The sequence below is a fragment of the Cucumis sativus genome, chromosome 6 (genome assembly GCF_000004075.3).
Source record: "Cucumis sativus cultivar 9930 chromosome 6, Cucumber_9930_V3, whole genome shotgun sequence".
In the NCBI taxonomy this organism is placed as follows: domain Eukaryota; kingdom Viridiplantae; phylum Streptophyta; class Magnoliopsida; order Cucurbitales; family Cucurbitaceae; genus Cucumis; species Cucumis sativus.
The window spans coordinates 6,132,340-6,241,699 of NC_026660.2; the positions used below are offsets into that span (position 1 = coordinate 6,132,340).

The window sequence follows — 109,360 nt, forward strand, 5'->3', positions numbered from 1 at the left end:
TTGAAGAAAAGATAATACAAATTACAAATACATTAGTAAAGGTTATACAACTAAAATTTGGGGGAGTGAAACTCATAGTTGATCATTTAAAGGGTAAAGATAACACATTGAAGAGTTGATAGGAATTGCAATATTTTATGAAAGTAAAGCCAAAGTGTATATATTAATTTAGGAAAGAGACAGATCCATCATTCTTCCCTTTTTTAATCTCACCACCACCCATCAATTCTTCTTCTACTTATAACTTCGTGATTCACGTTTTTGTCTTTTGTCCCTTTTACAAATGAAATTACTAGTATCAAACTTAATATATAATATATATATTTCAATGGTTAGCCAAAATAAACATATATATTTTTTTATGGAAAAAAAGAAGAACACAATGGAAAGTCGAAACGATGGATGTGATTTATTTATTTGTTTTGGTTATGTACAAAACATCTTACCAAAACTATTATTTACGTGTGCATGGATCGGTAATGCAAACCCAAAATTAAAGTTTAGCTAACCTTATCAAACTTTTATATGATGAGTCTATGTAATCAAATTACTTTTAGAAAAATAACTAATCCATGTATGATAACTCAAACGGTAAATTACATTAATATCATTGTTTAGTATGAGGTAGAGGAAAATCATGTATGTGATCTCGAACCGTAGTTTAATAGCATGAAGTGAAGAAAATTAAAATCTCTAGTAGTTAGGACTACCTTGATGCTAATGGAACTAATTAATCACTACTTTAAAATCATACTAGCTAATGGGTGACAAGTAATTTATGGAGATAGTATGAAAATTATTCTATGGCTTAGTATTGACTATCTTTCTATTGGCATTTAGTACATACTTTTCTATTCCTATAGCCATACGTTGTTCAATCCATGTTCGTATCAATCTTTTTTGTTTTGTTCATGTTTATGTTTTTGTATATTGCTATTTTGCAAACGTATCAATAGGAATGTAACGTGCATCAAATATATATATATATATATATATATATATTCACCGACGGATTTAGTATAAGTTTAGGGGGCCGAGCCCTCCCTCAACTTTATTGTCTTATATAATATGTATAAACAAAACCAATTAATGCTTAATATTTGTTGACAATTTAGTGGTAACTATGCTTTGTCAGCCTCCTTCCAATTTTCAGATTTTTATTTTTACTGTAAGTTATAGCTCGAAACCCGCTGTCAATAAATTTTCTGTAGAATTGAATTGTATTTGCTTCTACTCCAATTTAACAAAAGTAATAACTTGAGTGAAATAATATTACAAATCAAGCTTGAACAACATTTGTTACAAAATATATTTTATTACTGTTGTCATATAACAATCTTACAATTATTTTTATATATATATATATATAATGAATATATTCAAATATAGCCAAAAAAATCAAAATATCTTCCGATAATTTCTATAAATGTTTTAGAGTATATCAATATCTATAAATATATATTTTCAGTACTTTTGTTATATATAATAATTTTTCTTTGATTAACTTTACAATATTCCTTAATTTTACGTGAATACATTATTTATTGCTATGAAAAAAATAAATTAAAAAACGCATATTCAATTATTTTTATTTTTATTTATAAATAATAGAAATTAAAAAAGAAAACAGAAGATCAGAAACAACAAAAAGAAGGTGAGAAACAAAGTTTACAATCCAACCTTTGTTATTACAAACAACAGCATCTTAAATTAATCTTCAACCTGAAGAACATTTGGATTAAACGATCCAAATTCAAGCAAATCTTCATCACGTTCAAACACACTCATATCTTCTTCACTCAAACTCACCAACGTCTCAATTCCCTTTCCGTCTTTTGTATCCAACAACAAGAAAAAGTTCGAAAACATCGAAATCCCACCAATGAACCAAACAGGGCAACCCCATCCAAAATCCGCTTCATAAAATTCAAATCTACTCCAACTACTACACAAATAGAAGTTCTTCTCTCCGTTATACGGACCATCTGGATCCATTAACGTTTTGAAATAGCTCAAGTAAGCATCTGTATCTTGATATTTCTTGTACCCATTCTTCTTAAACTCTTCAATCGCTTCCCTCATCAACCCCACCATACTTTGTAACTCTAACTCTGCCCCCACTGCCGTCTCCGGCGTAACAAACCCGATGGCATTACCCACTGAGTTTTCGGGTAAATTGGGTTTTAATATTTTCCGGAGATTCACAGCTTGGCCAAGAACTGAAGCTCTTGAAACTCCGGACGTTGATCTTGAAGCAGAGACAGCGGATTTCCATAACAGAGCAGCTATAGCTTCGACACGTGTTGGGTTCTTTACTGTCGAACTAGCAGCTTTAGCTTTAAGGGAAGCGATTTTGGAATGAGGGAAAACGATTCTCTTCGTTATTCCTTTAGCGTGAATTCCTGAATCTGGAGTTGTTGGTGATGCAACCGGGAAATTAGGTGGTGGCAAAACAGAGTCGCTAACGAACTCTGGTTTTGAAAACAGAGGATTATCACTACCGGAAACATTAATGGAAGTCCATGTTTTAACAAACGAACTAATGGACGACGCGTCGGAAATCTTGTGCGACATGAGTAAGCCAACCGTAATGCCTCCGCATTGAAACGTGGTGGTTTGGATGAGTACAATACATCCTTTGTTCGCGAGATGAAAAGGGAGGAATTGGTTTAGGGAATCAACATTGAGATGAGTGAGAATGTCGTTGAGAGAGTAGTTGGCTTCGGCTTCGACGAAGATAGCGCCTTCGTCATTGCAAGAAATGGAGAGGTTGTCGTCGTTAACTCGGCCGGCGAAGGGGTAGAATTGGGTTAAGGTTTGGGATAGTGAAGATTTGAGGTGGGAAATGGAGGGAATTTGATTGGGTTTGGGAGAGTAGAAAAGAAGAAGAGGAACATAAACAGGCAAAGCTAGTTGATCTAAGAAGGAGAAATTCAAATGGTTATGGGTTTTAGGAGTTGAAATGGAAGGTTTGATAATTTCTTCATTGATGATATCTACTTTTAGAGCCATATGATATCTCTTACGTTCACTTAAGATTTGGTTACAAATGAATATGAACAACAAACCCCCAAAGGGCCTCCCTTTTAAGTCGAATCGTTTGAGCAACATTCGTCGTGTATCACGTGTTCTTTTCCTACTATTATTGAATTTGTTCAAGTTTTTTCTGGTTGTATAAGTTTTCTATATATTATATTCATAAATTTTAAAATGGGTAAGTTACAAATTTATCAATTAAATGCAAAATAATCAAGTATATAACAACATTTTTAAAAAATTAATATGATAAAATTTGTCGAATTCGATTATGTTTGTAAATATTGATAGATCATTAATAGATAATACAAATTTATAACTATATGAGTCTATTAGTGATAATTTTAATATATTTACAAAAAAATTTAAAAACCTTCTTATATCCTTAATTATTATTCCTAAAATTGTCACTAATTATAATTATTCTTTTAAAAAAATTTATTTACATCGTAGATATAAAAATTGATTTTATGTTGGATAGAGAATAGTGGTATTAAGTTTTTATTAGATTTCTCGATGTTTTTATTGATATTTTCACGATTTTATGGATCGAATAACGGGAATGAATCGATATTTTTCATTTTATTAAAAATATATATGTAATAAATTGTTGTTACTTAATGTCACGACTATATATATAATATAAACTATGAACTATAAAAATATTTATTAATTTAAATAATTTACTTGATTTTTTTAATGTCTATAGTTCTTTTAGAAATTTTAATTGATTTTCACATTTTATTTATTTTTTCATAAGTATTTATATAAATGTGAGACATCTATATAATGGTTTTGGAATTTTTAAAATAATATTAAATGAGTTAATAATTATGTATATTTTTAATAAAAAATTGACATCAAATTACAAAAATATTTATAAAAAATATCGTATAGTAATCATAAGGTTATTAGAGGACTATATGACGATAATCATATAGTAATGAACTTTTAAATTTGTTATTTTTGTAATTTAAAAATGTAGGAACATTAATTCTATTATCATAGCAAATTTTGCTATTTTACAAAGGCGTCATTTTAATATCTAAACTTAATTTATGTATATGTTTCTAATAAGTAATCTTTTAAACTGATCTAACTTAAATTTAAATTTAAATAATATCTCTAAATTATGTTATTTGTTCTAAAAAAAATACTCATATATATATAAAAGATATTAATTATCATTTGAATGGTAAATTTAAATGGTTTAAGTTTTTTGTTTAGTTCCTATGGTTTAGAATGTTTCAACCTTCTTTTGATCTTCTAAATACTATTAAGACTTACCTTATAATATGATATTTAATTATATGAGAAAATAGGCAATATTTTTTCTTATAAAAAAACGTGAATCACATTGTTGCTTGAGACAAAACTTTGGAGATTAATTTAGTTTAATTTAGGCCACAAAAATATCTTATATTATTTTCTGAATTTGGATTGCCATTCTTCATTATATTAGAACAGATAAACACACACATACACACCTATGAGCAGCTCACAGTGTACACATCACACATGCATCAGTGCTTGCTAAGTTCCCAATTAGCCAACTAGTTCATAACTTATATATATATATAAACAAAAATAGTTGAACTATATAGAAAGAATGAAACTTTATATTTTAAAAGAAAATTAAACCCACATGTTATAGTAAGAGTAAAAAGAGAGAGAAGGGTTTGGTTTGGCATGTATCACGTGGCCTTTGATAATGTTGCAAAAGTTTACAATTATATACTTCATTTATATATACTCTTTATTCTTTGGTAGGCTGTTAGTAAAAGAAATAGATTTTGTGAGAAAGTAATGGAGCTTCCATCAGTAATGTCGACGCCGGTGACCGGGTTAGTCGCCGCACTGGTGGTTATAGGCTTGACCTACTTGGTTCATAGATGGAGAAATCCTAAATGTAATGGAGTTCTTCCTCCGGGCTCTATGGGCTTCCCTCTCATCGGAGAAACCCTTCAGCTCATTGCTTCCGGTTACACTCTTGACCTTCCTCCCTTCATCAAGAAAAGAGTTCACAAGTAATAATTGTTCTTTACTATTCTTTTTTTTTTTTTTTTCAATCTCTGTTTCTCTTATATGTTATTTATTATTTGCCAGCAAAAATTTGTTTAGCTTTTTGGGATCTTTGATTTGTATGTTTTTGTTAGTTAATTCAAGTTTAAGTTAAAAGTAATTTTAACAGTTCAAATAATTAAGATCACTTTTGAAAGTAAACCATCTTTATTCAAACAAAAAACACTTCTCAACGTCGAAGCTAAATCCAAAATGTAGGAATAAGTTAGCAAAAGGTTTCTTTTTTCTTATGCACTTATTTATATTAACATTAAGTATTGTTCTTGGGGGGATTTGAATAATGTGCAGATATGGACCCATATTCCGGACGAGTTTGGTGGGTCGATCCATTGTGGTAACAGCTGACCCTGAAATCAACAGTTTCATATACAACCAAGAAGGAAGGACTGTGGAGCTTTGGTATCTAGACTCCATCTCCAAGGTGTTTAAGCAAGACGGAGAGGTTAAAACCACCGCCGGTGGAGCCATCCATAAGTACCTTCGAAGCATCACTTTGAACCACTTCGGTTCCGAAAGTCTCAAGTCCAAGCTACTGGCTGATATCCAACGATATGTTGATAAAGTTTTCACCCAATGGTCTAACCACCCCTCCGTAGAAATGCAACGTGGAACTCTTACAGTAAGTTTCGAGTAAAAAAAAACCAAAATAGCTACTAAACGAGAGTTTAAAATACTAAACTAACTGTATTTATATATTGTTGTGTTGTGTGCAGATGTTATACGATTTCAATGCGTATATAATGTTCGGTTATGACCCTGAAAAGTCTAATGAGAATATAAGTGAGAGCTTAATCACATTAGCTGATGGCTTCATGTCTTTCCCAGTGAACGTCCCTGGAACTAAGTATAACAAGTGTCTTAAGGCACAAAAGAGGTTGGTCAACACGTTCAAGGCTCTCGTCAAAGAGAGGCGCCAAGCCTCTGTTGCTGCTGCTCGTGGGGATTTTCTCGATCAAGCCCTTCGCGACATTGAAAACGAACAGTTTCTCACTGAAGAGTTTGTTTCCAATTTGTTGTTTGGTGTTTTATTTGCCAGTGGCTCTATTTCTGGATCTCTTACCCTGATGTTCAAGTTACTTGCGGAAAATCCATCGGTCGTGAAGGAGTTGACCGTAAGTAATTATTGAAAGTATTTTAAAACATTTAGAAAATCAATCTTCAAACATATATTTGTAATTTTGGATAAAGTAACTAAAAAATATACATGGACAGGCTGAGCATGAGACATTCTTGAAACAGAGAAAAGATCCAAAATCTCCCATCACATGGGAGGAATACAAGTCAATGACATTTACGCTTTACGTAAGTTATAATTATGATAAACGTAACGTTGTTTACCGTTGAAGTGGTTGTATGTATATGTAATTATGTTGCACATGCATGCACAGGTTATATACGAAGTTTTTAGATTATCAAACGCAATGCCTTTTCTGTTGCGGAGAACTACAAAAGATGTGAACATAAAAGGTAAGTAACCATTTTGGATTTAAATTAAAAATTTTGTATAATGCATATGTTATATGTATCAATCTGTATGATGTTGAGTTGGTCGTGAAAATACATGCAGGATATACAATTCCAGCAGGGTGGACGATAATGGTTGCCAATTCAGCTCTTCATTTGAACCCTCAAACCCACAAGGATCCCTTGGACTTCAACCCATGGCGCTGGAAGGTATATTAAAAAGTGTTCCAAACATGTAAACAAACATAGACAGTATAAATAATTGTAGCTTAAGGTAGGAAGCACATATGATCAGGTGTGTGAATATGCAATAACTCACATGAGGTTAACATTGTTGTAGGATCATGACCAATATTCGATTTCGAAGACCTTGCAGCCTTTTGGAGGAGGAACTCGACAATGCGCCGGAGCTGATTACACCAGGGTTTTCATGGCCATCTTCCTCCACACTCTTGTCACCAAGTATAGGTAATCTTAGCTTTCATTAAACTGAAAAACACTTGTCCGCTAGTTGGATTATTGCACTCATTTTTTTTTCAAACCAAGCTGTTCAGTAGTCTAATCATATAATGATCTATCATGTGTTGAACTTTATAAACTTTCACTTGTCTTTGTTTAACTCAACAAACTGCATAATTATTTCTATGTTGGGAATTTCATTTTACAGTTGGAAAAAGGTGAAGGGAGGAGAAGTTTCTCGAAGTCCTATTCTCAAATTTGGAGATGGCATTCATGTCAGCTTCTCAGCAAAAGCTTAAAATTAATCTCAATATGAAATGAATGGAAAATGAGCTAAATCCAAATGAAAAAAGAAGCAGCTTTGGTTTTGTTCTTATTTACTTGAATCAGTACGTTTTGTTTGTTTTATTGAATAAAGACTTGACACCATTTGTATACATACCGAGCGAGTGTAGTTTATCAGTGTCATATTTGAACATCCATTATATCAGGAAGTTAAGATCTTATCCCCTTCTTCAAATTTTATGGTGACCAAATGCCACACTTAAGTAGTTTTGATGCTTTGAAAGACTAATTATCATGTAAAGTATGGGCATGATCTAAATCTTTAACGGCTTGAAAAAGGACTATCCAAATCCTTGCCTACACAACAAAATACACTTGCCCGCCCTATAATGTAAAGTATGTGCATTTCTTGATATTTCAAACCATTAGTAAGAAAAGTATTAAATATGTTATATTAAATTTGCATTACATCCACAAATTTAAACTTTTTTATTGAATTAGTTATTTAAGAGTAATTTTAACTCGTAAAAGTGGAGCGTGGAACAACTCAATCGTTGGGTAGTGAGACTCAGTAAAAAGATAAGAAATCAATTTTTTCAAAGTTATATGTTCATTTTGCTAATTAGTTCCTTCAACGGGGTTTTTGCTACTTGTTAACATATATCCGTTGAGTTATGGCCAGTTCCGTAAGAGGATTCTCCTCCCAATTCGAAGTATTATTCTAAAAGTTTCAATGTTTTCTTAACTATGATATTGATTACCACTTTAAATATACTCAGGACTATGAACCTTAGTAAAGGGGCATTCATCGAAAGAATAATAATAATAATAATTGAACATATTTCATTGTTTCACACCATAACTCATTCTTTAGATTGTTGAACTATTCACTTCTAGCTTTGATACCCAAATCGATGTCAAACTTGTATTTCCCGCCCCAATCAGGTGATTTTCTTCTAACCTTTCTGCATTTATTATGGACCAAGTCCTTGTACATTGCTACATCTTCCATCCATAGTCATTTCTCATTTCTTCTTCCGCATTCTTTTGGTCAGCAACTTTCTCTTCATCTACAATTTGAAGTTGTGGGGATTACTGACGAGTAATCGGAGTAGTGGGTCGGGCTGTTGCAGTATGAGCGACGGAGAAAAGAATGAAAACGATGAGTATATGAAGAAAAATACTGACTTTCGTCGGAAAAAGAAACCCACGACGGAACGGAAACGCCGGGGCCGAAGTCCGTCTAAAAGTGAAGCAGTTGTTGACATTGAAGATATTATGTTCAGCATAGACAATGTTCAAACAATCAGGGCATCGCTATTGGATTGGTACGACCGTAGCCGCAGGGACCTTCCATGGAGGAGCTTGGACAAAGGGGAACCTGAAACACGGGCTTACGGTGTGTGGGTTTCAGAAATAATGCTGCAGCAGACCAGAGTTCAGACCGTCGTCCAATTTTACAACCGTTGGATGCTTAAATGGCCTACCGTTCAACATCTCTCTCGTGCTTCTCTTGAGGTTTGTTTGGAGTTTACTTTGAGCTACATTAATGTCTTCTTTAGTCTGAGTAAATGAATTTCGATGTCTGTTAGGAGGTGAATGAAATGTGGGCAGGCTTGGGGTATTATAGACGAGCTCGTTTTCTTTTTGAGGTAATCTTTACTCTGCACCAGAAGCTTCAATTCCTTTAATATCTGCTACCATCGTTATTCCTTTCAGTTAACTTGGACATGATTTAGGTTGACATTTGAATACGAGTTTCTGTATTTCACTTCTTTAATCGTACTGCAAGACAGTGAACTTTTGGAACAAAGTGTGAATAAATTTGTATTAAAAGATGTTTTGAAAGATGAGGAGGTAATTGTAATCATGTTTCAAATTTTCAAATCTCAATGGTAGTTCACGTTTTTGTCAAAATAATACTAATAAAGTATAAGATAATTGAAATGATGAATACCCCTTTCCAATCTTGTCGTTAGGGTGCAAAGATGATAGTCAAAGAAGGTGGTAGGTTTCCTAGAACAGTTTCTTCCCTGCGAAAAATTCCAGGAATTGGAGAATACACAGCAGGGGCTATTGCCTCTATAGCGTTCGGTGAAGTGAGTGCTTTTCTGGTCTATTTTTTTCCATACTCAACTCACAAGGAGCACTTCTAATATGTTTCCTAAGCAGGTGGTGCCTGTGGTCGATGGTAATGTGATAAGGGTAATTGCTCGATTAAAGGCTATTTCAGGAAACCCAAAAGACCCAAAGTTGATCAAGCAAGTTTGGTGAGCTTTCCTCATTTAACCATTGTATTATCATTGTTTTTATATTTGTTAATGATTCTAAAAATAATAAGATAGAGCTTTTTTATATATTCGATTCATACTAGTTTGGTGTTCATTGCTCATTTAACCGTTCTAATATAATTTCCTTATCTCATCTCTCTTTTTTTGTTGGGGGAGTGGGATTAGGAAGGCAGCTGCTCAATTAGTTGATCTTTCCAGGCCTGGGGATTTCAATCAGGCACTCATGGAACTTGGTGCAACTTTATGCACTCCAACAAACCCAAGCTGCTCAACATGCCCCGTGTTTGATCACTGTGAGGCCCTTTCAATCTCAAAGCATGATAGTTCAGTTCTTGTCACAGATTATCCCGCTAAGGGGATAAAGATCAAACAAAGACATGATTACTCTGCTGTATGTGTGGTTGAGATATTGGAAAGTCAGGGTACACCTGAGTTAGGGCAATCTAGTAGATTTCTTCTTGTAAAGAGGCCTGATGAAGGTTTGCTTGCTGGTCTATGGGAGTTTCCATCTGTCTCGTTGGATGGAGAAGCTGATTTAAGCACCAGGAGAGAATCCATTAATAGCCTCTTGAGCAAAAACTTTGGACTTGAAGCAAAAAAGAATTTTGAAATAGTTAATAGAGAAGATGTTGGAGATTTTATCCATATTTTCACACACATCCGTCTCAAGATATATGTTGAGCACTTGGTGTTATGTTTAAAAGGTTAGAGTTACTTCTCCTTTCACCCCCTATCTGTGCATTAAGTATTCATAAGCTCAGTGACTTCAACTTGCGATAAAACTTAATCTGTATGAGATCTACTTATTTTATACTGTGAAAACTATATGTGCATGTTTATTATCTACCTCTATATCACTTATCGTGGAGATATACTGTCAATTCTAAGCTTGGCCATTGACTTAGCCTAATACTTTCACCTGCTGCATCATCAAGTCAGCCTCTTAGATCATTTTGCTGCATTTCAAGTTGATAACAATGAAAGCTGTTTACTTTCGCTTGGAATTGATTTTTATCTGATTTCTTGAATCTGATGCTGTAGATAGACATGTTTCTCTGTGACTATGCAAAATACTTGGTTCGTCAAAAGCTGTGGATGGCTATGGACTTTTTTCTTTCTTTTGGAAACTTATGAATTGTAGTCCTGTCTTTTTCCATTTCAGTTATTTTACTTTCATATACGTATGTGTTCTTAAAGGTGAAGGTAGCAAGTTGTTTCGGAAACAGGAGAAGAAATCTATATTATGGAAATGTGTAGAGAACAAGGTTATGTCAACAATGGGCTTGACGTCCAGTGTGAGGAAGGTAAGCACAGATGGCACATTTGATGACTTCTCGTTCTGTTAGTTCAATATTACTTCCATAAATATTTAATTTGAAAATATTTATTTTCATCTACTAAAAAATCTCAATCTATCTGCATAACCCTCATTGTTAAATTTGAAAGAAATCTATCTGCATAACCCTTCATTGTTAAATTTGAAAGAAATTCATTCAAGATCGTTTGGGATTCTATGATGCACCAAGCCATTATTTATAGGTGCAGAGTCCACATCGTTTGGGATTCTATGATGGAAGGAACCAATAAGAGGGATTGAGACTTGAAGATGCATTGAGAAGGGATAGACGTTAATTTTTTTTTTCCATGACAAACCTTTTGAGTAATGAGAAGTTGTGTGGCCAAGACATTCATTTAGTAACTACAAATTAGTACTCGTATCGTCACCAATGTTGATTGGTATGGAAGTGAACATTTGAGTTTCAAAATGATATATAAAGTAGATAAAGTGACATTGTCAATTGGTAAGTTAGGATGTCTTTGATCACATGATCACTCTCTTTGAGTGTCTTCGTACATTCATATTTAGATATTGATTGGATAGAGATCTGATATTTGTAAACCGTAAGTTTTGACGAAAGTCAAGAGCATCATATGAAATTATTTCTTCCTATCCGTTGGGGACATCATTATCACCTCTATATTTCTAGTCAGCAATCGTACCAGAACTATTATTGTCATTTTCTCCAAATAAAAAAAAAAATGAAACTGGCATATTTTTCTGAAGCTTCGTTCAACTATCTGTTGTATACACCACGTTATATCTGTCAATGCAATCACAAATTCCCTTGAACATCCTTGTCAGTTAGTCATTAGATGTGAGTTGTATATGTATGGTTAAATGTGAGTATTTATTTTTAATTAGAGAATTGTTTTCTAACCATGTACATGTGTAATGCACAAACAATTATAAGCTAATTTGACATCTTTTCGACAGGCCTATGCCATGGTCGAGAAATTTCAGGCAGGGAAGACATCTTCTAGTTCTAACTGTGCACTACCCAGAAAGAAACAGAAATCTTGAACTGCAGGAGCTCTCGACATTTACATAAGTTTATTTGATGCCCTTTCCATTTATAGATTGTTTTTTAGGGGGGACAACAACTAGAGAATGGAGGAGCGAACTTTGATATGTAGAGAGGAAGGTAACCTCAATTATCAGTGAGCTAAGTTTGCTTTAACAGTCACGTTTCGGTTTTTCCATGATAATGTGAGGACAAAAAGTTCAAGAATGTATTCATCCAGAATCCTTGTAAACCAAAATATTTGAATTCTCTGGACTTTGGTTCTAACAATTCGATAAAACTAATAGGCAAAGTATATCTAGGCTGTCAGTGGCTATATAAGGGCGCCCATGGAGTTTCATAATTGAAGAACTTGGAATATTGTTCAAATGGAATCATAGAAGAAAACTTGGAACTTCATCCTTTTTTGTTTTAAATAATGGAGTTGGGTTCCGATGAGCAAATGAAAGATTTATCCCCCATGCCAGTGGAAAAAGACAGAAGGAAGAAGGGTATCAGAAGCAAATGTCTTTTATAGTCATTCAACAGACAAAGCTTACATGTATGAGGTTGTTTATAGTAAAGAAAATAGTGTTCAGCAAACATGTAGGATATTAGAATTTATATAGTTAATGTCTTGGTTTGAACTTTTTATTTCTTGAGTACAACCGTGGGGTTTAAGATTGAACATCGAACCTCTCCGAAAGGAAGTTATGCCAATATCATTGAGCCAAGTTTACTTTGACCACGGTTTGAAGATTTTCTCCTTAAGATCACAGTTTATATTTGTACCACTAAACCAAATGATGCATCGATGTTCAACGAAAAAAAGAAGTTATTTCCCATGTTAAAGTCGAACTTACTTTTTACTTTGCACACTTTAATAGGTTTGGTATATTTTGTTGTTTCTATCAATGTAAGCTTCTTTTTAATGTCCATTGAGAAAGGCAATGACAGTTTTCTCTTTACAATAAGTCTTGCTTTGAACCAACAAATCTTCTCATTTACTCTGTGTTTTACAACACTATAATTGCATCCAATGGTTTTCTGGGCTTTGGGTAAATATGTTAGTCCCAATTAAGAATATGCCCATATGATATTTTTTATTGTTTTAAAGTATATAGAAATGTTAATTATAATTAGAATATCGTAGATCATTAAAAATAGGAAAGTGATAGCACAATTTTCTCACTTTTCATATTCAAAAAATCAAATTTCTTTCGTATTATATCTTTTATAAAACATCGCGTAATATATAAAACTAATATAAATGTAAATAAGGTTTGATATATATAATAAATTACATATACAAAGTATTATATATTACGATAATATTATAAAATTAGTATAATTGTAAATAATATATGGTATATATATTATAAAACATCAACTAAAAAATATTATATTTTACAGGTAATTTATAAAACTAATATAAATGTAAACAAGATGTGGTATATATATAATAAATCACATATACAAACTATTATATATTGTGATAATATTATAAAACTAGTATAATTATAAATAATATGTGGTATATATTTACTAAATCACATCATAAAATCATTAAAATGAAGGGTATATCGTTAAAATATACGATATATACGCATATGATATACATATCTCTCAATTATCTAATCACGTAGTTTGGTGTTTAACTATATAATTTTAAACAGGTAAAAGAACAAATGACTTACTGTGAAAATTATCTTAGCTTCAGGTGATGGAGAATTGTAAATGTCGATTTGTAAAAAAGATAGCAGCTTACGATTATTACAAAATTGAATACAAATTTGGGTAACGAAAAATTTTAAAATGTTATGCACGAGAATATAGAGATACCAGTTGAGCTAAGCTTATTTTTGGCTAAATTTGTATTTATTGTTTGGTTGATGAAAAGAGGAAGAGGGAGAGACCCAAATGTGAATGGATTTATTTGGGCCATTTGGGAAAGTCCATTAATGGGATCCACGCACCGGTCTTTTGCTGTCGTCTCTCGTCGACGCCTTCCCTTCTCTTCCTCCTAAAGCCCTAAACCCCGTCGTCGTCGAAGAAGAAGAAGAAGAAGAAGATGGTGAGACTGACGGTCGATTTAATTTGGAAAAGCCCTCATTTTTTCAATGCCATTAAAGAGCGAGAACTGGACCTTCGAGGTTCTTTAACTTTTCTCAACTCTTCCTTCTTTCACACTCTCCATCACGCATTTCCTTCTTAACTCTTTTCTTCTTCTTCTTCTCTCAGGTAACAAGATAGCAGTGATAGAAAACCTAGGTGCCACCGAGGTGAGTCATTCCCACTGCCTCCTTATTATCTCTTTCTTTTAAATTTCTGGAACTCGAACATAGATTTAAATTATATTTACATGCTGGCGAGAATCGTTCTGCAAATTCAACTTCACTTCAAATTAGTAATAACAGTTCTCAATTTCTCTATACCATTACGAAGTTTATTTGAAGTTTCGTTTTCCTTGAAGACAGCCTAATAAACTATAATTTGAGGCCATATGCTTTGCATTTTCCCTTGAGTCATAAGAGTTTTAAATTTTATCATATTGAGGATTCAATTGTCGCTTTTAACCACAAGGATCAGATTTGAGTACTAATAGTTTTTTTCCCATAGAATTATGGCTGGTTACCACCTACCCGAGAGGACTTTTGAAAAGTAATGTTCCGTATCCTTTTTGTAAGGCAGAAGTTGGGGTCAAGATTTCTTTTGAGAGAACCCAGCTCACAGTGAATGAAGAGGTGGTTGTGGTTCATAGTTTTCACATCTTTTCTGCATATGATTGATAGATATGAGATGTTAGGCTATATAGAAAGTGATGACCTCCTTTGCCTTCTGTCTTGAGATTAACACTTATGTAGGCCGTAAATATAAAACCTGTTAGGGAGCTTACTGGTGTAAACCAATCAGTATTTTTTTCTTGAATCAAAATTGTGCCCTTTTACCAATAGGACTACTATTTATACTAGTCTTTCTCTTAACCAGAAATAGCAAGCTTAACTAACTACTCTAACAGCTAACAACCAACTTTCCCAACATCCATATCAACTGAAAATTTACCCACATCACTCACGTTCCAAAATAAGCTCCACAAGAGAAGAACCCAACTGGATTAATTAGAGGCAAGCAGTTATTGTTGTTTTGTATAAAAAACAATAATTGTCAAATTGGAGTCAACCTTGAAGTTCACTGACATATGAGAAAAGATGCCGTCTGAATCAAGTTTCCAAAGCAGTCCATCCTTATAAGTGCTTAGCGTTATCAGATTGAGCTTAATAGAAAAAAGGATGCACTCTTTACTTTTCAATCTCCTAGTCTCCTCCTCAAGCCTACATCCCATAGACTCCTGTATCTGTAGATTCTTAATTTCGGTTTTTGGAACATCAGTATCTTGTGAGAAATAGGAGTGTCTATCATCCAACCATCTTTCACAAATGTAATTGTCTCTCATGCCAACTTTGTCTACAATTAAATTACAAATTATCAATGGACCTTGGGTTTTGACAACTCCGTGGCTAACAATCAACTCCATGATCACGACCTTCTACATTTGTGAGCCATCGGATGGGATAAGAACAGCATTTACTCCATAAAACTTCTACACCAGTGCCACTGTATTATTAAGGTTAAATTGCATACATCTAGACTAATCTCCTATTAAAATGGACTGAATACACCAAGAAGGTTGCGCAAACAGACACTTGGTTACAACATCATAATATTTTTTACTTGTAGTGCTTTCTCATCTGAACTCATATGTTTCCTCTTTATCTGTTTGTTTGGGGATAAAATGATTGGCAATTTATCTTGCTTCCACAAAAATGAAAGAAAATGGTGTCTGCTCTTTGTTTCCTTTTATTTTCTAGACATATAACAGTAGCTTTTCCGACCACAAATTTCAGGATCAATTTGATGCCATTGATTTGTCTGATAATGAGATTGTAAAGCTGGAAAATATGCCCTATCTTAATCGATTGGGCACATTGCTGATCAATAACAATAGAATCACTCGTATCAATCCAAATATTGGAGGTGAGCTTTCCATTATGCCTTCATAGTATTATATAGGCACTGTATGGTAACCATTTTGGTTTTGTGTTCTCTTTCAAAATATTATATTTTTTACTCTGAAAATTTTGTTTTGGTGAGTTTTCCACCTTTCATGAGAACACATTTGAAGTCTAAATCAAAATTCAAAAACAAAATCAAGATTTTAAAAATTACTCATTTTACTTCTCAAAATTTTTCTTGGCGTTTTCAAAACGATATTTAAGTGCAGGTGATGAATGAAGGAAATTATATGTGAAAGTATTGTTTACAAGCTTAATTTTCAAAAATAAGAAAACCAAAAAAACAAAATGGTTATTTGATGGGCTTTAGCAGTATTATTTTTGAAATTATGTTCTTAAAAAATCAATTGTCTTTGTTCATTTCAGAGTTCTTGCCAAATTTACATACACTAGTTCTTACAAACAACAGACTTGTGAACTTAGTAGAGATTGACCCGCTGGCATCCCTTTCGAAACTTCAGTTTCTTAGTTTGTTGGATAACAATATTACAAAGAAGCCAAATTATAGATTGTATGTCATCCACAAGTTGAAGTCAGTCCGGGTGCTTGATTTCAAGAAAGTCAGAAACAAGGTAACTTTTTCCTGCATTTGGACCTTACTATTTAAGGAATGGCTTTAATTCTATACTTGTTTCTGCAATTTACATCGACAATCCAGAAACATTTAGAAGAGAATTTCAGGTTTGATTCAAATTTTATATCCGATGGTGTATTTTGAAAATGTTCTAACTTTTAGTATTTGTAAGTATGTAGACCTTGAGTTTTTTTTATTGTATTTAATATGATATTTGACTCTAAGTTGTGTTTTGATTGTGCTAGTTTCTAACAAATCTTAAACTTCTTGCTATTTTTTGAAGTATTATGCAATCCATGTTCTATTGTTTATTAGAGACGAGAGGACACGTTTCCTGCGCATGATAAATGTGCATATGCTCATATGTTAATACCTAAAGAATACAAATGCATTCAGTTTTAATGTCCACAATCATGTGCCTGAGAGTTAGTTTTTTGGCTAAAGAAATAAGAAGTAAAAATACTGAAGAAGTGCCTATAAATAGAGTTGAACTTTATTCTATTATAGTAGAACATCCGTGGACAACTAGGATGTGCACGTGTAAGAGTCACTATTTTTGGACAAGTAGGGTTCCACTCTACTTCATTCAACTCCGATTCAATGTGTGTGCTTGGTTTAGAGTCTAATTTTGTTCTTGAATCTAATTGGTGCATACATACAAAAATTTCCTGTTGTGTTGGACTTTGGGCACTAGATATCCAATGCCTACTGCATCTCTTCATTTCTAAATGTCAAATGACAGGAGAGATTGGAGGCTAGGAATTTATTTTCGTCTAAGGAAGTTGAAGAAGAGGCGAAGAAGGAATCTGTGAAGACATTCGTTCCAGGTGAGGTAGAGAAGGCATCCAAACCTGTGGAGGAGAAACAAACTCCAAACGTGTCTGCACCAACACCGGAGCAAATTATAGCTATAAAGGTGTGTACGCTATGAAAAAAACTTAAGTTCACCTGCCTTTTCTTGTCTGGAGAAAGGTCAAGTTCTAAAACTTTTAGGGTAAAATGCACTTTTGGTCCAGAGTTCAAAGTCAAATTGCTGAAGTTTCAAAACAGATATTTTAATCCATGAGGTCTAGTAAATAGTTCTATATAGTCCTTGACATTTTAATTCATAATGCTTACATGTGAAAAAAAGTGTATTTTTCCGAACCTCTTTTGTTAACTACCATTTCCTCACGGTAAAAGTATAACAAGAAATGTATTTTTAGGGATTAAAAATTCAAATGGCATCACCTAATATATGGCTTTTGTACAAGTGTTTCACCATCACATGTTTCCTACAACATCTTCTGATCAATCCATTTTTCACATTACAGGCGGCCATTGTTAATTCCCAAACCCTTGAAGAGGTTGCAAGATTAGAACAGGTATGCTTCGTTTTCTTGTCTTCTACAGTCCCCCTCCTCAAAAGGAAAATGGAGGAGAAAAATATCTATTTAAATGTTATGGGAGTAATAACGTGAGAAAACTCTTCTTTGTTGGCACAGGCGCTCAAGTCAGGTCAGTTACCTGCAGATTTGAATCTTCTAGAAGACAATACTGCACAAAACATCACAAAAGACAAAGACGATAAGACAATGTCCGATAGCGGAGACGAAGAACATGTAACAAATGATGAATCCACACCTATGGAGCAGGTACCCCAAACCTTTATGCCTCCGATCGGTTGTTTTCTTTGAGCATATTTCTTTTTTATACCTTTGACGATTTCTAGTTAACGATGTATATTATGTATGTTTTTTTTCATTATTCTGTTTGTGGTTGTAGGAATAACAGTAGAAAACTATTGCTGTGACTACTGTGGTGGCTCATCTGTAAGTGTTCATCGGTAGCGATCCTGTCGTGCTGAGTTGTGGACATTTTTAAAAGAACCATTTGAGAAGTCTAAGCATGGCACTTCCCGGGCAGGGGATGTTAGGCGGATCTTTTGCTTCTCTTTGTAAGAGTTGGGTTCTCTTCTTCTTTTACTTTCTTTCATTTTTCCTTTTTCGGGTAAAGAATATTCTTAAAATATGTACGGAGATTTTGTTGTATTTACCACACTTTTGATGGCTTTTGAAATTTCCTTTACTTTAAAATATAATATGTAAAACGATTATTTAGCGTAGTGTGGGGTTTTGCCTCTTTTTTTTGTTCCTTTTATCTTCGAACATTGAAGTCAGAAAAAAGGAAAAGAAGAGAAAAAGTACAATTGGTTTTTTTGTACATTTCAAAAAATACACGTTTGGTATCTCTCTTTTTAACTTATTCTTTCTAAAAGAAAACATGTTTTTAACAACTATTCAATCATTTTTTAAAAATAGATAGAAACTAATAGGTTAAGATCGCAACCATTTCACACTTTGTCATTAATTACAAGAAATTTTTTTTGTGGGGTTGTAAACTTTTACTATAAATTGCCACCAATCTGTTATATTTTTTAAAAGATCCATTTGAAATATGGATAAAAAAAATGCTTTCAATTGAATCTCTAAATTCAAAATTTTAATATGTATTGATGTAATCATTAAAACAATTTAGTTACCTAACAATAAAATAGTCATCAAAATTATATTTTAATTTTTGTTATTTTATGTAGGCATTGTATTTCATAAAAACGTCAAGTTCTTAATTAGTTTGTCCATATTCATGCAATAAAGTCTAACCATAATTTAAAAAACATCACTAAATTTCGGTGCAAAAGTTTAGACGTAGGCTAAGATCCACATTGTTCATTAATAATTGCAAAATAGATTTGAAATATGTAACAAAGAAGAGAGAGATTCCAACTCTAAATTTTAATGTTAGAGCAAAAATATATTTATGATAGAATAGCATCTGTTTTTCCACCCTGACTCGAGGCTGTTTATGGTAAAATTGAATCCAATTCACCCTAAATGAAATTCGACTCCAATGAGACTCTTCCTCATTTCTAGACATTGGCATCCACACTTACAACTTCACAAAAGTACAAACTTTTAAATGCATACCAAAATGTCATATTTAGCTTTGCTAATTAAGCACTTTATATAAACAAATTCGATAGAAACTCGGCTCAACTAAAGAAAAACACTTCTCATCTGTAAGCAGCTCCTAAAGGAAAGGTGTCTCTAGACCAAACAAGCTTACACTAAGCATACTATTAACGAATTAAATATCGTTTAGATGTAACTTCGGTTTCAGAAACAATTTCGTAGCCTAATTCTCAGAGATTCAAGAACCAATCCTAACAAGAACAACCTTCAAATATTGTAAAATGCATATGAATTCAGATCCAACTGACATGGTTTATGATTATCAGCATCGAAAAGTAGTCGAAATGACACAAACTCAAAAAGTTCAGAGCTTACGAGCATTGAATATTATTGCAATACTTCAAACATTTTGTAACTGAGTATCTGATCTGCTGTAGACAGCAACCATTCCACGAGAACAAGGGCGGAGCACTGTGGCAAAAGATTGGAGCACGCATCCTTTAACGATCAATTAGATAGACGCCAAATCCAGATCAAAAGGACATAACCCCTACAGGTAGAAAACATTGATTGAAGCACAGCGTATAAGTATAAATTAAGACAATTATTGGTGGAAGCAACAAGAACAAGCGTGGAGAGATGGGTTAATTTAAATTCAGGTCCTTTTATCCTCATGTTCATACATGTGCCGGTTGAGCTAAGCTCTTGTTGGCGAACAAGTATGGAGAGATAGGGACTAACTAAATCTTATAAAAGCCTTCACAAATCTTTTCCAGTTCAAACCAAGACTAACCTCCGCGAACCCTGGGCGCTGGTGCAAGCGCATGATCCCCCATCTGCACCAGCCACGGGGAGTGATTGGTTGATTGCTATTCAGAATCATCGTACTCTTCCCCATCAGATAGTTCATCAAATGATCTTATGTCAAGCTGGTAACGAAGAATTCCTCCAATACCACCAAAACCTCTGCAGAACTGTGATCCTTCCTGTGATTTATTGGTAACGAATTCCAGTGTGCAACCAAACTTCTTGTACTCGTTTGCAAACCATTCCAGCAACGCCATTTTTTCTTGAACCTCCAACTCAGAGGAGGTGGCGGGGTCACGAAAGTTGCTTTGATTGGCTTCCTGTTCCTTGTTCAAGTGCTTTATGATAATCTCACCGGTGGAAGCATTCTTCAATACGTACCTATTGATATCCAAATTTTCCCAAACAATGAGAATTTCAACAGCACCCATCTCCAGAGCTTTCAGTGTGTCATCAACACCGAAAACATATTTCCCTGTGTCCTGGCTAATCTCTTCAAAGTATTTTCCAATCAAGCGCTTCTCCTGTATAAATTTCACATTAGATAAGATTTCGGATGACAATTCAATAGCCTGATTGAATCCATTTTCCCCTCCATAAGAGACATCGACAACATTAAGTATTTTGGCCTGAAGACGAGGATCAAACATGTCGGATTGACTGAGCTCGGTTTTGAAGTCAGCTGATCCAGCCAGTATCAATCCTGCAACGTTGGGTTGACTAGTGGCAGGATTAATAAAGAACTGGGTTGCAAGCTCTGCTGTTTTCCTCACATAATTGTGCCGCTTCTCCATCCGTAGACGAGCAAACCTAAGTGCTGACTGCCCTCCTCTTCCATGTTTCTTAGGAAGGTCGACACTAAATTTGTGAAGGACTTCACGTGTGTTTCCACTCAATGTACCAAAGAGTGTCCCATTACCATCCATGACAATGAAGCCAAACTTGTCATCAGATTCTAGCAATTCATTCAAGGCTTCCGTATGAAACTTGTTGTCACAAAGATAAAGAGATGCATTTATAGGCCTGAAAGGCTCAAAATCAATGGTGACTTTCTTTTCTTTTCCATCCTCAGTGACGATTGTCCCAGTATACAACACAAGCCCATTTGGAGGAACCTTGTTATACAGCTTGAGTCTCTGCTGAGCAGATGTGATAGCGCCCAAAACAGATTGGCGATTCACCCTGCTCTTAATATTCGAAGCAGTTCCAAATTCATCACCAAGCATCTTAGTAACACGAGAAATTTGATCACGCGGAGGCATAATGAGAGAGATCATGCTAGTCCCATTACCTCTTGCAGCTTCAAGTGCTTTAATCAACTTCTTAATTTTCCATATTTCAATGTTCTTATCAGTTTCATGAGCATCAGCCATCGTAATAAATGAAAATACTGCAGCAAAATGACAAAATACATGAGAGGATGCATTGAATCACGAAAATTGATCGTTTCCATGAGAGACCAAGCAGGAAAAGCTATTAAATTAACTTTCAAAGAGATACAACAGAAGGACCAGTGGACGTTTTGAAACGATTTACAGCAATACAAGAACATATGATAAAGAAAAAAAAAAGAAGTAAAATCGAGAGAGAGTTACCGCCGGCAGGATGGGTGGTGGAGAGAGAATGATGCCGCCGCGATTGAAGTTGGTGAGAGAGAGCAGATGCCGGCCTCTAGGATGGGGAATTAAGCTCGTAAAGTATACTGGGGTCGGCAAGAGAGATCGTAGAGGGATTGAAGATGGCTGGCAGGACGAACGTCGAAGGGAGGTGGCGTGGTGTGAAATGGTTGAGGCGAGGCCACGAGATATTGGGATGGATTAGAGAGGAATGGAAGAGAACGTGGAATTAGGGTTCGCTTCCTTGTTAAGAGAGGTCCTTTTGGTATTTCAAAAACTACATAAAATATACAAGGATAGTGACTTTTGATTAATCACTACCTAGTCCATTTCATCCTCAATTTTGAATGATTTCTTATTTCTCTAAAATAAATTTTTATTTCTAACGAAACATACTAAAAATAAAAAAGAGAATTAAGATATAGACGAACCATCATGGGTTAACTTGTGGTAAAAAAATCATGAACTCGAATAGGTTATTCAAGCTGATGTTCATACCAATTTACATTACATGTACAAGACAATGCATCAAACTCTATAACATTTGAATGTCTCGTGATCTTGTAGTCATTCATTTTAGATGTAGTTGGTTAATGCATTTACATGTTAACACTTTTTTCTCATTAGTTGGTTTACTTGATTATGTTGATTGATTGTTGCATCTTGAAGTCACTCTCTAGATAAATTTGATTATTAAGACACTAAACCCAATCCAAGAGACGAAAGCACTTTCCACGATATTAAACATTATAACCAATCAGGATATGTAACCAATAATTTCCAAGTTTGAATAAAGAGAAAATACTCCAACAATTTCAACTTTTAATGCTCTTTTCAGCAAGATGCAAGGCATCATCCCCACTTGGTTAAAGAGACTTTACAAGGCTAATTAACTTCTTAATAATTTTCAGTTTTCTTCGATAACAAATAGTTAAGAATAATATTCTACCAATATATAATTTCTATACACCACACACAAATTCTTCACTCTCTTCTAGTACTAAATTCTCAACAAAAGTTTCAACTTTCCTAAAAGTTGTGGCTAGGATGTATCTCTTTCTATTGGAGGAACCCATTGAAACAGACTAAGTTAGTAGAGAAGCATTGTATATGACAAACTTCAAAGCTGCAGCTAAAATCATCCTACTGTACTTCTGTTCATGTTGGAACCTGCATTCTCTGAAACCAATAAATCATGTTAAGTCCATTGCTTGGAGGTTATTGACTCACAGTCACAAGTAACTGATCTGAGAGTAGAAAATAGAAACTACCTTTCCCAGCTTTTCAAGGAAAGTTAGCTCCACTTGGCTTCGTAGATCTTCCACATCCATTGCATAATCCCGGTGATCTTCCTCTTCCATTAATACCTTCAGCTTCATCCTCATCCTCTCCAAAGCAGCATCCAACCCACAGAATTCTTTTAAAACTTGAGCTTTGGTTGTTCTCAGAAGCAGGAGGTTCTTTAGAGCAATGAGGGCCTGTAAATGCATATCAAAATCTTTCGTTTGAATAGGGGCCAGAGTTCATGCCCTAGACAATTTGTTGAATAATTCTGGAATAATGAGCTAAGTAAACAGGCATCTTGATTGAAACAAGAATAACACAGTGTCTTTATAGCTTCTTCTCCAAAATAAACATTAATCTATATGGAGATGTTATTGTTAATATGCCGACAAAATAATAATGAAACAAAATGCAGAAAGATTTGAGAAGGAAAAGAAAAAACCACCTTCTCCTGGAGATCGATGTCTGTTGAATGGATGAGATTTACCACGGACTTCAAGAAAAGGCGATCTCCAAAAAATGGCCTTTCAGCTTCATCTGGTTTTTCTAGCTGTGTCACAGCCAAATCACTTACAAGAAAAACAGCTTTCTTCTGCAATCTGATATCCATGCTTGAGTTGCTTAAAATATCCTAGAGAAACAAAAACAAACCGTCACTTTGACAGAATGTAGCATAAAAGTGGCATATATATCTTCTCCTAATCTTCGGTGAAGTTACCTGAAGCATAATTTCTCCAGCTTCGGCATAGAATAATTCCTGGCCAGATAAATTATTTTGAACCAACGAAGAAATAGCATACAATGCCTTGATGGCTTCTTCTACAAAATCAGATTTTGCCATCGACACTAATTTTGCTAGTGCCCCAAGTTCCAATACCTGAAAACAAGAATGTAGCTGGAGGAAAATTTCTACAATGAGATCTATTAAAATACTTGCAGTGTATGGACGTACCTGCTTTTGAACAATAGGATTATTCTGACTTGCTTTTCCAAGAATCCATGCTGCAATTTTCCTAACATCAGGATCAACATGATTAAGCTCGCGAGTAAGTACAGCAAGGCCACCAAGTTTGTCCAAATCTATGGGAAAAAAGAATCAAAATGTGAGAGAAGGTAAAATAACAAAGTAAAAAAATAAGATTAAGAATTACTGAACCCACTCAAAAGCACCAAACACTTAAAACAGCTAAGTCCAGTAGTGGGAAATTTTCAAGAATATCTCATGAATGCATGTATTTGAGATTGCTTACTGAGAGTATGTGCTTTTGAGGGGGGGGGGAGAGGAAAGACTATCAAAGTGATAGAACCCGGATATATTGAATACATATAGGATAACGAAAATACATGATAAACCAATTGATTCGAGGTATGTGAACCCTCCCTTCTTGAGGTCACTCACAAGTCTACCTTGAGATAACTCTCAAGCCCTAATTCACTCACCAAATATTGCTTATCTTCACCATTCCCCACTCCCCCAATTTTTGAGGTCACTCACAAGTCTACCTTGAGATAACTCTCAAGCCCTAAAATTCACTCACCAAATATTGCTTATCTTAACCATTCCCCACTCCCCCAATTTATAACCACAAATATAACTGACTCCCCGGCTAATTACTATTATGTCCTTAATACCCTAGTTACCCCTAATACCAATCCTATCACAAAGTTAAACTTAAAACAATTGTTTCTTCAAGAACTATTTTAAAGTGTTTTCTAAATGTGACGTGAAATGTAAGGAATTGAATGAAGAAATTCACAAGTCCCCTGGCTCACACAGTAATATAGTTCATGGCCGCAGCCAACTGCAACAACTGAAAAAGAAAGTTGTTCAGCCTGTGGCTGTTCCAAGGATCCACAGCTAATAGTGATGCTAGCACTAACCATTTGCATTGTCTATTGGCTCAACAAGTACCAAAAGCTCCTGTAATGCCCGATGGCGATCTTCCAATGATAGAGAGGAATTTTTCAAGTCATCCACCGCAATTTGCATCAGCTTTGCATCTGATGGCAGCTTCAACTCCTCTATCAGGTCCTACAAAAGCAGAGTACTCTAATGAGAAAAATAAGTATCCAGAGTTGCACAATGCATGGTTGGAAACATTTAATTAAAATAATAAAATTTACAAAAGTATATTAATTACAAAATATTCCTTTCTTTGATAAATTTTTATGCAGAAACATAATTCATTATAATTGTAATTTGTACCTTAATTTCTTCTTGACGCTTCTTTATCTCATTTGGAGACAATCGTTTCACATCCTGTGCAGTATCCTTTAGTTTTGCAGGATCAGAATGGCCTAATCAGACAAATACATTAATCAGGAAGTTGCAACCGTGTGAAACTTAGAATACAAAAGAAGACTGCAACGTACAAGCAATGAAAACACAGTTCAAATCATATTATAAAATTAATTTCAGATGTAAGAAAAATAAGATCTCTGGAGTTAGTATAGATATTCAAGATTTTTTTATGAGAAAAACTTTCATTAAGTAAAAAACAAAAGAATACAAGGGCATACAGAAAAACGAGAGCCCAACAAACCACCCCACTTACAAAAAGGGAACCAACTAAGTAAAATATTGCCTATGGAATAGTTACAAAAGTTCTTCAATCGAAGCCCAAAGAGGCACATGAAATCTAATCAAGGACCAAATCTCATGAAGATACCTCTCCATACCCCAAAACACCCTATCATTCCTCTCCCCCCAAATGTCCCAAACAACCGCACACACCTCAGCGAGCCATAGAGAAAACCCCTTTATCTCTGAAAGGCTGATGGAGGAGAAACTCCTCGATCGTTGCTCTGATTCTACATAAACCAGCAAAGCTAACACCGATACTGTTATCTGGCAAGCCTTGCTTGGTATAGGGTCCTTGGGTGAGTAGTATATATGGAGCATGAGAGCTAAGTTAGACTCATAGGTTACACTTCCCCCAATCCTACCCTATTTACTCTGACAAAATGTGTAACTTATGCCACATTATAATATGAAAAAAGAATTTTTGAAGTCTAGAAGCACAATAGGTGAAGTTTGAAGTATTCCTGTGCAGAACAATGTTGCAAAGACATCTCAAATAACTACCCCGATATCTCACACAAGGCTCAGTGGCATGAATTCCAGTCATCCTATGATTGCTAATACTACCATTTAAAGGCATGACCTTATATCGGAGCAGGAAATACAATAATGAAAAAAAGAGTACCTATAGCCCACTGTAACATGCTATCGAGGGAAGAAAAGCCGCCATCAAAGCCATCGGCGTCGTGAACGACAGATGCAGCGGCGGCGGCGGAGGAATCTTCCTGGGGCCTATGGTCGATAAGGAGATCGCCCTCTTGTTTAGCAGAAGACCAGATTAAACCTTCCAAAGAAGAGTCATTTGCATCTACAATCACCAATGTCAGAGAGAACCATAAACAGAGCCCAACAACTAGGGAACGCCTCATGGTGTTTTCTTTTCCGGAGTTTGAAATTCCAAAGATGTGTTGGGTAGTTTTGTTTTTCCCAAGGTAATGGAAAATTGGGGCAGTGGGTAGGATGGGAAATGCCGGCGGGAGAAATCCGAGAGAGATTAAAGGTCGGGGAAGATGGGGAGAGTCAAGAGAGAGTGAGAATGATTTTTCTTCAAAAGTTAAAAAGAGAAAAAAATGGAGTTTCCTTCTCTCTTTCCTCTTCTTCGCCGCTAAGAAACGAAATCTGAAGACTATGCTGTGTGTAATTTTGCTAAATTAGTAATTGTTTGCAAAATTAGAAAAAAAAAAAAAAAAACTATAATAGTTCTATTCTAACAAAATTACTAATAGTTATGACAAAAATTATCGATCTCATACAATTTTTTCTTAGTTTTTTGTATTGTACAATATTTGCTATCAATCTATTCTTTAAAAGTTAGACTTAGATATATGTCGATCATTACCCATCTCTTCCATATTCTTCAAAATTAAAAATTAATTTAACACATGAAAATTGAGATCGTACAATTTATTAAAATACATAAAAATAGTAGTCTCGAAAATGTGTCTAAGTATTTCTCATTTTTAAATGTCGTGATTAACTTTTGAAGAGCTCAAAGAGTCCAAAAATAATTAGATTAAATCGATAATTAAACTATAAATTATTTCAAATTCGTACAGTACACACTATATATATAATAACAAAATAGCGATTTTATTACTTATATATATATTTTATATATGAACAAAGATAATAATACAAAAAGAAAAAAAGAAAAAAAAAACCCAAAACAAAGCTTTGTATAAAGACATACATGCATGCATTTATTTATTATAGGGGTAGCACACTCATATCATCGAGAAAAAAAAATTAATAGTACTAATATATAAAATCGTTTGTCACGTGACAACTTGTAATTCAAGGACGATATTATTTGGTAATATCCCCTTTAATACTTATTTGTGTGGAAACCAAGAACTTGGTAGACGACTTGAATAATAAGGATAGCGAAACCAAATATAGCGGCAATGAATGAGATAGTAGTCCATGGGTTTTGAAAGTAATTTTGTTTAAGATTAGCAAACCATTTATACCGTGATTTATCTTATTTACAAATACAACAAAATATTTCCGTATATTATTTTGACGGACATAGATATATCTCATGTTAATGGACTTATTTTAAAATCAAACTTCAACAAATTTAAATGAACCCTCCTCCCAATTCAACAAACTCTAATCTTAGTATTAAGAACACAAACTAAATTCTTTAGAAAGTTAAAGAACTTTGTTTGGTAGGCAATAATATTTGGAAAAAAAGAATTCAATATCCTTTCTTAGATGTGTATTTGACAGTGGATTAAAAAATTAGATCTTAGTTTTAAAAAATGGTTCGAAATGTTTTTTTTTTTTTTGTTATAAAACATAATTATAAATTATAAAACTTATTTAGAGTTACTTACTAAATATTATTAGATTAACTATTAGCTTGTATTAATTAATAATCTATGAATAAGTTTTATGGTAAAAAATTTAGGTATAATTATTATTTTACAATATCATATAAGTTTATAATATACTATATTGTATTTCAAATATATCACAATACTCTATTTCATAATATGACAAAATATAGACCAAATTATCATATATGTACATTATGCAAGTAGACACGTAGATAATTTAATCTTAATCTATCACAATCAATATATTTTGGTAAAGTTTTTTCGATGAATATTTTGTTTAACAATATTGAATGAGATAATAATATTTACCAAATGGTTGTGTACTCTTGAAAAAAGTGATTAGTTAAATTGAAGGAATATATAAAATGGAATAAAATGATAGATTGTGTAAACTTTTGGATTAATGATGGGGGCATCATTCTTAGATTGAATAAAACTTGCCTTGATTGGCAAGAAATTCACTTTCATCTATTTTGCTTTTACTTTGCTTTAATTTCTTAATTTATTTATATTCTAATCTGCCTGCTCACTCCTTATGAAACACATGATTTCAAATGTTGTTCTTTTATTAACTTAAATTAAATTAATGGCACATTTCTTCATATGGATTCTACTCAAGCTATTTACTTTTTTTAAAAAAATCAAGTTTTAATATGGATTATATTTTTTAAAGGACTAAAACTTCACTCTTAGAACAAATTTGGTCATTGCTTATGACTCAAAGTTGTCTCAAAAATCCACTTTTTTTTTTCATGTTTATATTTACTTAATATATTATAACAACAATTCAAGTGTATAATATAATCTTAAATCTTTGATTCAATCCAATGACTTAAATTAATGCATGAAGGTAAATTTAATATTAATTAAACACAATCCAACACTTGTGGGTATGAATTTTTGGGGAGAAAATGTACAACTTATGCTATGCACAACAGTGTTGCAAAGACATCTCAAATAATTCCTCCCATGTCTTACACAAGTCTCAATGGCATGAATTCCAGTCATGCTAGTGATTGCTAATACTACCATTTAAAGGCGTGAACTTAATATCGGAGCATGAAATACAATAATGAAAAAAAGAGTACCTATAGCTCACTGTAACATGCTATCGAGGGAAGAAAAGCCGCCATCAAAGCCATCGGCGTCGTGAACGACAGGTGCAGCGGCGGCGGCGGCGGAATTTTCCTGGGGCCTATGGTCGATAAGGAGGTAGCCCTCTTGTTTAGCAGAAGACCAGATTAAACCTTCCAAAGAAGAGTCATTTGCATCTGCAATCACCAATGTCAGAGAGAACCATAAACAGAGCCCAACAACTAGGGAACGCCTCATGGTGTTTTCTCTTCCGGAGTTTGAAATTCCAAAGATGTGTTGGGTAGTTTTGTTTTTCCCAAGGTAATGGAAAATTGGGGCAGTGGGTAGGATGGGAAATGCCGGCGGGAGGAATCCGAGAGAGATTGAAGGTTGGGAAGATGGGGAGAGTCAAGAGACAGTGAGAATGTTTTTTCTTCAAAAGTTAAAGAGAAAAAGTTGGAGTTTTCTTTTCTTTTTGCTGCTAAGAAACGGAATCTGAAGACTATTGCGTATGTAATTTTCCTAAATTAGTGTTTTGCATTATACAATATTTGCTAATCATTTTGATTTGGTTGCTACATTTTCAATTAATCTGTTTTTGAAAAAGTAATACTTAGATGTATATAGAGCTTTTAACTATCTCTAACATATTCTTCAAAAAAAAAAAAAAAAAAAATTAATTTGTCACATGAAAGTTGAGATCGGACAATTTATTAAAATGCATAAAAATAGCGATGATGTTCGAAAATGTGCCCAATTATTTTCATTTTTAAACGAAATTATTTTTCTTATGGTGATTAACGTTTTAAGAGCTCAAAGAATCCATGAAGTTTAGATTAAATCAATTTCAAATCCCGAAAATATACATATATACATAAACAAAGACAATCCATACAAACGAAAAAAAACCCAAAAGAAAGCTTTATAAAGACATACATCCATTCATACATGTCTAAATTAAATTTATTATAGAGTAGTATACTCATATCATCGTTCAAAAAGAAAATAATAACAATAATTAAGAATAATAATAAAAGTGTTTGTCATGTGACAAATTGTTATTCAAAGACGATAATATTTGTTGATTCTCTTTTACTATTTTGTGTGGAAGTCAACAATTTGGTAGACGGCTTGAACAATAAGGATAGCGAAACCAAAAATAGCACCAAAGAATGAGATAATAGCCCATGGGTTTTGAAAGTAAGTGTGTTTAAGATTAGCCCACCATCTATTCCATGAATCATCACAATGTATATTCACCAATTGATGCACTTCTGTTAAATTATTGCTCCCCAAATCCAGAGACACTCCTTTCCCAAGTACACTAAACAAATTCGCCGCTTCTTCATTGTTCCCAAGTGCATTGGCTATTATATTATCATTCGACAATAGCTCGACATCTTTATCAATGTCGATCAAATTATTCATCAACACTACAAAAGATGTCACTTGACTTCCAACGTCATGGAGTTTCTCAAATGCCATCACATTTAGTAAATTTGTTTCGGTATTATCATCTACAATTAGAAGTGGCAGTTTCAACACGCCTTTTTCAAAACTCACGTTTTCAAGGCTTTTGTTTTCACTTTTTCGAAATCTTATTCCAGCTTCGCGAAGTAGTGTTGCCTGTGGAATGAGTTGACACTTTAGCCCGAATTTGTCGTCCTTGTTATTTTTCTTTATTTCATCCATATTGGGATAGCTTAGAGTAGATGGATACAATAATGACGCTCTATACATATGTAAAATGTGCTTCTTTTCCACTATCGCTAGCTCATCTTTCTCGACAAACAATAAGTTGCTTATAAGTGAAGTCAAAGTTGTATTTTGATCCTGTTAGAACCCAAAATCATGCAAATTGTAAGTATTAGATCGAGGATAGAAGTTCTTCCACTGTAGAATATTAATTTTGATGAAAAACCGATGTGAGGATCCTACATTTGAAAAACCTCTCGTATTTATAATTAAGACAAATAAATTAATACATTCTTGTTGTTAATTGATTATCACGATGCTTATTTAATATGGTATATTTATATTTTTTTTGTGCAATAAAACTACAAAAGTTTTAATCTTGTTTCCAGTAAGATCATAAATTTAGAATTTACAAAATTGAGATGTTTTTGGTATTGCAACTTTACTATAAAATATGTGTAGGATAATATATTAAAGATCGTAGATTAAGAATACGTACCTTTCTAATTGGTAATATTTCATACAACAGCTTAAGAAGCTGGAAAGGCAGCTGATTCTCAAGCAGTAAAATGTCTCGCTTTATATCTGATTTCAAAGTAATTAGCGACTTGTAACCTTCATCGTTCGAGAAGAAAACCAGCATGAAACACCCATCTATAATCATCATCTTCATGAACTCAGCACTGCCAGCATTATCCTTCCACCAACCCTCATCAAGGTCATCATATTCTCCATACAGATCTTCCAAAATGTTCGACACATTTCTCACAATCGACTCGTAATCGACTCCTTTGACGTCTACGAGATGCCGAAACACTTTCAGTTTTTCCTGTTCCATTGGAGCCAAATTTTTTTCCCCATGATGGTACGGCCCAAACGAAACCATGTGTGGCATGTACGCTTCCTTATGGACATCTTTAATGAAGTTTGGTATTTTGTAAATCGAAGGTTTGATGGTTTTTCCTGATGATCCCAACTTCTCCACAGCTACTGATTTCATCAGCAGTTTCTTCAGATTGTCTTTGACTTCAACTACCACGGCATTGTCCATTATTGGTAATTGATCTTTATGATCAGTTGATCTGCAATAGATGGGCAGCAGCATCTGATTCTCTTCCGCCTCCGCCATATTTTATTTCTCCTAAACTTTGCTCACCCAAACTTTAATTTGCACATTCATTCTGCAAAGCCTCATGTGGTTATATACACACACAGTTATACTATACTTGTTTGGGGTTTGAATGACAGCTCAACTCAAAAGTGCTTATACCCCAAGTTTATTTCCACTTTGTATAAAGTGAAATTGAAAATACCTTTTCTATTTTTAAGGGGTATTGTTTAACTTATTTTGTAAATATAACAAAATACTTCAGTCCATCAATTTTTGTATGGACATTGATCTATCAATCAAATTCAAATAAACTCTAATGTTAGTATTAAGATCACAACTAAATTCTTTAGAAAGTTAAGAATTTTGTTTGGTAGACAATAATATTTGAAAAAAGAAACTCAAATTCCTTTCTTGGATGTGTATTTGAAACTGGATTCAAAAGTTAGATCTTACTTTAAAAAAATGATTCGAAATGTTTTTATTTTATAAAACGTAATTAAAAATTATAAAAATGAGTTAGAGTTTACTTACCAAAATTAATTTTTTACAATATCAAATAAGTTTATAATATATATTATATTGTGTTACTACTAATATTATTTTTAAATATAGCAAAAATATCAAAATATTTATAAAATATATTTATCTGGATAGATCAAACTATATTATATATGTATCCATTATTATACCAATAGACATATAAGGTAGTTTATATTATTATTTCAGGATATGTATATTTAGCTGTACTCATGAATATTTTTGAGAAGTTTTTTCATTATATATTTTGTTTGAAAAAAATGAATAATTGATATAATAATATTTATTAAAGGTTTCTGTCTTTTTGAAATGTGATCAGTAAATTGAATGAATATATAAAATGGAATGAAACATACATTTTTCTTTTTTTGAATAAATCTAATTTGTAAACATTGGGCATCAATCTTAGGATGAATAAAAGTTGCCTTGATTGGCAAGAATTCACTTTCATCTCTTTTGCTTTTACTTTGCTTTCTTCATCTTTTAATGTTCTCACTTGATTTCAAATGTTTTCTTTTATTAATTATTGAGTTTTATTAAATTAATAACACATTTTTAATATAAAGCAAAATATATATGAAATATATCAAATTTTCATATAATTATTTTAAACAATTTTGTTATTTACCATAATTTCATCCCAACTCTGATTAGTTTATTTCTTTTATAAAAAATCTAAGTTTTAATATGGATTATTTTTTAAAAAAATGAATTAAACTTCACTTTGAACAACAAAAATGGTAAATTTCTTAGGACTCAAAGTTGTCTGAAACGAAATGTGAGTTGTGCTTTTGATGCCAAAGTCATATTCACTTAATATATTATAACAACCTAAGATGAGATAATTTTAAAAAAATCAATTCAATCGTTGTTGATTGATCCAATAGATTAAGCTAATAAATAATGAAGATAAATTTAATATTAAATATATTACTTAACTCGATCCCTCACTTGTGAGTTCGATATAAGAAGAAAGCACCACAAGTGAAAATGAATTTTTGTCGGAAAGAAACATTCTACACGACTTCTTAATTAGTGTGCATGTGACTACGTAATGTTAAACCTCCATAATTTTGTAATAGCTTTTAGGAATTTTGTGTTAGATAAGGTTTAAAAAATTATTGAAATTATTTTGACAAATTAATTTTTTTTTCTGTATAGAAAGCATATTATAGACATTTGAGGAAGTTTGTTTTCCTTTTCCTTTGGGTTTAGTCGTCATCAAGCAGATACAATTAGGCATCAAAGATATGATCAGTGAGTTTCTTCTTCATCAACCCCACGGTGGAAAGGATATATTGTTCCTCGTCGTTGACACATGGATGAGGGCGCTATCACGTGGAATCTTTTGGGGAAAGGTAGAATACAAAGTTTAATATAATGAGTTGGATAGGAAGCCTAGTAATTTTTGTTTTTTAAATTATTCTATAGGCATTATTTTTCTTGATTGACCCTTTAGTAATGTTTTTATCTCTTTGGGTTTTCTGCATGTCTTTCTGTTCTTTCGTTTAATTTTTCTCAATAAAAATAGTTAATTTAGTTTAAATAATCAACCTCACACATGGATAGTTGCAAGAGAATTTCACCATCTTCTTCCTGTCTACCGTTGCTGAGTTAGGTTAGGTTAGGTTACAACTAACTTACCTCAACCCTACCTTCATCTTCTATTCACGGTAAGAACTCTTCTTTGATAGACAAAATGTATAACTTATGCCACATTATAATATGAAGAAAGAATCTTTAAAGTCTAGAATCATAAATTAAGTTAAGTTTGAAGTATTCTTGTGCCGAACAATGTTGCAAAGACATCTCAAGTAATTCCCCCAATGTCTTACACAAGGCCCATTGGCATGAATTCCAGTGATTATTGCTAATACTACCATTTAAAGGCATGACCTTATATCTGAGCATGAAATACAATCATGAATAAAAGAGTACGTATAGCCCACTGTAAAATGCTATGGAGGGAAGAAAAGCCGCCATCAAAGCCATCGGCATCGTGAACGACAGGTGCAGCAGCGGCGGCGGAATCTTCCTGGTGCCTATGGTTGATAAGGAGATCGCCCTCTTTTTTAGCCCAACAACTAGCGAACGCCTCGTGGTGTTTTCTCTTACGGAGTTTGATGGGTTGGGTATTTTTGTTTTTCCCAGCTGAAATTCGAAAGATAAAAAGCAGGTAATGGAAAATTGGGGCAGTGGGTAGGTTGGGAAATGTCGGCCGGAGAGATTCGAGAGAGATTGAAGGTCGGGAAGATGGGGAGAGTCAAGACAGAGTGAGAATGATTTTTCTTCAAAAGTTAAGAGAAAAAATGGAGTTTCCTTTTCTTTTTTCTCTTCTTCGCCGCTAAGAAAAAATATGGTGTCTGTAATTTTGCTAAATTAGTGTTTTGAATTATACAATATTTTGCTAATCATTTTGATTTGGTTGCTACATTTTCAATTAATCTCTTTTTTAAAAAAGTAATACTTAATATGTATCATTCTCCACATTAACCATATTCTTCCGAAAAAAAAAATAATTTGACACGTCAAAGTTAAGATTGAACAATTTATTAAATACAATGCTTGAAAATGTGATTAAGCTATATACATCCTTTCAAATCCTCAATACATACATATATATAAATATAAAGTAGGACAATCATACAAACGAAAAAAAATCCAAAACAAAGCTTGATAAAGACATACATGGATGCATGCATGTCTAAATTAAATTTATTATACAGTTAATATTCATATCATTGTACAAAAAGAAAATAATAATGGAAGTGTTTATCATATCATGACAACTTATTATTCAAAGACGATAATGTTTATTGATTCCCTTTTATTTTCTTTGTTTAGAAGTCGACAATTAACTTGGTAGATTGTTTGAACAATAAGGATAACGAAACCGAAAATAGCGGCATTGAATGAGATAATAGACCATGGGTTATCGAAGTATTTGTGTTTAAAATTAGCACACACCATCTATTCCATGATTCATCACAATAAATATATTCATTCACTTAATGATGTACTTCTATTATTTTGCTATTCGAATCAATATAATAGGCACTCCTTTCCCAAGCACACTAAACAAATTTTCCACGTCTTCATTGTTTCCAAGTGCATTGGCATATATTTCTCTTTGACAATAGCTCGACATCTTTATCTATGTCGATCAAATTATTCATCATCATTATAAAAGATGTCACTTCATTTCCAACACCATCGTGCAATTTCTCAAATACCATCACATTTAGTAAATTTGTTTCAGCTTCATGATTAGACTTGCCAGTTTCAACACGCCATTTTCAAAACTCACGTCTTCGAGGCTTTTTTATTTGCTTTTTCGAATTTTTATTCCAGCATCGCGAAGTAATGTTGCTTGTGGAATGATTTGAGTATTTACTACATGCTTGAATTCGTCGTCGTCATTTCTGTCGTTGTTCGTTTCTTTATATATTCTTCTTTTTTTTAAAAGGTTACCACCACAAATGGGCGGGTGGACGCAAGCATTTCCTTCATTTTGCTTATTTTTAATATCCTTATACAACAATGAGGCTCTATACAGAATGTGCTTCTTGTTTGTTATCGTTGGCTCATCTTTAGAGTAAAATGATAAGTTGCTTATAATTAGTGAAGTCAAAGTTTCTCTTCCAACTTGTTAGAACCAAAATCATCCAAATTATAATTATTAAAATTTTGATGAAAGCAATGTTGAGGATCTCATCTCGTATATATTTATATAATTAAGAAAGGTGAATTAATTATTCCTCTTGTCGTTAATCGATTAACCTCGAGTTTATTTAATAAGGTATATTATTAGAGAATTCATAAAGTACGTGAACCATATCCAATAAAAAAATGTGTAGCAAAAGACATCCTGATAATTGGTGAATGATTATCATCCAACGTCAAGCCTTTTCCTTTTTGCATTACTTAGAATATGATTGATCATCATTCAGTGCTCTTCAGACCTAATAAAATTCATTTGTTTTTCTCTTCAAATGTTTAATAGATCTTCAAACTTCCAATTTCATACGTCTAACAAGTTTCTAGACTTAAAGAAATGATGTCGTCTAATAGTTCTTCAAACTTGAAAAAATTCTAATACATCTCTAGCTAAATTTTCAATTTCAACTATGACTAGTCAATCCTCAAACATATATATATATAGATTTTGGTGCAAATAAATTTTAAAAAGGTTGAACTTAAAGAATTAATGAAAAATATGATAGAATTTTTCAGTATAACAAAATAATGTTGTTGAACATTTAAATTATTAAGGTTCAAACAAAGGTGGTAGGATATATAATATATTAATTAAGATCATAGATTAAGAATATGTACCTTAAGTGGGAATATTTCATACATCAGTTGAAGAAGTTGGAAAGGCAGCTGATTCTCAAGCAACAAAATGTCTCGTTTTATATCTGATTTGAAAGTAATTAGCGACTTGTAAATTTTATCTTTCGAGAAGAAAACCAGCACGAAACACGCATCTATAATCATCATCTCCATGAACTTGACAGCATTCTCCCTCCAATACTCTTCAAGATGATCTTATGCTGCATATAGATCTTCCAAAATGTTCGACACTTGACTCAAAATCGACTCGTAAGTGGCAACATCACCCTTTACCAGATGCCAAAACACTTTCAGTTTTTCCTGTTCCATTGTAACCAAATCCTCGTCCCCATGATGGTATGGCCCAAACGACAACCAACTGTGGCTTGTCCGCATTCGGTTGGATATCTTTCATGAACTTTGGTATTTTGTAAATGGAAGGTTTGATGGTTTTTCTTGATGATCCAAACTCGTTCACCGGTACTAATTCCGTCAGCCGTTCCTCCATATTGTTCTTGACTTGAATTACCACGTTTTTCTTGTTCATTGGTAATTGATATTTATGAACATTTCTGGAATAGATGGGCAGCAGCGTCTGATTTCTCTTCCACCTCCGCCCTATTTAATTTCTTCTAAACTTGGCTCACCCAAATTTTGCACGTTCATTTTGCAAAGCATCGTGTGGTTAGATATACACACATACACAGTTATACTATACTTGTTTGGGGTTTAAATGACACAGTTGAACTCAAAAGTGGTTATACCCTAAATTTATTCCCACTTTATATAAAGTGAAATTGAAAATATTATACTTTTACTTAAGGGGTATTGTTTTCAAATAATATAGAAAATCATGTTAATTTATTTATAAACATAACAAAATATTTTAGTTTCACATCCATCTATCCATATCAATGGACTTATTTTAAAATCAACCCTCCTAATTCAAACAAACTCTAAACTCTAATGTTAATATTAAGATCACAATAAATTGTTTAGAAAGTTAAGAATTTTGTTTGGTAGACTATAATATTTGAAAAAAGAAATTCAAATTCCTTTCTTACATGTGTATTTGATAGTAATTACTTTCTTATATGTGTATTTGATAGTAGATTAAAAAATTGGATCTTACTTTAAAAAATGGTTACAAATGTTTTTTTTTTTTGTTCTAAAACATAATTAAAAGTTACTCACTAAGTATTTATTAGATTAACTATTAACTTGCATTAATTAATAACCATGAATAAGTTTTATGGTTAAGAATTTATGTATAATTATTATTTTACACTATCGTATAAGTTCATATAATATATTTTATTGTATTACTTTTATTATTTTTAAATGGAGTAAAATGTTAAAATATTTATAAATTATGACAAAATAAACAAGTGTGATAGATCAAATTATCATAAGTAGATACATATGATAATTTATCTTAGTCTATCACGATCGATATGTTTTTTTGAAGTTTTTTTTTTTATAAATATTTTGTTTTAAGAGAGAATAATATTTATTAAAGAGTTGTGTCGTTTTGAAGAGTGATAAGTTAGATTGAAGAGATATATAAAATGGAATGAAAGGATAGATTGTGTAAACCACTAAAGAGAATTGGATTGATGATAGGGGCATCATTCTAATCTTAGGAGGAATAAAACATTGCCTTGATTACCAAAGAAATTCACTTTCATCTCTTTTACTTTGCTTTCTTCATTTATTAATTATGTTCTCATCTGCCATCTCACTCCTTATCAAACACATGTTTTCAAATGCTTTCTTTATTAATTTTTTACATTTTTAATATAAATCTAAATATTTAGAAAATATACCCACAATAAATGGTTTCACTCATTAAAACATATGTGTGTTTAAGAATATAAATATGTATTTTTATACATTATAATATATTCTCAAAAGATGATCATAATAATTTGAAGAGGAAAGAAGAACAAAGTAGGAAGCCAAAGTGAAGGTTTTTTCTGGTTGGTGTATATATATGGTTGATGTTTTTGATGAGCTTTATCCTATCTTTATCTTTATATTATTATTTACAGTTTTATGTGAGATTCTTTGATATATAATTTGAGTAGGAAGATTGTTGAAAAGCTCTTCACTCATGTTTTTCTCTGTCTTCCTTCACATTTTGGTAATCAAACTTTACGTACAATTTAAAGCATATGTTTATCATTTTTTCATGACTTTTTCTAAATTGATATAATTCAAGAAGAGAACTAAGGTAAATTAATGATTTTTCAAGTTCAGATACATCGCATTTTAATCTCTGGTTAAGTTTCTTGTTTTTAATTTAATTACGAAGAAGAATGATATTTTTTTTCTAATTGAGATGAGAAAAGAATTAAAGCATATTAATTAATAGACATGGACCGATCATATAATAAAGAAGCTTTCAACACTAATGTCCTCTCCTTAGTTTTAAACTTTTAATACTTTTTAGTCAGTTTTTGAAAAATTAATACTTACATGTATCTTGAACATTAACTATCTCTACCCTATTCTTCAAAAAGAAGAAATTAATTTAACACATGAAACTTGAGATCGGACATTTTATTAAAATGCATAAAATTAATAGAGATGATGTTCGAAAATGTGCCTAAGTATTTTCATTTTTTCATTTGGTGATTTTTCTTATGGTGATTAACTTTTGAAGATCTCAAATAATCCATGAAGTTTAGATTAAATCGATAATTAAACTATATATATCATTTCAAATTCTCGATATATACATATATACGTGTGTGTATATACATAAACAAGGACAATCCATACAAACGAAAAAAAAAAACCCAAAACAAATTTATTATAGAGTAGTACACTCATATCATTGTTTAAAAAGAAAATAATAACAATAATTAAGAATAATAATAAAAGCGTTTTTCACGTGACAATTTGTAATTCAAAGACGATAATATTTTTTTGATCCCTTTTTACTTCTTTGTGTGGAAGTCAACAATTTGGTAGACAGCTTGAACAATAAGGATAGCGAAACCAAAAACACCGGCATGAAACAATGAGAGAATAGACCATGGGTTTTGAAAGTAACTCTGTTTAAGATCAGCACACCATTTATTCCATGATTTATCACAGTATTGATTCACCGAAATATATATTTTTGTTAAATTATTGGTCTCCATATACACTCCTTTCCCAAGTGCACTAAACAAATTCACCGCGTCTCGATCGTTCATAAAAGCATTGGCTATTATATTAATATTACCATTTGACAATAGCTGGACATCTTTATCTATGCGGATCAAATTATGCATCAACACTACAAAAGATGTCACTTGACTTCCAACTTCGTCATGGAGTTTCTCAAATGCCATCACATTTAGTAAATTTGTTTTGGTATTATCATCTACAATTAGACTTGGTAGTGTCAACACGCCTTTTTCAAAACTCACGTTTTCAAGGCTTTTGTTTTTGCTTTTTTGAAATCTTATTCCGACTTCGCGAAGCAGTGTTGCCTGTGGAATGATTTGACACTTTAGCCCGAATTCGTCGTCCTTGTTATTTTCCTTTATTTCATCCCTAATGGGATAGTTTAGAGTAGGTGGATACAATAATGACGCTCTATACATATGTAAAATGTGCTTCTTTTCCACTATCGCTAGCTCATCTTTCTCGACAAACAATAAGTTGCTTATAAGTGAAGTCAAAGTTGTATTTTGATCCTGTTAGAACCCAAAATCATGCAAATTGTAAGTATTAGATCGAGGATAGAAGTTCTTCCACTGTAGAATATTAATTTTGATGAAAAACCGATGTGAGGATCCTACATTTGAAAAACCTCTCGTATTTATAATTAAGACAAATGAATTAATAACTTCTTGTTGTTAATTGATTATGACGATGCTTATTTAATATGGTATTTTTTTTTTTTTTTGTGCAATAAAACTACAAAAGTTTTAATCTTGTTTCTAGTAAGATCATAAATTTAGAATTTTTCATATAACAAAATTGAGATGTTTTTGGTATTGCAACTTTACTATAAAATACGTGTAGGATAATATATTAAAGATCGTAGATTAAGAATACGTACCTTTCTAATTGGTAATATTTCATACAACAGCTTAAGAAGCTGGAAAGGCAGCTGATTCTCAAGCAGTAAAATGTCTCGCTTTATATCTGATTTCAAAGTAATTAGCGACCTGCAACCTTCATCGTTCGATAAGAAAACCAGCATGAAACACCCATCTATAATCATCATCTTCATGAACTTAGCACTGCCAGCATTATCCTTCCACCAATCCTCATCAAGGTCATCATATGCTCCATACAGATCTTCCAAAATGTTCGACACATCACTCACAATCGACTCGTAATCGACTCCTTTGACGTCTACGAGATGCCGAAACACTTTCAGTTTTTCCTGTTCCATTGGAGCCAAATTTTTTTCCCCATGATGGTACGGCCCAAACGAAACCATGTGTGGCATGTACGCTTCCTTATGGACATCTTTAATGAAGTTTGGTATTTTGTAAATCGAAGGTTTGATGGTTTTTCCTGATGATCCCAACTTCTCCACAGCTACTGATTTCATCAGCAGTTTCTTCAGATTGTCTTTGACTTCAACTACCACGGCATTGTCCATTATTGGTAATTGATCTTTATGATCAGTTGATCTGCAATAGATGGGCAGCAGCATCTGATTCTCTTCCGCCTCCGCCATATTTTATTTCTCCTAAACTTTGCTCACCCAAACTTTAATTTGCACATTCATTCTGCAAAGCCTCATGTGGTTATATACACACACAGTTATACTATACTTGTTTGGGGTTTGAATGACAGCTCAACTCAAAAGTGCTTATACCCCAAGTTTACTTCCATTTTGTATAAAGTGAAATTGAAAATATTATTTTTATTTAAGGGGTATTGTTTTCCTAGATAATATAAAAAATTATGTTAATATAACAAAATATTTTCGTCTATCATCTTTTTTTGTATGAAAATCGATCTATAGATAGAATTAAAACGATAGAATTAAAACAAAAGTATTAAGATCACAACTAAATTCTTTAGAAAGTTAAAAGAAGTTTGTTTAATAGACAATAATATTTGAAAAAAGATATTCAAATTCTTTTCTTACACGTGTATTTGATTGTAGATTGGAAAGTTAGGTCTTAATTTAAAAAATGATTTGAAATGTTTTGCTTTTTATAAAACATAATTAAAAACTATAAAAATTAGTTAGAGTTACTTACTAAATATTATTATATTAACTATTAATTTTCATAATTAATAATGTATGAATAAGTTTATGGTAAAATAATTAATTTTTTACAATATCATATAAATTTATAATAAATAATAATATGTTATTTCTAAATATAACAAAATGAAAAAAATATATGAATGGTGATAGAACAAACTATCATATCTATCATATAATAAAGAAGTTTTCAACACTAATGTCCTCAGATGTTTCATCATTACTTTGGAGAGTGGTAACTTTGTGGTGTTGATGGAGCACTGGAGGGAGGTGTTGAGGTATGTGTTTCCATTGAGGATTCAACACAGTTTGACGTTCTCCCCCATTTGTCAATTCATTATTTTGCCAATCCCAACTAGCATTCTCATCAAACACTACAATTTTATATGTCTAAAATAAGTCTATATGCTTTGGATTGAGTACAATAACCAACAAAAATGCATTTTTCACATTTTTTATCAAGTTTTTGACCAACTTCAGAGGGTACCAAACCATAAGAAATACAACCAAAAACTCTTAAATAACTTACATTCGGTTTATCAATGTCACTCATAGAAGCATTTCAGTGTCTATCAATATTTATTATTAGTAGAATTTAAAATTTTTGTTATAGGTTATAAATATCTAGTCAATTTTTTTTTATTTTTTTGATAATTTTCATATATTATATTTTATTACTTAAGTTATTTTTATATATAGCAAAATGTTAAAATATTTATAAAATATAACAAAATATAGTTTATCTTGATTTATATTTTGCTATACTTGCTAAATATTTTACAAAAAGAAATACATTATATTTTGTTTAACAAAATTGAGATAGAAAATATTAATATTTATTAAAAGATTTTGTCATTTTCAGAAGTGATAAGTTAGATGGAAGAAATATATAAAAAGGAATAAAAGGATAGATTGTGTAAACTACTAAAGTGAATTGGATTAATGACAGGGGTATCATTCTAATCTTAGGATGAATAATATATATATATATATATATATATATATATATATATATATCTAATTATTTTAAACAGTTTTCTTATTTACGATCATTATAACTTTTAAAGAAAATTAAAACCAAATTTTAGTATGGATTATTTTTTTTAAAATGACTAAGTAAGAACAAAATGTTGGTCATTACTTAGGACTCAAAGTTATTATCTAAAAAAATCGAGTTATCTTTTCTGAGTTAAAAGTGATTGTATTATTCACTTAATTTATTGTAACGAAGTACATTCGAATAATTGAAATAAAAACAACTGTTCAATAGTTATAATATAATCTTAAATTGTTGATTGATCCATGAAAGTAAATTTAATTAAATTCTCATTTCTAGGTTTTGATATTTTTCATTTTCATTCCGCACTCAATTCTCCATTTCATTTTCGAATGCTTCTCAAATTCCTAGCCAGTAATTCTATTTCATCCCACATAGCCAAAAATTGTAGTGGGTCACTTAATTTTAAGATTAGTATAAGATCAAAACCACATTCAATACCCACAATAAATGGTCTCACTCATTAAAACATTTGTGTGTTTCAGAACATAAATATGTATTTCTATACATTACAGTTAATTCTCAAAAGATGATCATAATAATTTGAAAAAGAAAAAAAAAACAGAATAAATTGAAGCCAAAGTGAAGGTTTTTCTTTTTCTTTTTGGTTGGTGTATATATATGGTTGATCTTTTTTTATGAGCTTTATCCTATCTTTATCTTAATAATATTATTATTTACAGTTTTATGTGAGATTCTTTGATATATAATTTGAATAGGAAGATTGTTGAAAAGCTCTTCACTCATGTTTTTCTCTGTCTTCCTTCACATTTTGGCAATCAAACTTTACGTACAATTTAAAGCATATGTTTATTACTTTTTCATGATTTTTTATAAATTTATATAATTCAAGAAGATAAGTTTAGATACATCACATTTTAATCTCTGGTTAAGTTTTTTTGTTTTTAATTTAATTACGAAGAAGAATGGTAATTTTTTCTAATTGAGATGAGAAAAGAATTAAAGCATATTAATTAATAGACATATACCGATCATATAATAAAGAAGTTTTCAACACTAAATGTCCTCTCCTTAGTTTTAAACTTTTAATATTGGAGTTTTTCAAAATATATATTTAGGGACTTTAATTTGTTATATCCGTCCGAGATTGGAGTTGTTATACTCACATCAACTCTCTTTATTTATTTATTTATTTATATATATATATATATTTTCTCGGTTAAAAAATATCATCACGAAAAGAACATACTCAATTAAATTCCTAACCACTCATTGTTGTACTAAAAAAAATTATTCTTGTGCACTCGCAAATTCACATAATTTGAGATTCAAATCAATAAACTTCATGATACACAAATTAAACGGAGAAGGAATATATTATGTTATACAAAAAAAAAAAAATATGCCCTGAATGAACATTAGGAATTAAATAGAAGAATTTGATGATGGATCTGGAGGGTGTGGTAATGTCCAAATACTCCATTGATAGTCTGAACATAATATAACTTAAATACAATAGAATACATCACATCTTGCTTGAACAAATATAAAGGGTTAAATAATATACATCTAATATAAGGAAATTAAAATTAAAACACACACATACATATATGAGATGATAGAAGTGACGGATGACGAAGAATTACTGCTTTCTACGATATAACGTCTATCACAGCTGAAATCTGTGGAATGAAATTTCTAATGAGAGCACCCTCTTTCTTCCCTTTTCTCCATTGTGTGGTTGAAGAGGGTAAGGATACATATTTTTTCGAAGACCTGTTGGTGGGGGAATAGTCCTCTTGGTTCCCTTGTTCCCCCACCTGTTACGTTTATACTCCAAAAATCCCTCTTGTTTCTAATCTCTTGATTTGGTTAGGAAGCTTGTTTCCCTTTTCCTTTGGGTTTAGTCGCCATCTAGCAGAGAAAGGCCATACAATTGGCCGGCACCAAAGATATGATCAGGGAGTTTCTTCTTCATCAACCCCACCGTGACAAGGATTGTTGCTCGTGGTTGACATGGGAGCGGGCTATGATCATATTATTTTTCTCGATTGACACGCTAGTAATGTTTTTATCTCTTTGGGTTTTCTGCATGCCTTTCTATTCTTTCATGTATTTTTTCTCAATAAAAATAGTTAATTTAATTTAAATAATCAAACTACACAGATGGATAGCTGCAAAAAAATTTCACCAACTTCTTCCTGGGAACAGTTGCTAAGTTAGACTCATAGGTTACAACTCAATTCCCCCAACCCTACCCTCATCTTCTATATTCACTGTAAGAACTCTTCACTCTATAACTTATGCCACATTATAATATGAAAAAAAGAATCTCTTTAGAGTCTAGAAGCATAAATTAGGTTAAGTTTGAAGTATTCCTATGCAGTACAATGTTGCAAAGACATCTCAAATAATTCCTCCAGTGTCTTACACAAGGCTCAGTGGCATGAATTCCAGTCATCCTAGTGATTGCTAATACTACCATTTAAAGGCATGACCTTATATCGGAGCATGAAATACAATAATGAATAAAATAGTACGTATAGCCCACTGTAACATGCTATCGAGGGAAGAAATTAAAGCTGCCATCAAAGTCATCGGCATCGTGAACGACAGGTGCAGCAGCAGCGGCGGAATCTTCCTGGGGCCTATATATGGTTGATAAGGAGAGATCGCCCTCTTTTGTTTTGCAGAAGACCAGATTAAACCTTCCAAAGAAGAGTCATTTTTGCATCTGCAATCACCAATGTCAGAGAGAACAATAAACAGAGCCCAACAACTAGCGAACGCCTCATGGTGTGTTTTCTCTACCGGAGTTGGTAGGATTATACTTCCAATCCTTATCAAGATTATCATATGCTTCATATAGATCTTCCAAAATGTTCGACACTTTACTCAAAATCTGACTCGTAAGTGGCAGCATCACCTTTTACCAGATGCCGAAACACTTTCAGTTTTTCCTGTTCCATTGTAACCAAATCTTTGTCCCCATGATGGTATGGCCCAAACAACACCAACTGTGGCTTGTACGCATTCGGTTGGATATCTTTCATGAACTTTGGAATTTTGTAAATGGAAGGTTTGATGGTTTTTCCTGATGATCCGAACTCGTCCACCAGTACTAATTCCGTCAACTGTTTCTCCAGATTGTTCTTGACTTGAATTACCACATCTTTCTTGTTCATTGGTAATTGATCTTTATGTTCATTTCTGCGATACATGGGCAGCAGCGTCTGCTCCTCTTCCACCTCCACCATGTTTAATTTCTTCTAAACTTTGCTCACCCAAATTTTGCACATTCACTTTGCAAAGCCTCGTGTGGTTATATATACACACATACACATTTATACTATACTACTTGTTTGGGGTTTGAATGACATAGCTCAACTCAAAAGTGCTTACATCCTTTAATTTATTCCCACTTTGTATAAAGTGAAATTAAAAATTTTATTTTTATTTAAGGGGTATATATTGTTTCTAAATGTAGAAAATTATGTTAACTCATTAAAAAATATAACAAAATATTTTCGTCTATCATTTGATGGACATGGAGACATAATTATTTCCTCTAATCTTAGTATTAACATCACAACTAAATTCTTTGAAACTTAAGAATTATTTAGTTTAAAAAGTTAAAAATTTTGTTTGGTAGACAACAATATTTGAATTTTTTTTTTTCAGATGTGTATTTAATAGTAGCTTCAAAATTTAGATCTTAATTTAAATAGTGGTTCAACACGTTTTTTTATTTATTTATTATAAAACATCATTAAAAGTCATAAAACTTAGTTGGAGTTACTAAATATTATTATATTAACTATAAACTTGTATGAATTAATAATGTATATGAATAAGTTTTATGGTAAAAAACTTATGTATAATTATTATGTCACAATATCATATAAGTTTATATTTTATATTGTATTAATACCTATATTATTTTACGATCGATTTCTTTGTTATATACTCAGTAAATATTTTCTTAACAAAATTGAATTGATCAGATAATAATATTTAGTAAAGGCTTCTGTCCTTTTACAAAAGTCAGAAAATTCAAGAAATATATAAAAGAGAATAAAATCATATACATTTTGTAAACTTTTACCAATGTTTGGATGAATAAAACTTGCCTTGATTGCCAAGAATTCTCACTTTAATCTCTTTTGCTTTTTCATTTGCTCTCTCTCTCCTTGTCAAACACATGGTTTCAAATGCTATCTTTTATTAAATTAAATTAATGGCACATCTTTTAATATAAATCAAAATATTTATAAAAATATACCAAAATTTCATATAATTATTTCGAACAGTTTTATCATTTTTATTTATTTTTAAAAAATTCAAGTTTTAATATAGATTATTTTTCTAAAAGGACTAAAACTTCACTCTTGAGAACAAAAATGGTGCTTGCTTTGGACTCAGGTTCTCAAAAGAAGTCTGGTTGTCTTTTTCAAGTTAAAAGGTGATCATATTCACTTAATATATTATAACCAACTTAAGATTCGATAATTGAAATAAAAATAACAATTCAAGAGTATAATATATTTCTAAGTTGTTGATTGACCTAATAGTTTAAACTAAAAAATAATGAAGATAAATTTAAATTTAATATTATATTACTTAACACAATTTCTCAACTCGATATCAGAGGAAAACACCACAGGTGAAAATAAATTTTTGTTAGGTGGAAACATTCTTTTATGATATTGAGAACCGAAAGTGAAGGATTTTTTCTTTTATCATATACGGGTTGATCTTTTTGAGCTTTATCCTATCTTTATCTTAATAATATTATTATTTACAGTTTTATGAGATTAGTTGATATATAATTTGAATAGGAAGATTGTTGAAAAGCTCTTCACTCATGTTTTTTTCTGTCTTTTCCTTCACATTTTGGCAATCAAACTTTACGTACAATTTAAAGCATATGTTTATCATTTTTTCATGACTTTTTCTAAATTGATATAATTCAAGAAGAGAACTAAGGTAAATTAATGATTTTTCAAGTTTAGATAGCATTTTAATCTCTGATTAAGTTTCTTGTTTTTAATTTAATTACGAAGAAGAATGATATTTTTTTTCTAATTGAGATGAGAAAAGAATTAAAGCATATTAATTAATAGACATGGACGGATCATATAATAAAGAAGCTTTCAACACTAATGTCCTCTCCTTTAGTTTTGTTTTAATATTGGAGTTTCTCAAAATATTTAGGGACTTTAATTTTTTAAACCTGTTAGAGATTGGAGTTTTTATAGTACTCACTAACTCTCTAAATATATATTCTTGGTTAGAAAAGAAATATCATCACAAAAACAAACTGTTAATTAATAACAAATTCTATTTACAAAGATCACAATATAATATATATCTAATAGAAGGAAATTAAAGTTTAAAAAAAACACACACACACAAATACATACATATATATATATATATATATATATATATGAGATGATAAACGTGTTAGGATGATGAACTACTGCTTTCTACGATGACGTTTATCAGTGATAGCCTGGACAAATGGGTACGTAAAGCCAAAGGTGAAGAGAGCAATAGAGATGATTTGCCAGGAATTCTTAGTTTGGGGAACTTTGAGTTTGAGATTTTCCAACCAAATACTCCATCGATTGTCATGATAACAATTCAACATCCTGAATAGTTCATACATGTGGCTCTCCAAATATTTTGTCTGTCCTTTGGCCAATACATTGAACAATTGTACTACACCATTACCGTCATGAATTACATTAGAAGATAATATTCCTTTAGATGCCAACAATGACACATCTTTCTCCATTCCTATTAGATTTTTCATCAACACTACGAAAGAAGTGACTTGCCTTTCAACCCCAACATGGAGCTTCTCAAATGCCATGATGTTTATTAAAGTCGGTTCAGTGAGGATGTCGTCTATTGCTAGAGATGGCAGCCTCAGGACGCGTTGTTTGAAGTCAAACGACACGTCCATTAGGTTGTTTGTACTGCTTTTCTCGAATTTTATCCCTGCTTTACGAAGTTGTGTTGCCGATCGAATATTGCTTTGACAGTACTCTACGTTCTCCTCATTGGTTAGTGTCCATTCCAATATTGTGATCGTATTCTCATGAGTCTCATCCTGTTTGCATCTTGTAGGAGACAATAACGAAGATCTATATATATCCAAAATGTGCAAAGGACTTCTCATTGATAATATTTCCCCTGAAAGCCCCATCCAGGACCAAATCATTGCTTCTAAATCCAAATTCTGTGTGTAATATTACCGTCACAGTTGAGAGATCGGCAATAAAGAAAATAAACAGAGTTTATATATATATATAAATAAAACATCTCTCTAAATTTGGGTTAATGGTATTTGGCTAGATCTCCATCTCTTGAGGTCGTTAGAGGTTCAATCCTTCATATTATGAACTCCATGCACCAAAAAAAAGAATAGAGAAGAAAAAAAAAAGAGAAATTAAAACAAGTTGGGAGTGTACGTAGAATACCTCTTTTTCATTTTCATTGGTTGTTGTTAAGGCATGCAGTTGTTTAAGAAGTTGCAAAGGTAACTGATTTTCAAGCAACACCATGTCCCTCTTTATATCCCAAATCATACAACGACCAAGCGATTTTGAACTTAATTCACTGATTAAATCAAGCACAAAACAGCCATCAACAATCATGAGCTTCAAGAACATTGCAACATCTTCCTTCCATCTATCATCAAGATTATCGTCGTACGACCCCAACAAATCTTCCAAAATGCTGCAAACGCTATCAACAATGGATTCTAAATACAGATTGTTTCTAGCTTTAAAATGGAGAAAAGCTTTGTGTTTCTCCCTTTCCATTGGAAGCAAATGGGGTTTCCCATAATGGTATGGCCCCAAAGACACCAACTTCGGCTCATAAGCTTTGGGATTAACTTCTCTAATGAATTGTGGTATTTTGTAGATTGAAGGTTTGATGTGTTGTGTTGATAAGAACTCTTCCATTCCAATACTTTCCTCTAGTTTACTCAAAAGTGCATTCACCTCATTTACAACCCCACCCATTTCTTCTTGCTTCATGATCTCCATAATAATTGCTTACCCAAAACCCTCAACACCATACATATATACACACACATTCCTTACCTTATTTATTTAATTTGTTCATTTATATTATATTCTTAAACTTCCATGGCTGTGTTGTCTTAATAGATTAAAAATAAATAAATTATTAATATACCTCGAAACCACATGGAATACAATTATAATTGTTTGTTATATATAGGTATAAAAAGAAAAATCTTTAGTAAAGAATTTGTTTATTATCTTCTTGTATTTAGCTTTTATATACACGTGTGTACTTCAAATTCTTATTCAAATTTGATATTTGTTTTCCGATCATCTTGCTTCTTGGTATATTTAAATACTAGTTGAGCTAAATTATTGTTGACTAATTTTTAAATATATCAAATTTAATTAAATATCTTCTATTTTAATTAAAGATTTAAAAAATTTAGAAAACTATATCATAATTATATGATGGGATAATCCATCCATATTGAAGGTTTTTGGGACACATTAAATCAACTTTTGGATTTGGGTTTCATGAATAGCAAGTTGCCTTGGCTTCTAAGATTATATTTAGTTTCATATTCCTATTTTAGCGATCTCTCTTTTGCATATGCTTTGCTTTTGTTTATTATTATTCTAATTTCACTATACTGACATTATAATCAACCTACTTCTTTTGAATTTTAAGGCATGAAAAACGAGTTTGCAAAAATTTCCTCTCAATATTTCGTTCATTAAAGACGTACTCTACATTCGCACACCAAAATATGGACGGGGTGTTTATGTCCCAAATTTTAGGATTTGGTCTAAAAATACTTATCAGCTAGATGTATCTACAACATATACCTTTACTGCACCCAATAGATTTAAGGGCTTCAATAAAAATGAGACACAAGGTAGTACATAAAGTTGAGTTGAGGAGGAAGGAAGAGAAAAAGAGGTGATGATAAGAATAATCCCAAAACCAAGATTTAGGGTATTCCAATTAAATTGGCTTTATTGTCCGGAAAAGAAAACTAACAGAACAAATTATATAACAGCCACATTCCCCTAGCAGTAGCTTAGTACTTCTACTTTTGAAGAAACTTGACAGTCAATACAAAAAAAAGTGAAGAGAAAAGCAGAATGAAGTAGAGAAGAGCTTTAAATAAATATACACACACAACAATACACATATCACTAACATAATTAAGAACAATGATAGTGCATTGTAAGTATTTTTCATAGTTGTTCAACGGCGGGTAGGGTCAATTCCAGCAGTTTTCAGAGTTTCAGCATTACGTGGCCTGTAATACACAAGTGCACCCATGCAGTACATTAGTATTCTTAATTTCCATTCAACCATTTTAATTTGTTGAAATATAAACTTGATCTTGAATAGTAATACGTTAATAATGTAAGTTTAATATTACATCAACACACTGTAAAAATAAGTAAACTAGGATCAAAGAGACGTTCACCGGGTAAATGGGTCGGGATGAACTGGATCGGATAGCGTCTTCGTGTCACTCTGAATGTGAGCAACCTTCCTAAGAAAGGATTTGTTAATAAATTTGTCAGCTGAAGTGATGACGGTGTCGGGGTCCTCCACCTCCGGAATGCTCTCCCTCTTCTTCTTGCTACAGTTAACCATCGGCGAATGCAGCAGTTGTTGCTTCGCCGTGTGGGTTGCGATAGACACGACCACTGCCACCATCCCCATCACAATGTAGATTGGGGCGTACTCGCCTTTCATGTACTCACTCCCACCGGAACCGCCACTGTACACACATTAATCATATTATCTCATAAAAAATTAATCAATTAATTACATATACAACGAAATGGGTTTTTTGTTTATTAACTTGGAAGAAGAAGAAGGAGAAGAAGCATTCTGAATATTATTGGCAGATGGGGTTGTAGTGGATGAAGAAAAACGACGGTTCCCTTGGATCCTAGTTTCGACAAGCATTGATTTCCACATCTTATTCTGTAACATGTATTAATTAAAGAATTAATAAATATCGAGAAAAGAAAATGGAACTATAATCACACATTATTGAAGTGAAAAACAAGAGATTGAGGAGCTCACTGCGAGAGAGGTTCTGAATAAACCCATTTTCTTTTGTGGGATTTCAGAAGTTCAATTACGAAATGGGGAGGTTTGAATGATTGAGATATTGAGATCGACAATATATAAAAGGTTTGTTACTGAATTTTTGGAAGGCCACGTTAGAGTAAGAATAGGGAAATTTAAACTAACAATCCCACGTTTGGGCTGACACGTCGTCTTTCGTATCCACATATTTTTAGGAGTTTAACAAGTCCAACCAACCTCTCCTCACGTTGTGCCATTTTCATTCTAAATTTCAAGTTATATCCAACATTTTCGTCGTAAAATAACAACTGCTTTATATGATCTGTTCTCAACTTTCTACTTTTACATTGCCTAATCAAGAAATTTATATGATGTTTGACTACCGTCGCCAAAGCCTTGTGAGGGAAAAAGGCTATGCCGCGCGCTAAAATGGATTGGTATTTGTGGGTCACTCTCCTGACGCCAAGTCCTTGACATCAGGATATGTTGTGTAGCAATTTAAGTTTTTCCAGAGAAAAAGAAAAACCCATGTTGACATACTTTATTTGGTTCTTAATCGACTATCATTCTTCAGGGTTAAAAACAAAATTCATAAGATTTAAATGTTTACAAAGCTTTGAGACTAAATCTTAACATATACGAAAAAGTTTGGAGACTAAGTTCTTAGAAGATATAAAATACAAACTGAATCAACACATACACTACCATTCAAAAACTGTAATAGGTATATATGCACACACCGAGACACACATACAGTATCTGTGTTATGCAAAGGGAATATTGAACCCTAAACCCCATGGATGAAAGAGGAGCCTGCGCCTACTAGTAGTTGCTTTTAAATGGGTTAGAGAAATTTTGGGTTATGTGGTCAAAAGTAATGTTTATTATGATTAATCCTTCAAAACGAAAACAAAATAAATTATCGTTTTCAGATGCAAAACAGATATTTGATACGACTTAAATTGTGTAATCAATCGAATCTGCGTGTTTGAATTATTTCTTTTTATTGTTTACAACCATTAGGCATTTTGTTGCACACTTTTAACTATTAAATTGTCCTAATTACTAAAGTTTCAATTTACAATCAAATATACAATTTGCATGCCTATGTTATTTGAACGCCCTTAATTTAATTAAAAATGCACAAATTCAGCAATAAAATTCTATCATATCGCTATATGACTAAAATGTTATCTTTGAGTAATGAAAATAGAAAATAATAACGTTCAACTACATTACATTTTCGGTCCAACAAAGAACCCCTAAGTAAACTAAATAACTCGGTCTAGTTAAATTTTAGTGTACATTATTTAATAAAACTTTTTAATAATCCATATAGTTCACAAAATTCTCATAAGAGTCATATTATAGCTTTTTTGCAAACCAAAGCTATCATTATGTATGATCATTGATTGGCCGTAATCAGTTTAAGTCAATTTTTTAAAAAAAATTTCTCAACTTCAATCCATGAATGCTCACACACCATATATTATCATACTAAATTATAAAAAAAATTAAAACCATGAGCAATCACGTTGGGTCAAACTAAACAATGCAGCAGCTTTCGTGCAAAAAAGTGGTTCTGTCTTACAGTAGTTCACGGATTCAATCTTTACACTCCAAATCAACTCATCACAAGAACCAAAATGTAGCAAAACTCGTTACTTCAAGACATTCTAGTATGACATCACAAATAATTTCTTGGCTTCATCAATAACATCAAGAATAAAACGATTTGCAAGCCCCATATCAAGTATCAACCACAAAACAAATGGACCAATTTTTCTACAATCATTCGCCATATCCAAAGAGAACCTCACATTAAGGAAAACAAGCGCCTAAGAAACAGAAGGATAAGACCACACAGCCAAAATAAATTGTGTGGAAAAATGCAAATCTCAAATCAAATAGACAACTACTACACTACATCATGATGAGAAGGATCAAGAGGACCAATTAAAAAATCACTACACTGCATCATATGACATTGAGGCAGAAACAGGAAAGTCTAATGTAGTATAAAGAGCAGATAATTCAATCAACAAACATATTTAATCGTAAAGAGATAACATTGCTTGAGCTATCGCACACCAAGAACAATTCAATATTTCATTTCAAACACTAAAAGAAGCAGAAAATGCGATTTAATTTTACAACTATTGCAAATAATGGCAAGCAAATCAAAATAGTTCGATGTAAATTACTTCAAACAAAACTTAACTTAGTTGCATTGTACTGGAACAGGGGTGCCAAAATGCTCTTTCTTTCTCAAGCAAAATTGAATAATCAACATCCAAAATGTAGATAAAGAAAACCCGAGGACAAAGACAAAATATGCTCAATTGCAATATCAAAATTCAAACCCACCCATCCTTATCCTACTACAAACCAATTCTGAGGCAAAGAATTAATCGCCCTTTCTTCTAAAGGAGCACCCTTCTGTTAGCTTAGCTCGCCCCCCAGTTGGCTGGCACAAGACCGTCTGGCAATTCCCACATACCACAACTGTTTGTGAATGACTGAATACAGTGGTTCTGTTCATCATTCAAATAATCTTATATCATCATTCATTTTATGAAAAAAAAAACATATATTCACACTGAAGTAGACATAATTGATGGGAAAAAAAAACGAAATCTTACATGTTAAAGCAACCCTGGCATTTCACGTCCTGCATTTGGAATTCACATAACAGTTCAATCACCATCATGGAAGAAAATATTAGATTAAACAAAAGGTAAAAGGGTTCACACTAATTGACATACCATGAAGAATGAGTTGGGCGATTGTACGAGACGCTTGAGCTTGTGCTTTCTCTTCTCAAGCTCGGCGGGGGGGTTGAGCAAATCGATGTCGTTTTGAAGAACCTGATTGAAAGAAGAAACTGAAATTAGTTGGATCCAAATACGAAACGAAAAAAGGGAAATCTGGAGTTTACCATGATGATCAAAGGAAGGGGAGCTGTGTGGATCGCAAACCCTAAAACTCCAACGACAGTTCGCGAGAGAACGAAGGCGGAGCGGTGCGATGAAGGTGAAGAAAGAGGAGAAGAGCGCCGTCTAGGATGAATATAAAGGAGCGGCTGTGAATTGTGGACCGTTTGATCTCTTTATAAATAAATCTCAGCCTTTGGTTTTTGAAGCGCCTAGGGCTACGTACACACCCTTCCATCAGGCAGAGGGTATAACCGTCCATTCAGTTATTAGTTAAAATGTTCTCTTCTAAAAACGATTTCAAGAAAATAAGATTTAAAGGTATTTTTTCTTCTTTTTGAAAAATACTCGAACAATCCTAATTAACATTGTCTTCGTCCATTTCATTTGTTCATAGTTAAAATTTGTAGAGTTTGAATCACACTGATCTTCATGCCTTTCTTCTAATTATGAAGAAATCTTTTTTAAAGAAAAAATAGTAATGTATCAATTTGTAGATTGATGCTTAGATAGATTGTACAAAGATCTAATCACTTCATCATTCTTGAAATAGGCTTAAGTTGGTTTTTCAATCCAATAGGTGAAATACGTAAATGCCTAAAATTATATATATACAAGGATGATTGAAAACAATGTTATCTAGAAGGGTGTCCAAATCATAGAGTTTAAACAAAATCGTTCATGAAGAAAAGTCTGTTAAAATGATTTAGAGGTCTATCAATAATATAATAGACTATCAAAATGGGCTCATAGATGATTATTACTATAACACATTTGCAAATACGATAGCCAATTTGGTTGCCATTTACAATTATTTGATTGAAAAAGATGTCTTCTCCGATTGTTTCTTCCATCTCATCTGTGATGTGGTGGGGGAGTAGTTGACTTTTTTGAATCGAGGAGAAGGGAATAAATTAGAGAAATGGGGAGAGGGGGGAGATCCAAAAAGCCATGGCTTCCAAAGCGAAAATTTTCCTCATCCTTTTATTGCTGAGTGCGAGTGTAAGCTATTCTATTTCAGAGGATCCAGTTCCAACCCCATGGCCTCTTCAATTTCATTCCATTCTCCTCATGAACTACTCCGGGATTCCTCAGATAATCAACCTCTGGTACGACTGGCCTAATGGTCGGAACTTCAACATCATCCAACACCAGCTCGGCCACGTTCTCTACGACCTCGAATGGAACAATGGTACTTCCTTCTTCTACACCTTAGATTCCTCCAAGACTTGCTCTTCCGCTCAGCTTGAGGTTGGTATTCTCCGACCCAACTGGCTCGATGGAGCCAAATATCTGGGTCAACGCCATGTCGATGGCTTCCTTTGCAATGTGTGGGAGAAAGTTGATTTCATTTGGTATTATGAAGATGTTGAAACCAAGAGGCCTGTTCATTGGCTCTTCTACACTGGTAACATCTTTTCTTCTGTCTCTCTAGCTTTCTCATATGAAAATTCTAAAGAATTTTAATTAGAAACTCTTTCTTCCTAGTTCTCAATCACTAATACCCCAAATCAATTTGATTCCAATCCTAATGTTTGGGTTAGACACGGATTGCCATTATGGTCAATCACACTCGAATGTCGTTGACTTACAAAATTGCAAAATTAGAGCTTGATTGACTAATCTTGAAATAAGCACAAATGCCACAACTTTCATTGTTAAACTATCTAACAAGACTTTAAATATCCTTCCAAAGAAAATGGTAATGCCACATTATAGTCAATAAAAAGAGAAAAAATACCTGTACCAATTACCGCCATGCTATTCAATTGGCAACAATCATATTGACACTTTCATTCTTAACTTCCTGATATTCACTATTCAATGGTGTTTTTCCTTTCCACAACTGTGCAGGAAGACAGGCTCATGTGATGACATTTGAAGTGGGTGCTGTGCTAGACGATGAGAACTGGCAAGCCCCTGTTTACTGCTTTGATAGCACGGGAACTGCTGTCAATGATGTGGCTCTCCACCAGAATTTGCCTCTAATGGCTGATGTTAACAATAGGCTTCTCCACCAGAATTTCCCTGCCATTTGACACCTTTTTTGTAGTCCCATCCCATTGCGCTGAACTTGTTCAATTTGAATAAATTAGACACTGAAGCTTGTATATCTATCTTCATGTTTGTTCTTGTTCAAGTGAATATGGAATTGCCAAGTATCTTTCTAATAATGTATATATTCCACTGCAAAAAATAACATGAACGGCGCTACTAGTAAACTACTTAACTATAATACAAGATGCAGTAAGGAAGTATGACTTATCGTCTACTCAGACTCCTGGATTGAAATGCTTCTTTCTGCATAGCGTTCTTCTAATGTTCTCAGCATTTTGACTGACCTCTCGCTGCTCAAGCTTTGCATTAAGGCTTTCTTTTCCTACTCTCCAAGTGCATTAAATATGAAAACAGATTTGTCGCCAACATCATCGTGGAAATGAATATGAAACCAGTCGGACAAAGCAGCAATAAAATCCAACTACATATTCGTGGCGTTTGTTTCTTTGCATATGACAGCTTGTCTTCTTCAAAGATTCTGAAACCGACTTTCGCACAATGAAGATTCTTAAAGACTATGAAGAAGCATCTGGTCAGGCCATTAATTAAGGTAAATCAATGTTTATCAATAATAAAGGTGTTTCTCTGCGAAGAGAAAAGCTATCGAAGCTTAGCTTGGTTTACACGTAGTGAGATCCTTTGACCTTTTATCTCAGGTTGTCTTCCTTCAATGGTCGTGACAAAGGTCATATTTCAGAGAGGTCAAGCAAAAGGTAGGTTCTGGAGGGCGTGCAAAATTGGAAGAGAAGAATTCCTTCTCTGCTAGGGGAAGGAGGTTTTGTTGAAAGTGGTTGTTCAAGCTATTCCTTACTATACAACGAGTTACTTCAAGCTCCAGAGGACCTTTGTAAAGATCTTGAGAGGATGTGTGTCCACTTTTCCACTTAAAATTCACTGGAAAAGTTGGAGAATATACATAGAAGGATAATTGAGAACCATGTTTACTTTTTAGAAAAATTTTTAGGAATGTGCACAATATTTAGATTGAAAAATTTAGAAGGGTGTCCAAATCATAAGTTATGACCATGAAGAACAGTTTATTAAAATGTTTTAGAGGTTTATCAAGAATAAACTATTAGAATGGATTAATCGATGATTATCACTAATTGGTCATAGGTTATTGCAGTTTAAACTTCTTTTGACGGTTTTTTTTATCGAAAAGATGTCTTTCTCAATAGTTTCTTCCCTCTCATTATTGACAAGACGAATTATTGACGAGGAGAAATAGTTGACTTGGTTACTTTCTTTCTATTTTACAAAGCTTTGATGAAAATTGAACTATAAATAATATAACTAAATTTTAGAAATGGTTGCAAATATAACCATTAGATTTAAAATAATTAAATATATAACAACCTTAAAAAAAATGATATGTATAATAAAATCTATCGAGAACACGACATTGTAATATTTACATTTTTTTTTTGAAGATGTAATTATAATTATACCAAAAATGACTGCACACTTTACCCTAAATTCTAATTATTAAAATCACTAAATCATAAAAATTATAATTTTTATAGTTATAAAAAAAAAAAAAAAAGAAATTGAATCATGGAGAAGAAATAAATGAGAAAAAGTGCGAGAGAGAAGAGAGAGATAGAAGCCATGGCTTCCAAGGCGAAATTCTTCCTTATCCTTTCATTGTTGAGTGTGAGTGTAAGGCATTCCATTTCAGAGGATCCAGTTCCAACCCCATGGCCTCTTCAATTTCATTCCGTTCTCCTCATGAACTACTCTGGGATTCCTCAGATAATCAACCTCTGGTACGACTGGCCTAATGGTCGGAACTTCAACATCATCCAACACCAGCTCGGCAACGTTCTCTACGACCTCGAATGGAACAACGGTACTTCCTTCTTCTACACTTTAGATTCCACCAAGACTTGCTCTCCCGCTCAGCTTGAGGTCGGTATTCTCCGACCCAATTGGCTCGATGGAGCCAAATATCTGGGTCAACGACATGTCGATGGCTTCCTTTGCAATGTCTGGGAGAAAGTTGATTTCATTTGGTATTATGAAGATGTTGAAACCAAGAGACCTGTTCATTGGCTCTTCTACACTGGTAACCCTCTTTTCCCCTATCTCTCTAGCTTTCTCATATGAAAATACTAAAGAACTGTAATTAGAAACTCTTTTGGGAAAACCCACCTAGTTCTCAAGTCGATTTATACCCGGAGATTGTTCTTGTCATCCAAAATTGTCAAATTAAAGAAGCTGTCTTGGGTAATCTTGAAAGAAGCCCACAACTTAACTCATAGTAAAACTATCAAACAAGACTTTAAATAGCCTTCAAACAAAACGTTGATGCCACGTTATAGTTCATAATAAAAACAGAAATAATACAAACACTGCTAAGCTATGTTTGCTTTGACAACAATCACATCGTCACTTTCATTCTTAAGTTCTTGCCATTCACTATTCACTGGTGTTTTTCCTTTCCCTTCCCCAATTTTGCAGGAAGACAGGCTCATGTGATGACATTTGAAGTGGGTGCCGTGCTAGAGGATGAGAAATGGCAAGCCCCTGTTTACTGCTTTGATGGCACGGGATCTACTGTCAATGATGTGGCTCTCCACCAGAATTTGCCTCTAATGACTGGTGTTAATAATAGGCTTCTCCACCAGAATTACCCTGCTATTTGACATCCTTTTTGTAGCCCCATTGCGCTGAACTTGTTGGATAATTTGAATAAATTAGACACGGAAGTTTGTATTTATATCTCCATGTTTGTTCTTGTTCAAGTGAATATAAAATTGCCAAGTATCTTTCTAATAATGTATATATCACTGCAAAAAATAAATAGACAGCTACTACTAGTAGTGTAGTGTATAAACTATCTGACCATATTACAAGATGCGGTAAGAACCATGAACTTACCATCTGCTAAATCTCCTGGATTGAAATGCTTCTTCCTGCCGAGTGTTCTTCTAGCGTTCTAATCAGCATTTTGACTGACCTCTTGCTGCCCAAGCTTTGCAATCAAGGATTTCAACAAGTCAGACACTGCAACTACATATTCATGGTGCTAGTTTCTTTGCCGATGACAGCTTCTTCTTGAAGATTACGAGGAAGTGCCTGCTAAATAAATGTTTATTAATAATAAAAACGTTTCTATGGGGAAGAGAAGCTATCGAAGCCTGGCTAGGTGTTCAAGCAATGAGATCCTTCAGCCTTTATCTAAGGTTGCGTTTCTATAATGGTTGACAAATGTCACATTTCAGATAGGTCAAGGAAAGGGTAGGGTCTGGAGGGCGTGCAAAATTGGAAGAGGAATTTCTTCTCAGATGGGGGAGGTTCTGTTGAAAGCGGTTGGTCAAGCTATTCCTAGCTATACAATGAGTTGCTTTAAGCTCCAGGAGGACCTTTTGTAAGGATCCTGAGAACATTGGTACCTGCTTTTGGTGTGGATCTTTGGAGAAGAAGAGGAAAACTTTCATAGAAAATGTATGTGTTAGGAAAGAGTTGGGTGGCTTTGGCTTCATGGATTTCGGAATTTTTAGGTCATACTTGTTAAACACAGCTAAATGATTCTTAAATCCTCTGACAGTTTGTTAGTCAATGTGTAAGGAATGAGATGATCGCATCTAAATTTGGATTGCGGGATGATTTCCATTTGAAGTTTTTGGACTGTAAGGAACAAGCTTCATTTCAAGAAGGCATCCCCCGATTTAGCATTTCTCCGAGTAACAATTGATTCTCTAGTTTCGGAGTCTTGTGAGGCGAGTGACGGCCCATTGGCGGGTGTTTTGACTGTTTTCCCGAGAGCCCTTCCCATTGGTTATTGCCGCCTGTTGGGTGTTGGAAGTTGAATGTGGAGACTGCTTGGTCTGATAAGGGAGGGGTAGGCATGGGTGGATTGTCCGGAATCAATTTAGTGGTGCATTTTTGGGAGGCAGTAAATTCATTTATAAACGGGGTTATGTGAGCTTGCTAGAAGCTGAAGCTTTACTTGAGGGGTTCAAAGTTATTGTTTGGTTAGTGGTCGAGTCCTAGTCCCCGCTGGTGATAGAGTCAGACACACTGGAGGTCATCAGGCTTCTCTGCTGTCCTTGTTGAAGATATTTTTTAACTTTGTTAAAAAGAATATACAATTTAACCAAAAATAAAAAGAGAAGGATATTTGACATAGCTAGAAATTAGAACAATTTAAATTATTTAATAGATGGACAGAGGAGAGAGAACTACGAAGCCATGACGACTTCGAAGGGGAAATTCTATCTTATCCTTTCACTGCTGAGTGTGAGTGTGAATTATTCCATTTCGGAGGATCCAGTTCCAACCCCATGGCCTCCCCAATTTCACTCAATTTACGTCACAAATTTCTCCGGAGTTCTCGAGATAACCGACCTTTGGTACGACTGGCCTAATGGTCGGAACTTCAACATCGTCCAACACCAGCTCGGCACCCTTCTCTACGGTATCGAATGGAACAACGGCACTGAATTCTTATACACTTTAGATTCTTCCAAGACTTGCGATACCATTCAGTTTGAGGTGGGTCTTCTCCCACCAAAATGGCTCGACGGAGCCCATTATCTGGGTCAACGCCATGTCGATGGTTTCCTCTGCAATGTCTGGGAGAAGGTCGATTTCATCTGGTATTACGAAGATGTTGAGACTAAAATACCCGTTTATTGGCTCTTCTACGATGGTATTATACCGTTTTGCCCTGGCTCTTTCTCTTTCATTCCTGCCATTCACTGTTATTCAATGCTGTTTTTCCTTTTCCTTCCCTTCCCTTCCCCAATTGTGCAGGAAGAGACGCTCATGTGATGACATTTGAAGTGGGTGCTGTGCTAGAGGATGAGAAATGGCAAGCCCCTGTTTACTGCTTTGATGGCACGGGAACTACTGTCAATGATGTGGCTCTCCACCAGAATTTGCCTCTAATGGCTGATGTTAACAATAGGCTTCTCCATCAGAATTTCCCTGCCATTTGACACCTTTTTTGTAGTCCCATCCCATTGCGCTGAACTTATTGTTCAATTAGAATAAATTAAACCCCTGAGAAGTTTGCATTTGTATGTTCATGTTTGTTCCTATTCAAGTAAAAATGGAATTGCCATGTATCCTTCTAATCATATTATATATATTATACTGCAAAAGTAATATGAACAGATACTACTAGTAGTAGCGTTGTGTATAAACTATTTAACTATAGTACAAGATGCAGTAAGAAAGTATGGACTTATCTTCTGCCAAAATTCGTGGATTAAAATGGTTCTTCCTGCAGAGTGTTCTAATATTCCTCTAATCAGCATTCTGACTAACCTCTTGCTGCTCAAGCTTTGCAATCAAGGCTTTCTTTTCGTCTTCTCCAAGTGCATTGAATAAGAAAACAGATTTATCTCCAATATCATCCTGGAAATGAATATGAAACCAGTCAAGACAGTGCAACAATCAAGTGCACTACATACTGTAACTGATGGTGCTTTTTTCTCAACTTTTTTGGACCCTCTGTTAAAATTTCATTTTAAGACCATACCTTTCATGACTTCTTTAAATGCAAGGATTGACGTATATAAGAGATGTAAAAATCAAATATATAATAGCTGTTTTTCCATTGAATTTACGTGATATATCGTCTTCTAGAAGTATAAATTGATTCTTCCTTTTTTCTTTTCCTTTTTTTCTTTTTCTTTTTCTTTTTACTATGGAAATAAATACCTTATTTCTCATAACTCTGTATCTTCATCCATCAAAGAGTGAAGAGAAAAGGTTAGGTTTTTATATGCTATACTGCGAATCGATGTACAATATACAACAAAAGGTTTTATTCATTTATCAATTTTTAAAATTATTTGGTTAAATAGCATCATCCCAAATGAGTTACAATCAGAAAATTCTTTTTGTTTTAAGAAAGATAACGATTTTATTCTCCAATCTTTGAATTTATATTTGTTTCCTTGGTATGGTATGACTCTCACATTACTTGAAGAAATATATGGATTGCTAACCAAGTTCCAAAAATAGAAAAAAAAACAAAAAACAAAAAACAAAAAATCTTGGAAATTTAAAAATAATAATAAAAAAGTTAGAAACATCATTTTTTAAAAAAAGAATGGCAAAGAAATCTAATCTTTATTTAATAAAGTTGAAAATTATAGTAAGAAAAAAGGGAAATTGTATTAGATGACACAAATTTTTAGAAAAAAACAACTTATAACCTCTTTTTTTTTGCAAATTAGGCAAATCTAACGGTAATCTGCTTTTAAATTTGCTATTTTTGCAATTTTAAAAATATAAGTGACATAAGCTCTATTATCATATATTTTTTTGCTATTTTTGCGAACTCCCCAAGAAAAAATCCGAGAACATTTTTCCAAACTAAAAAACAAAAAGTGAAATAGTTATCAGACAAGTCTGAGTAATTCGGAATAACTTGTCCAAGTTAGCATTACCTTGATTGGCTGACTGAATTTTCTTCCAGCAAATATTACAAAGAGAGCCATCCATGAACCTAACAGAGCAAGTTTAACCCCGTCGTCCATCAAACCAGTCTGCATTACAAATAACGCCCATCCGAAAGGTCAGTGTACAAGCTCAAAAGCTATAAAGAGATTTTATGTTATGACTCACAACCTAACGATAAATGGTTATCAAACAGAATATTGATAATTTATTTGTCAAGTTCAAAGTATAAACATGAGCCCTACCAGGTGACCTAGAAGTAGCGTAGGTATGACAAAGGTGAGAATCCCAGCCTCCAGCTTTCCATAGCAAAGCCCTGCATATAGAGGATAGACAAGTACTGGGAATTGAGCCGACACTAATAAGTATGCCTGATGAATTATATATTATTAATCATAAAGTACGCATGACGAATTAAACGTCTCACTCCATTTCAGCTAGCGTACGCCTAGCTGTTTTTGTATTTCCAAAAATAACAGAATCTATAAATCAAATAACCCAAAATCATAACAAAAACATCTGGAACATAATTAGTATTTACAATCTAATTTGTACATGCTGAAAAAAGGAAGGCAGACTCAGCACTCAATATCTTCTTTCTTATAATTTGCCTGCTTCATCAAGACTAAGACTTAACCAATAAACGAGCTTACTAAACTTCAATATCTTCTTCATTCTTACTATTTCCTTGCCTTCATCAATACAACATTAAAAGACAAATACTAAGTTAAAGGCCTGGAAGTGGAAGATATTAAAAATACTTGATACCTTCTTTGAAGACAAGTCCAGTCAGTGCTGCATAGAGAGGACCAACAAACCAGACCGCTGATGGATTATCAACAACATACTGCACTAAGCTCTCCCCAGCTGGTTGTGAAAGATTTAAGTAAGTTACCAAAGATCCAGCAACACCAAGCACCCATAGCGCTTGAAGAGTTCGCTTAATTGCAGTTACGTATATGTGAATCAAGAATAGGGATAAGCCTAATCCTCCTCCACCCAGGACATAAAGCAAATCAAGATTTTGCTTAAGTGTATCACCCAATGAAGAGCTATCGGGTAAAAAGGCAACTGATGAAGCTATCACAAAAGAGGTAGCAGCTGTCACTAATCCCGCTCTATATAAAATCACCTGCCACAGTAAGCAAATTATCACTGAAATTAGAAATATTTGAGACTGTTTTCATCTTATCAAAGACTGTCTACGCAGGTTCAACTGCATGAGACTGTCTTCCTTCACCAATGAGTATAGAGTGAGTACACATCAGATCCAATGTTGCCAGTAAATGAAGATTGTTATAAGGTTTAAGCACTATGACCAAATCAGATATAAGCATTGACCTACAGCCAAAAGATTAGGAATGGTGAATGAGAGACCTGTAAGAAGACGCGAGAGACTTCTTTTGATAAGATGCTAGAATAAGCAGCTACGTTACTTTTCTTTTCTTTCTACACTACTTCACATAATCTCATGGAAGGATTTCATCTAATTCTAAACATAAATTCCATTCAGGCTATATTTTAACGAAATAAATGGCACAAATTCCAAGTAATTATGAACCCAATGAGTCGTCAGTCTTTAACCAATTTCATCCTTCAAAGTAACTAAGAATCCATATAAACCTGAATGACCTGGCTCATAAACACAAATTCTCGTACAATATAAACCATATTCAATGGAATAAATAGCACAATTATTCATTCATTCGGATTGCGAAGTTTTTAAAGAATCTCATCCTTGGGAGAAACTAAGAATCCATATAAATAGATAGCTTCCCACGCGCTGATAGAATACAAAATATAAACCATTAGTTACTGCAGAAACCAACAGAACAGAGTAGCACAGAATATTAGATATTGTGAATTATTTGTATTAATCACTAGGCCTTCACCCTGAGCTTGATGCTGTTAAGAACATACTTCGGTCAAAGCTTTTGTTATAGGATTCAGGCAACACTAATTTCTTTCTTGGGTGCCTTGAGTTATCTCATTCTACCAAGGACATTTATCTTTCTCAGCATAAGGCTGTTTTCAAATCCTTGAGGATTCTGGGTTTTTTGGCAGCTAAACCGAGTTCTTCTCCTATGGGCTACAGCACGGTACCTTATCTGAAAATGTCTGCAGAAGGTCATTAGTTAGATGCAGAATCTTCTTCTCATTATCGCCGCCTTGTTGGCCACTTGCTTTATCTTCAAAATTTGCAACCCCGATAAATCGTTTGTAGCATCTCCAAGCTATTCATCATCTTTTGCACGGTTGGACAGGGCATATTGTTTAATTCTACTTCTATTTTTCAGCTTAAGGCCTTTGTGGATTCCAATTGGGGGTCTTGCTTAGACATTCATTGTTATATTACTTGTTTTTGTGTCTTTTTAGGTGGTTCCTTAATTTCCTGGAAAACTAAAAAGCAAGTCACTTATTCAAGATCTTTTGTTGAAGCTAAGTATAGAGCTCTCGCAAGTGTTTCTGCTGAGTTAACTTGGATTACTAATCTTCTTTGTGATTTACATGTTAGTTCAATTACCCATACTACGGTGATGTCGCCGCAATATATATTCCAACTAATCCTACTTTTCATGAGCAAACAAAGCATATGGAGATTGACTTCCATTTTGTTCGAAGTTCTTCGAAGCTGACACCTGTTCGTTCTTCCTCCCATTTGGCTGATATGTTCACTATCTTCTTCTACCTAACAATCTTTTATGTATAAGATGGGTATTCTTAACATAAATAGTCCATCTTAAGGGAGACGTATTCGAAATTAATTACTTGGTAATTAGTTTATTGTTATGTTAGTGGCAGCTGTCACTCTTGTATTGTATATATGAAGCACATTCTCAGTTTCGCCCTTTAAACCATTATACTATATACTCAACAATTCTTGAAATATTAGCATACCACAATCCACACGAACATTGAAGTCCATACGAAAACAAGTTAGAACTTACAACTTACAAGGCAAACACAAATCCCAAATTGTAAGAGACAAAAATTAGAAAGAATTAAAAGAAGAGAAAGAAAAAGAGAAAGCAAGCTGACCTCTCGAACGTCGGAAGAATCAACAGTCCAAGGACCATAAATTCCCTGATAGACGGTGGGACTGGGGGAGGTTTGGCCAGCAGCCTTGCACTTGAAAGCTGATAATTTAGATGGCGGAGGGAAAGAAACTGGGGAACGACGAAGCAACTTAGTTTTAGTAAGAGCTGAATAATTAAGAGAAGGGAGCTTCGGGGAAGAAAGTATGGAAGCACATAAACATCCACAAGCCATTTTGGACTGCCGCCGCCGCGAAATTTGACGCTAATTTCCGATTCCGCCGTACCGGTAACTAAATGTTTTCTTCTTATTTCTTTTTCTTTTAAGAAAACTACAAAACTTACGCAATTAACTGTGGGCCGGGCTGGATTTATTGCGTTGTAATATGGGCTGGAAATCACTAGGGACTTGTTAGTTTAGGCCCAGTCCAAAAGTTTTTGGAAAAACTAAGCAAGTAGTCGAGATTGAGAGTTCTTAGATATGGGTTTTTCTTTTTAGCTACATATGGATAAACCTTGTTGAATTGACAATGTTAACTTTGAGTGAATTGACTCACTCGAAGTTTTTCCATCGTTGGTATGATTGTCACCACACTAACTTTGTATATGATAACGTGTTTAAACCTACTAAAATCGTTAACGTTTATCATGTTTTTTATCGTGATTTAGTAGACGCACCATGATAATGGATTTTGTATATTTTCAAAGTGAAAGTTGACGAGTATATTTGTTGACTGAAGAGACAGTAATAGCATTTGATTTAGAGTTACTTGGCAAACCTACTATGTTAAGACATTCTTTTTTCATATACCTAGACTATTTACATTTCTAGAAGTTTTTCTTATATACTATGTTTTTTTTCCTCAAAGTATATGCTAGATAAACCACAAAACTTTATAAAAGTATTGCCACAGCTCTTTTAACTTTTAGAAATTGATATCAGTGCTTGATCTTCCCTTCAATATCGTATGTGCAAAACCCACATTGTGTCACATTTTCGAAATACATTTGACTTGAGGTTGAACATTCCATCAATCACATGATTAATTAAATCTTTGCTTATATCTCACTCCTAGCACGTAGCAACAAATAACCCACCAAATCCACGATACTGTATACATGTTTAAGAAAACACTAAACTCGTTAGTTTTTAATTCAACATTCTCCTATATTGTTTTTGATGCTTGAAGATTCTATATCAATATCATCCCTAAATTTTAACTCTAAAACACATCTCATATTATGATTGCATTTCTAAGTTTGTGAGGAGGTTGAAGGAGAGATAAAGCGAGGAGGAAGGATATTTAAAAAAGAGAGAAGAGAGAAGAGAAAAGAATATATGGGTTTTGTAGTTATGAAGTAGAAGAAGGGAATAATAATAAGAAAAGGGAAACAGAAAAAGGGGAAAGAAGGAAAGAAGGAAAGAAGGAAAGAGCCGCAAAAATTGACGTGGAGAGAGCCGAAAGGTAAGCAGAACCGTACGTGTCCAATTAGTCAACATCAGCAATGGCCCCCTTCCTCTAACCCTCCAATAATGGGGTCTCATCTCATCTCATCTCTCTCAACTCTGCACCCCCTCAAACCTACGGCTCCTCTATTGTCTATTCTCTCTCCCATTATTATTCATCATTTTTCTCTTCCCACCTCACCTTCCACGCCCCTTACGTGGACCTAAAAGGAACCTTCCCCTTTCTTTTTCTCTTTCTCTTTTCCTTTTACTTCCTCTCATCCCTTCATCTCTCTACTACCCTAACCAAATCCTAAACCCTTTCCCTTTTCTGCTCTTTCCCACCATTTTTCATGCCCCACCTTCACACTTCAACCTTTACTTTCCTTTCTTCCGATCAACTGGGACAGCCCCCCACCCTCCATGCCTATTGCTTACCTTTACATATATTTTAATAAGTATCGTCACTGTCTTAATTTAACACACACAATTAATTATCACTTTCACCACCTTCCATATTAACTTTAGCTTTCATTCTTTTCCAGCTTAAAGCTTTTTTCTTTAATTGCTGTTTACGCTCGAATCTAGCGCGCCTCCCCTTTTTGGCCAGCTCTCACTCTTCAAACTGATTTGTGTGGGACATCCTCTAGCTTGTATTTGATCTTGAACCCAACACACTCTAACGACTAAATTAGTTCAAAAACACCAAAATGACAGTGGATTTCTTTTCAAGATCATTACTTGCTCTTCTTCAATTGGGGTTGTCAAATAATAGAAGTATTTATAGGTCATTTTGATGTCAAAGCTAAGTTATTTCTTATGCTCAAGGTTTAGGGTGTGTAAGTGAGTAAAAGTATGATTTATCTTTTTGTTCGTTCGTACATATTTACCATTAAAAGACCTAATTAAACCTCATAACAGTAACTTTTTTTCAAAAGTGTGTTCGTCTGGATGTTTCTTCTTCGCACCCTTTAATTTTTTTGGACTTGCCTTCAACAACCCTCGTCCAATTAATTTAGGTTTGTTATTTACATTTCTAAAAATGCTTTTGAAATACAAGTCAAATTAAGCTTAAAAACTAAAGAAAAAATTGTTTTAAAGCAATTTGGTTTTGTTTTCTAGTACTTGACACCAAAAGAAAATTGAAAACGTTAAAGGAAAGACCATATTAAAAAATAAAAATGGTTAATAAATAGATTATAATTTAGGGTTTATAGTTAAAATAGCATTTTTGGTTCCTCTTAAACTCAAAATTTGTTTCGATTTAGATAACAAAATTTTTAAAAAAATTAATAGGTGAAAAGTAGTATTAATTATATGCAAATTTCAAATAATTGTAAGAAATTAAAAAGAAAAAAACTAGACTTAATTTTTCTAAAAAAAACATAGAGTATAAAAAACAACTAAATAATAATCAAATAAAATGTTAAGAAATAATGGAGGTTCATGAATGTAACCCACATTTTTATTTACACTAAGTAAGAAACAATTAGATTAGATTATTAGATTCGTGTGGTAGGGTCATTATAAGGTCGGCATGGCTTTATTTGATGTTCCATTATATATACATATATCAATTCATTAGATTAGGACCAATCCTTCACTTTTTGCAGCCCTTTCATCAATTCTTATTATTATTATTTTAACTACAACAGTTTCTGGCATGCACCTAAAGTGTTTCATCATTAATTTAGTCACTCCTACTCCTACATATATAAATATTACTTTATCTTATACTTTGATTAATTACTTTTAATTATATTCCAAATCCAATGAATTTTAATATTGCATGCTCCCATATTCATTATTGTAATTGTGAGGACACACATCACCCCTCGGGATTATACAACTTGACGCAAGCTTAGTTTAAATATATGTATATGTGCCGTTGAGATTTTGGCGATGGTGATGTATCATAGTTTCTTACATATCTATCCTAACTTTGAAACCCTTCCTTACAATCCAAATTTAATAATTATAAATATTGGAGTTTCTATATTGATAATTACAAGTTGAATTTCTATGCTCGTGTGCTATAGATTTTTGTTTTCTTTTCCTTTTAAATTCTTAGTCAAATTTTGTAAACAAAACTATTTTTAGAAAAAAAGTTTAAAGAATTTGTGCTTGGCTGTAATTTAAAATAATATAGATAAAAGAAAGAAAATAAGAAAGCCAGAAACTCAAAAGGTGATGTAAGTATTTATAGTCTTATTTTTTTAAGAAAAAAATCCAAGTACCAAAACTCAAATTTGGCTATATATCAAGTATATAAATTTGTTTATTGACCTATTTTTAAGTACAGTGAATACATCTCTAAATAATTCATCAACATATAAATTTGAATTTCATATTTGTCTAATTGATACAAAACTTTAATTTTGTTCTTAGATAAATGTGTGAAATTAAAAAAAAAAAAAAAAAAGAGATAGATACAATCCTAAAAAATTAAAGAATGAATTTGTAATTTAGTGATTAACTTTCAAAATATTGTTATTTTTTAAAGTTGAAAATAAAAAAATAAAAAAAAATGTATTAGACACTTTAAAAATTATTAAATTAAACTAGCAATTATATTCATGAACTTCTTCATTGAGGACGATAATCCACGGTAGAAAAGAAAAAAGTAGTACACAAATAACGTTTATTATATGATTAATTAATTTTGAGATATGGAAGGAAACCTAATATTAATATTATTCCATACTCAATTTTGCTTTCTCTTCATGTGATATATGACATATCAAAATCAAAGATATGGTTTGTGCCACGACTCTATATGGTCCTTTTTTATGCTACTGTAGATTGTGATTCAAAAGTACTTTGGTATAATTATTATTAATTCATTACAACCACACTCAAATTTTCCACACACAACTTTGTGTCATTGTGTGCCGCCGTCGATTCCTCATTTCTTTTCCCCTTTCGGTGGCTTTTCATGGAAGCATCATAATATATAATTAAATATTTACACACTTTGCAGCTAGGTATCTTATAATAAAATCTCTTCGTATATATCATATCATATTCTATGCTATGCTACAATATATAGAAACTGGCATTCTTGCCCAATTCCCATCATTTCCAATCATTCCTTTAGGAGCAATATATATATACACACACACATAATAATCTCATCAACTTTGTGTCTCGTCTCGTGCTCCTACGATCTTTTCTTTTTACTCATCCCACTATATGTGTTTAATGTTCCATCAACAATATCATTGACACCTCGACTTCTAATTATTACTAGTCTTTCAAAATACTTTACCACATCTTGAATAATATTCCTTTTTTTCTTTAACAATTTTTTAATGAATACATTTTTCTCAACCAACTTTTACTCATGTGCTATAAATTTTTCATCATTATCATTTTTTCTTCTTGGTTTCCTTTATAATTTAAGGTGGGTTATTTAATTTCCATGACTAACTTAAGGTTTGTATGGATTGACTACAAAATTTTATTTTAAAAAGTTGTTTTCATTTAACTTTTCTAGCCAAATACTCTAATTCTTAAAATTAACTACTTAAAAATTAAATCAAATCCATCCAAAATACAATAAAATTTAAATATAAAGAAAACACTAAAATGTTATAGTTTTCTTCCTATTAATAGGATTTTTCTAGTGCGTTCCACATATCAAACTCATCCCTAAGTTTTGATATATTTTGACCATATCATTTTCCCTATTCTATACTAAATATATGTAGCTCATATATACCTAGAATATAAGTAAATTTGTCCATTGCTAAATGCCCAAGATTGCTCTCACATCTGAAACATTACCATTATGTGAATAGATCATCACCACAATATGATCGATAGCCTTACACTCTTAACTAGAGAGATTTTTTTCTTTAAATTTCCATGTTAAATTAATTAAAAAAGGTACATCCAAAAGTCACCTTAATTTTTTTTTTCTTCATATCTATTTATTTCAATTCTATTAATTTATAGATAAAGAAACCCTCATGGTTTTGAGCCACTAAAAATTAATCATTATCATAAAGACTTAAAGAAACTCCTACTGCTAGCTAGTCTAGTAAGTGTTACAACATAACATTTAGATTCACTCCCTAGAGATATTTAAAAGCACTTAGTTAACATTTTTAAACACATTAAAATTAACTCAAATAAATATTGATCAAATGTACAACATTTTAGATTAATGATAGACTTTAATACACTTTGATAGCATCATATTTTATAATTTTTACAATAGTTTCCTTGGAATAACCTTAACAACATTCCAAAAATCAATTTGAACAGACCCTTAGTCTGCATAATACTGATAGATATACATACATATAAAACAATAACGAGAATATTGAAGAAAATAATCTTGTCGCAAGATGGATCATAAATAGTAGAAATAATTAAAAAGGGATTGAGTTGAGAATTATATAGTTTATATAATTATAGTAGAAACCATTGAGAAAAAAAAGAAGGCTTAGATTTATAGAAAAGGCAATGGATATGCATAAAGTTATGAGAACAAAAACTCATATAATTAATGTAAGACTTAATAATAATAATAAAAAAAAAACAATAATGTTCTACTTATTTGATCCACCAGTACCGAAATCTTCACCGTAACGATCCTGATCTTCTTGCTGTTGTTGGCTAGAAGAAGAAGAAGAACTAAAAAAAGGGTAATGGCTTTGTTGTTGGTTGAAAAGAAGACTGGAAGAATAATAAGGAAAATCAGCGTCACTACTAGACAGAAGTTGAGCGTATTGATGAAGCCCAGGAAAAGCTTCTTCATGCGACAACGGCGGCGGTAGAGAAACAGATGGTGACGACACGGCCGTGGGGGGTGGCGGAGCAGCAATACTGGCAGGAGAAAGAAAGCCGAATTCGGCAGGGTTGGCTTGGACCCGTTCGGGGAAATTAAGCTTGGCTTTGGTTCCTTTAAATCTCAAAGCCGCGTTATCGTAGGCAATGGCTGCAGCCTCCGCTGTGTCGAAAGTACCGAGCCAAACTCGAGCTGCTTTCTTCGGGTCACGAATCTCTGCTGCCCATTTTCCCCATGGTCTTTGTCTTACGCCTCTGTAATGTCGTTTCCTCCCACTTTGATCTGATTCTGCCATTATGTATACAGATACATATACACATATATAGATTATTTTCATTTATAAACATATTGGTTTATATTATTTAAATTCATTGTGCATGTGCACTACACCTATCTCTCTCCTATATATATATATATATATATATATAATATTCTATGTGACAAATTATTCTTAAACACATTATCTTACCATTTTGAACAGCGTTAAATGAATAAGAGAGAAATTGTAAAATTACTTTTCGTATATATAGATCTCATCAAAGAGAAATTCTGAATAGAGGTATCGTATAATTTTTGTAAGATATATAACTATTGAAATCATCTATAGAATGGTTAGTTTATCAAACAAAGTGAGAATTGGCTTAGTTTATCATGAGAAGAGACATCAGAAATATTTAATCTACATCTACTAGAGCTTATTAGATAGTAAAGTCCTAGAGTTCGGATATATACCTTGTTCATGAAGAGAAAAGTTGTGGATATAGCCAAAATCTCATAAAGTCATAGAAATTAATGTATAAAATAGACGGCATGAAAAGATCATTAGAATTTATTGTCCTTAGAAGTATATTAAAAGACAGTCACATTTGTATAAAAAAGGCATTTCTCTTCCTCACATATTTTAGTATAATAAACAAATAAAAGAAGCATGAATACACATGGCATTGACACATCTCTCTCCTAACACCACCCCATGTTCTTCATAATTTCCTTAATCTTTCCATGCACCACAAAAAAAAAAAAAAAGGATATTAATAAAAACAAAAGTCGGTGTGCCCGTGACCAAATTCTCCAACGTAACATGCATCAATCCCCTAGCACACTTTAACCCATTTAAATAATGTTGATTTTGAATTCTTTAGTATAATCTACATATATATATTTTTTATACCAAAACCCTTTTTTTTTTATAAAAGAAATTGAATTTGAATAAAAGAGAATAGAGCATATAAAAAACAAGGCATGGGTAGTGGCCAAACAAGGCCATCGTTTTCAAGATTTGACAATGAACCAAGGCATATATGGGTTTGTTTATAATAATAATAATAAATAAATAAATAAAAGTTTGGTCGATGGTCAAAAGCGTAAAGAGAATAGCAACTAAGTTAGATGGGAAGTTACGGAATTAAGAGAGCTTTGTTTGATGATATTTATGGAGTACTGAAACACAATTTGAAAAAGAAATGGCCTAATTTAACATTATTGATCATTATTGATCAACAATAATATATAACATAGCAAAAATAAACCCAGAGGCAATTAACACGAATTGTTGTCGTTTCCATGATAATATAAAGAAGAACGTTGTGAGATAATAATGTCCAATAACACTCAAACACCAAATTCATATTTTCCTTTTGCATCATTTCCACCACCACCACACACACACACACACGAAAGAAGAAAACTTCTTTACGCAAAGTGAGATCGAGAGATGCATTGAACTTCAAGATATAGTACTACTACCAAGTACCTACACTAAATTTCCTTTTTCTCTTCTTCTAAACAAACATCTCATCAATCCTTTCAAAGGGTCTGTTTGAAATAAAATTAAGTGAAGAAATTAGAGAAACAAAGTTAATAATTACCTTGATTTTGAAAGGGAGTTGATGATTGAGGGGGTTGAGTTAGTGTTTGTGGGTTGAAATTTGTGGAGTAACTGAAGTGAGATTGTGACCATGACGAAGATAATTCATTACTTTGATCTCTTTCTTTCGCCTCCTGTGCTTCCCAAGGTAGTGACCGCTTTCCATGACGCCGATCCACCGTTTTTTTTACTAAAAAAATTACACAACCCCAAAAAAACCCTTGTTTTAGGTTTCTTCTACTACTCGCAGTACTCACTCTTATATATATATGTGTATACAATTTTTTTTCCTTTTACAAACTCCACACAATAGCATAGATCTCCACCCACATATATATGTGTGAGTGAGTAATAAATTCTTCTTTTTCAAAGAAGAAAAAGAGATGAGAAGGAAGCAGCAAAGGAAGAGGAAAAGAAGAGGAAGATGATAAAAGGGCATATATAGAGAAAGACCTTTGTTTGGTTTTGCAGTGTTTATCTCTTATATTGAAGCTACAGTATAATAATAATTATTCTTTTTCATTACCCAAAAAAAAAAAAAAAAGAGATCGATATCACCTCTAGTATAGCTTAATATTCTCATATTTAACCCATTCATTCTACCGACAAGTGGCCACCAATAAAGGTAAAGTTTTTTTCTTTTTTTTTTTTTTGGTTCTCATTATTTGTTGTGTAATGTGTAATATTAATTTTCCAATGACAAAAATTAAATAGTGAAAGGGAAAAAATATATATTATATTATATATTATAGATCGAACAGAGGATTGAAATATTCTCTCTTTGATACAAAACAAAAAAATGGTTTGATCATTGAAAATCAAAGGAGCAATTGGAATTTGAGAATTCAAAAAAGCCTTTATTTTTTCTTTTGAGAATTTAGTTCTTTTCTCTTTTTTAATTGCAAAATTTGAGATATATGAGCTGCGAGTGGAGCCCACGTCTTGAAATTGGCTCCTTCTAAATTGTATTATTTATTTCCCTTTCAAACCATATGGACTATGGACATTCCATTCCTAATATCATCCTCAAAACAAGTTTTAGTTTAGTACTTGTTTTTAGCTAAAATCTCGTTTAAATAAGAATGGTTTACGATCGTTTTATCCTTCAACTTAGAATTTTTGAGTTAATTGGCTATTTAAGTTGTTATACAATAGTCCAATCCGATAGTTAAGAAAGTATCATGTTCAAACCCTTGAAATATTATTTATCATCATCCAAATTAAAATCGAGTGTCTAAATAATATAATATTATATTTGACATTTACCCATCAACTTAACTTTTGAGTCAATTAATAGTTCTAGTTTAAGATAAATTATATGTATCTTAATTTAATCTTTAATTAAACTTCTTTCTCAACCATGAGTTATCCTATTTTTTTTTCATTATTGTAGAATGTTAAAGAATTATTACTTCTTTTTAAACATAAATAATATGATATATAGATGGGTTGTTTGTTAAATTTGTCGTTAACCCTAAAAAGAAAAACTATTGTTTGAAAATAATAGTTTATGTTTATATTACATTCAATTTAACAACTTAGTTTTACATAAATCTTTTAGTTTTTGTAAAGGAATAAATAATTTTATTTTCTTGTAAAAAAAATTTTGAAAATAAATAATTTTATTTTAAAATATCTCGTAATTATAAAATAAGTCTACAAAAGAATAGAGAAGGGTTTACGTGTGTATATTGGAATTTTATAGCCAATTATCAATTACTCGAGGTGGACATCGTTCAACTTAATTTAATTTGTAAGTACTAAAGTTGAATTATTGACAATTCAAACGTTATTCAACTGATATATACCTTTAACTAATTAAGGGATTTAAAGTTTTCAACTTTCCTATGAACTCAATAAAAAAAATCATAACTCAATTATTAAAAGTTCTATTAAAATTAGTTTTTATGATATTTGTAATGCTTTTATCTAAAACTATATATTTGAAATGTATACTCATTGTTACCAAGGGAACAAAATAAACATTCAATTCAATGTAAGATTCTTAACACGCCCCCTCGAGATGACATGTCTTTTGGAATACTCGTTTAGACTTTATGCACCACCCTATTGACGATGTGAGAGAAGTAATTTACATATATCTTAAAAACAATTTAAGTTCAATTAGTCTTTTCAACGTGGAATTCTCAACGGATATTATAATCGATAATATATGTATGTATAATCTAACCATTATAATTCTTTTTTAGCAAGAATAATGATCTCAATACAGGTATAATGATCTATCTATCTTCCTAAAATGAAGTCAGACAAGTTATTGTTAGTTTTTTTTTTCTTCTTTTCTTTGGCTAAAAGGATTCTTGAGATTTTTTTGAACTTGTAAAGTTAGAAAATTGGAGAATATAATTTTGGCATATGATGAAATGCCCAAGTCAAAATTGGTAGGCCATCCATATATAATATGCACAAAACAATTTTTATTTTATCAATAAACGTTATATAACAAAATATACAAATGTAATGGGCAAAACATTTTTGTTGTATCAATGGAAGAGATCCAACTTTTATTTTATTTTAATAACAAAAAAAAAAAAAGCACATAATGGTACGGTAGAGATTGAAGACTTGGAGGACTTTTTTTTTTTTTTCGAGCTTGTAGGAAAAGTTCACTATCGAACTTTGTTAATTAAGATCTTAATTAAATTTAGTATGAACAAAATTTAAATTAAAACTATTAGGGTTAAAATTTGATCTATAGACCTCTTATTCATTAATTAATACATGTTATAATTAAAGAGGCTAATTAAACTATGCAAGCTTTGACACATATTCATGAGTTTGATACATTTATACAATCTTTAAAAATGAATGAAACATATAAAATGTTTATTTCTTAATTTTAATATATATAGATATGTATATATATGTCTATATGATCTGTATAGGTGTGTATAGATGTGAAATCATTGGATATATTTTGGTTGTGAAAACATATTAACAAAATACATTACTATAATATTTTTTTTTTCTTTTTCAAAAAAAAAATTCAGTCAAAAAGTCAACATAAAGTTAGTCAAATTTTCTTGGGAATAAAAACTTTTGTATTTTTTCAATAGAGAAATTGATTGAGTAGTTGTGGACGAATTTATTGTTTACAGTTTAGTTCACAATCATATTTCTATTCATATTCAGCCTCTATCCAACTTTGCACCTTATCATGATTTTTTTTTTCTTTCAAATTTTATAAAGTACTTAAATGAATTGTTTCAATTAAAATCTCAACCTTACAATTAAATTTATTTAAACCCTAAAGTTTAAGTAAAACAGTAAGTCCAATTTCACCGAGTTTCATTAAATTCTATTTCAGAGTTGATTCTTGATTAAAATGATCCAAAAGTTTATAATAACAATGAATCTTAAGAAAATGTGGTTCTCTTAATAATAAATGGGAAGAAAAAGGTTTTAAACAATGGGTTAGAAGCATACATTTTGACTTTCCCCTGTGAAAATTTGTAGTCCTAAATTTATGCATTTTTCAAACCTTTCATGTGGTTAGGTTTCATCTCAAAAGTAGTGAAATTGTGATCAAACTATAGTTTTAAAAAAAAATTAAAATTAGAAACACTAGTTTTAGTTGTAATTAGTTTTGAAGACAAAAATAATTATTCTCAAAAGTATTAGATCAAATGCATGAGATGGGATTACAACAAATGATAATGTTTTATTGTAAACTTAAATTTGAAAAATAAAATAGTTATCTAAAGAAGATTAAAGGGAAAAAAATTCATGAAATTTAGCTAAATTTTTAAATGCTATTTTTGTAAAGGTAGACAAATCATAATAAAAATGTCATTTAAAATATTTTTTCCAAAAACAAATGTGAATATTAAACAATTTCAAACTAACTTTCAAACTATATATACATTCAAAATATTAAATTTAGAGAAGCAAATATGATGTAGGGAGTGACGAGAAGAGCAATTATTTGAAGTATTTTAATTAACATTTTTAGCCTAATTGTTCCCATTACTTAATCATCATTATCGTTATATTAATTGATAACTCATCAATAATTAAAGAATTCTATGCCCTTATACACATCACATAACTCATCCTCAACTCGTTTGATAATGAATGAACTAACTAACAACGTTAATTAATAAAAATTTATTATCCTACTTAACAAAATATAGCAAAATCTCGTATTTAATCAAATAATATATACGAATATACTAGATATAGTTATTTTTCTATAGTAATTTTGACATTTATAGAAGCATTTTAGACAAATCTAATTTAAGTTTGGTGTGGTAGTAAATTGTGTGCGCTCCAATGAGTCCAATCAACTGTTCGACCAAAATTCTTAGACAATATTAGTGGGTACGGTTGATAATGTAGAAAGGAAAGACGTTTGTAATAATTTCATGGTGTGGTATATGTTATACATCACGTAACAAAATTAAAATAGGGTCCCATGGACTTGTAAGGAAAATGAAATATAATGCAAGAAGTGTAGAAAAATAGGAAGAGGAGTGGGTCTGGTCACATTATCCTCTCTTGCTTCCCTCCATATATATCTCTTTTCTAATTTAACTAAAGTTTATTTGTACAACGATTACCTGAATTGAGAATCAAACTATCAATTTTTATACATTAAAGTTTTCATTCCAAAGTATATATGTTTAGGTTGTACTTATAAAAATGAATCATGTATTTGTATGCAACGACTCTTCTCATTTTTATAAAATAATGTATTATATAATTAAATAAATATTTTTTTAAAATACAATTTCTATATTCATAAGGTATGGTTGAGAACAAATATCAAAATTGAATTGTAGGCTAGGAATAATAAAAAGCTTTATCAGTTTAATTAATTTATAGACATATATTGTGTGTATGTATATATATATATATATGAAAGTCAGTGATATTTTATGTATTTTAACCTATAGTCAATAAATACATATATTTCATTTTGGACTTTACAGACAAATCATGTGACTTCATGAATGCTTGTAAATATGAACCTTCACAATCAGAATTTCTGAACACTAAACACATTTTGATTCCTTCTAAGTTCTAATAGAGAAATTTAACTTTATCTACCAACACGAAAACCAAAACCTACCATGCCCACCACCTTGCATAAGATATTTCATGAACTATATGAAAGAAAACATTGGCCTATATATATATACATATATATACTTAAGCACTTATTGAAATATATTTAAGTTTCATGTTTATATTTAACTTAGATTAATTAGCATTTTGGAACAACAGAATATGGTAAAGATTTAGAGAGAGAAAAAGAAAGGTGAGTTGGTGTTAAAAGGTTTGAACATGTGAAGTGTTTTCTTTTCTGGTTTTAGTCTGATATGCAATGAACCAAACTAAAGGAGAGGACTTTGAATGGTAATGGACCCAAATAGGGAAAGAAAAAGGGTTTCTTTTTTAAATATCTTTTTGCAAATTTTGAGAGAAGAAAAGAAAAGAAAAGTGAAATCCCTAAACCCTACCTATTACATACCACCTGCAGGCTTCATCTTCTTTAACACTATCATTTTTCTTTCTCTCAGTAAAGTAAATATACAGATTTTTGTGTTTTTAACTTTCTTTATATTATTACATCCTTGAAAAATAATGTCTATTTTGTAGCTTAGGGTAGTGTAGTAGTGTGTACTTACTAAGATCCAATTAAGAGATATCAAATCAGTCCTTCACTTTTTTTTCTCTCTTTTTGATGATACAAAAAGGAGAGAAAGAGATTCAATCACATAAAGGAAAGAGGACTATATTTGAATTTTGTGTCAAGTTTGTATGCCAATTCTAACTTCAACAACGACTCAAGTAATTCTTTGTGTAATATGTTATGTGTGCTAAGATTTCAAAACGGTAGTTTTGTAAACTTGTTATATCCAAACATATCAACCAATATTTCCATTGAATTACAAATAACCATGATAATAATTCTATATCGGTTTAATATAACATTTATTGGTTTGATGTTATTAAATTTTATTTTTTTTATCAATAGATAATTTAAGGGTTTTTTTTAAAAAAAATATATAACTTTTGTTTATATATTTTCTAAAAGAGTTATGTGAATTATCAGTTAAATTTCTAAAAATAAAACTTGTTGACAACAATTATCATTAGAAATATTCAAACTTATATATATTTTTTTTAAATACTTACATAATTTCATTGTTTAGCATAAATTTACCTTGCCTTTGTTTGTTTGTCATCTGTTTTTAAAAACCATTTTCAAAATGTAAAATCAAAATCATAACAATGGAAAAATCAGTCCATTTAAAAAAAAAATGATTAGATAGAAATTCAAATATAATTACTTGAAGAAAAATGAAAGATGAATAATAGTATCACATTTCTTTTAGAAATCATAAAGAAAATAAAACCAAAACATGCAATAATGCAAAGATTCAAAGTGATGATCATATAGCCCCTCTAGCTATGTGCTATGCTATATGATGGGATGGGATATGTTATATATAATATTACAGGGAAGTCTATTATTTCATTTATATACAATATATATAGGTTGTTATTTTTACTTTAATTTAATTTGTTGTAAATATTTAGATATAATAAATAAGTTATAATCAGTCCCTTATAGCTATTTATTCACAGAGATGATATATAGAAGATTTAAATACAAAACCTCCACCAGCTTAATTCCATATTACTTGGGGAGGTTTTATCTCTCTTTTCTTTTGGGAAGATTTTTAATTCTTATCATTTATGGCTATTGATATCCCAATCATCCAATTACATTGCATCACACACACACACACATATATATCATATCATATGATTTACCTTTAAAAACAAAACATTAAGGGTTGGATTCTCATATATAACATATATACATATACATATATCATATCATATGATTTACCTTCAAGGAAGAAAACTATTTTGGTCCTAATTGCTCTTTCTTTCTTTCTTTTTTAATGATAATCTTAAAATTAGTGTTTATCAACTTTTATCTAAATTAATCAAATAACAATAATAAATTTTAAGAAATGAGATAGGGTGTGAATATGCATATAGAATTTATAGAAAAATGATTAGTAAAATATACTTTTTAAGGATAAATGTTTAACGTTAAACAAGCCATTGGAGATCGATAATCTATTGAAAGTAAATGAATTGTACTAAACGAAGACACTTGAAATTGTTTAACTAGAAAAAATTATGAATATAGGAATTGAACTAAGAGTTTGATTTAGAGTTTTGGTAGACTCAAATATGTTATTTTAATAATTTGTTATTTAAAAGAAAGTTATATGAATTAAGTATAGATATGGGTAATTGATATACAATTTAGATGAGCACCATTCAAACAAGTAATTGTTATATCTTTCAAACTTATTGTTAGATGTCTAAACAAAGACTTTAATATAAACATTAAGTTGATTATGTCACGTAAATACCATTATAAAATAAATAATATAAATGTGAAAGTTGGAGAATAAATGATTGGAGTGATTTGGATTAGGCCGTCTTAGTCAAAGTTTGAAAATTGAAAATGAAAATTGTTATTGTATTGTCATAATTTATCATTGACATTGTAAACTCCCAACCGATTCCAAACATGTCATCAGTGACGTTGACATACCAAAGATAAAGAGTAAATCAAAAATCGATGATTTAATTTATATCAGTAGAAAAATCAAAACTGCTCTTCTTAGATTCTAAAATATTAATAACAAAATTTGAACAAAACAATTGGAATGGAGAAACATTTTGAACACATTCTCTTGATCTTAATTTAGGTTAATGAAATGCCTAACCTATAATCAAAATTCTCATTAATTATCTCTTTGGTTATTAGTTGTGTGATTTTCTTTGCTTTTATGATCTTAGTCGTAATTAATTAATTTGGCCCTGTGTTTGTACTTGAGCTAATTATTTTTTTTCTTAGTCAAAGTTATTAATGATTGTCAACTATATAATATAAAAACCTAATCAAAAGAAAAATATAGTAAAGACAAAACAAATGAAATTATTTGTCAAACATATTTAATTTGATTCTATAATCCATTTGGATTTGAAATTGAGAACAAGTTAGTGTATGCTTTAATAAGAAAGATTATGAAAACATTAATTTGACCCATATTTTCAAACATATCTCAATATTACATTTTTCACTATATCTCAACACTATTTTGTTGCTAACATTATTATGGAAATTAAAATAGGGATGTATCTCTTATAATACACCTAATCATTCTCTCCTTTTTATTATGCTAAGCTTGTTTACGTTGTTGTTGTCTTGAAGTAAATGTATATTGAAGGTAAAATCAAAGAAGCAAATTATTTTCTTCAACACAATGGTTGTCTTTCTGCTTCTTGTAAAAATAAAATTGAATTGTAGATCAATTCGTCAAAATTTAATTTAGAAACAAAAGTTCATTAAAATTTATTTTGATTAATCGATAATTCTTCTACGTTTCTAATTTTTATTTTATATTCAACAAATATTCTATTAATGTTTGTATGTATCTAGTTTTACTTCAAATATAATCGTTAAGTGAGAAATTTTAGTCAATCACAAATTGCTATATCATTTCATAAGAAGATCACGTATTATGGAATTTATGTTTTGATCTAAGGGAGCTTAGCTCGATGTAAGCAAAACAAAACATGAGTTCATGAGGCTCAAAGTCCAAACCCGAAGAGGTTAGGTTCAAGGCCATCTAAGCCCAAATCTAAATAGTTAAGCCCAAGCCCACAATACTCATAGAAAGGTATTAGATAGAGAAGTTCTTCGTTTTCAAGTTCAGAAATGAATTCAGATTCTACCAATGAAAGACTAAACTCTTGAGAATCAAATACTATATGAAGGCCACAAATACTCTAAAGAACAAACAAGTTTAAATTCCAAGCTCTAACTTCCAAAAAATGTTGGGTGATGTGTGTTTCAATGTTTAAGATTTTGAGAATTCATAGCATTTAAAATGTTGGATGGACCAAAAGTCTATTTTAAAGATTTAAGGACCTTGAAGATAGATTGAAGACATCTAATGTACATCAAACTTAAGAGCTTCAATCGAATCTTCATACGTCAATCAAATGTACAAAATCAATAAACTAAGAGTCAATCTAACAAGGTCTAACATATCATATCAAGTCACATATGACCTTAGGTTGATGTGATCAAACTTCAACTAAAAGAACAAATCAATACCTCCCACGTAATTAGATAGTATAACATCAATTTTCTATTGGTGCCATACAATTCTTATATACTTTTTAATGATAAACAATGAATGTATATACTGTATAGTATAAAAATTGTGTCCATAGAACTCCATATCATCTCAACTTTTTAACATTCAATTGATTTTGGTAGAATCATGCTCAGCCTTTGAGCCATTGCCTGCTGAGATCTCTTGATGAAAACAGTAAAAGAAAATAGATGCCTAAACTAAGTAATAGAATAGTAAGCTTACAAGGAATACTAGAAAGCAAAGCAAAGGAAATTTTGATAATTAGTTCATTTCAAAATTTTTCACATGAGCTCCCTCTGTCTCTCACATTCTCAACAGTTACAAGTAATTTGCAAGTCAAACCCAAAATAAAAATGAAAGAAAAAAAATCAACAAAGAAAAAATAACAAAAAGGAAGAAAAGAAAAGTGGGGGTATAGCAGAGGAAGCCTCATCTGCTCACGTCAAACCATGACAAAATATCTCCAAGGATCAAATACTCATATACATCAAGTCTTTCCCTTTTAATTTCCATCTCTTATAATATATAATATTATCACTCTCAAAATCAAAATTTGGAGGCTCCAACAGATGCTCCTTGAACTATTGTTTCAGAGCTCCTTTGTTTCTTTCTCTTTCTCTCTCTCTCTTTTTCTTGTTTTTTTTTTTTGGGTTCTTTTGTTCTTTTTCTTCCCTTTGAAGGTGGGGATGGAGACTTACTTAGCATTGGCTAAGCACTCCTTCTCTAATGTCATGAACTGCAGCGAATTGCCCTGGCCTTCAGCCACTATGAAAAATTAAGTCAAACTTTGGTGGATGTAGTAGTTTTAAGTTACTTCGTCCTCTAAGGTTAGTGAACACAAAAAATTATGGTACGGGCTGGTCCAGATCCTTTACAAGACATGAAGAAGATGTGTCTCCACTTGGATAATTCTCACCATTTCCGGAAATTAGTAGACCTTCATCAGCATTTTCGTCCGGCGTATTAGTTCGAGTTTTTCCAGGCCTAGTGCGTACATTTACCCCCATAGGAAATGGAACCTGTTAGTAATAAAAGTCAACATGATTTCTTTCTGGGATTTCAGGAAACCAAGAACAAATATTGTACCCTTTAAAAAAATTTACGGTGATTGTATTCATACCTGATCACCTGCATTGGGGCCATCTGTGTTGAAAAGGATTGGTCGACATCGCTTATCTTCATTCATTAAGCTTGAATTCTGGAAATGAGCGATGAGAGCAGCTTTTCCCTGTATGCGAGCATATGCAAGTGATGCCACCTTCTCACTATTGAATTTCTCCCATTTTTTTCCATTAAATGCCTGCAAGTATATGTCACTTTTTTGTCAATTAAAAAATAGCAAGTATGACCTCAGCATCTTTCCTGAAAGCTTTAATAGCATACGAACCTCATAGAATGGAATAATTAGGCCAGGATCAGTCATGTTAATGAACGCATATCCCACGTTACATTTGTTCTGCAACAACGTAGGGTGTAATAAGCAACAAAATTGTGATAAAATAGGCTGAAGGAAGATACTTTTGCGGCACTACTAATCTCCCATAAAATTGAAGAAACCGCTTATGAATATGGAAAAACTTACCTTAAAGTCGATGGGCAGATAGATGAAGTCATATGTTCCTCGATGGCGTTCATCAATTGCAGCCAAAAGCATCTTTGAAGTATACCTGACAATACAATCATGATGGATTATGAGTTTTCAGATGGGAAAAGGGACCAACACTTGCATGCTCAGAATACTAGACAACGGATGATATCAATGATTAAGGCAGGAAAAACACAAATTTTCCTTTTCTTTTATTAGGTTGTATAGAGGGGATGGGAGCAAGGGTTAAAATCAAAGGAAAGTTAAGTCTAAAAAACAGTTTATGAACACAGGAAGAAAAGACAGAATAGGTAGAGTAGTGCTGCCACATTCTCAATAATCCTCATTCAGAAAAACTGTGCCTTCATTATGTAACCAACAAAACATGTAGCAAATTCCTCAAACAAGAAAAGAAGTTCAAATATGGTACAAATTATACTCCACAAAACAGAATTCTCTAATTCTCTGTTTCATAAATAAGCAACTCGCCAGACTCGCATCAGTTGAGTATGCATGGCCTATAGGTACAACTATGTGGTGTCATCCCATTGTGGTCCGATACAACATAAATATGAGAAGAGACAAGTCTTTGAGGTTACAAGGCAAACCCAAGATGAATTCAAAAAAACTTCATCATATTAAAATGAGCGTGAAGAACAGATTAACAAAAATTTGGAGTATTGGAGCATTAAGCATGAAACCAAAAGTTAAATTTAGCGGAGAAATCCGTACATGGTGTCAAACAAAGCTGCACAGACAACCCTTCAATGAAGGGGAATTCAATTAGCAACTATTGACACATTTGCAAGTGTTTCCATTTCATGAGATGAAAAAACAACAGTGTCATTTTGGATATGTTAATAACTTGATATCATAAATGAAAAGCAAAACTGTCTTATGAGCTACAAATAGAAACTATCTTATGTGCAGTGTACCAACCTTTATCATATCCTGAGCAATGAGCAATGATCTAATGGAAATAATTAGACGTTGATGATTATGAGAAAAACCTTTAAAGAATTTAAGAGAAAAGTACTAACTTGTTAGGGATATTCTTTATCATAAGTGTAGTACGATTGTCTTCACCCCTCATTATGCGATCGATATCAAGTTCATATTGCTTCTTATCTGCTTGATTAGAGGCTGCTTCATTTCTTCGGCTTCTACCACGTTCATTTGAAGAGTCGAATGAATTCATCATTGGAAGAATTTGGCCCCGTCCAGGAAAAACCATGCACCGCTGATGATGAGATTGTAGTCCTACGTTCCGTTGGGGGATAGGAAGCTCTACAGAATTTCCACCAACTTGAGGGAAGATATGAGAAAAAAAATCCATAGACTGTGGTGAATTGTTAGACAGATTCATATTCCCTATGGAACCTGAATGAAAACCAGAGGCCTTAGACAATTCCCCAGCATAATGTTGTCTATCCCAAATAGAAGGAGGATTAACAGCTGGTGCTGATCCAACGTGGTGATTATTCATGGGCATAACTGTGTGCATCAAATGCGATGCTGCTCTTGGAACTCCATGGACCTGGGTTGGGGTATGGCCAGCAGCAATTCCATTCATATAAGATGGAGAATTCGGCCATACAACACCTGGAGCTGGAGGCTGGGGCCGGTAGGAGTTACCCCATCCATAATGAGGTCCAGGAATGGGGCATGTTCTGTTACCACCAGATGCAAAAACTGCAAAAATAATGAAATCCAGTTAAATGATGGTATGAAAAGCTAAAAAAAATCAACCTTACATCCTGGAAGTAAATTGGCACCCATTGATATATACAGAAAATGAATAGCTTCTTGTGAGTAACAATCAATTAAGACAAAAAGGTACTGCCTGCAATTGGGATTGGAACCAGTGAAACACCATACACCAGCGGTTTTCTATTTTTTACAGGAAACATACTTTACAGCTTAACAAAAACAAATAAAAATAACAATAAGGTTCATGACAACAATGCTGATATAATAACAGTACTAAAACCAGACCAAGCACAAAAGAAGAGGTGAGGCATCCCCCCAAAACATACCAACTAAGGATCACAAAAAGTTCCCAAGTTGATTTCTATTAGAAAAGATGAATAGTTTATTAAGAAGCTCCAATCAGCTGCATAGTGAACTAAACAATTCAATAGAACGTTCCAAATGAAAACCCTGTATCAAATAGTTGAGCAGCTTTCAAAGTACTTATAGGACAAGTTGTGGAAGGGTTTAAACCTACCGTCTTCATTCAATTCAATTGACCGACCATTAAAGTTCACTCCACATAGCTGCCTGCTATCAGCTCTTTCAGGCGGTCGTAGATTGATGTTTCCTCCAATTGCATTTAGAGAATTGCAGTGCACGTTGTTGTTCAAACCATCAGGGTGTTCTGGAAGTGAATGAGGATGAACAGCTGAAGATGCCCGGATGCCTAGCTTCAGTTGTGAAGGTGAATGACCAGAATCAATGAAGCCAGATTGGTTGCCAGTTGATTCAGATCTCATTACAGAAGGTAAGCTACTAGGAACGCTAGAAGATATCCCATGATGCAACACAGTATCCAAAGATGGAGCTCGTAACAGAGAGTGTACTCCAAGAACAGATCCATTACTCAGGCTGCTAGACTTGATAGTCCCACTAGGAACTAAGCCTGCAATATTTTTCTTTTGTGAGACACAAAATACTCAGAATTTACAAGTAACGAGTGGGACTTTCTTTTAGCTATAATACCAGAGAAGCCGGCACTACAGTTAACGGGAGGGCTACCCTGTTGCAAATAGAGACCAATATCTTCCCGCTCCAATTGTGGATGTAATTGTTGTACCAAACTGCAGCACAAAGATAAATAAATAAATTTGTTAGCATCTGTTAACAACTTGTTCCTTTTAATTTAAATCTGTTGAGGAGTGAAAAAAAATTATTTTCAAGTAGGCTGGGTTTGAAATTAAGCATGAACAAGGATCAAGAAAGCATATTTATCAGAACCTGCGTCTCACACCACCAGGACGACTTGGCTCAAGCTTTATCTGCTTGCCTGCTATATCACTCAGGTTTAATGCACAAAGAGCAGCCTCTGCAGCTCGGATATCATAAAATTCAATGAATTTATGATGACTTCTGTGGGGGGCTTCACGGATCTGCAATTTTGAAGAGCAATGTCAGATTCCTAAGAGCATATAACAGAATGCATTGGTAAAAATTGAATCTCAGGCTCACCTCTTTGATTTCTCCATAGACACCAAATATTTGTCGAAGTTCTTCATTTGACACGGAAGACTCAAGGTTAAAAACAACAAGAGTTCCTTGGTTGATATCTTTTTCAGAAGGGTTGTCCTGAAAAAGCAGTATAGAGAATGAAGTGAGCAAGGAAGAAACGTGAAAAAAATTTAAGGCAGTTAACTTGATGTGGCAATGACAGATTAAGAATAAATCTCCATGAAATTCAAATACTTCATAGGCAGCTACTTAGAATGGAAAAACAAATAAAATAATAGCTCTGACTAGCTAATGCATTGTACATTTGTCTTAAAGTTGGCCACTTGATTCCCAGCACCACTAGAGAGTTGAACACAAAAGGTTAAGATTACACCAAACAGAAACCAACCTTCGGTATAGAATAATGTATGTCAAGCTTCCTTCGTCTCAACGGTTTATTCTGGAGTGCTTTCATTGCATTACGGGCAGCTCTAATATCATAGTAGGATATCATAACAAACCCACGGTGTTTGCATGCTGTATAAAGAGTACGAATGTCTCCATATTGCTGCAGATAATGAAACAAAAGTGTAGATATATTAATTAGCTTAAAATGTTACTTAAAAAAGCACAAAGAAAACAACATTAAGAATTGAAGAAAAATGTGCACCTCAAAAAGGGCCTCCAATTCAGAATCTTCAACATTGCTATTTATGTTTCTCACAAACAGAGTCCTGGAAGGATGTTCGCCTAAAGGATGCTCTCCAGCCATAGCACCATTATGCATCCCCGGCAAATTGTTAAAAAGTCCAGGAGATTCAGAATTCTTCTGTCCCACAGATAACCCATCATCACCCAAATCCATCCCTCCAACATTGCTAAAAAAATCTAAGTCCTCAGCATCATCCTCCCCAGTAGTTTCAACCAAACAATCAAGCCCATCAGTTACTCCCGCAAGTAAGTCATCATCGTCAGGGAGGAGGTTTCCGATGGTTTGAGCCTCCAATTCTTCAAGTGACTCAAAAACTTCCTCCTCCTCAAAGTGAGATGCAACAGTATCAACAGAATGGCCATATAGTGCATTGCTCGGAGAAAATCGCACTGCTCAAATAAACACAAAAAGACATGGTAAAATGATATACTTACAAAGATGAAACTGATGAGGTTGAGCAAGACAAGAATATGGCTCATTTAGAACTTATTTGAAAGTTCATATCCTCATCAGGTACAAATATGTGAGGAAGGAATCAAGAAACTTACACTTCCTCGTAAATATATCTGATAAAGAACTCGAGAAAAGACTACTCTCATACTGAGAATTCATCATATTGACTTCATTACTTCGAGAAAAATAATTGGATGTTCTTTCAGCTCCAACAGCATGTCTATTCAGGATAAGACTTGCATTCTGGTCTCTCACAGGAAATGAATCATGATTTTCCAGGGAGTTCTCTGGCAGGCACTCACCTATTGAAAATTTTTCCACAGACGATGAAGAACCTGATATGTTACTGGCTGTTCATAAACATTGAAGAAACAAGTCTTTTCAGTTACACGAAAGTCCTCATCACACTACAACACGACGCTTAATTAACAACGCAATAGATAGGGTGGATGAGATAAAAACCATGTAGCCGATTTTAAATCTAGCCCATAATATTTTGGAAATATAAATTTCACCTCCAATTCAATCCTTTAATTTGCTTTCAAAAAACCCCTTTTGTTAGCAATTCCCATCAAAATGCATAGAGGAAGTCAATAAAATATATAAAGCAAAGTTGAAACCAACTATATAGGTTTGGGACAAACTGAAACAGACTAAACTATGCAAAATTGATAACTTTCTTTTTATTTTTATTCTTTGGGTATGTGTGCACATGTGTGTGTGGTGGATAGCCACAGGGAATAGAGTACTATAGACTTTAAGGCAGGTAATGTTGTTACAGCAAGAACCAATGTGGGTAGGCATAATCATCAAAGAGATGAACAAACTGAAAGTCTTTAAATAGTAGTGGGGTCAAACCACAATGACCATCTATCTAGGAGGTCAATAAATCCTCCAAGATTCCTTACACCAAACATAATAGGGTTAGAATTGTTATTTTGTGAGATTAACCATGGTGTAAAAGTTGGACCAAACAGCCATGGCTATCGAACAAACAATGTGTCATTACGGCATACAAAACAACATAAAGAAAATTAATTCTTATAAAAAAAAAACAAATATACAAGTTATTCGACATGTCTTGGAATTCATGAACTGTACATCATTAAAAAATGATAAATTCTGTTACTGCTATGAAGTGGGATAATCACAGATAAGTGTCTTCGAACATTACACTTTTCATGCATTGTATGTCATGTTGTTGCTGCTAATTATGAGAATTACCTTCCACTGTAATCAGATTCAAAATCATTTTAAATTCCAAATACCTCTTTAGAACCCCTAGACATTCTACATTTCTCATAATACAAAACAGGAAATGTGTGGTGGTCAATCAATTAATGACAAATTATATCCTGTCACTTGAAAGATCAAGTATACAAAGATAAAAACACGAGAAACCAAAAGTAATCAAAACAGAAAAAGAAGATAAATGCACTGACCACGGTGATTTGGCACACTAGCTGACTTCCAAACTCCAACCTGCCCCTGGAACGCAGGGAAGAAAAAATATGAGAAATAGGAAGGAAATAGAAATGATGGGGGGAGACTGAAGAAACAGATCCTCGAAAATGCAGTACTATGAACTGCAAGAACAAGCAATCTCTTAAGCTAGAAAAAGAAGAAACATGAAAAACCAAGGATGTAATTATCTATACCTCATCTGTATGACGTAAATCGTCGGAGAAGAAGGAAGATGAAGACAAACCCTTCAAGTCCAAAACTTCAGACGGCATGATGGAACCGAAAAAGAACAAATCCCAAAATAAATAAAGAAAACTCAAAGAAGCTCCATAAAAAAGGACGCCAAAAATTGCAACCCCACTCCTTGAGAAGGCAATTCAAAAACTTCCCTCGAGCCTACAAAAATCTGCAGGTAGAGCAAAACTTTTCATGAGTGGAAAGAAACATTTAAAAAAAAAATCAAATTACAAAACGAAGAATCATTGATTAAACTAACTAAAACACCACAATTCATATGTACCACATAGTCAAACAAGAAAGAAATAACAACAAAAACAAAAAAAAACAGTTGTTCCTTTGAGATCTCGAGAGTAATGCAACAGATTAAACAAAACAAACCATAAACATTAACTAAGAGATCGCCTTTCAAAAATTAAGTTTAAAAAACACAAAACAACAGCTGAAATAGAAGATAATAAAAAGGTTCTGTCCAACAGTACTTGTTAAAACAACAAAATCCAGACAAGAAACAACGAGATCGCGAGAATTAGAAGAAAAACCAAACCACAGAAAGTAAATTTCAGAAATTAAAACCTCGAATTGAGCTAGAAACATCAAAGTTTTACCTCGAGAAACAGAAAAATCAGAAGAGTAGAAACAAACAACGAAAAGAAATGGAAATATCTTTGAAAATAAAAACAGACAAAGAAGCAGAAAGCAGAAGAAAGATCGGAAGAAGAATTTAGAGAAAGAAGAAGAGGAAGAGGAAGAATTTAAACAAGACAGAGGAAGAGAGAAAAGAAGAAGAAGAAGAAAAAAAAAAAGAGAATAGATTACGGCATAAGGCATGGGAGGTTGAAGAAGGAATCATCTAGGCATCTGTGCCGTGCAAGATCCTCCAAAGGGTTTGATGCTCAATTTTCCTGCATTGCACGTTAGGTTCAGCAGCTCCATCCCCTTGGTGTTTTTTGTTTTTCCTTTTTAGTTTAATATATTAAAAACTTGAAGCATCCATTGAAGAAAACTTAGGTTGATGATGGTGTAACCAATATGTTCCTCCAGAGCTCGGTTAAAGCGCAGGAGGAGAGGCTTGTTAGGTTATAGGGAAGAAATTGAAAAGAAATTCTCCGGCGAGATTCGTAGCCCTCGCCTGAGAAACGGAGGAAGAAAGGAAGAAAGGAAGAAAGAAAGAAGAAGAAGAAAGAAAGAGAAATGGAATTGAGTTTTTTTATAATTCTATTTTAATTTTTTTGGAAAGGGAAAGACTTTGTGTAGACGGAGAAAAAATAGATTGGACGGTGGTGTTAGAAGAGGAAGAGGAAGAGATAGATCGGGGGGGAGAGGAGAGGAGAGAGAGTGAGAAGTGGTTAGGACTTGCCGTCAAAAAGGTGATTTTAACGCCGTCAAAAACTTTTATTTAGTTTTTAGTTTTTTAAAAATAAAATGTGCGGTTGGCAGTAAAAGCAAGTCTCCTTCCCTTTCTCTTCTTCTTCTATTCTGTTGTTGTTGTTGTTGTGTGTTTGTGTTGTGTGTTGCCTTGCCTTGCCTTGTTTTGTGATCTCTTTCATAATTAACCTTTCAATACCTCTTTTCTTTCTCTCCCTCTCTCTTCCACGCTGGATCCACCCCCGAACTTAACCTTAAATTAACTTTTCCTTTCTCTTCTCTTTTCCCTCTCCTTTTTACTATTTTCTTCCTTTCTTCTCATTTTATTTCTATTTTTTAATAACAATAATTCATTCCATAACACATTTTCTCCTTCACACCAAATAAATTAATAAATCATCCACTTTGTTACCTTCACATGTATGCTTTGACACAATGTTGATGCACAAACTCCTAACAGCGGTAGAATATATGTGATTTTGATGATTGTTCTACCTTTATCCATCACTTCACTTTCTCACAAACTGTGTGTGTGTGTCTCAATGTCTCGCATATGTATAGTATTCTACGCATAGGTCATCTTGACATGTACATCGGTACTACTATTGTTTTCTTCTCACTTTGAATCTGCGTATGTCCTACTCCCACCCCCCTTGATTTTGTTCTCCATTATACCTCTGTCTGACTCTCTTACTGTCTCTTTTAATTTTCATCTCTACCTCTTCCGCTCTCCCCTTTTCAATTTCTTGATCCCCCTCTTTCGATTTAGTCTTCATTCACTTCAACCATTCTATTCTTTGTTTCAATCCTTGGTTTACCGTGCCTCTCGACTCCATCTTTTGATTGATTGGTAAGTTTGATATTTTTGTCTACTTCACCTATGTACTGAAATGTAAGGGAAAAAACAAGGGAAAATGGGAAGAAGAAACAAGTAACTCAATTGCTCAACCAATCCAACCTTGGATTTTAAAGGTCGGGTCATTTGAGTAGCCAACTCCATCTACCAACCCAAAAAATTGGGTTCGTAAAAAAGAGTTCCTCAACTCAACCCATGTACCCATAAACACAAGCATACCATGACAATCCTTACTTAGTTTTGTTGTCATTAGAAATGTTTAACAAATCTCAAACTTTAATCTTATACGTTATATTCGCAGTTTTTTTCTTCCAATTAACTAAGGTCATATTTGGTAACCATTTGTTTTTCGAAAATTAAGTCTACTTACTCTCAATTTATTACTATAGTTTTAATCTTTATTTGGATAAAATAGTTGAGTTCTAAACTAAATTAGAAAAAAAACACAGGTTTTCAGAATTTGACCTAATTTCTTCTTACACTTGTAGAAAGTAGACAAGAAAACATCAAGTTTAAATTTAGAGGCAGAAGGGGCACATGTAAGCTTAATTTTTAAAAACAAATTAATGCAACAAACCAAATAATTATCAAACGGGCCTAATATGTTAGGTGTAAAAATTAGCATGTGTTTAATAAAATTCTAAATTATTCGGTTTCATTTTGGGTAGGTTTGTGAATTAAAAAAAAAAATATATTGAACAAGTCAATGTTTTTAGACATTGTTGTTGATGGTTGTCCAAAGCCCAAAATGTGTGTCGAAATGAAAAAAAAAGTTAGAGTTTCGTGTTTCAAGTGGACCAACCTAAACAACACACATAAATATGAAAATATATATAACCGAGCTAAGCTCAACTCTAGTGCCTTGCAACTTCAAGCCGACATTACACATCACCATACGTGAGTATTAGAAAAGAAGACTACAAATATCCCTATTCAACAACTCCTAACTTCAAAGGAAACAAAGTAAATAAACTCACAAAATGCGAGCAATGACTACCAACTCTTTATACTAACTACAATACCTTCTTTATACTAATATGGGCATCAAAGGAGTAACTCTCACGTGAATTACTTGGATAATGTATCATACAAAAGCCTAGAAAGGAAAAGAGTTTGTGAATTTCTCACACCAAATAGACTATGTTTAGAGTCAAGAGATGATATAAAACATATGTCAAATACTTTATTCTAAAAGTTAAACGAACATATATATATATATATGTAAACAAAAGGTAAGTTTTTTTAAAAAAAGGGTAAGGGGGTGAAGTTTATGGTGTGGTTGGTTCAAGAAACCTGCTGTTTCTGCTGCAAGTGCAACCACATATTACAACATAACACAAAATACTGTGATTGATTGATTTCTTCTTTCTGCAAACAAAAAAAGAATCTCTACCTTTTTTGTACTTCCCAAATTCCCCATTTTATTCTCTCTACCATTATTATTTTATTTAAACTTGCCTTGAATCCTTCAAAGTTTTTTCAAAATTGAACCAACCAACTCCTTTTTTTTTTCCCCTTTTTGGTTTACTTACCATTTACCAACCCCCCGTCTTTACCCTTTATGTTTCACCTCCCTCTAACACACATTTTACTTTCACCCATAATCAAACCACTAATCAAGATTCTTAAAAACACAAACATTGAGTATATGTATATTTGACAGGTGATACATTGTCTAGATTAGAAGAAACATGGCTGTCCAGTTGAATGGGTGGAAGATCAAGATACATATATACAATTAATCATTTAATTTAAATATTTTAAAACAAAAGAATTAGCAGTAATCACATGTGAGAGCAATCATTGATTTTCCAGACTCGAAGGGAATCAATCAAACTCCTTTCGTTTTTAATTTTATGTTGTTTATTAGTTGTAGTTTTTGTAAATTAATTTACTGGATCAGATTGAAGAGTTGTTTCAGGGAACCAATCAGATTCTCTTTCCCGCCTTATTATTTACTTTTATATTTTATTTCTTTATTTCTTTATTTCTTTATTTCTTTCTCTCTTTCTTTCTTGTTGTGTAATTATTATCCTTATCCTATCTCTCTCTCTCTCTCTCTCTCTCTTTCTACTCCAAACTTGTCTTTTTGCCTTTCCCACTTTTCCCATTATTTCTTCATTATTTTTCCTCCAATCATTTATTAACTTGTAGTATTCAAATAAAATAAATAATATAAAATAGAAGAAATGGATAATTGGCCCAATGGGCTTTTGGAGTAATGGGCCTTAGGTCTTCACCGGCTGGATTGGACAAGGCGCCTAACTCTCATTATCTGTCCCCTTACCCCGACTGCCCATGTTGTTTCACGTGTTACGTTAAATCACTTCCATTAACGTTCCTCTCCCAATTAATTCTCTTTCTTTTTATTTACTTGGATTTCTCATACACTCTTATTAGGTACACCTAAATTCCATCTTCTAAATAAATACCAAATACTCAAGTGTTGAACAAACCTCTCCGTCATATTGATACTAAATGTTTTACGTTACTTCAATTATATATATGTGTTAACCCGAATTTTTTTTATTCATCTATGCTTAACTCGTCAACGTATATATTACACTTTTTTTAAAAAAGAAAAGGAAAGAAAAACCAACAACTAACTACCAATCTTTTGTAACACATGGAAAATTCGAGTTCTATACATCATTACCTAAAAAATAAAATTTTAAAGCTTAGAGAAAGGAAAGGATGAGATGGATCTTTACATGAAAGAAGGAAAAGGAGATAGAAAATAGCCTGCTTGAGTAGGTAGTGTGCAACTAAATTAGAAGAACTTGAGAAAATAATACATTTTCCAACTCATCGTCAACTTTAACACATACGTTCGTCCGTCATTAGGATTTTTTCGATCGGTTCAAGACATCTTATATTCTACACAAAATCTAATTTGACCATCAAATAGGAAGTCAAATCACAATAGGTAGCAATTAAAAGATTCGAAAATTTTTCACTTCATCTTTCATCTCCAACATTTGATGGAGTTCGAGGCAAAGAGGTGGGTTATTATAGTCCTAGTTTGATCAAAATAGTTTAACAAATGTTTCCTTAATATTTTAGTCTCACAAACCTTACACATATCCGACTCAAATCATTGTTAGAATTTAGATAAACAGTTATAAACATGTATCCGTGATCTTGTTTTCGAGGGGAGTTATATGCTATATAAAAGAAAGAAAGAAAGAAAAAAAAAGAACTTTCATTAAATGGTACTATGCAATGATCTCCATGTGACAGTAAACTTGGGAAATGCAATTATTCAACATTCCCATTTCCCAAACACATAATATCCTATTTTTGGCAGTCTTTATACCAAAGGATCCCAAAACTCAGAAGAAGAACTATGGGAAAATATGAAATGGTAAATTAAAAAAAGAAGAAAAGGCAGAAAAGAAGAAGAATTGAGTAAGACAGAGAGAAAAAAAGAAAAGAAAAGAAAAGAATGAAAACCAATGATTTCTGGGAAATTGATAAAAAGTATAGACACAAATATATATTAGTCTTTGTCTGCCACAAACACAAATATAGTCCCTCCCAAAGCCCCTAAAGACTGAGAGAATTGAGTGATTAATAGATAAAGCAAATTAAAGTGTGGTTTTATGCTTAAGACAAAAGAAAACCCCTTTTATGTAATTGGAAATTAAGATTAAATCCCCCAACTTATACCATTCCATATATATATAAATTAAAATCCATTGTACCCTCTTTTGTTTTTCTCCTTTATTCCATGCCCTTCTTGGCCTTCCCCTCTCTCTCTCTCACTATTTTTACCACTAAATTCCAACACATGACGTGTAACGTGTATGGTGAGAGTGCTCTTTTACTATTTCCAAATACATTAATTTTCAATTAATTTTACATTAATCTCTTTTTAATTTATTAGTGTAGTGGGTTGATTTAATTTAATTTGGCTCATTAAGTATTATTTAGAGGAAGGAGAATTAAGATTAGTTGGGTTATTGCAAAAAATAGATAAAGGTAAAAGAGTATGGAGAATTAGGTATTGGGAGTGTTTAAGGGAAAATATGAGAAAAGGGGAAATTACATTAGGGCATAATTTCAAACCCTAATCCCAATCCTCCAAATCAAAGAAAATGCCAAAGCACTACACGACACACAAACTATACTGTGTAAAGTAATAATATTAATTCATTCATCACTAATCCATTTTATTAATTAACCTTCCTAATCAAAAAGAAATTTTCAAAACACTTTATCAAACTTCAACTTGACCAACGACGCATTTTCTAAACAAATTAAAATCAAACCTTTCTTTTTGTTATTACTATTTCACAAATGTATACAAATACAATTCATCATTGTAATTGCTTGAGTTTGAATAAGTTAAACACAATAAGAATAAAAAAAACGTTGAAAAGAGTCTAATGCATTACGAGTTAAACGTATATACATTTTTTATAGTAATATATTTTTTATTTTATTTTAGATTCTAAGTTTTCCCTTAATACATTTGAGTATATTCAAATTTGTGTATAAACTAATGAACCTTTTGGAACTAAAAAAACAAATGGGTTCGATATTTAATTGTTAAACTATTAACATTCATTTGGGTTTGATTTGGAATTTTATCCCAAAGAAGTAACATTCATATATATTTCTATTAAAAAAATGAAGCTAGTTTGATTTTTATTGTTTAATTATTGAGAATTAAGAGAAGTTAAATTTTAAATTCAAGGATGTAGTAAAGGTCTGAAGTGTTAGGTGGATGCAATTTTTTTGCTTAAAAAAATGAATATACATATAGTTTTGTGTCATCATTATGTTATTCAAGTTTAATGATTTGTTCGAAATTAAAATCCATATTTGTTAAAATAATAATAAAATAATGGTAAGAGCAAAAAAATATTATCTCTCTTTAGTTTTATTAATCAACCTTCCTCGTATTAGAATTCCAAAAATAGAGTTCAACTTGTGTTGATTTGATGCAATGATTCTATAGATTTTCTTTCATGAGTTATTGTATTTGAATTATCTCTAAGCTCTTTATTTATAGAGTTCTCGAAGAGACTTTATGAGCTTGAGTTTGACTGGTCCATGGATTCAACTCCCTTAGTTCAACCATATCGATTTGGATTGTCTTATTTAACATTTGAGCTAAATTAAGCTTATTTTTTTGGCTCAATTGAAATTTAATCCAAATAAATAATATATATTTTTTGTATCGTCAAATTTCTCTCTCCTAGTTTTTTCTATTTATCTAACAAAATTATACTATAGTTTCTCCTACGTAGTTTTGAAAAAGAAAATTGTGATTTCAAGCTAATTATTGTAAATAAAACCAAATGAAAATAACTCTATAGATTACTTACAAGATTGTATAAAGAGCATCACAACATTAATCACTACAAATGAAATAAGAAAACAAAGCTACGAATTAAACTCCATACCATTTGAGATATGAGGTACAATGTCACAATGCAATGCTACCACAAAATAGCATTGATGATGTGCATACATGATCAAGAAGGTTAGACGCTAAATTCTCAACATTGTCACAATTTTTTATAAATATGTACTATCTCGACTATTTGATCTTGAAGCGGTGAATAGCAAGTTATAATTGTATTAGGAGCTCTCCTACACCATATTTCGAGATTTATTCTTTGTACAATCCAAAAAATCTCGATTTTCTAGGCTTAATTTTAAAAGTAGTAGCAACTCTTTTGACTTCTCAAGGATAATTTGTAGAAGGAGAGAAAATCATTATATAATCTCCATGAGATAATAATTATCTTGTAACTCATGAAAGATTGGACTTAGGGTTGAACTCTTATTTATTTTAATAAGGTGGATGTGATGTGATGATAACTCTTAAAAAAAAAATTAGATCAAAGTCTTAGATTATTAATTATGTTTGATACACTCTAAAAATATTTGACTCCAAAGGGTTTTGTAACGTTCATGAAATGTTATAAGTATACTATTTTAACCATAAGAATATTATTGAAATAAATGACAAAACTCATAAGTTTTCTTTTTCTTTTAAATTGAATGTTAATGCATATATAACATCATGGTAGGTATAGACCATGTTTAAAATATATATCCAAAGTTTTTTATATTATAAAAAAAAATAGAAACTAAATATGTGTTTTTTAAAATAAAAGTACACGTGTATTTATTTTCAATATAATTGAAAAAAAGAAACGAAAAGAAGAGTCAAAGTTTTGGAAAGAGACGTTGGAAATAAGGTTTGATAGAGAGAGAACCTAAATAACTTAGCTTATTTTCCCAAATATGTTCATTCTACATACCTTACCCTTTATAGTTCCTTACAGAAAAAAGAAATCATTCAATTATCATTTTAGTAATTTAAAAAATTAGTGTAATAACATCTTTAAAAAAAAATGTGTTAAACAAGTTTCTAAATTGTAAAATTTGATCGATATGTATATGTAAATATATAACCAAAGAAATTAAATTAGATATCTTCGGTTGTGTATTCTTATACAAAGGGTTACCAACAATGACCTTGTAATTTCAAATATCTTAAACCTATTCTATAGTTTTCTCTTTCCTTTTCATTTTGTATTCATAGGATTTCAACTTTTCAACTTGCACTTATAAATCATAAATTAAATTCTACACCTAAGTCAATTTTTAAATTAGAGTTGGTAAGGACTTAAAAACAAAGGAGAGGTCCTACCCATATATTGTCATTTGATCGATATTCAAAACGTTTAAATGAATATAACTAGTTGACATTATGTGTTAGCAATCTAAATACATCGTTTTTTTTTTTAATCAAATTATCCATTTTTAATAACTATATATATAAAAAATAACAATATAAGAGAACAAACTAGAAAAATTACACATAATAATTCGATTGTAGGTAGCTTTTTCAAAGAAAGTCTTTGTCATCTAGATTGAAGTTTCTTACATTAAGAATAGAATGTAAAAAACGTTGAAAAACGCTATTGTATCAAATGACTTCTTTTCTTTTCTCTTTATTAAAGTTCTCTATTTTTCATCACCTTTTATCCCTCACAATTTGCATACTGTCTATCTAATGAAACTTTAAACGTGATTTCTTTATATATATATAATAAACTAATCGATATAAATGCACCTAAATATTGCTTAACTTTATATGCCGGGTTATTAATTGTGCAACTCATATGATCATAATGCACATTTGAATCTAAGAATTTGGAAGAAAAAATAGTCAATTTGGGGGCAAAAGAAGTGGGATAAGATTTCGAGTACCTCCTTTACAATTCATAGACAAAAGAAAGCAAAGTAGCGTAGTCAAATTTATTTTTAAATCCAAAATAAATCACATGACATCATATTATTTAGGAGATATTATCTTACTCCTCACTTAAAAAAAAATCATCCGTAGAGGAGTGAATATATATATTATATACATGCACATTTTAACAAATCGTATGATATTTAAATAGTTAATTTTATAGTTTAAAAAATAAACAAACAAATTTTAATATAAACACACAATAAATGGGAGATTTTGTTATATATATTATATTATAAGATTGTAAGATTGTAAGATTTTAGGAGTAAAGTTTGTCCCAAAATCCCTTTGCGAATGGGAGACATCACTAACATATTAATTGCCTCTAGTAATCAATGTTATAATTACAACAATATTATTCCACTATATCTAAATAGATGTTTGTGGCTCCCACTTTAATTTTTGCCCTAAAATCTCATTTTTTTTTTTTTTTTTTGCTTTTCTTTTGTATTTCAATTTCATTATTGTATTTAATTAATGTTTTGTACAAATTAAAAAGGAAATTAAATTAAATTTCTCTTTTGCCATTAAATTTTCCATTTCAAAGAAATTTTGCATGTCATTATGAATTCCTAATAAAAAAATTAAATGGTAAAATGTTTCTTTTAATTACAATTCAAAACCATTAATGACCAAAATCAAAATAGTTATTTAGAAAGATTTATTTCTTTGTTTTTTGAGAGATTCAAAAAAAAAAAAAAATTGAAAGTTTAAAATACTCAAACTAGTTGAATTATATTCAAGTTAAATGTTAAATATCCATTCTATTACTTAGATCTAATTTGATAACAATTGAATGTTATTTTTATAAACATTAATACCCATAAACTTTCATGTTTTGTTCACTTTTTTCTTGGATCTTTGAAGAAAATGGCAAAAGAAAGAAAAAAAACTTTCTCTATTGGGTGACCTAATATCCCATCTTTACATTGGTGTCAACTTTGTAAATATCATATCACGTAATTTGATCATAAGTTAATATCAACAAATTTTGTCAAAACACACAAGGTGTAGGAGACTAAGTTTAAGAAAGCTATCCTAATTCAAAACCTTTTTGCAAAATTGGTTTCAAAAGAAGTTGGAAACATTATACATTAAACAAATAGAGAATTAAAGATAGGTTAAAAGGAAGAAGAAGAAGAAGAAGAAAAGAAATAGAGTATGATAGAAGAAGGGGTAAAGGGATTTGAAATGTAAACCAAAGGCCCATATATACTTAGTCTATATAGCATCTTCCAAAGGTCCCCACAATATCACTTATAGAATGCGACTTCTTACTAACCTCTCCACTAATCACCACAATTCTCTCCATTACACTTCTCTAATTATAATAATTAAGAAAATAAAAACCCTCCTCTTTTATATATGTGCGCGCTTGCACTCTTGTATTTTTTACGATTCGATTTAAAGAGAATAGAAAATTACGTATGAGTTAAAATTAATCAATAATGACAGAATAATGGTGAGTTTAAGTTATAATAATTGGGTGTTTAATACGGTGGACTTGTTAGATAGGGAGGGAGGGAGAGAGAGAGAGTTGTTTAGGGATGGTATTAGGTTGCTTGTAGGGAAGGGAGAGTGGTGGCCTCATCCATTATTATTTTGAAATTGAAATTTGAAAGGAAAAAAAAGACCCAAAAACAAGAAAAGATATTAATTAATATATATATTTTTTAAAAGAGGAAAAAAAAAGAAAAGAAAAAAAAAAGTGACTTTATTGGAGGGTGGGGGCCCTAGCATCCATTAACATAAGCAAACATTAGGCACTAAGAGAAGATTAGGACAAGTGATTTAATGTGTAAGGGAAGTTGATTAGCAAAAAAGTAGAGGTGAAGAAATTTGACTTAGTGGGATTAGGGTTAGGAATTAGGATGCCCTTCTCAACTTGTTGTTGTAGCCCAACCCCACACCCTCTCTTCTCATGCTTTGCTTGTGCTCATCCACTTTTTTTGGGGTTCAAATTATTATTATTATTATTATTATTATTATTTGACAATTTTTAACTTCTACATTAATTAATATTCATTTCTAAACTAAACCCTTTGTTTTTTGGTTCCTTTAATTAATTAATTATTACTTTCCTAATAGTTGGACCAAAATGGGTGAAAAAGGAAAATCACATATAAACCCATAGAAAATGACCTCACCCTTAGGAAAGTAATATAGAAAGGTGCCCCTTTGAAGAAGATTGGATTTCTTCTTCTTCTTTTTTTTTTATTTAATAAAAAAAGAAATTCATAATTAAGAGAGATTCCCCATTCCATGACCCTATTAAAAATGTTAATTAATTGTAATTAGGAAAACCTTAAGAAGCAGTTAAGGGTCAATAGGTGCAATCTACAAGCATTAGGCATTTAATTTTAATTTTCTATAATTTAAAATAAAACCAAACCAATTTTAAAAATAAGAAAGGTCATTAAAGGCAAATCTCAACAAAACCTTCCCTTCCTAATTCCTAATTCCTAATTCCTAATTCTCTCTTTTCTCTCTTTTCTCTCTTTCTTCTCTCTCTCTCTCTCTCTCTCTCTCTCTCTCTCTCCGCCTCTATTTTATTTCTCTCTACGGGGGAGAGATGATCTGACAAACTGAAACTAAACGGCGTAACGGAAGTCTTATAACCCCGTTTACGCCTTCCCTTAAGCCATTCCTCCATTAAGTCACGTGCTCTTCTTCTTCTTTAATTTATTTTTATTTTTATTTTTATAATTTTTAAAAAATTGTTCTTTTTAAAAATGGCTTTGCAGCAGCTTAGCCTTGGCCCAACTCCTGTTGACGGCGTCACTAATGGCGTTGACGTCCGGCCGATGTCAACTGACGGCGGAGACGACGGCAGCAAAACCCCAAGGCTTCCGCGCTGGACCCGCCAGGAGATTCTCGTCCTCATACAAGGGAAGAAAGTTGCAGAGACAAGGGTTCGCGGCGGACGAGCTGCTAGTCTCGCTTTTGGTTCCGGTCAGGTAGAACCGAAGTGGGCTTCGGTTTCTTCTTATTGTAAGAGACATGGAGTTAATCGAGGTCCGGTTCAGTGTCGGAAGAGATGGAGTAATTTGGCTGGTGATTTCAAGAAGATCAAGGAGTGGGAATCCCAAATTAGGGAAGATACTGAATCCTTTTGGGTTATGAGAAATGATTTGAGACGTGAGAGGAAATTGCCAGGGTTTTTCGATAGAGAGGTTTATGATATTTTGGATTCCGGTTCTGCTCCTTCGCCTTCCCCTGCTCTTGCGCTTGCCCTTACTCCTCTTCCTATTCCTGTCCCACCTCCTGCTCTTAATTCTGACGATGGAAAACCCGACGCTGAGCCAGAACACGTCTTCGACAGTTCTAAAACTGCCGCGGCTGATGATGGTTTGTTCTCCGATTTCGAGCAGGATGAAACTTGTCGAAGCCCCTTGAAGGAAGTCGCCGGGAAGGATGTTCCACCACCGACGGCTGATGGGGGAATTCCTGCTCCGACGCCTTTATCAGGTAATTGGTGAAGATGGGTCAATTCAAATTTGTATTGATTTGTTTATTTCTCATTCTACAACCGTGCGTGGTTTCCAAAAGATCAGGTTTCTGATTGTTTTGAGATTCTTGCAGCTTTTTTGTGGCAATTATTCTTTTCTTCTCAACCCCTTCGAAAAAAAAAACATTTTATATTATTTGTCGGCTTCGAATGTTCTTTTAGCTGCCTCTTTCTCTACCTTCGTCCCATTACTCGAAGAAGATTTCAAGTTCTTTTTTTTTTTTTCTCATTTCATTTTCTTTCCCTTTGATTCACAGAGAAGCTGTACCGACCTCCTGGTCACGATTGTCCTGACCAAGGTAAGCTCAAAACAATGCTTCTTCATAATAACTGTGGCTGTTTGATGGTTCAATCTTGAATTCATAGAATGAATGAAGAATCTCTGTTCTTGATGCACGCCCATGTTCATCAACTGAAAATATCAGTTCTTTTTTCCGTCTTTTGATGAATGATCAAGTCGTTAAAATAGTCTTCTTAGATTGCTGATTTTATATGTTCTGTCTTATGCGCTTCAAATTTCCAGTCAGAATCCCTCCAAGTACTGTTTTTTGGGAAGTGTTTGTAAGCTCGTGGATATTAATGTTTACCCTCTTCTTTCCGTTGCCAGCCTCTTAGTTTTCAATGTATCTTTTGATCATCTTACGTAATGATAATGGAGTTTCAGTTGATTTCCTTATTCACACAGCTATAGTGTCTGTTTGCTACCATTATCGTGGCTCAAAATTTTGGATTAAAGTCTTCTGAACTCCAAACCATATACCACGTTTTGGCTATTTTGATTCGATTATAAAATATCAGATTCTACCTAATAGAATTAGCTTTGTTTGTTAGAGGTGTTGTTATGTTAAAGTTCAACATTATGAAGAGGGATGACTGTTGTTTTGGTTCTCTAAATCCCTATACTATTGTCAAAGAGTTAAGACTATTCATGATGATTTGAGGAGGCATGTAGCTTAATCTGAACCCAATGTCAACAGGAACAACAAACGAAAAAGAAGCAGCAGCGAATCCCGAGATAGGATCGACGTCGTCACAAGAGGGAAGGAAACGAAAGCGAGTTGCATTAGACGGGGACGAAGAAACCATCCTACAGGATGAATTGATTGGGATCCTTGAAAAGAACGGGAAACTACTGACTGCCCAACTTGAAGCTCAAAACATGAACTTCCAACTAGACCGAGAGCAGCGAAAGCATCATGCGGATGGCTTAGTTGCAGTTCTTAACAAGCTCGCAGACGCTCTAGGACGAATCGCGGATAAGCTGTAGAGAAAAGCAGTGAAATGGAGATGAGTAGATGTACATAAGCAACAACATTTTTCTCTCATGGAGCAATGAAATAGACAGATTAAGGATAGATGGTAGCAGAAGAAATTGATGGATGAGGATTGATTGATTGATTAATTTGAAGGTTTTTCTCTTCTCTATCTGCCATTTTCTAGTTTAAGACTGCCATAATGACCAATTAGTGGAGAGTTTAGAAATTATAGGTTTCCCCCATACACAGATGATAAGAAGGATATAGTAAACTGAAGAGTTATATTTTTACCACATTTTCTGCTCTGCTTATTTCTACTTTCATACGGATTGCAATATTTGTAAATCTTATTATTTATTTTCATAAGATGCATTTGCTGAATACACCTTTTCCATTTTTGGTTTTTCCCAATCTCATTTCGTTTCTTCCATTTTATTCTACAATTCAATCTTTCTCTTTCTCCAGATGTCATTTCAATACATTAAATTAAGTTTGAGTGGGGGATTTGAACTTTCAATTTTATAGACAAAGAATAAATGTTTTTTAATTCTTGAGTTATGTTGATATTGGTAATTCAACTTCTAAGTTCAACTGTTCTTTATTGAGTATACTACACATAATTCTTAGTTAACTAAATTTACTTTTGGGTTGTATTATAATTTTGTCAGAAGGGTTTATTAGGTTTCTGAGTTCTCAATTTTGTGCTTAAAAAAAATTTTAACTTTGGATTTTATTTTATTAAATATGAATCTAAAAAGAAAACAAAACTTTTGTAGTTTAGAAGGTATCAAAATTGATGGAGTAAATATCTAATTTAACCAATGTTAGCATTATTGTTTTGACCATAAGATTAGTCACAAATATAATATAATGGAAGTGATGTGAGTCATAATCGAATATAATTTAGTAATTATTGGGTAGAAGTCTTTAACTATATAAAAATATCAAAGTCCTTTTTTTTTATATAAAAAAAAAACATTATATTGTTTTATGAATTTGGAAAAATATAGTTTGTTCTTTTGATTTTTTATTTTTACACGGTGGAACAAAATTTGATATGAATGGCTTCTTCGAAACAAAAGCGAAAGAATCACGGGTTAGTATAGGTAGTAAACTTTTACTGTTCTAAGAATCTTTTTCATTTGACTACGATTTCAATTTATTTAGATATATCTTTCCTAAAACGAGTACAAGATATTAGAGATGTTCATTAAATCTTGATATTGACGTTGAATCCTCTGAATTACAAATACATTAATATATAATTTAATCAACGAACAACGCTTTTGGAGTAAATATATAAAGTTTAGGTCAAACATCAATTTACACTTTTAATTTTATTCATTTGAACCATAAAACTTTTGTAAGTATACCAATTTACACCCTCTTCTAGATTTGTTGGACCAACTCTCGTACGAAACTTATAATTTGAATCAATTAAGCTTCTAAATTTTCTTAACCCAATTTGTTTAGACAATTTTCGGTAGTCACCTTGAAAATCATCCATGAATTAATTCGAAAACACGTTTAGACTTCTCAAATACCAACTATACAAACTACCCAATTAAAGAAAATGCATCCATATCATGATTTTCAAAGGAAATTTTGTCTAAAAGTCGTAAGAAATTAACTTATACATAAGTTCTTTTCTAAACAAAATGTGATAAAAGATCTAAAGTCATACACGTGTAAAAGTTTATGACTTAAATTGATATAATTATCCATTGACAATGTCTAAACTTTGGAGATATATAAAATATAAAATCGACACTTTCTCCGCTCCAAAAGTTTAATATAGAAAATGTAATTCACATAGTAATTAATTTTTTTAATCTTAGACATTATAAAATGAAACTCACTATATGCCATAAGAATAGATTAAATGAAGAACCAATGTTAGAATAGAAGACAGGTGGAGACAAACAGAAGATAAAACAAAGAAAGCAACTAATTACACTTTAATTTCATCCAATATTATGTTCACAAAACAAAGACAAAAATTAATAATATAATCTTATTCCAATTAATATCTAATTACCCTAATTAAGTATTGAATTAAATTAAACATTACCCAAATTGATATATGTTTTAAAATTATAATCAACCCATCTTAACCTTACGTTCACGTTTCTAAATATTCTTAGGTTCTAATGAGAATTTGTCTCCAATAATCTTCATGAGGTGATACATAAAAAATATGCTTAATTAATTTTGAGCTATGGGGTTGGGGCAATAAATCTTTCCATTGAAATTTATTTGTTTGATTACCAAATTAATTTATCTAATTTAAGTGATATTGACTATGTAATAAATCCAATCTAATTCCGACACGTTATACTTTAATTCAACTATAAACATATGTTGTGTATATTCCCGTGTTTCAACCTTTAAATAAATATGGTCATCATCGTAATCAAAAGATATGCTCGATTTGAGACATGTATGACATGTTTAAATACGATCTTAATTAATTGAGTTATATAGATGATGATTATTTATTTTGAAAAATGAAATATGGATTATATGTTATTTTAATTTTTTTTCTAAATTTTTATTGTTTTTGAGTTTTAAGTTTCATTTCTTTCTTCTTAGATTTCAAGATTTACGCTTATAATCTTAATGTTATATTAAATACTTAATTTCTTTCTTCTTACGTTTCAAGATTTACACTTATAATTTTAATGTTGTATTAAATACTTAATTTTGGTTGTAAGTTTTAGTATCTATTAAATAATTAATTTTAAAAAATTAAACAACTATAATTACTTAATTCCCACCAATTTTCCATATCACTATTAAAATTAATTTTAGATCAACTAATTGGAGGTTAAAATCAAAGACGAATGTGAATATTATTGTAAATGTTAGAAGTAAAAATATGAAAGCTAAACTCTAACATTTTGAAATTTATACCAAAACTTGAACAGTAAAAAGCATAACATTTAGTAAAAGTTATGTTAAAAAAGAAAACTATTCTAAACCCTAAAGACTCCAATGTTCTAACCTTTAATTTTAATGAAAGTAAATAAAATAAAAAGAAGAAACCTTTTATTTTGAACATTAAGTGTAAAGCAAAAGCTATGAGTAGGTTTGAAAATATAAAATTAGTTGGAGAAATAAGTCAAAAATGATTTTGAATTGTAAAGCAGAAACAAGTTCAATTATTATTATTATTATTTTTAAAAAAAGTAATAAAGTATGGTAAACTTTAGGTTAAAACATATGTAACAAAACTTTGTGAAATCCATAAAATTCATTGCAACTATAAAGTTTGAATAAAAAGCAATTTAGTAGTGTTTGTGAAGACAATTCTCACAAAGCCCACAAATAAAATAAAACAAAGTATTCAATTGGTAGAAATAATATAGATTCCATATGATAAATCATT

General features: G+C 32.2%; 18 protein-coding genes and 1 long non-coding RNA gene across 24 annotated transcripts; 7 read left to right on the forward strand and 12 right to left on the reverse strand.

Moving 5' to 3' along the window:
• Positions 1–1,710: 1,710 nt before the first annotated feature.
• Positions 1,711–3,012, reverse strand: LOC101204287 (BAHD acyltransferase At5g47980-like). Its single transcript, NM_001308877.1, has one exon. The coding sequence runs from the start codon at positions 3,010–3,012 to the stop codon at positions 1,711–1,713; it is 1,302 nt and encodes a 433-aa protein (NP_001295806.1).
• Positions 3,013–4,842: 1,830 nt separating this feature from the next.
• Positions 4,843–7,340, forward strand: LOC101207333 (cytochrome P450 87A3-like). The gene is made up of 8 exons (NM_001305692.1): positions 4,843–5,063; positions 5,407–5,737; positions 5,832–6,230; positions 6,331–6,420; positions 6,507–6,585; positions 6,686–6,792; positions 6,923–7,050; positions 7,250–7,340. Exons 1-8 carry the CDS (start codon positions 4,843–4,845, stop codon positions 7,338–7,340), a joined length of 1,446 nt encoding a protein of 481 aa, NP_001292621.1.
• A 723-nt stretch (positions 7,341–8,063) lies between these two features.
• On the forward strand, positions 8,064–12,707 carry LOC101204046 (adenine DNA glycosylase). Of its 6 annotated transcripts, XM_004140517.3 has the most exons (8): positions 8,064–8,271; positions 8,382–8,844; positions 8,919–8,978; positions 9,306–9,425; positions 9,499–9,596; positions 9,783–10,321; positions 10,815–10,921; positions 11,893–12,707. In XM_004140517.3, exons 2-8 carry the CDS (start codon positions 8,461–8,463, stop codon positions 11,977–11,979), a joined length of 1,395 nt encoding a protein of 464 aa, XP_004140565.2. In that variant the 5' UTR covers positions 8,064–8,271; positions 8,382–8,460; the 3' UTR covers positions 11,980–12,707. The 6 variants fall into 6 exon arrangements, with proteins under 6 accessions (XP_004140565.2, XP_031743608.1, XP_031743605.1 ...); XM_031887748.1 differs by lacking the exons at positions 8,064–8,271; positions 11,893–12,707 and adding an exon at positions 11,157–11,584 and having other exon boundaries at positions 8,287–8,844; XM_031887745.1 differs by lacking the exon at positions 8,064–8,271 and having other exon boundaries at positions 8,288–8,844; positions 8,922–8,978.
• Positions 12,708–13,866: 1,159 nt separating this feature from the next.
• On the forward strand, positions 13,867–18,740 carry LOC101203800 (U2 small nuclear ribonucleoprotein A'). Its single transcript, XM_004140516.3, has 8 exons — positions 13,867–14,112; positions 14,201–14,241; positions 15,865–15,994; positions 16,399–16,604; positions 17,349–17,522; positions 17,920–17,970; positions 18,091–18,240; positions 18,371–18,740. Exons 1-8 carry the CDS (start codon positions 14,031–14,033, stop codon positions 18,374–18,376), a joined length of 840 nt encoding a protein of 279 aa, XP_004140564.3. The 5' UTR covers positions 13,867–14,030; the 3' UTR covers positions 18,377–18,740.
• An 844-nt stretch (positions 18,741–19,584) lies between these two features.
• Positions 19,585–22,249, reverse strand: LOC101203556 (eukaryotic peptide chain release factor subunit 1-3). Its single transcript, XM_004140515.3, has 3 exons — positions 21,960–22,249; positions 20,351–21,754; positions 19,585–20,107 (listed from the first exon to the last, which is right to left on the reverse strand). Exon 2 carries the CDS (start codon positions 21,735–21,737, stop codon positions 20,427–20,429), a length of 1,311 nt encoding a protein of 436 aa, XP_004140563.1. The 5' UTR covers positions 21,738–21,754; positions 21,960–22,249; the 3' UTR covers positions 19,585–20,107; positions 20,351–20,426.
• Positions 22,250–22,745: 496 nt separating this feature from the next.
• Positions 22,746–26,958, reverse strand: LOC105434386 (nucleotide exchange factor SIL1). The gene is made up of 8 exons (XM_004140611.3): positions 26,471–26,958; positions 25,471–25,562; positions 25,146–25,296; positions 24,217–24,344; positions 23,983–24,141; positions 23,710–23,895; positions 23,252–23,458; positions 22,746–23,159 (listed from the first exon to the last, which is right to left on the reverse strand). The coding sequence occupies exons 1-8, from the start codon at positions 26,712–26,714 to the stop codon at positions 23,139–23,141; spliced, it is 1,188 nt and encodes a 395-aa protein (XP_004140659.3). The 5' UTR covers positions 26,715–26,958; the 3' UTR covers positions 22,746–23,138.
• Positions 26,959–30,166: 3,208 nt separating this feature from the next.
• LOC101206855 (UPF0481 protein At3g47200) lies at positions 30,167–32,220 on the reverse strand. Its single transcript, XM_031886723.1, has 2 exons — positions 31,456–32,220; positions 30,167–31,094 (listed from the first exon to the last, which is right to left on the reverse strand). Exons 1-2 carry the CDS (start codon positions 32,083–32,085, stop codon positions 30,357–30,359), a joined length of 1,368 nt encoding a protein of 455 aa, XP_031742583.1. The 5' UTR covers positions 32,086–32,220; the 3' UTR covers positions 30,167–30,356.
• Positions 32,221–39,748: 7,528 nt separating this feature from the next.
• On the reverse strand, positions 39,749–41,824 carry LOC116404449 (UPF0481 protein At3g47200-like). The gene is made up of 2 exons (XM_031886834.1): positions 40,994–41,824; positions 39,749–40,625 (listed from the first exon to the last, which is right to left on the reverse strand). Exons 1-2 carry the CDS (start codon positions 41,621–41,623, stop codon positions 39,879–39,881), a joined length of 1,377 nt encoding a protein of 458 aa, XP_031742694.1. The 5' UTR covers positions 41,624–41,824; the 3' UTR covers positions 39,749–39,878.
• Positions 41,825–48,557: 6,733 nt separating this feature from the next.
• LOC101206610 (UPF0481 protein At3g47200) lies at positions 48,558–50,352 on the reverse strand. Its single transcript, XM_004140609.3, has 2 exons — positions 49,670–50,352; positions 48,558–49,428 (listed from the first exon to the last, which is right to left on the reverse strand). Exons 1-2 carry the CDS (start codon positions 50,240–50,242, stop codon positions 48,661–48,663), a joined length of 1,341 nt encoding a protein of 446 aa, XP_004140657.1. The 5' UTR covers positions 50,243–50,352; the 3' UTR covers positions 48,558–48,660.
• Positions 50,353–51,168: 816 nt separating this feature from the next.
• Positions 51,169–53,062, reverse strand: LOC101206372. Its single transcript, XM_004140608.3, has 4 exons — positions 52,296–53,062; positions 52,069–52,193; positions 51,685–51,984; positions 51,169–51,510 (listed from the first exon to the last, which is right to left on the reverse strand). The coding sequence occupies exons 1-4, from the start codon at positions 52,320–52,322 to the stop codon at positions 51,456–51,458; spliced, it is 507 nt and encodes a 168-aa protein (XP_004140656.2). The 5' UTR covers positions 52,323–53,062; the 3' UTR covers positions 51,169–51,455.
• Positions 53,063–54,430: 1,368 nt separating this feature from the next.
• LOC101206136 (40S ribosomal protein S27-2) lies at positions 54,431–55,399 on the reverse strand. Its single transcript, XM_011658482.2, has 4 exons — positions 55,240–55,399; positions 55,067–55,168; positions 54,944–54,972; positions 54,431–54,835 (listed from the first exon to the last, which is right to left on the reverse strand). Exons 1-4 carry the CDS (start codon positions 55,240–55,242, stop codon positions 54,709–54,711), a joined length of 261 nt encoding a protein of 86 aa, XP_011656784.1. The 5' UTR covers positions 55,243–55,399; the 3' UTR covers positions 54,431–54,708.
• Positions 55,400–56,029: 630 nt separating this feature from the next.
• Positions 56,030–57,492, forward strand: LOC101203072 (uncharacterized protein At4g14100). The gene is made up of 2 exons (XM_004140513.3): positions 56,030–56,642; positions 57,089–57,492. The coding sequence occupies exons 1-2, from the start codon at positions 56,186–56,188 to the stop codon at positions 57,271–57,273; spliced, it is 642 nt and encodes a 213-aa protein (XP_004140561.1). The 5' UTR covers positions 56,030–56,185; the 3' UTR covers positions 57,274–57,492.
• Positions 57,493–58,843: 1,351 nt separating this feature from the next.
• LOC101203310 (uncharacterized protein At4g14100) lies at positions 58,844–60,070 on the forward strand. The gene is made up of 2 exons (XM_004140514.3): positions 58,844–59,357; positions 59,753–60,070. Exons 1-2 carry the CDS (start codon positions 58,862–58,864, stop codon positions 59,935–59,937), a joined length of 681 nt encoding a protein of 226 aa, XP_004140562.3. The 5' UTR covers positions 58,844–58,861; the 3' UTR covers positions 59,938–60,070.
• Positions 59,515–60,315, reverse strand: LOC116404626. Its single transcript, XR_004217591.1, has 2 exons — positions 60,173–60,315; positions 59,515–59,961 (listed from the first exon to the last, which is right to left on the reverse strand). It is a non-coding gene; the product is annotated as an uncharacterized LOC116404626 (long non-coding RNA).
• A 1,111-nt stretch (positions 60,316–61,426) lies between these two features.
• On the forward strand, positions 61,427–62,412 carry LOC101202836 (uncharacterized protein At4g14100). The gene is made up of 2 exons (XM_004140512.3): positions 61,427–61,946; positions 62,051–62,412. The coding sequence occupies exons 1-2, from the start codon at positions 61,487–61,489 to the stop codon at positions 62,233–62,235; spliced, it is 645 nt and encodes a 214-aa protein (XP_004140560.3). The 5' UTR covers positions 61,427–61,486; the 3' UTR covers positions 62,236–62,412.
• On the reverse strand, positions 62,357–67,052 carry LOC101223108. The gene is made up of 5 exons (XM_004140511.3): positions 66,746–67,052; positions 64,475–64,838; positions 63,952–64,022; positions 63,697–63,795; positions 62,357–62,656 (listed from the first exon to the last, which is right to left on the reverse strand). The coding sequence occupies exons 1-5, from the start codon at positions 66,974–66,976 to the stop codon at positions 62,546–62,548; spliced, it is 876 nt and encodes a 291-aa protein (XP_004140559.1). The 5' UTR covers positions 66,977–67,052; the 3' UTR covers positions 62,357–62,545.
• Positions 67,053–72,619: 5,567 nt separating this feature from the next.
• LOC101205898 (ethylene-responsive transcription factor ERF113) lies at positions 72,620–84,584 on the reverse strand. The gene is made up of 3 exons (XM_011660093.2): positions 84,513–84,584; positions 74,852–75,140; positions 72,620–73,271 (listed from the first exon to the last, which is right to left on the reverse strand). The coding sequence occupies exons 1-3, from the start codon at positions 84,582–84,584 to the stop codon at positions 72,745–72,747; spliced, it is 888 nt and encodes a 295-aa protein (XP_011658395.1). The 3' UTR covers positions 72,620–72,744.
• LOC101222875 (protein MEI2-like 4) lies at positions 84,302–93,171 on the reverse strand. Its single transcript, XM_011658483.2, has 15 exons — positions 92,525–93,171; positions 91,663–91,874; positions 91,447–91,492; positions 90,100–90,354; positions 89,510–89,940; positions 89,249–89,407; positions 88,861–88,977; positions 88,630–88,781; positions 88,375–88,472; positions 87,884–88,294; positions 86,697–87,348; positions 85,654–85,738; positions 85,459–85,527; positions 85,192–85,371; positions 84,302–85,090 (listed from the first exon to the last, which is right to left on the reverse strand). Exons 2-15 carry the CDS (start codon positions 91,738–91,740, stop codon positions 84,917–84,919), a joined length of 2,907 nt encoding a protein of 968 aa, XP_011656785.1. The 5' UTR covers positions 91,741–91,874; positions 92,525–93,171; the 3' UTR covers positions 84,302–84,916.
• Positions 93,172–103,664: 10,493 nt separating this feature from the next.
• On the forward strand, positions 103,665–106,383 carry LOC101222632 (trihelix transcription factor ASR3). The gene is made up of 3 exons (XM_004140509.3): positions 103,665–104,676; positions 104,974–105,015; positions 105,694–106,383. The coding sequence occupies exons 1-3, from the start codon at positions 103,941–103,943 to the stop codon at positions 105,981–105,983; spliced, it is 1,068 nt and encodes a 355-aa protein (XP_004140557.1). The 5' UTR covers positions 103,665–103,940; the 3' UTR covers positions 105,984–106,383.
• The last annotated feature ends 2,977 nt before the right edge of the window (positions 106,384–109,360 follow it).

Bases quoted from the DNA above. Each gene is read 5' to 3' on its own strand.
- LOC101205898 (XM_011660093.2), bottom strand. From the start codon at position 84,584: ATGGAAATTAAAAGGGAAAGACTTGATGTATATGAGTATTTGATCCTT. The intron at 75,141-84,512 runs GTGAGCAGATGA...AGTTTGTAAAAG, and splicing joins ATATTTTGTCATGGTTTGAC to GAAAAAAAATTGTATACACA. The intron at 73,272-74,851 runs GTAATTATTAAC...ACATAATGGCAG, and splicing joins AACTCCCTTTCAAAATCAAG to AATCAGATCAAAGTGGGAGG.
- LOC101207333 (NM_001305692.1), top strand. From the start codon at position 4,843: ATGGAGCTTCCATCAGTAATGTCGACGCCGGTGACCGGGTTAGTCGCC. The intron at 6,793-6,922 runs GTATATTAAAAA...ACATTGTTGTAG, and splicing joins TCAACCCATGGCGCTGGAAG to GATCATGACCAATATTCGAT. The intron at 7,051-7,249 runs GTAATCTTAGCT...TTCATTTTACAG, and splicing joins ACTCTTGTCACCAAGTATAG to TTGGAAAAAGGTGAAGGGAG.
- LOC101206372 (XM_004140608.3), bottom strand. From the start codon at position 52,322: ATGGGTTTATTCAGAACCTCTCTCGCA. The intron at 52,194-52,295 runs GTGAGCTCCTCA...TACATGTTACAG, and splicing joins TATTCAGAACCTCTCTCGCA to AATAAGATGTGGAAATCAAT. The intron at 51,511-51,684 runs GTGAACGTCTCT...TGTGTATTACAG, and splicing joins CATCCCGACCCATTTACCCG to GCCACGTAATGCTGAAACTC.
- LOC101202836 (XM_004140512.3), top strand. From the start codon at position 61,487: ATGACGACTTCGAAGGGGAAATTCTATCTTATCCTTTCACTGCTGAGT. The intron at 61,947-62,050 runs GTATTATACCGT...CCAATTGTGCAG, and splicing joins TTATTGGCTCTTCTACGATG to GAAGAGACGCTCATGTGATG.
- LOC101203072 (XM_004140513.3), top strand. From the start codon at position 56,186: ATGGCTTCCAAAGCGAAAATTTTCCTCATCCTTTTATTGCTGAGTGCG. The intron at 56,643-57,088 runs GTAACATCTTTT...ACAACTGTGCAG, and splicing joins TCATTGGCTCTTCTACACTG to GAAGACAGGCTCATGTGATG.
- LOC101206855 (XM_031886723.1), bottom strand. From the start codon at position 32,085: ATGGCGGAGGCGGAAGAGAATCAGATGCTGCTGCCCATCTATTGCAGA. The intron at 31,095-31,455 runs GTACGTATTCTT...GGGTTCTAACAG, and splicing joins AAATATTACCAATTAGAAAG to GATCAAAATACAACTTTGAC.
- LOC101222875 (XM_011658483.2), bottom strand. From the start codon at position 91,740: ATGCCGTCTGAAGTTTTGGACTTGAAGGGTTTGTCTTCATCTTCCTTC. The intron at 90,355-91,446 runs GTCAGTGCATTT...GTTTATGAACAG, and splicing joins TAGTGTGCCAAATCACCGTG to CCAGTAACATATCAGGTTCT. The intron at 87,349-87,883 runs GTAGGTTTAAAC...TTATTTTTGCAG, and splicing joins AATTGAATTGAATGAAGACG to TTTTTGCATCTGGTGGTAAC.
- LOC101203556 (XM_004140515.3), bottom strand. From the start codon at position 21,737: ATGGCTGATGCTCATGAAACTGATAAGAACATTGAAATATGGAAAATT.
- LOC101203800 (XM_004140516.3), top strand. From the start codon at position 14,031: ATGGTGAGACTGACGGTCGATTTAATTTGGAAAAGCCCTCATTTTTTC. The intron at 14,113-14,200 runs GTTCTTTAACTT...TTCTTCTCTCAG, and splicing joins GCGAGAACTGGACCTTCGAG to GTAACAAGATAGCAGTGATA. The intron at 15,995-16,398 runs GTGAGCTTTCCA...TGTTCATTTCAG, and splicing joins TATCAATCCAAATATTGGAG to AGTTCTTGCCAAATTTACAT.
- LOC105434386 (XM_004140611.3), bottom strand. From the start codon at position 26,714: ATGAGGCGTTCCCTAGTTGTTGGGCTCTGTTTATGGTTCTCTCTGACA. The intron at 24,142-24,216 runs GTACGTCCATAC...TCTTGTTTTCAG, and splicing joins ATCCTATTGTTCAAAAGCAG to GTATTGGAACTTGGGGCACT. The intron at 23,459-23,709 runs GTGGTTTTTTCT...ATGCATTTACAG, and splicing joins ACATCGATCTCCAGGAGAAG to GCCCTCATTGCTCTAAAGAA.
- LOC116404449 (XM_031886834.1), bottom strand. From the start codon at position 41,623: ATGGCGGAGGCGGAAGAGAATCAGATGCTGCTGCCCATCTATTGCAGA. The intron at 40,626-40,993 runs GTACGTATTCTT...GGGTTCTAACAG, and splicing joins AAATATTACCAATTAGAAAG to GATCAAAATACAACTTTGAC.
- LOC101206136 (XM_011658482.2), bottom strand. The intron at 54,973-55,066 runs GTATGTCAATTA...TTCCAAATGCAG, and splicing joins CGCCCAACTCATTCTTCATG to GACGTGAAATGCCAGGGTTG. The intron at 54,836-54,943 runs GTAAGATTTCGT...AATGATGAACAG, and splicing joins TGCCAGGGTTGCTTTAACAT to AACCACTGTATTCAGTCATT.
- LOC101222632 (XM_004140509.3), top strand. From the start codon at position 103,941: ATGGCTTTGCAGCAGCTTAGCCTTGGCCCAACTCCTGTTGACGGCGTC. The intron at 104,677-104,973 runs GTAATTGGTGAA...TTTGATTCACAG, and splicing joins TGCTCCGACGCCTTTATCAG to AGAAGCTGTACCGACCTCCT. The intron at 105,016-105,693 runs GTAAGCTCAAAA...CAATGTCAACAG, and splicing joins TCACGATTGTCCTGACCAAG to GAACAACAAACGAAAAAGAA.
- LOC101204046 (XM_004140517.3), top strand. From the start codon at position 8,461: ATGAGCGACGGAGAAAAGAATGAAAACGATGAGTATATGAAGAAAAAT. The intron at 8,979-9,305 runs GTAATCTTTACT...TCTTGTCGTTAG, and splicing joins GAGCTCGTTTTCTTTTTGAG to GGTGCAAAGATGATAGTCAA. The intron at 9,426-9,498 runs GTGAGTGCTTTT...TTTCCTAAGCAG, and splicing joins CCTCTATAGCGTTCGGTGAA to GTGGTGCCTGTGGTCGATGG.
- LOC101206610 (XM_004140609.3), bottom strand. From the start codon at position 50,242: ATGGAGATCATGAAGCAAGAAGAAATGGGTGGGGTTGTAAATGAGGTG. The intron at 49,429-49,669 runs GTATTCTACGTA...TATTACACACAG, and splicing joins CCAATGAAAATGAAAAAGAG to AATTTGGATTTAGAAGCAAT.
- LOC101203310 (XM_004140514.3), top strand. From the start codon at position 58,862: ATGAGAAAAAGTGCGAGAGAGAAGAGAGAGATAGAAGCCATGGCTTCC. The intron at 59,358-59,752 runs GTAACCCTCTTT...CCAATTTTGCAG, and splicing joins TCATTGGCTCTTCTACACTG to GAAGACAGGCTCATGTGATG.
- LOC101223108 (XM_004140511.3), bottom strand. From the start codon at position 66,976: ATGGCTTGTGGATGTTTATGTGCTTCCATACTTTCTTCCCCGAAGCTC. The intron at 64,023-64,474 runs GTATCAAGTATT...CTCTATATGCAG, and splicing joins TGGACTTGTCTTCAAAGAAG to GGCTTTGCTATGGAAAGCTG. The intron at 63,796-63,951 runs GTAGGGCTCATG...TTTGTAATGCAG, and splicing joins CGCTACTTCTAGGTCACCTG to ACTGGTTTGATGGACGACGG.
- LOC101204287 (NM_001308877.1), bottom strand. From the start codon at position 3,012: ATGGCTCTAAAAGTAGATATCATCAATGAAGAAATTATCAAACCTTCC.